Below are 144179 nucleotides of genomic sequence, written 5' to 3' on the forward strand. Positions count from 1 at the left end.
AAATATTATGCTAAAGTGAAAGTCAGTCACAAAGGCTACACACTGTATGATTCCATTTATATGAAATGTCCAGAATAGGCAAATCGGTAGAGATAAAAAGTAGATTCATGGTTGCCAGGGGGTGGGAGAGAGAATTGTGATTGACTGCTAATAGGTGTGGGGTTTCTTTTTGGTGTGATGAAAATATTCTGGACAATATTCTTTTTTTTTTTAAGATTTTCCTTTATTTTTTGACACAGAGAGAGAGACAGCAAGAGAGGAAACACAAGCAGGGGGAGTGGGAGAGGGAGAAGCAGGCTTCCCGCGGAGCAGGGAGCCCGACGCGGGGCTCGATCCCAGGACGCTGGGATCATGACCTGAGCCGAAGGCAGATGCTGAACGACTGAGCCACCCAGGCGCCCCTATTCTGGAATTTGTTAGTGGATTTAGTTAAGGGTAAACAGGTAATAGTAATAGTTAATATACCAAAAATTACTGATATGTACACTTTTAAACCATGAATTTTATTTATATATATAATATTTATTCATTCATTCATTTATTTATAATCTCAATCATTTCATTTTTTAATCTTAATTCCAGTGTAATTAACATAGTGTTATATTAGTTTCAGGTGTATAATATAGTAATCCAACACTTCTATACATTACTCAGTGCTCATCGTAAGTGTGCTCTTAATCCCCTTTGCCTATTTCATCCATCCCCCCACCCAACTCCCCTCTGGTAACCATCTGATTGTTCTCTAGAGTTAAGAGTCTGGCTTTTGTAAACGAGTCTTTTTATATCTCAGTTTTTAAAACCCTTGGGAGAACCTCTCAAAAGACGTTAAATTGGAAACCATGAGATTGACCACTTTTGTGGGACCAGGGTGTAGGAGGGGCTGGGATTCACTCATTTCTTTTCTCAGGGATTGTCATTTGAGATATTCCTGTCTCTCTCTCTCTTTTTCTTTTCCTTAAAATTTGCAATGGAAGCAGTCCCAGGCATCAGATCCTGAGAAGAAGCTCTTCCCTTTCAGCATTTTCACTCAAGTTTTGACTTCCCCTTGAGTGCCATTTTTCTGCATTGGTGTGGGCTCCGACTTGGCGACGTAGCCTGCACTCTCTCCCATGAACTGGTATTTTTGGTCCTGAGCCACAATGGCGGCTGCCACTTGCTGTGGAATTTCTTAGGGCTGTGAACCCAGCTTCCCAGGGAATGTTCATCCCCAGAACTGTTTCAGCTGGAGAACCACTTTCAGCAAGTTCCTGAAATAAAGGGGCTTTTGATGAAGTGCGCCTCTAGAGGCTTCATGGGACAAAGCCCTGTGTCATTTCTACTCAAAAGAGACCGTGCATCCTAGGATTTGAGATGTTACAGGCTGTGTATATCAAAGTGGGGAATGATTCTTAAAGGTTGTTTATAAACCATATATATCCATGGCTTAGCCCCTCCATAAGTTCCTCCCTTGGCTCTGAATTCAATTCAAAACAGCATAAAGAGGGGCGCCTGGGTGGCTCAGTCGGTTAAGCGGCTGCCTTCGGCTCAGGTCATGTTCCCAGGGTCCTGGGATCGAGCCCCGCATCGGGCTCCCTGCTCTGCAGGAGCCTGCTTCTCCCCCTCCCACACCTCCTGCTTGTGTTCCCTCTCTTGCTGTGTCTCTCTCTGTCAAATAAATAAATAAAATCTTTAAAAATAAAATAAAATAAAATAAAAGCAGCAAATAATTATCCCCAGTCAAGATGCTCTCGTCCATTTGAGTGAATCCTTGCCTCAGATGCACTTGTTACTGAGGCCCTGATGGCCCATTGTCTGCAGAGACCCTGGAAAGCTATTAAATACCAGTGTCACTCAAAATGAAACTGTAGTCATGCAAATTCTAAACCCAGCCCCTAGGAGGCACCATGACCACCCACCATTAGCTCAAGGCCAGCATCTAAAACAACCACTTACTTCCCTGTGGTCAAAGTGGCCATAAATTACAGTGACTCACCAATGTCAAAATCTCATGTTGCCTAGGACTTTAAGTGTTTGCCAGGGGTCATGAGAAGTTAGAAAGAAAGAAGAAATTATTACAATCTCACTGCACAAAATGGATCGCTGCAAACTTCTAAGGACATGAATCCTCATGGCCTGGCTCTGCAAAAGCCACAGTCTGAATATCAGTTTGTTCCTGATACACAAAAAGAAATAGAAAGCTTATCTGTAACTTCCTACATAACCCCAAAGCCTTCAAACCTTAACCAAATACAAAGCTCTCTCTCTCTCTATAAAGATCTCAATGGCTTTAAAAATCTGCATCAAAATCCTACACTCCGAAACAGAATACACAAAAATGGTAATAACAACTGTCTTTAAGTGATTGGATGATGAGTGGTTTTTATTTTTGAATTTTAATCTCCAAAGTTTTCCTATAAAAATTACGATTATTTACACAATCAGAAAACTGCCTAACTGCCTCTATGTCATGGAAGAACCACACTTCCCGCTCTCACCTCCAGAAGCCAAGGGATGATTATAATTCCGACACTTTCTAGAAAGTGCTGTAGCCTCCTGACATTGGAACGAGTCTGGATCTCCCAGTTGTATCCCCACTAGCCCAGTGGCCTCTATTTGTCCCATGAAGTTCTGGGGTTTAACATAGACTCTCTGAAATTATAAGCAAAACAAAAATAAAGCTAAGTGGCCAAACATTTGGTTCTTGTATTCATTTACCAGATAGCCAGTAAGCTCACAAAAGCCTTGACTGTCTTCCAGAGAGAGTCGCGGAGAAGAGACAACACGCCACAGTTGCACCTTCACTAGCTAAACAAGTCCACAAGATGGGGCTGTGATCATTTTCAATTTAGAACACTAGCTGTACTAGAAGAAATCTGAGCAGGCATTAAACGGATGTTTAATGTCATGGTGAAGTCTATAAAGATACATTTTAAAGTTAAAAGAATGTTTGACCAAACTAAATCAACTCCTAGCATGATGAAAAACATGCCCGTATATGCAAGTACACAGCCCCCATCCCTGGAACCAACACTTGGCAATGCTTATCAATGTATGGGTTAAAAAAAAAAAAAAAAAAGTGAGCATTCTCCCCATCACCTAGTAAGAAAAGCAGTTGAGGCAATAATTTGAAATTCCCTTCCCTGCACTGCACGGGTAAACCAGCGCTCCTTCTTCTCAAGGGTCTTGAAGGAGAGGAGAGTGTCAGGGGCCTGCTTCCAGCCATACTGTCTCCTCTTCCTCATCTCTCAGACCCTCCTCAACTTTTCCCACCAAGCCACGGACACTGCTTTTGCCCTCCTGGTTACCAGATTCGATGGGTACTTTCTTGCCCTCAACCGCATTCAATATGGACCCCACTTTCTTTCTGCCTTCACATAGTCCTGGGTGCTCCTCCCTTTTGGACAGTTTCTCCCTGGCTCCTTGGCTGGCTTCCCTCACTGCTGAAGCAATGAAGGTTGCAGTACTTCAGAACTCAGTTCTGGTCCTCTTCCCCATACAAACTCTCTGCGAGTGACTTCGTCCAGTTACATAGCTTTAAAGACCATATACTTACACTGATTTATATTTCCGGGGCAGACTTTCATCCACGTTCCGGTCTCATGGACCAAACTGTCTACTCAAAACTTCCAACTGGATATCTATCGAGCATTTCAAGATTACTATGTCCCTAATGGAATATTCCCTTTTTTGCTCCCCTTCCCACCTCAATATGTTCCTTTCTCTTTGTCGCCATCTCAGCAAATGATACCATTACATACTCAACTGTTCAAGCCCAAACCTAGGAGTCATCCTTGATTACCCCTTTCCTGGGCCTCCCATTCCAGTCTAGCACTGACTAGTTGACGGAAACCTCAAAAAATATCTTATCTCTACCTTAGTCCAAGCTATCCACGTACCTTCCCTGGAAAATTACAACCGCCTTCCGAATGGTCTTTCAGTTTACATTCTGGCCTCCTTACGTTCCAAGAGGCAGAGTTTAAAAACATAAATTCACATAGTATCACTCTATTGCTTAAAATCTTCCAATGACGGGTGCCTGGGTGGCTCAGTCAGCTAAGTGTCTGCCTTCGGTTCGGGTCGTGCTCCCCGGGTGCTGGGATGGAGCCCTGCATCGGGCTACCTGCTCAGCGGGAAGCCCGCTTCTCCCTCTCCTCTCTGCTCCTGCTCTTGCTATCTGTCTCTCAAAGAAATAAATAAAATCTTTAAAAAAAATCTTTCAATGCCATCCTCTCATACTTACAATACAAATTGTTAAAGAGAGTCTACAAAGCACCCTGTATGATCTAGTTTCCAATTTCATCTTCTACTATATATCCATGTATTTGATTCTTTTTTCTATTTCTTTGTTACCTCAGATCTTTGCACTTTCCCCTTTGATTTTGAAAACTATTTCTCAGACTCTTTGGCTCTTTCTCTGGCTGGCTTCCTCCCCTCCTTCAGGTCTTTCCTAATGAAAGTAGCCTATAAACATACATTAGTTACTCTCGGTTGCATCACATTGTTTTCTTATTTGTCACAGCAGTTATTACATTCTGCAATCATCCTGTTGTCTGTGCCTAGTTTACTGTATATAAACCTGGTCACACCATCCACCTACAAGGTCCTTTATCTTGTTGATCTTCATGCTTTTGTTCCTAATACCTACTATAACAAGCCACAAAGTCAATCGTCAATATGCATTAACTAAATGAATTAATTACATATCCATAACAAAGAATACTAAAAAACCATTACAACTTATTTTTTAGAAGTATTATTTTATAATAAAAAATAAGTTCACAAAATAATAGACAAAGGTGGTTTTTGTAATAAAACATCTAAATGGATAATTGGTCTATTACACCTCAATACAGCTAGAAAAACATAAATATATAAAGACGGTTGCATAGGGGCACCTGGGTGGCTCAGTCGGTTTAGAGTGTGACTCTTGGTCTCAGCTCAGGTCATGACCTCAGGGTCCGGAGATCAAGCGCCATGTCGGGCTCTGCACTCAGTGTGGCGTCTGCTTGAGTTTCTCTCTCCTTCTCCCTTGGCCCCTTCCCCACCTCACTCTCTCTCTCTTTCTCTCTCTCAAATAAATAAATAAATCTTTTTAAAAAGAGAGACAATTGTATAGAAAAGAGTAAAAGGATGTTGAAACTGACAGTAGTGCTTTATGAGGATGGGATTTGCAATGGACCTTTGTTTTCTTCTTTATCCTTTCCTCAATTTAGTTTTTGTAATTAAAGGTATAATTTTTACATACAAAAAAATTTTAAAGGAAGAAAAGGAGAACTAGGAAGAAGAAGGCAAAGAAGAGCTGTTAATCATTGTATTTTCATCTCCCATAATAGTCATCAATTCTTCAAGACAGCAGCATTAAGGTTGAAGATACTTTGACTAAAGGTTCACTCCCATTGCATCCAACACTCCGTCAAGGGAGTAAACAAAAAGCTGAATTTATTGCTTGCAAAGCAAGGGAGAGAACCATCCTAGTTAGGAATCGTCTCTCTGAGCAAAGCAGAAAACGAATCTTCAATGGGGTTTTGGATGTGTGAAGTTCTACTCACAGTAGAGTGAGCATTTAGAGATTGATTGACCTTTAGCTGTGCAAGTGTAGCTACTGGAACACACCTGTTTTGATTTACTGACTTGCCGAAGCCTGGGGCTGCCACTGATTTGCTAGGTCTTAGATGATGTGTTTATTGATGTAAAGTTATCATTAATCAATTGGACAGGTTTAAAACCAGTTCTGGTGGTTACTTTCCGCCATAGCCAAAGAAAAAGAAAAGAAAACTTTCACCCTTAGTAACCTCTATCTGATTCCTCTCTGCCAAAGCTGCAGGAATTGTCCACATCGCATCGCTATTGTCGATTCCCCTTGAAGTGAGGTTTTGTTTCTAGAGGATTGATTCTCAGTTTGAGAATCGATTAGAATGATTTAATCCTGTTTTTGTCTTTGTATCACTTGTTGAATCATTTGTCAGAACAGTGGCTGTGCAGAAACACTTTAGATTCTGGACAGGAGACATTGATTATGAGACACTTAAAAATAACTAAAAGTATTATAAAAAAAATAAAAAGCACATGGGGCACCCCGAGTGGCTCAGTCAGTTAAGCATCCGACTCTTTTTTTTTTTTAAAGATTTTATTTATTTGAGAGAGAGAGAATGACAGATAGAAAGCACGAGAGGGAAGAGGGTCAGAGGGAGAAGCAGACTCCCCGCTGAGCAGGGAGCCCGGTGCGGGACTCGATCCCGGGACTCCAGGATCATGACCTGAGCCGAAGGCAGTCGCTCAACCAACTGAGCCACCCAGGCGCCCTAAGCATCCGACTCTTGATCTCAGTTCAGGTCTTGATCTCAGGGTCGGGAGTTCAAGCCCCACATGGGGCTCCTTGCTTGGCAGGGAGCCTGCTTCTCCCTCTGCCTGCCACTCCCCGTGCTGGCTTGCTCTCTCTCTTTCTCTCTTTCTCTCATTCTCTGACAAATAAATAAATAAAATCTTTAGAAAAAAATTTTTGAAAGAAAGTAGGAATTCAAAAATAGCATAAGGAAAATATTGTTAATATTTGTATAACATTAGGAATAGGGAAAACTAAGTAAGACTCCAAAGGCAGAATGTTAAAGGGAAAGACAAATCAATTTATCCACATCAGAATTCCAACTATTTCTTTTTATAAAAAATAGAAAACCTCACAAATGAAAACACAAAGGAAAAGAATTTTCAAAATGCATGCCATACCATAGTCTCCATGTAATGGAGAGACTATTCTTAGTTCTAGTGAAGCCTAAATATATCCTTGGGCCTCTGGACTAACACTGGCTTAGTATTCCCTAGAAAATTCAAGGCTAGTAAATGTACACAAACTTATAAAATAGAAGCATGTTATTACTTTTAGCTCTCGTTAAATTTACTAAAATTTAATGCAGTGCTTGGCATAGAGTGAGATCTTAACTGGTATTAAATGTAGTATAGCATAGTAGTAAAATGCTTTAGAATTAGGCAGTGATATTTTGTTTACATATTTATAAAATTTTTTTAAAAGTAGGCCCTATGCCCATGAGGGACTTGAACTTATGACCCCAAGATCAAGAAGTTGCATGCTCTACCAAATGAGCCAGCTGGCGTCCCTAGGCAGTGGTGTTTTAAAAACTTTGTATTCTTGTAAGCCATTAGTTTTCCCTCATTTAAATTTAAAATCTATATATTTATTTTAATTGTGTAATTACTTACCATCATATTTGTCCAAGAACACTAGCCCAACAATAAAAACAATAGGGATGAGGGGCGCCTGGGTGGCACAGTCGTTTGAGCGGCCGACTGGGTTTCAGCTCAGGTCGTGATCTCAGGGTCGTAAGACAGAGCTCCACCTTGGGCTCCATGCTCAGTGCAGAGTCTGCTTGAGATTCTCTTTCCCTCTCCCTCTGCCTCTCCCACTTGTGCTCTCTTTCTCTCTCTAAAGTAAGTAAATAAAATATTTAAAGAAAAAAACAATAGGGATGAGAATCTCTGCTAAGTAAACCAATTACCTTCCTTTGTATGGGAAACCAATTAAGTAAATTCTTCAGATAATCTTTTGGTATTTAGGAAAAATTCTGACTACTAATTTATTTTTAGTGGAATTTTGTACAGATTACTCAGATAAAGAATCAACAATGACCAAATGATTGGAAAAGTGCTAAATCTAATAAATCTTACATTTTGGTCAGTAAAGACTAATTTTTTATTTTAATTAAAAATTTTAGATTTAGCCTTCACTAATTAAATGAGTTAGTATAGGGAATGTTTACTAGCATTCAAATTTAAATGTTAAGTTAGTTTAAAATGTCAATTTAATATTAATAAAAGTTGTCTGAAATTTTCAGGAAAAAAATACATAAAACATTGGTTACATTTAACACAAGTTTGATGGATCCTGTTTATAATCTTGTACTTCTATTTTCACACTGATTCATCATGATGCATGAATTTAGAAAAAAAATCTACAGAATTTAGAAAAAAAATCTGCTATTTCAAGTCTTATTTGATTGTTCTTCCAGAAAAAAATTTAAGGTTTGCAGAGCTGCTCCTGGATCAAGCAGCTTGATTAGAGGAATTTGAAACTTTAGATCATGAAAGAGCTTACTCTGAACTGTCACAGCCGGTAATGCCTAATGATGTAAGCAAGGTGGACGTGGTAAAGTCTTCAAGGTTCGTATTCACAAATGTACTAGCTAAAGAAGTGATAGACTCATCTGTTGATATCTGAGATGGATAATGAGGATAAGCCATGCAAGAATCTTCCAGAAAATTGAATTCATCTTGGAAAGCTTTTGGGAAATGAATTCTGAGAGATGGAATTTGGGGAAAGTTTTCCTGTAATTTCCTGAAATTAAATTTGATTATAGCTTGTTGAGAATTATTCAGTATTAAACATTTTTTCAAGGTGCTCATGGATTTCTGGTAGTTGAAGAGTAAGTACTCCTTTGATGGCTAAAACACTTTGAAGATGGTGTTTGTTTAGCAGCAATCCAAGATTCAAGGCTCCCCAAGTTAATTGTCCACTGAGACCACACTTCCCAGGTAGTGACAGAACACATCTAGTGAAGATTTAGCAGCAGTACGGTTGGCTTGCGTTGCATTCCCAATACAGGCAGAAACAAATGAACAGCACATAAAGTAATTAAGTTCCTGCCCTCTGGTTGCAAGGTGAACATTTACTTCCCAGATACTTTGGGATTTAACACTTTCTCAAACTGAGACACATTGAGAGGCCGAAGGGGCCCGTCATCCAAGACCGCAACACTATGTAATACACTTTTGATTTCATTCTTTGAGAAGATATTTCCTATTGCATTTATTGCCTTTTCCATCTCAGAACGAAAACCGACATCACAACAAAGGCTGATAATCCTGCTTCCTTCATTCTAGCTTTCCAGAAATTGCATTTCTTTCAACTGCTCAGAAGTTGGATTTTGTCATGAAAGAATTGCAACAGAGCCACTTCCTTTCTGTACAATAAACTTCCCAGTTTCAAATCCAAGGACAGAGAGCCTCCTTGATACAACATGCACCGCATTTACTTTAAAAAGGTTCCTCTTTGATCTACACATAGGTATTTGTGAAAGTTGACATTCTGGAACATTGACTTCTAACACAGCAAGGGGGGGGTGGCCACACGTGTGAAATATGAAGACAGAAGAGGATTTGCCAGTGTATTTTATTGAAAAAGAGAGCAAGCTAAATTTAAATTATTTTTCAAATTTACTACTTTTAACCAATTACAGATCTATTGGATGTTATCAGACATGATTTCTGTAAAAGCTGGCTAAGATTTAGAATGTGGATCTGGACATGATTGTGACCATTACGCAGTAATTGCTATAGAAATTCACACTGGCTTTGGCCATAGGAATATGGCATCTCAGAGGCGAGGAAAGTCAGTGAGTGTTTCTTTGAAGAGTTCCTCTAGAGGGGAGAAAAAATAAGCGCCTGGCAGCATTCTACCTTTTGCCATGGAGCAGCAAAGAGGGAGAGAAGAGTGCCCTAGCCCCAGCCTACTTCCGTAGCAGCTAAGGTCAGCACCTCACCTAGAACTGATCCTGGCTGTGGGAAGATAACAGCAAGCATGGAGAGAGATATTTGGCATTTGGTAATATCTGGGTGAGAATTTCCAAGCTATTATAAAGTATGATGTACATGGTACATTTCTAAATACTGAAAACTTCTTGCTGTGAAAGCACATGATGTGAGGAATTAAGACCTGTGATGATGCCACAACAGGAAAACAGGTGGCAATGTGATCACCCATCTTCACTTCTTTAACATCCTTGCCTATGGCTGTTTCTGGACCACTGAAGTTCACAGTGCAGTAATTTATGTTTCTCCATTGTGTCATCAGCCCAATATAAAGGATCGCCAATATAGCAGCTGGAGGTCTTCACAGGAAAATAATCTGAGTGAACACATATTTTATCAGTCTCAGCTTCCACAACTGTCACCATCAGCTGTCACCTCTACTACACTGTAGGATCTGAGGTGTAGAGAGTAAACAATTCAGAGTTCTGGTTGCCTTTGTGAGGTTTGCTATTGTAAAGCCTCTCAAAGAAAGTACACCTGATTTCAGGAACGGGTATTCTCCCCTGATCAATAGGGAGTTTTGGATAATCTTTCCCCTTACATTTAATAAAAGCTTCTGCAAAACTTGTGTTGTCGGGCTTTTATCACTAATATCTACCATCTGAAATGTGACGCGTGGCACTTCATTCGAAGTCATGCCAGAGAGAACAAATCCTGGATTAATGTGATCCACATTTCTTATTGTTACATAGTGATTACTATCACAGTATAATCAGCACTTTGGTCTTTTAAGGCCCAAATAATTTGATGAAATGCCTCACAGCACTTTGAGACGTACTGAAGAAGTATACCTGGAATCTCTTCATTTCGTTGTGTAATTCCTCATATGCATAAAAGATGACAGAAGTCTTTTATTTCAGTTTTTATCATATCACATACTCTCATCTCAGGATGTTGGCTTGTTTCCCATTCCTGAAACCTAATATACTTGGAGTCATAAGGCAAATACTTTGTAAACTGTTGAGTTATTCCAAATGTGTCAGCTAGAACTAGTAATGGAAGCACTTCACAAGCATACCCAAGCATCTCAGTGTGTGATATGTGTTTCCAGTGTTTTCTGGAAGAAAGTTATCATTAGAATTTTTGTTTACTATACATGAACCCAATCTCTTCTAGTCTTGCTAAATGGTAACCATATTTGTCCACAAAAAAGGCCACACACTTCAAAGTAGTTTTCTTAACATTTGATGACCTTTATGTATATTCATTTCCCTTTCCAGATTTTTGAAAACTGTCAATTTGCCTATCTTTGATGAAACACCAGTTTTTCCTCTATTTTTTCTGTCTCTTGTGGCCATGACAACTGTCATTTGTAAGCTATAGTCTAACAACACTGAATGTATATGATAGTCATACATTTCTCTCTACAGACCTTTATTAATTTTGATGGTTGTTATGCTTTCCATTACCTCATCAGAAAATAAAATCGAAGGCAGCTAACACACAGAATAAGGCAGAGACTTAACCAAAAGGCCAAAACAGAGGAATTTATCCCAAATAAAAAAACAAGATAAAGACCATGGCCAGAGATCTAAGTGAAAGATAAAAGTAACATGACTGATGGAGAATTTAAAGCAACAATCATAATGATACTCACTGAGCTTAAGAGAAAAAGATATCAGTGAAACCCTTACAACAGAGATAAAAGAGTTAAAAAAGAATCAGAGGGGCGCCTGGGTGGCTCAGTTGGTTAAGCATCCAACACTCGCTTTTGGCTCAGGTCATGATCTCAGGGTCGTGAGATAGAGCCCCACGTCAGGCTTTGCGTTCAGCGAAGAGTCTACTAAAAGTTTCTCTCTCCCTCTCCCTCTGCCCCTCCTCTCTCTCTCTCTCTCTCAAATAAATAAATCTTTTTTTTTTTAAAAAGGAAAAGAAGAATCAATCAGAGAAAAGGAATTCAATAAACGAGAATGGAAATAGAATTGATGCAGTGAATAGCAGGCTGGAAAAAGCAGAAGAATGAATTAGTGATGTAGAAGATAAAATAATGGACAATAATGTAGCTGACAAAAAAAAGAAAGAATGAGAAATATGCAACACGAGAATAGACTTAGGGAACTCAGTGACTCCATCAAAAGTAGTAACATTCGTATTGTAGGAGTCCCAGAAGAAGATGAGAAGGAAAAAGGGGCAGAAAATTTATCTCAAGAAATAATAGCAGAAAATTTCCTTAATCTTGGGAAGGCAACAGTCGTCCAGATCCAGGAGGCACAATGAATGCCCATGAAAATCAACAAAGGCAGGCCAACACCAAGACATATGGTAATTAAATTTGCAAAGTATAGTGATAAAAAAAATCTTAAAAGCCGCAAGACCAAAGAAGTCTTTAACTTACAGGGGAAAACCCATAAGGCTAGCTGAAGATTTCTCAACAGAAACTTGGCAAGCCAGAAGGGAGTGGCATGATATATTCCAAGTGCTGATGGGAAAAATCTGCAGCCAAGAATATTCTATCCACCAAGGCTATCATTCAGAATAGAAGGACGGATAGTTTCCCAGATAAACAAAAACTAAAGGAGTTCGTGACCACTAAACCAGCCCTACAAGAAATATTAAAGGGGACTCCTTGAGTGCAAAGGAGAGACCAAAAGTGTCAAAGACAAGAAAGGATCAGAGAAAATCTCCAGAAACAATGGAAAGCAAGTAATAAAATGGCAATAAATACATATCCATAAACAATAACTTTGAATCTAAATAGCCTAAATGCTCAAATCGAAAGACATAGGGTGGCAGAATGGATAAAAAAGGAAAAAAAAAAGAGTCATCTATATATCTATATGCTGCCTACAAGAGATTCACTTTAGACCTAAAGACACTTGCAGATTGAAAGTGAGGGGTTGGAGAAATATTTATCACTAAATGGATGTCAAAAGAAAGTCCGAGTAGTAATATTTATATGGGACAGACTAGACTTTTTTGTTCTGGTATTGTTTTTTATCCTGCTTTGGAATCAGGGTCCTACTGGCCTCATGGAATGATTTTGAATGTGCTCCCTCTAGTCCATTATTCGTAAGATTTTGATTAAGATTGTCATTAATTGTTTGTTTGGTTTTAATGTTTGGTAGAATTCACCAATGAAACATGTGGTCTTGGTCTTTTCTCTGCTGGGAAATTTTTGATTCCTAATTCAACTTACATTCATGTTATTGGTCTAAGAGGATTTCCTACTTCTTGGATTCAAGATTCATGATTCAATCTTGGTAACGTGCACATATTCAGGAACTATATGGGTTTGTTTTACTAAGTTATGTGATTTGTTAGTATATAATTATTTATAGTAATCTTCTATCACAGTATGTATTTCCGTGGTTATGTGTTGTATTCTTTTCTCTTCCATTTCTCATTATGATTTTTGAGTCTTCTCTCTTTTTTCTTTAATTAATGTAGTTGAAGCATTGCCAATTTTTTTAAAACAGGTCATTACTTTCAATGTTATGTTATTGCTTATTCTGGTCTCTATTTTATTTATTTCTGATTTCTCTTTGTTATTTCCTGCCTCTACTAAATTTCAGCTATGTTTCTTCTTTTCCAGTTCCTTGTAATGTTAAGTTGTTTATTTGAACTTTTTTTCTTAATACAAGCATTTATAGCATAAATTTCACTCTAACATCTGCTTCTGCGGCATTCCACAGGTTCTGGAATATTGTATTTCCTTTTTCTTTTAAGACATATTTTGATTTGCCATTTGATTTCTTATTTGGCCCATTACTTGTGCACTAGTGTGTTGTTTAATATTTACATATTGAATATTTAATAAAATGGTATTTAACTATTTGAAATGGTACCGTATTGAAAGCCAACATGGAAGAGTATTTCCTAAAATTTATCACCAGTTAAAATCAACTAACACCTTTGAAAGAGGCTACAAAGAGAAATGTACTTTTTTCACTCAAAGCTTTTTTAAACTTCCTCTGTTGCATAAACTGCTGATGTTGAAGAGATTATTTTAAAGTTTGTTTCTGTTTCTCCTGATTCCAGCTGCTCATTCATATCTAAGAAGTTTTGGCTCACCACACAGGAAGCTAAGAAACCCACTCTTGGGGTGCCTGGGTGGCTCAGTCATTAAGCATCTGCCTTTGGCTCAGGTCATGATCCCAGGGTCTTGGGATCGAGCCCCACATCAGGCTCCCTGCTCAGTGGGAAGCCTGCTTCTCCCTCTCCCACTCTCCCTCCTTGTGTTCCTGTTCTCGCTCTCTCTCTCTCTGTCAGGTAAATAAATAAAATCTTACTTAAAAAAAAAAAGAAAGAAAAAGAAACCCACTCTTACCTGACGTACTCAGAGGTACTTGGAGGTTTAAACTGTCCAGCACACAGGCCAAAACAGATTCCACAAACCAGGAAACAGGAACCAAAGGAGGCCCATTGTTTTTGTGCTCAAAAACATAAGATGCCCTATCCTAAGTTACAAAACAGGTAAAATCTAACTTGTCATTGGTACCACTAATAATAGGGTGGTGAAGTGGGGCACATGGGTGGTTCAGTCAGTTAAGCATCTGCTTACGGCTCAGGTCATAATCTGAGGGTCCCAGGATCAAGCCCTGCCTCAGGCTTCCTGTTCAGTGGGGAGTCTGTTTGCTCCTTTCCCCCACTCATTCCCTCTCTCAAATAAATAAATTAATAAAATCTTTTTTTAAATTTTTTAAAGGTTTTATTTATTTATTTGACAGAGAGAAACAGCCAGAGAGAGAACTCAAGCAGTGTAAGTGGGAGAGAGAGAAGCAGGCTTCCCACTGAGCAGGCAGCCCGATGTGGGGCTTGATCCCAGGACCCTGGGATCATGACCTGAGCTGAAGGCAGACGCTTAACAACGGAGCCACCCAGGCGGCGCTCTTTTTTTTTTTTTCTTCAAGAGGGTGTTGAAGTTAACAATTTTGTTCTACAACTGAAGACTTTTTAAATAAGTCTTAAGATTCTTGTGATCAAACCAATATCTTGGGTAACCTATTGGAGTTGTTTTCAAACCTTCAAAAAAGCATGGCCAATTAAGGATGTTTCCAAATTCAGAGATTTTACCCAATCAAAAGGGTCTCATGCTCTTCATTTGGTTGTAGAGAAGGAAAACTTTTGATTTCTTCACATAAGATTTCCCGGTTATTTCTTTGGATTCCTCTCTTTAGAGCTATTTCAACAAACACAGCATTTCACCCTTCTTTTGATTGCAGCTGTGACAACCTGGGTGAAGGCAATTGGCTCTCAAACAGTCCTGGACCTCTATTTGCCAGTAGCAAAATCTCATTCAGGGGTTGTTTTTCTTGTGACTGTTGAAATCCGTTCTATTTCTGATTCCCTCCTCACCAAGTTCCCAATGCACTCTTCAACATCTTTGAGTGTTAAATCCATCATATAACTATGATAAGTAGCTGGAACTGATAAGATATGCAGAAATATATTCCTTTTCTCAAACTCCTGAGCCAGCTTTTCTCAACACGTGGCTATAGCTTTTGCTTCTCCTGACAGAGTACAGGAGCTAGAACTGTTAAAGGCTAAAACACACCTTTATGGAAAGAAAGACAGGCGCCTTTGAGATCTCCTCTGCGGCAATGCTTCAACCACCATTTTCCCTCGAACCACCTCTGCCTGTAACCTGCTCTGGCAGTGGATCACCTTCACAGCATCTTCAAGGGAAATGACCCCTGCACAGTGGATGGCAGCAACTTCTCCCACGGAGGAATCCAATATGGCATTAGGCACAGTGCCCCAGTATTTCAGGAGAGTTGTCAAAGCTACTTGGAGCATACAAAGGAGAGGTTGGGTTATTTCAGGATTTGAACAATTCAAGGAGCCTTGTGGGATCCTCCTGGAGAAACAACTTGGCAATTTCCCAGGATTTTTCTCTGAACACTGCTTCGCATTTGAGCAGGATCTTTCCCATCCATTGGTAATAGAGTTCATTTCCACAGAACACGAATATCAGCTGAGGGGGAACCCAGGTTTGAACTGTTCCCTCCTTGGCTGCTGATTGTAGATGTTGCCTTAGATGCTATGAGGAAGGGATTACAAATGCTTTCCTGTACAGGTAGCTTGCGTGGCTCCTTCTGCAAGATGATGTGTAGGCCAGATTTTGCAGTAATACTTAAATACTTTGACCCATATAGTAAGCCATGTCTTCCTTTGGGAGCTGAAGGGACTTCCTGGAACCTGCAGACTGTAAAAATGTTTCATTTAGCCTCCTAAGATTCTGGGATTACTGCTTCAACTGTCTGATGACAACATGAACATTGGTTCCCCCCAAATCCAAAACTGCTAACCCTAGCTCCCCTGATAAATCCTTAGGATTCTTCCCAAGCCTCCAGGCTTGCTGGAATGGACAGATTCAAAACCTCTTAGTGTTTATGCAGTTTACACTGTCTACATAGCACAAAGATGGAAGCATCTTCACATGGTACATCATGAGAAGCAACTTAATGAGGCCTATTATTCCCACTGCAGATTCAGTGTGGCCGCCATTTCTGCCTTTCACTGACCAACCTTCAGAATAGGACTCCCCTGTTGCTTGTATCTCCCAGTGGTGTTTCCCAAGGTCTCCACTTTAGTGGGACCTCCAGCAGACATTCCCACGCTGTGAGCCTAGTTGTAGTGTACTCTTAATGGGTAAACATGAGTCAAATAGATGCTCCTCTGTAGGACCCTCTCCTGCTCCTCTGAGATGGTCTGGCGATGAGAGTAGCTGACTTCGATTGACAGCAATGGCATTGATGACTCCCCAGACTGTGGTATGGCCTTCTAGTGCTTGATAAAGGAAATAATAAAAATATTTCCGCTTTTATTTCCAAAATTAATTATAAGGCTAAGAGTGATAATAAGTAAATAATGTAAGTTTTTAATGACTGTCAATATAAGGAATTATGCTAACTTAGGATCAATAAAACATTGTTCTGACTTCTCCCTCTTTTACTATCTAGCACAATGCTTCACAAATTTTGGAGTGAATGTTAGGATCCGGGTAATTTGGGAGTGACATCACCAAAATAGCAATGTAGGAAGACCTCCATCCCTTCACAAAGATCAACAATCAGACAGCTATCCATGAACAAAAATGGCTCTGGGAGAGCTCAGGAGTTCTCTTAAGAAACTTTAGCAAAAACACAGTGGAACAACCTGAGAATAACTGCATAAGAGAAGAAGAACACTTCATTTTTGCCTGCATCATCTCGCCCCTCAAGTGGGCACTGCTCAGTGCCAGAAGGGAAATCCCCAGCCAGAAAGAGTTCCACTGACCAGAAAAGGAAAAGCAGAGTGAGTGACCAGCTTCCCCAGCCTTCAGGGTACCACACAAAGGTCCCACTTCACTTTTACCCCATCCAGAGACCAACAAAGGTGAGATATACAGAGATGGCTAGGAACAAGAAGAAACACAGGAGCTACTAATAGCAGCCATGCAGCAGGACCCGCTGCAGAGAGACCCAGCAGCTTTTGCCCCTGAAGAAATCAATAGCAAACTTAGCCTCCATGGAACCCCTGCAGTTTTCACCAGCTTTGACCCCACAGGTACTGGAATTTGCTGACACCAGTTTTCTGAGTCTCTTCCCACTACTTCCCCTCTCTGGCTCCCAAAAGAGCCTGGAAACTGCACCAGCAGTCAGCCCAGGCCTCTGTAGTTGCACAATTGTAAGATGCCAGGCTAGGCCCGACACTGACCCCACCACCATGTGTGCACTTGGGGCTAGCCCATCCAGCTGTGCACTTGCACACTGCAAGCCTGACAACTGTCACTGGACTCCACTGAAATGTGCATGCCTTGGAGTAAGACTGTGGAGGCATAGGGGAGCACACCGACAGCCAGGACTTCTGTAATTGCTTGTGGGCCTGGATTAGGCCCTGTATTCTATCACTGGCCGGTGCCACAGCTAGCCCCTCCAGCTGTGCACCCACACACCCTAGGTGTGACTCCTGTCAACAGTCTACACTGCTGTGCACCCATGGCAATACCCAGCAGCCACAGTAGCGCATGCCAGTGAGCCTGTAGTGGGGCTTGTACTTGGCTGCCTGCCCTGACCCCACCACTACATTATGTGCCCAACTGGCACATGATACTACACAGGCACCTGCAGCTAGACCCTGCAGCCAAGTATGTCACCACAAGCTCTGGCCACCACCACTACTGCCTGGTCCCTAGCCATCGTACTTGGAAGTGCCACTGAGGACTTCAACGACCCTTGAAGCCACTACGGACCCGTTGAATGCTCACCAATGACCACAGAGTTATCAATCCTGTGGACCGCAGTGGCCTGAGCCAAAGAAGCCCATTGCCACCCACACCCCACACCTGCTGTCCTGCATCAGCATGCCCCCACTCTGAGGTAAAAGTCTTTTATTACCAAAGTCAGGACATAAAGTTCAGGAGAGGTGATTACTTCAAAACAGACTGTTATACATATAAGATGTTTCACATAAGCCTCATGGGTAACCAGAAAGCAGAAACCTACAATAGATTCACAAATGATAAATAGAAGAGAGTCAAAGCATACCACTACAGAAAATCTTCAATTCAGAAAGGAAGTCAGCAAAAGAGGAAGAATGGTATAAGGGAAGTATAAAACAGCTAGGGAAAATAAGATGGTGTAAGTAAGTCTTTACCTATCAATAATTACTCGAAATGAAAATGCATTGATTTCTCCCATGAAAAGACATAGAATGGCTGAATGGATAAAATATATAAGACCCAAATATATGCTTCCTACAAGAGACTCATTTCAGCTTTAATACACATAGGCTAAAAGTGAATGGATGGAAAAATATATTCCATGCAAGTGGAAACCAAAAGAGAGAAGGGGTAACTATTCTTACATTAGACAAAATAGACTTTAAGCCAAAAATAGTAACAAAAGACAAAGAAGGTCATTATATAATGATACAAGAGTCAATTGATCAAGAAGATACAGCAATCATAAATATACATATGCATCCAACATGAGAGCACCTACTTCAAATACTACTAGATCTGAAGAGAGGGGTGGGGTGCCAGGGTGGCACAGTTGGTAAAGCAGCCAGATCTTGGTTTGGGCTTAGGTCATGATCAGGATCATGAGACGGAGCCCCACATCAAGCTCTACACTCAATACAGAGTCTGCTTAAGACTCTCTCTCCCTCTGCCTTTGCCCCTACCCACTGCACACACTCTCTTCCTAAAATAAATAAATAAATCTTAAAAAAAAAGGTCTGACGAGAGAAACAGACAATACTATAAGAGTGGAAGACTACAATACCCTACTTTCAACAGTAGATAAACCATCCAGACAGAAAATCAACAAGTAAATAAATGTTGGGGGGAAAAAGGGCAATAATAAATATCAGAGCAGAAATAAATAAGAGACCAGAAAAATCATAGAAAAGATCAAGAAAACTAAACAAAATTTTGACTACACTAAGAAGAAAACAAAAATTTGGCTACAGAAATAAATAAAATCAGAAATCATTTTCTATTTCTTCCTGATTCAGTTTTGGAAGATTATATGTTCCTAGGATTTTATCCGTTTCTTCTAGGTTGTCCAATTTGTTGGCATATAATTTTTCACAGTATTCTCTTATAATATTTTGTATTTCTGTGGTATCAGTTGTTACTTCTCTTCTTCCATTTCTGATTTTATTTATTTGGGTCCTTTCTCTTTTTTTCTTGGTCACAAAATACCTCAAATAGACAAAGAAACCTTGAGAAAAAAAAAAAAACAAAGCTGGAGGTATCACAATTCCAGATTTCAAGATATACTACAAAGCTGTAGTAATGAAAACATTATGGTACTGGCACAAAACTAGACACATAGAGCAGTGGAACAGAAAAGAGCTCAGAAACAACCCTATACTCATGAGGTCAGTTATTCTATGACAAAGGAGAAAAGAATACAAAATGGGGAAAAGACAATCTCTTCAATAAATGGTATTGGGAAAACAGGACAGCTATATAAAAGAATAAAACTGGGCCACTTTCTGAAACCATACACAGGGGCGCCTGGGTGGCCCAGTTGGTTGGGCGACTGCCTTCGGCTTGGGTCATAATCCCGGAGTCCTGGGATCGAGCCCCGTGTCGGGCTCCCTGCTCAGCGGGTGCTTCTCCTTCTCCCTCTCCTCTCACATAATATGGAGGTTTCTCAAAAAAATTAAATTAGAAATACCATATGACCCAGTAATTGCACTACTATTTACCCAAGAAAATGAAAACACTAATTTGAAAAGACATATACATCCCTCTATTTATTGCAGCACTTGACAATAACCACGATATGAAAGCAACATACATGTCTATCAATAGACAAATGGATAAGGAAGAAATACAAAATGGAATTTTATGCAGTCTTAAAAAGGATGAGATCATGACATATGCAACAAAATGGACGGACATGGAGGGTATTATGCTAAGTGAATTAAGTCATACTGAGAAAGACAAATGTGGCATCCAGAAAACCCAAATGAATAAACAGACAAAATGCAGAATCAGACCTATAAATACAGAGAATAAACTGATGGTTGCCAGTGGAGTAGGGGTGAAGGCATGGGCGAAAATGTATGAAGGGGAGTGGAAGATACAGACTTCTAGCTATGCAATAGATAAGCCATGGAAATAAAAGGCAAAGCATAGGGAATATAGTCAATGTTATTGTGATCGTTGGTATCGTGAAACATGGTAGCTATAGGGGCAGTCAGCATCTGCCTTCAGCTCAGGTCATGATCTCAGGGTTCTGGGATCAAGTCCTGCATTGGGCTCCCTGCCCAGCAGGGAGTCTTTTTCCCCCTCTTCCTCTGCCCCTCCTCCCTGGCTTGTGCTCTCTCTTTCAAATAAGTAAATAAAAGTTTTCTTTTTTTAGTGGTTTAAAAAAAACATGGTAGCTACATTTGTGGTGAGCATAGCATAAGGTATAGAGAAACTGAATGACTATGTTGTACACCTGAAACTAATGTAACACTGTGTTAACTACACTCAAGTGGAAAAAACTTTTAACTAAATAAAATCAGAAATGAAAGAGGAGACATTATAACTGACGCCACAAGTATACAAGTATCATAAAAGATGACTGTGAACAATTATATGGCAACAACTGGAAACCTAAAATAAACATATAAATTCAGAAAACCATATAACCTATAAAGACGGAATCATGAAGAAATAGAAAATACAAACAGACCAATAACAAGTAAAGGACATTGACTCAGTAATCAAAAACCTCTCAACAACAAAAAGACCAGGACCAGATGGTTACATGGGTTGAATTCTACCAAACATTAAAGAAGCATTAACAGCAATCCTTATCAAATTCTTCCAAACAATTGAAGAGAAAGGAACACTCCCAAATTCATTTTACATGGCCAGCATCGTTCTGACACCAAAGCCAGATAAGAACACTACAAGAAAACAAAACAAAACAAAACAAAACCACCCCAAAACCACAGACCAATATCCCCTCTGAACGTAGATGCAAAAATTCTCGATAAATATTAGTAAAACAAATTCAACATCACAGTAAAAGTATCATACACTATGATCAAGCAGGATTCATCCTTGTGATGCAGGGATGGTTCAATAGATGCAAATCAATAAAAACAACAATAATAATAGATAATAAATACATCTTTAGTAGAATAAAAGATAAAAATCATATGATAATCTCAGTAGATGCATAAAAAGCAACTGACAGAATTCAACATCCATTCATGATAAGAACCCTCAACAAATAAGTATAGAAAGAAACATACCTCAACATAATAAAAGCCACATACAGGACAAGCCCACATATATCACACTCAATGATGAAAGCTTGAAAGCTTTTCATCAAGATCAGGAACAAGGCAAGGATGCCCATTCTCACCACACCTACTCAGTGCAATCAGCAAGGAAAAAAATTAAAAGTCTTCTAAATCGGAAAGGAAAAAGTAAGTTGTATCTATTTGCAAATGACATGATTTTATATATAGAAAATCCTAAACTTCACACCAAAGCCATTCTGATCTTTTAAATTGGACATACCCAATAAAGGGTTAGAATCTCAAATCTATCAAGAACTTATAAAACTAACACACAAAATGAATAATCCAATTTAAAATGTGCAGAAGACACAGACATTTTTCCAGAGAAGACATACAGATGGCCAACACACACATTTGAAAACATGCTCATTATCATGTATCATCAGGGAAATGCAAATCAAAACTACAATGAGATATCACTGCACACCTGTCAGAATGGCTAAAGTGAAAAACACAAGAAGTAACAGGTGTTGGTGAGGAGGTGGAGCAAAAGGAACCCTCTTGCAATGTTGGTGGTGCAAATGCAAACTAGTATAGCCACTGTGGAAAACAGTATGGATGTTCCTCAAAAAGTTAAAAATAGAACTAACTACCCTACTGGGTTTTTTGTTTTTGGGGTTTTGTTGTTGTTGTTGTTGTTGTTCATCTTTGTTTTTGTTTTTTGCACTACTGGGTTTTTAACCAAAGATTACAGAAACACAAATTCAAAGGGATACGTACACTCCTATATTTATTGCAGAATTACTTACAATAGCCAAGATATGGAAGCAACCCAAGTGTCCATTGATAGATTAATGGATAAAGAAGATGTGGTATATATAAATGGAATATTTTTCAGCCATAAAGAAAAAACAAAATCTTGCCATTTGCAGCAACATGGATAAAACTAGAGAATATAATGCTAAGTGAAATAAGTCAGTCAGAGAAAGACAAATACCATATGATTTTACCCATATTTGGAACCTAAGAAACAAAACAAATGAGCAAAGAGGAAAAAAACAGAGAAGACAAACCAAAAACCAGCCTCTTAACTATAGAAAACAAACTGATGGTAACCAGAGGGGAGGTGGGTGGGGAGATGGGTGAAATAGGTGATGGGAATTAAAGAGGGCACTTGCGATGAGCACTGAGTAATTAACATAAAAAAAAATTTTTAAAGGCAACCTATGAAATGGGGAGAAAATATTTCCAAACCATAACCAGTAAGGGGTTAATATTTAAATATACAAGGAACTCATGTATTTCAATAGAGAGCTAGATAACCCAATTGAAATATGGTCAAAAGAGCTGAATAGACATTTTTCCAAGACATAAAAATGCCCGACCCATACATGAAAACGTGTTCAACATCACTAATCACCAGAGAAATTCAAATCAAAACTACAACGAGAAATACCTTTATACTTGTTACAATGTCTATTATCAAAAAAACAAGAGGTACCAAATGCTGCTGAGAATGTGGAGGAAAGAGAACACTCATACATTGTTGGTGGGAATGTAAACTGGTACAGCTGCCACTGAAAACAGTATGGAGGGTCCTCAAGAAATTACAAATAGAACTACCATATGATCCATGAGTCCCACTTCTGGGTATATTTATCCAAATGAACTTAAATTATCTCAAAAAGACATCTATACTCATCTTCACAGCAGTATTCACAACAGCCAAGGTATGGGAAAAATCCTGTTTCCATTGATGGATGAGTGGATAAAGTAAATGTGATGGATGATGATAGATAGATAGATAGATAGGAATATTATCCTTTAAAATAAGAAAATCCTATCATTTGCAAAAACATGAATAGACCCAGAAGCATTATGCTAAGTACGAAAGAGAAAGATAAATACTGCATGATACCATGTATATGTGGAATCTAAAAAAACTGTTTTTGAACTTGAACTCATATAAACACAGTAGAATGGTGGTTGCAGGGGCTGGAGAGTGGGGAAAATGTGTAGAGGTTGGTAGAAGCACACAAGCTTTTAGTTATAACATAAATAAGGTTTGAAGATCTAATGTCTAATGTGGTGGCTATAATTCTGTGTTGTATACTTGAAATTTACTAAGAAACTAAAACAAGTGTTCTCACCAATAAATAAATAAATAAATAAATAAATAAATAAATAAATAAATAAATAAATAAGTAGGTAGGGGGCAGAATGCATTAATTAACTAGATTGTGAGAATCTTTTCACAATGTATACATATATCAACTCATCACATTACACATTTTTAAAGATCTTTATTTAAATTCTAGTTAACATACCGTGCACTATTGGTTTCAGGAATAGAATCCAGTGATTCATCACTTACATACAACACCCAGTGTTCATCGTAACAAGTGCCCTCTTTAATACTCATCATCCATCTAGCCCATCTCCCACCCACCTCCCTCCATCACCACTGAGTTTGTTCTCTATAGTTAAGAGTCTCTAATGGTTTGGTTCCCTCTTTTTTTTCATCTCCCATATGTTCCTTTGTTTTGTTTCCTAAGTTCGACATATGAGTGAAATCATATGGTATTTGTCTTTCTCTGACTGACTTATTTTGCTTAGCGTAATACACTCTAGTTCCATCCACACTGGTGCAAATGGTAAGATTTTATTCTTTTGGGTGGCTGAATAATATTCCTATATATATGTATAGGAATATTGCATATATATATATATGCACCCCATCTTCTCTATCCATTCATCAGTCAATGGACATTTGGGTTCTTTCTCCAGTTTGGCTATTGTTGATAATGCTGTTATAAACATCAGGGGAACTATACCCCTTTGAATCTGTAGTTTTGTATCCTTTGGGTAAATACCAAGTAGTACAATTGCTGGATCATAGGGTAGTTCTATTTTTAAATTTTTGAGGAAACTCCATACTGTTTTCCAGAGTACCTGCACCGGTTTGCATTCCCACCAGGAGTGCAAGGGGGTTCCCCTTTCTCCGCATCCTCACCAACACATGTTGTTTCTTGTGTTGTTAATTTTAGCCATTCTGACAGGCGTGAGGTGGTATCTCATCGTGGCTTTGATTTGCATTTCCTTGATGAGGAGTGATGTTGAGCACCTTTTCATGTGTCTGTTAGCCACCTGGATGTCTTCTTTGTAAAACTGTCTATTCATATTTTCCTCCCATTTCTTAACTGGATTATTTGTTTTCTGGGTGTTGATTTTGGTAAGTTCTTTATAAATTTTGGATACTAACCATTTATCAGATATGCCATTTGCAAATATCTTCTCCCATTCCATAGGCTGCCTTTTAGTTTTGTTTCCTTCGCTGCGCACAAGCTTTTTATATTGATGAAGTCCCAATAGTTCATTTTTGCTCTTGTTTCCCTTGCCTCTGGTGATGTGTCTAGTAAGAAGCTGCTCCAGCCAAGGTCAAAGAGGTTGCTGCCAATGTTCTCCTCCAGGATTTTGATGGTTTCCTGTCTCACACTTCAGTCCTTCAACCATTTTGAATTTACTTTTATGTATGGTGTAAGAAGGTGGTACAGTTTCATTCTTCTGCATGTTGCTGTCCAGTTTTCTCAAACCATTTGTTGAATATCTATTGGATATTCTTTCCTGTATTATTGAAGATTGGTTGACTGTGTAGTTGTGGATCCACTTCTGGGTTTTCTATTCTGTTCCATTGATCTATGTGTTTTTCTGCCAGCAGTATAGTGCCTTGATGACTACAGTTTTGTAATAGAGCTTGAAATCCAGAATCACGATGCCTCCAGCTTTGTTTTCCCTTGTTCAGGATTGCTTTGGCTATTCAGAGTCTTTCGTGGTTTCATATGAATTTTAGGATTGTTTGTTCGAGTTCTGTGAAAAATGCTGGTGGGATTTTGATAGGGATTGTGTTAAATGTGTAGATTACTTTGGGTAGCAGAGACATTTTAACAATGCTTGTTCCAATCTATGAGCATGGAATGTTTTTCCATTTCTTTGTGTCCTCTTCAAGTATTCTCTTTAAGTATTTTATTTTATATGCAATTGCAAATGGTATCAATTCCTCGATTTCTTTTTCTGCTATTTCATTATTGGTGTATAGAAATGCAACAGATTTTTATGTTAATTTTATGTCCTGTGACTTTGCTGAATTCATGTATTAGTTCTAGCAAATTTTGGTGGTCTTTCAGGTTTTCTACATAGAGTATCGTGTTGTCTGCAAATAGTGAAAGTTTGACTTCTTCCTTGCAGACTTGGATGCCTTTTATTTCTTTTTGTTGTCTGATTGCTGAGGCTAAGCCTGCCAGTACTGTTAAGTAGTAATGGTGAGAGTGGATATCCCTGTCTTGTTCCTGACCGTAGGGAAAAAGCTCTCAGTTTTTCCCCGTTGAGGATGATATTACCTGTGGGTCTTTCCTATATGGCCTTTATGATATTGAGGTAGGTTCCATCTATCCCTACTTTGTAGAGGGTTTTCATCAAGAACGGATGATGTTTCTTGTCAAGTGCTTTTTCTGTACCAACGACCTCAGATTTTTGTTTGTTTGTTTAATGAAGAGTTTACATAGGGAAGCAGATGACAGGAGAGGTCTTCGGTTAAAAAACAGTTGTTGCAACAACTGTTTATACAGTTAATCTTAAACTGGCCTAGAATTCTTTTGTGAGTTCAGTTTAAATAAATAGTTATGATGAGAGAGTCATAAAGCGTCACATCGCAGCCAGATATCAGTTTAAGAGTTACTGCTATAAGTAACTCTAATCCATGCTCAGACATTTATTTTGAACAAGTAAGAGACAGATTCTTTTTGCTATTTTATTGTTTTCCTACCAGTCTCTTACTTTAGGGAAAAACCAACTTGTAGATATGTTGACTTCCCAAGCCATCACTCCAAATATAGACACATAATTCTTTCCTGTCTGTGTAGTCTTCTCCCAATATTTTCCTTAAATTCGGTTGTTGGTTTTTTGAACTACTTAATGCCTTGATTGTCACCTAATTTTTTTTGCTAACATCCCTATATTTGTCTTATAAAGTGAAAGGTTGAGGATACGGGAGGTTTTGTCTAGCAACCAAATATCACAGGGTGATCAAAAGAGCATGTTTTCATTTTATTTTATTTATTTTTTGTTTAAATATTTTATTTATTTATTTGTCAGATAGAGAGAGAGAGACAGAGAACACAAGCGGGGGGAGCAGCAGAGGGAGAAGCGGACTCCCCGCGGAGCAGGGAGCCCGATGCGGGACTCGATCCCAGGCCCCTGAGATCATGACCTGAGCTGAAGGCAGACGCTTAATGGACTGAGCCACCCAGGCATCCCGCATGTTTTCATTTTAGCAGGTAGAAGGAATTAGGAAAGAAGACAGGTACTGCAAATGTAGCTAAAGAGATGAGCAAAGTTGAGATCTTGTAAGTGAAGGGTAAAAAGACTCCAGATATATTCATGCTGCTAAAAGGACATGTAGTCGAGATACAATCAATGAAATCAAAGAAGTCAACCATGAAGAGAATATGTCACAAATGTCATCAGTGTATGTGTTGAAATCACCATGAAGGATAAGGATGGGGCATAGGAAAGAAATTAAGGTAGTGGAGGATGACGTTTTTACCAGAGTTACCTAGGGTAATCGGTGGTGATAAGGATTGCAGAGATAGAAACAGGTAGCAAGGACTTGGAATGAGAAGTGGAGCATTAATCATGAAGATCAGTGGTGTGGAAGCTGTGTCTGGGAGCAGGAAGCAGGCCAAGCTCCTGTCCCATCAAGTCAGGGATTGTGTGAGAAGATGGAGGCATGAGATAATATAGGCTTCTATTAAGGAAAACCATTCATTCACTCATTTGACGAATACAGGCCAAGCACCTGTCATGTGTCAAGTGTTATACAAAATGACATAATGTGAGCCATTGTGAAGTACATGGTTGCCCAGAGAGACAGACATTGAACACATATGTATGAAGCAAAACAGGGCAACATATATCTGAGATCTTCCCTTACTTCCTGTAAAACAGTACTTACTTAGGTAACAGTGTTATAATGCTCTGTTTTGTTTTATATTTTTCCTAAGAGCTGAAACGTCATCCTCTCTTCAGTGATGTGGACTGGGAAAATCTGCAGCATCAAACTATGCCTTTCATACCCCAACCAGATGATGAAACAGATACATCCTACTTTGAAGCCAGAAATAATGCTCAGCACCTGACCGTATCTGGATTTAGTCTATAGCACATAAATTTTCCTTTTAATCTAACCTTGGCTTATAAACTATCATAATTATATACTCCTTCATAAGAGAGTGATCTAAGGGGGAAGAAGAATCATTATGTTACTTGGATCAATGAGTTTTTAATGTATGTTACAGCTTCCACAGAGTTAAAAGTCTCTCAAGAATACAGTCAATAACTTGTCTTAATCTCAGAGTTGTGTATAGATCGTCAAAACTTTTTTCACTTTATTTTGTTACCGCACCTTATGAAAATTCATGCATCAGTGAAACTAGAATGACACTACTCTGTTAGAAGAGGAACAAGCTTTGAGCCTAACTTTCTTTCACATGTTGATTTCAGTCCACCATTCACAGTTTGCTGTTAAAATAACAAAATCATACGGTTTTTTTGTGATTTGTTTGGACATGATTGCCTGCAAAAGCTGAAGTCTTGAGAGCAATCATTTAAGCTTGCACTTGTGGCTTCAAAACTGCAGCTGGGAAACTCCTTCATTTGGTAGTGTAACTCCTTTAGGGAATGAGGAATAAAAAGGATAGAGGCTTTAGCTTACTTTGAAACAGTCTTGCTGCCTTGACTACTTCTGGTGCTTTCTCTACAATACATATTTGCTTAAAATTGTACTGGAGAGCTTAGGTGTGATATGCTGTAGCAATTTTAACAGCTTATTCAATTTTAATAAAACGTGGTGGTTTACATTTTAAAAGAATTTGTTTAAAACGTGCAACATTACAAGAAACAACCTGATCCTTAAAAATAAATAATAACTTCTTTTTGCTTAATAAATGTAACACTTCAAGTATATTATCTGTCAACATCCTTCTATTAAATATATATACACACTAAGATTCAACTTCACTGTAATAATTTGTTACCCAGTGGTAAATAGATGGGTGAGTAGTCAGAGATAAAGGAAGATGGTGACAAAGTAGGAGGACCCTAGTCTTGCCTCATCCCATGAATAGAACTACATAACGATCAAATCATCCTAAATACCCCAGAAACAGACCTGAGGACGAACAGAACAAAATCTACAACTAAAGGGAGAGAAGAAGCCACATCGAAGATGGTAGGAAGTGTGGAGACATGGTTTCGGAGAGACAATGGATCCTGGTTGTCGTGGAGGGGAAGGAGCCATGGTCACAGAGAAGGGCGAGAGAGAGGAGCACACTGGATCGCACAAGGAGGTTTCCCCATAGCCACCTGGCTCGGAAAACAAGAGGGGCTGAATTTCATGAGTTCTTGCAACTAGGAGGGCTGAAAGCCTGGAGTTTTAAAGTTCAACAGGATTGACTGGGATAGAGCCCAGAGGCACTATGCGGCTCCTAGAGAGAAGGCAGACAAACCTGGGGGCAGACAGCTTGGAAAGAACGATCTAAAGAGTGCTGGGGCACATGGTGGGGAGATTACTCCCTCTTCTTGGAGCTGCCCCTGAGAGGCAGAGTTCATGCAGACATCTCTCCGGGGACAGAGGTACCAGCTAGTGCCATTTACCTCCCCTACCCCTCAGCATAAACAGGGAGCCACCTGTAGGAAGCCCTGTGGCACCAATATTGGCTACCTAACTTACTTACGCCAAGCACCATCCCCCTGCACTCCAGTGGAACCACCCTTCTCAGTTAGGCTTGCCTCAGTCCAACTGTGGGGGGCCCCTCCCCCAGAAGACCAGCACAAAGACTAGCCCATACCACATCTCCCAACCAGAGAGTTTTGCAGGGCCTCAGTTCCAGTGGAGGTGGTGACAGGACTCGTTTCACAAGCAGACCAAAGCACACCTAGTTAAAACTCACAACATTCAAGCCAGGTCCCAAACACAGGCAAAGAACCTTTGCAGATGACTGGCCTCAAGGACAGAGCAGTCAGAACAAAACAGCAGAGTGTGCACAACACACACCGGAGGCACTCACTGAAGCACCAGGCTGTGGGCTCGACAGGACATCTTCAAGAGGCCATTACTGTCGGGAGCACGAGACATAATTGGAACACAGACAAGAAGGCAGCGACTTAGACAAAATGAGAAGTCAGAGGAATTTATCCCAAATGAAAACAAGATAAGGCCACAGGCAAAGATCTAAATGAAATGTAAGTAATATGCCTGTTAGAATTAAAAGCAACAGGGGATGCCTGGGTGGCTCAGTCAGTTGGGTGTCTGCCTTCGGCTCAAGTCATGATCCCTACCTGGGATCGAGCTCCTCGTCGGGCTCCCTGCTCAGCGAGGAGTCTGCTTCTCCCTCTCTCTCCCCTTGCTGCTCCCCCTGCTTGTACTCTCTCTCTCTCTCTCTCTCTCTGTCTCAAATAAATAAAATCTTTTAAAAATAAAAATAAAAAATTGAAAGCAACAATCATAAGGACACCCCCTGGGCTTGAGAAAGGAAAAAAAGACATCAGTGTGATCCTTACGGTAGAGAAAAGTTCAAAAAGAATCAGAGATGAAGAGTGCCATAAACTAGATTAGAAACATGGTTCTAGAAGGCTGGAAGAAGCAGAGGAATGAATTAGTGACCCAGAAGACAAAGCAGTGGAAAGCAATGAAGCTGAACAAACGAGAGAGAATCACGCCAAATGAGACTAGAGTTAGGGAAATCCGTGACTCCACCAAATGTAATAATATTTGCATTATAGGATCCCCAGAAGAAAAAGAGAAAAGGGGGCAGAAAATTTATTTGAAGAAATAATAGGTGAAAAATTCCTTAAGTTGGAGAAGGAGATAGACATCCAGATCTAGGAGGCAAAGAGAACTCCCATCAAAATCAACAAAAGGAGGCCCACACCAAGAAATATTGTAATTAAATTTGCAAAATATAGTGATAAAAATATCTTAAAAGCGACAAAAAAAGTCATTAACCTTCAAGGAAAAACCCATAAGGCTAGCAAGGCGTTTTTCAACAAAAACTTGGCAAGCCAGAAGGGAGTGGTGTGATAAATTCCAAGTGCTGAGTGGAAAAAATCTGCAGCCAAGAATACTCTATCCAGCAAGGCTATCATTCAGAATAGAATGAGAGCTAAAGAGTTTCCAGACAAAACTAAAGGAGTTTGTGGCCACTAAACCAGCCATGTAAGAAATATTACAGGGTACTTTTTGATTGGAAAGGAGAGACCAAAAATGACAGTATAGAAGCAGGAAACATAAAAGCAATAAAAATGAATCTTTTTTTTTTTTTGAAAGATTTTATTTATTTGAGAGAGAGCACAAACAGGGGCAGTGGCAGAGGGAGAGGGAAAAGCAGGCTCCCTGCTGAGCAGGGAGCCAGACGTGGGGCTCAGTCCCAGGACCCCGGGATCATGACCTGAGCTGAAGGCATTCGCTTAACTGACTGAGCCACCCAGGTGATTTCTATACACCAATAATGGAGCAACAGAAAGAAAAATTAAGAAATCAATCCCATTTACAATTGCACCAAAGATAAGAAGATACCTAGTAACAAACCGAACCAAAGAGGTGAAAGACCTGTACTCTGAAAACTATAAAACACTGATTAAATTGAAGATGACAGAAAGAAATGGAAAGACATTCCATGTTCACGGATTGGAAGAACAAATATTGATAAAATGTCTACACTACCCAAAGCAATCTACACATTTAATACAATCCCTATCAAAATATGAAAAGCATTTTTCACCGAGCTAAAACAAACAATCTTAAAATTTGTATGGTACTACAAAAGACCCCAAATAGCCAAAGCAATGTTAAAAAGGAAAAACAAAGCGGGAGGCATCACAATTCTGGACTTCAAGTTATATTACAATCAAAACATGTACTGGTACTGGCACAAAAATAGACACATAGATCGATGGAACAGAAGAGAAAACACAAAAATGAACCCACAACTATATGGTCAATTAATCTTTAACAAGGCAGGAAAGTATATCCAGTGGGAAAAAGACAGACTCTTCAATAAAGGTGTTGGGAAATCTGGACAGCACCATGGAAAAGAATGACACTGGACCACTTTCTTACACCATAGACAAAAACGAATTCAAAATGGGAGCGGAGTAAGATGGCAGAGGAGTAGGAGACCTGGATTTCGTCTGGTCTCAGGAATTCAGCTGAATAGGGATCAAACCATTCTGCACACCTACGAACTCAACAGGAGATTGAAGAGAAGAATCGCAACAACTCTGAACAGAAAAGCGACCACTTTCTGGAAGGTAGGACGTGCGGAGAAGTGAATCCGAGGCGATATTTGGGAGGATAGACGGCGGAGGAGGGGGCCTCCGTCGGCCGCTTCTGACAAGTGACGGAGCCGCGGAGCACAAAATCGGAAGTTCTAGAAGTCGGCTCCGCTAAGGGACGTCGCTCCAGTGGCTAAGCGGGGCAGTGGAACACTCTCTGGGACAGTGTGGTCTCAGGACCCTCGGGGTCACAGAAAGACCGGGGGTGCCTGAGGGCGGCAGAGCTCCCAGGTGTTGGAGCGGGGACGCCGGCTGCAGAGATAGAGCCGAGGCGCGGGCTCTCAGCTCGGGGTTGCCATAAACTGTGATCCGCGGCCCAGTCGGGCCACTGCTCCTCCAGCAGGGACCCAACAGGTGGCAGGTCCGGGGAGACTCCCCTTCCTTCCCCGGGAGGAGCGGCGCGAGAGCGCACCGCAGGGATCTGCTGGGTTTGGAGACTCCACACATGGTCGGGTGCCAGAGATAGAAACACTCGGTCACAGGCTGGGTGAGCATGGAGTGTGGCCGGAGACCGGGGAAACGGGAGTGACTGCTTTTCTCTGGGGGCGCACTGAGGAGCGGGGCCCCGATTTCTCAGCTCCTCCGGGTGGAGATTGGGAGGCCACCATTTTCACTCTGGGCCTCCAAAGCTGTACCGAGAGCTTGCAGGGAACAAAAGCTCCTGAGAGCAAACCCGAGCAGATTGCTTAGCCCGGACCCACAAGGGCGGGGCAATTCCGCCTCCAGCAAAGACATTTGGGAACCACGGCAACAGGCCCCTCCCCCAGAAGATCAGCACGAACAGCCAGCAAGCCAAGACCAAGTTTACCCATCAAGGAGAACGGGAGAACTCCAGCGCTAGGGGAATACTGCACATAGAATTCATGGCTTTTTTACCACGAATCATTAGTTTTTCAAGGTTAATTTTTTTAACTGTTTTTTTTTATTTTTCTTTTTCCCTTTTTCAACCAACATCTTATCAATCCCTTTTTTAAAAAAACATGTTTTTATTTTTCATTTTTAGAATCATATTTTATCCCATCATAGTAGTTACCCGTATTTTTGGCATATATATATAAGTTGTTCTCTCTTTAAAATTTTGAGATACAGTTTCTTCTAACAGATCAAAATATACCCTAAATCACTAGTGTATGGCTTTGTTCTAGTCTCCTGCCTGATCATATTCTCTCCCTTTTATTTTTCTTTTTTAAATCTTCTTTCTTTTTTCAAACAACTTATTATCTTATCAATTCCTTTTAAAAAATCTTTTATACTTTTCATCTTTACAGTCATCTTCCATCCCTTCATTGTATCAACCCTTATTTTGTACATATATAAGTCTTTCTTCCTTTAAAATTTTAGGAGGCACTTTCTTCTAACAGACGAAAATACGACCAAAATCTAGTGTGTGGCACTGATCTGTGCACTAGCCTGATCATATTTAATCATATTCTGTTCTTTTAATTTTATGCTGTTTTTGTTTGGTTTTGTCTTTTTCTTTCTCTTTCTTTTTTCTTTCTTTCCCTTTCTTTTCCCCTGGTTTCAGGTCTTTTCTGATTTGTATAGAGTATATTTGCTGGGGACGTTGTTAACCTGTTAGCATTTTGTTCTCTCCTTCATCTATTCTCCTCTGGACAAAATGACAAGACGAAAAAAATCACCTCAGCAAAAAGAACAAGAGGTAGTACCGTCTGCCAGGGACCTACTCAATACGGACATTAGTACGATGTCGGACCTAGAGTTCAGAATCATGCCTTTAAAGATACTAGCTGGGCTTGAGAAAAGTGTGGAAGTTATTAGAGAAACCCTTTCTGGAGAAATAAAAGAACTAAAATCTAACCAAGTCAAAATCAAAAAGGCTATTAATGAGGTTCAATCAAAAATGGGGGCACTAACTGCTAGGATAAATGCAGAAGAGAGAATCAGCGATATTGAAGACCAAATGATGGAAAATAAAGAGGCTGAGAAAAAGAGAGAAAAACAACTACAGGATCACGAGGGCAGAATTCGAGAGAGAAGCGATACGATAAGATGAAACAACATTAGAATAATTAGGATCCCAGAAGAAGAAGAAAGAGAGAGGGGGGCAGAAGGTATATTGGAGCAAATTATATCAGAGAACGTCCTTAATGTGGGGAAGGAAACAGGCATCAAAATCCAGGAGGCACAGAAAACCCCTCTCAAAATCAATAAAAATAGGTCTACACCCCGACATCTAATAGTAAAACTTACGAGTCTCAGAGACAAAGAGAAAATCCTGAAAGCAGCTCGGGAGAAGAGATATGTAACCTACAATGGTAAAACATTAGATTGGCAACAGACCTATCCACAGAGACCTGGCAGGCCAGAAAGGACTGGCACGATATCTTCAGAGGAGCACTAAACAAGAAAAATACGCAGCCAAGAATACTATATCCAGCTAGGCTGTCACTGAAAATAGAAGGACAGATAAAAAGTTTCCAGGACAAACAAAAACTAAAGGAATTTGCAAACACGAAACCAGCCCTATAAGAAATATTGAAAGGGGTCCTCTAGGCAAAGAGAGAGACTAAAAGCAGCATAGATCAGAAAGGAACACAGACAATATACAGTAACAGTCATCTTACAGGCAATACAATGGCATTAAATTCATATCATTCAAAAGGTACCCTGAATGTAAATGGGATAAATGCCCCAATCAAAAGACACAGGCTATCAGATTGGATGAAAAAACAAGACCCATCAATATGCTGTCTGCAAGAGACTCATTTTAGACCCAAAGACATCCCCACATTGAAAGTGAGGGGGTGGAAAACCATTTACCATGCTAATGGACACCAAAAGAAAGCTGGGGTGGCAATCCTTCTATCAGACAAATTAGATTTTAAACCACAGACTGTAATAAGAGATGAAGAAGGACACCATATCCTACTTAAAGGGTCTATCCAACAAGAAGATCTAACAATTGTAAATATCTATGCCCCTAACATGGGAGCAGCCAATTATATAAGGCAATTAATAACAAAAGCGAAGAAACACATTGACAACAATACAATAATAGTGGGGGACTTTAACACCCCCCGGACTGAAATGGACAGATCATCTAAGCAAAAGATCAACAAGGAAATAAAGACTTTAAATGACACACTGGACCAAATGGACTTCACAGATATATTCAGAACATTCCATCCTAAAGCAACGGAATACACATTCTTCTCTAGTGCCCATGGAACATTCACCAGAATTGATCACATCCTAGGTCACAAATCAGGTCTCCACCGGTACCAAAAGATTGGGATTATTCCCTGCATATTTTCAGACCACAATGCTTTGAAACTAGAACTCAATCACAAGAGGAAAGTCGGAAAGAACTCAAATACATGGAGGCTAAAGAGCATCCTACTAAAGAAGGAATGGGTCAACCAGGAAATTAAAGAAGAATTAAAAAAATTCATGGAAACCAATGAAAATGAAAACACAACTGTCCAAAATCTTTGGGATACAGCAAAGGCAGTCCTGAGAGGAAAGTATATAGCAGTGCAAGCCTTTCTCAAGAAACAAGAAAGGTCTCAAATACACAACCTAACCCTGCACCTAAAGGAGCTGGAGAAAGAACAGCAAATAAAGCCTAAACCCAGCAGGAGAAGAGAAATCATAAAGATCAGAGCAGAAATCAATGAACTAGAAACCAAAAGAACAGTAGAACAGATCAACGAAACTAGGAGCTGGTTCTTTGAAAGAATTAACAAGGTTGATAAACCCCTGGCCAGACTTATCAAAAAGAAAAGAGAAATGACCCAAATCAACAAAATCATGAATGAAAGAGGAGAGATCACAACCAACACCAAAGAAATACAAACAATTATAAGAACATATTATGAGGAACTCTATGCCAGCAAATTAGATAACCTGGAAGAAATGGGTGCATTCCTAGAGATGTATCAACTACCAAAATTGAACCAGGAAGAAATAGAAAACCTGAACAGACCTATAACCACTAAGGAAATTGAAGCAGTCATCAAAAATCTCCCAACAAACAAAAGCCCAGGGCCAGACGGCTTCCCAGGGGAATTCTACCAAACATTTAAAGAAGAATTAATACCTATTCTCCTGAAACTGTTCCAAAAAATAGAAATGGAAGGAAAACTTCCAAAGTCATTTATGAGGCCACATTACCTTGATCCCAAAACCAGGCAAAGACCCCATCAAAAAGGAGAGATTACAGACCAATCGCCCTGATGAACAAGGATGCACAAATTTTCACCAAAATACTAGTCAATAGGATCCAACAGTACATTAAAAGGATTATTCACCACAACCAAGGGGGATTCATTCCTGGGCTGCAAAGGTGGTTCAACATCCGCAAAGCAATCAATATAATACACTACATTAATAAAAGAAAGAACAAGAACCATATGATCCTCTCAATAGATGCAGAAAAAGCATTTGACAAAGTACAGCATCCTTTCTTGATCAAAACTCTTCATGGTGCAGGGATAGAGGGCACATACCTCAATATCATAAAAGCCATCTACGAAAAGCCCAGTGAGTATCATTCTCAGTGGGGAGAAACTGAGAGCATTCCCCCTAAGGTCAGGAACACGGCAGGGATGTCCACTCTCACCACTGCTGTTCGACATCGTACTAGAAGTCCTAGCCTCAGCAATCAGGTAACAAAAAGAAATAAAAGGCATCAGAATTGGCAAAGAAGTCAAACTCTCATTCTTCACAGATGACATGATACTCTATGTGGAAAACCCAAAAGACTCCACCCCAAAATTGCTAGAACTCATACAGGAATTCAGCAGAGTGGCAGGATATAAAATCAATGCACAGAAATGAGTTGCATTTCTATACACCAACAATGAGAAAGAAAGAGAAATTAAGAAGTTGAACCCATTTAGAATTGCACTGAAAACCGTAAGATACCTAGGAATAAACCTAACAAAGGAGGGAAAGGATCTCCACACTGAAAAATATAGAACACTCATGAGAGAAACTGAGGAAGACACAAAGAAAGGGAAAAACATTCTATGCTCATGGATTGGAAGAACAAATATTGTTAAACTGTCATTGCTACCTAGAGCAATCTATACATTCAATGCAATCCCTATCAAAATACCATCCACTTTTTTCAAAGAAATGGAACAAATAATCCTAAAATTTCTATGGAACCAGAAAAGACCCCAAAGAGCCAAAGGAATGTTGAGAAAGAAAACCAAACCTGGTGGCTCACAATTCTGGACTTTAAGCTCTATGACAAAGCTGTCATCATCAAGACAGTATGGTACTGGCACAAAAACAGACACATTGGCCAATGAAACAGAACAGAGAACCCAGAAATGGACCCTCAACTCTATGGTCAACTAATCTTCGACAAAGCACAAAAGAACAGCCAATGGAAAAAAGACAGTCTCTTCAACAAACGGTGTTGGGAAAATTGGACAGCCACATACAGAAAGATGAAACTAGACCATTTCCTCATACCATACACAAAAATAGATTCAAAATGGATGAAAGACGTAAATGTGAGACAGGAATCCATCAAAATCCTAGAGGAGAACACAGGCAGCAACCTCTGTGACCTTGGCCGCAGCAACTTCTTGCTAGACACGTCTCCAAAGGCAAGGGAAGCAAGGGTAAAAATGAACTATTGGGACTTCATCAAGATAAAAAGTTTTTGCATAGCAAAGGAAACAGTCAACAAAACCAAAAGACAACTGACAGAATGGAAGAAGATACTTGCAACTGACATATGAGATAAAGGGGTAGTATCTAAAATCCATAAAGAACTTACCAAACTCAATAGCCAAAGAATAAATAATCCAATCAAGAAATGGGCAGAAGACATGCACAGACTTTTCTCCAAAGAAGACATCCAAATGGCCAACAGACACATGAAAGAAATGCTCCACGTCCCTTGGCATCAGGGAAATACAAAACAAAACCACAATGAGATACCACCTCACGCTGGTCAGAACGGCTAAAAATAATAAGTCAGGAAACGACAGATGTTGGTGAGGACTCAGAGAAAGGGGAACCCTCCTACACTGTTGGTGGGAATGCAAGCTGGTGTAGCCACTCTGGAAGACAGTACGGAGGTTCCTCAAAACGTTGAAAATAGAGCTACCCTACAACCCAGCAATTGCACTACTGGGCATTTACCCCAAAGATACAAATGTAGTGAACTGAAGGGGCACCTGCACCCCAATGTTTATAGCAGCAATGTCCCCCATAGCCAAACTGTGGAAAGAGCCAAGATGTCCATCGACAGATGAATGGATAAAGAAGATGTGGTGTATATATACACAATGGAATATTATGCAGCCATCAAAAGGAATGAGATCTTGCCATTTGCAACAACGTGGATGGAACTGGAGGGTGTTATGCTGAGTGAAATAAGTCAATCAGAGAAAGATATGTATCATATGACCTCACTGATATGAGGAATTCTTAATCTCAGGAAACAAACTGAGGGTTGCTGGAGTGGGGGTGGGGTGGGAGGGATGGGGTGTCTGGGTGATAGACATTGGGGAGGGTATGTGCTATGCTGAGCACTGTGAATTGTGCAAGACTGTTGAATCACAGATCTGTACTTCTGAAACAAATAATGCAATATATGTTAAGAAAAAAAAAGAAGAAGAAGAAGATAGCAGGCAGGGAAGAATGAAGGGGAGTAAGTCGGAGGGGGAGACGAACCATGAGAGACGATGGACTCTGAAAAACAAACTGAGGGTTCTAGAGGGGAGGGGGTGGGGGGATGGTTTAGACTGGTGATGGGTATTAAAGAGGGCACATTCTGCGTGGAGCACTGGGTGTTATGCACAAACAATGAATCATGGAACACTACATCACAAACTAATGATGTAATGTATGGTGATTAACATAATAAAAAAATTTAAAAAAAAGAATTCAAAATGGAATAAAGACCTAACTGTGAGACCTGAAAGTATACAAATCCTAGAAAAGAACACAGGCAGTATCCCCTTTGACATCCGCTATATCGACTTCTTTCTAGATATGTCTCCAAAGGCAAGGGAAACCAAAGAATAAACTAATGGCACTACAGCGAAATAAAACCTGCACAGCGAAGAAACCAATTAACAAAACTAAAAGGCAACCCACTGAATGGGAAAAGATATTTGCAAATGACATATCTGATAAAGGGTTAGTATTCAAAATATATAGAGAACTGATACAACTGAATACCCAAAAAACAAATAATCCAAATTAAAAATGGGCAGAAGACATGAATAGACATTTTTCCAAAGAAGACATCCAGATGGCCAACAGACGTAAAAAGATGCTCAACATCACTCATCATCAGGGAAATACAAATCAAAACTACAATAAGATACCACCTCACACCTGCCAGAATGGCTAAAATCAACAACACAAAAAACAACAGGTGTTGGTGAGGATGTGGAGGAAGGGGAACGCTCTTACGCTGTTGGTGGGAATGCAATCTGGTACAACCACTCTGAAGAACAGTATAGAGGTTCCTCAAAAAGTTAAAAATAGAACTATCCTATGATCCAGCAACTGCACTATTAGGAATTTACCCAAAGAATACAAAAATACTAATTCAAAGGGCTATTGCACCCCTATGTTTATGGCAGCATTATTTACAATAACCAAATTAGGGAAACAGCGCAAGAGTCCACTGATTGATGAATGGAGAAAGATGTGGTGATATTCCACATCTTTCTCCATTTCCACATCAGAGAGAGAGAGAGAGAGAGGGAGGGAGGGAGGGAGGGAGGAACATTACTCAGCTATAAAAAAGAATGAGATCTTGGCATTTGCAACGATGTGGATAGAACTAGAGAGTATTATGCCAAGTGAAATAACTCAGTCAAGACAAATACCATATGATTTCACTCATACGTGGAATTTAAGAAACAAAACAGGGCGCCTGGGTGGCTCAGATGGTTAAGCGTCTGCCTTCGGCTCAGGTCATGATCCCAGGGTCCTGGGATCGAGTCCCGCATTGGGCTCCCTGCTCAGTGGGGAGCCTGCTTCTCCCTCTGCTTCTCTCTCTCTCTCTCTCTCTCTCTGTCTCTCATGAATAAATAAATAAAATCTTTTAATAAAAAAAAGAAACAAAACAAACAAGCAAATGGGAAAGGGAGATGAAGAGAACGAGAAACAGACTCTTAACTACAGAGAACACCCAGATGGTTAGCAGAGAGGAGGTGGGCGGGGCATGCGTGGAATAGGTGATGGAGATTAAGGAGGGCACTTGCTGTGATGAGCACCAGGTGATGTACCAAAAAGTTGAATCACTACATTGTGCACCAGAAACTAATATTACACTGTATGTTAGCTAACAGGAATTTAAATAAAAAATTTTTAAAAATAAATGGGTGAGTAGTAAAAACTTAGGAAACGTCATCCTCAGTGCGTCTTGGAGATAGCCAAAAGTAAATCCAATTTACACTACAAAAGTCCTCGAATAGGTTCAGTCAGGTGTAGGCACCAGAAACATCCCAAAGTAAGGGTCAAAAGGAGTGGTTAAAATAATTCCTTGAATTCCATATTAGAAGCCAAATTGTAGATCTCCTCCCCAACTGCACACACCCTTCTAAATATGCCCTCCCTTCCTCTTGCCAAATAGTGTGGGATTTTCCTCTTTATAGGCAAACAGAGAGGATCCCAAGCACACACGAAAGCAGGGGTACTGACTGTGCTGTAGATCTTTCATTTGCCCCTCCAGATCCCCTTCCACCCTTCTCCAGCCTGCTGTGTGTCCTGGGAAGCTGACTAGTGTTGGCTACATCAACAGACGGCCCTATACTCTGGCTTCCGGTTAGATTTGGCTACCGGGGAGTATCACCAGGAGATCCCAGGGAAGGAAAAGACGGAGGTTGGAAGATTGATTCCCACACTTTCTTCCCTGTAGGTCCAGGTAGGCTGGTCGCCTCTCCACCAGTTTTCAGCTCTTGTAAAGTAACTGTCTCCACAGTACCAATCTGTCTGTGGCATCTGATAATGCTCCTTCCCCTTATCACTGGAGACCTACTGTTATTACCTCCGAAGGTACTTGTTATGATCTGAACTGTGTCATCCCAAAATTCGTATGTTGAAGTCCTAACCTTCAGGACCTCAGACTGTAAGTGTTTTTGGAGATTGAGTCTTTAAAGAGGGAGTTAAGTTAAATGAGGCCATTAGGGTGGCCTCATATAACCCATATAGTAATTACTGCGTCCTTATAAGAAAAGGAGAGTAGGGGGCGCCTGGGTGGCTCAGATGGTTGGGCGTCTACCTTCGGCTCGGGTCGTGATCTCGGGGTCCTGGGATCGAGCCCCGCGTCGGGCTCCTGGCTCCGCGGGAAGCCTGTTTCTCCCTCTTCCGCTCTCGCTGCTTGTACTCTATCGCTGTCTCTGTCGAATAAATAAATAAAATCTTTAGAAAAAGAAAACAAGAGTAGGACACAAATACAGAGCTTAGACTGTGTGAAGTTGCAGGCGAAAGATGGCCACCTATAAGCCAAGGAGAGAGACCGCAAAAGAAATCAATCCTGTCAATATGCTGACCTTGGACTTGTAAACTCCAGACTGTGAGAAAATAAATGCGCTTTACTACTAGGTTGTTTTCACCACCTCGTCTATGGTACTTTGTTGTGGCAGCCCTAGCAAACTGACATAGCACTAAACTATTCCTTGTGGTTTCCTTATGCCCTACCCATTCCTGTATAAATAGGCTCTTTGTTACACTCTCCTCAACATATCCAAATGAATCTGCCGTTTCTGTTGGGTCTCTAATACAATAATGGCACTAAAATGGGCTTTAAGCGAAGATGTACTCCAAATGCCAAGACCCCCCCAGCCCATGGGATGCCTGGGTGGCTCAGTCGGTTAAGCGTCTGCCTTCAGCTCAGGTCATGATGTCAGGGTCCTGGGATCGAGCCCCGCATCGGGCTCCCTGCTCGGCGGGAAGCCTGCTTCTGCCTCTGCCACTCCCCCTGCTCATGGTGTCTCTCTCTCGCTGACAAATAAATAAATAAAATCTTAAAAAAAAAAAGACCCCCAGCCCTCTAACCCCGACCCTCAGTCAGCTCCCAGAATGTAGATAGAAATGATCTAACCCTCTAGGCAAGAGATTAGTAGAGCGTTATCAGGAGTTTAACCAGCTCAAGAGATCTTTAAAAATATCCAAAGATGGGGCACCTGGCTGGCTCAGTCAGCAGAGCATGTGATTCTTGATCTCCAGGTCATGAGTTCGAACCCCACTTAAGATATAGAGTTTACTTAAAAGAAAAAAAAAAAAGAAATCCAAAGATGTGACATGGATGTTCCCCAACTTTAAACGGCTTATACAGAAAGCCCTTCAGTGAAGCCTAGTGTATCTAAGCCCCACTGAGAGCCTCCAATCAGCTTTGTAGTCTCTTACTCACAAATATGAGCAAACAACCAAGATTACTGGATACCTGAGGAAAGTCTTTTTAACTATATAGATCAAAACAATTTGGAGAAAAAGTAATGAGGGCAACAGTCTACACACAGAAAGAAAACTTCAAAAGTATTATCATTAGTAACCCCAGAGAGATTTTAAAAGATATTGCATATAGTATAGTATAAAGAAAAGAATACTCCTGGGGCGCCTGGGTGGCTCAGTCGTTAAGCGTCGGCCTTCGGCTCAGGTCATGATCCCAGGGTCCTGGGATCGAGCCCCGCATCGAGCCCCGCATCGGGCTCCCTGCTCCGCGGGGAGCCTGCTTCTCCCTCTCCCACTCCCCCTGCTTGTGTTCCCTCTGTCGCTGTGTCTCTGTCAAATGAATAAAATCTTTTAAAAAAATAAAAGATTCGCATTCCCTAAAGTCAGGGCTCCTCTCCTGTAAGGCACCCCCACTGCATGTGCAGGTGCCATCTGACCTCCTGTGTCACCCTGTGGGACTTGGGGCTGGGAGCACCAGTACCAAAATGCCGATACTCTCGCTGCTAATATTGCTATGTATAATAAACCCTCCTTCGTTCTACTAGCATCCATAAAACTGTGCCAGGCAAACTTGCTAGCTTCCAGGTAGCATAAAATCCTAGACCCTTCAGTTTTGACGAGCGGTATTTCAAAGGTGGGGAAATGAAAAGGATACACGTGAGCAATGAATGTAAAGGAAGGAAAAAGAATGAGATCTTCAATTTCGGTAGTGGGAAGTAAACAATTCCTAACACAAGGATCAAAGAATAGCAGTTCAAACATATTATTTAGGACCTTGGAGGTAAGTACCCCCCCCCCAAATCAACCAAAAGTGATGAAAGGAGTTCCTTCCGGGGAAGAAAAATATGGTAAAAATCCTTGAGGAAAGGGATCATATCCAGAGGATAAGTGGAGGAGACTGGCTCTTGTTTAAAACATAAATAAATAAATAAAAGTCTGTACCCTTGCACTGACATTTCCAGTATCTATCTTTTTATAGCACTTTCAAAACCTGTGAAAGGGAATTGGATTTTATGTCTTCTCGTCCTACCTCTGTAAAAGGACTGATAGTGAAATAATCAAAAGGATAGTGCCAGCAGAATAGCTATCAGTTACTAAGTACTTACCGGGTCCTGAGCACTGTTCTCTGTATACTACATGTATTAACCCTATGACATTATTATCCAAATTTTATATACAAGGAAACTGAAACACAAGTTTTAAGTGATTTTCCCATAACTGCACACAATTCTAACCTAGACAGTCCGGCTCCAAAGCCTGCACACCACATCCGTCCGGAGAATCAAGAGGTGCCTACACTAGTCAGGTCTCCGGCTGCAAGTGTCAGAAACCTAACTGAAACTACCTTAAGTAACAAGGGAAATTTATTAATCCATGTAAACAAATTATATAAAGAGAGGGGTAGTGTTTTCAGAGTTCACTTGAATTCACTGTATCTGACTGGCGTCTAAGTTCTTAGGTCCAGATGTTGGCCTTATTATCTCAGCCTCCTCCAAGTTGCAGGATAGATGGCCCAGATCTCTACAGTATCAACCTTACAGGCTGTAATTCAAAGAGAAAGAGAATGAAACCTCGAGATGCCACTGCACACCCTTCAGAACAGCTCAAATCCAAAACACTGACATCACCGAATGCTGGCAAAGACACGAAACGAGAACTCTTGTTCATTACTAGTGGGAATACAAAATAGTACAGCCACTCTGGAAGACATTTTGGCACTTTCTTATAAAACTAAATATACTGGGGCACCTGGGTGGCTCAGTCGGTGAGCATCTAACTCTTGATTTTGGCTCAGGTCGTGGTCTCAGGGTTGTGGGATCAAGCCCCACATTGGGAAATGTGTTGGCCGTGGAGCCTGCTTGGGATTTTCTCTCTCTCCTTCTCTCTCTGCCCCTCCCCACCCCGCTCATGCTCTCTCTCCACTACCCCCCCAAAAAAAACCTAACATACCTTTACCATGTGATCCAGCAATCATGCTCCTTGGTATTTACCCAAATGAGTATGACCACACAAAACCTGCACACAGTCGTTGACAGCAGTTTTATTCATAAGTGCTAAAATTTGGAAGCAACCAAGATGTTCTTCAATAGGTGGAAGGATAAATAAACTGTGGTGCATCCATACGATCAAATATGAGTCAGTGCTAAAAAGAAATAAGCTGGAGCGCCTGGGTGGCTCAGTCATTAAGCGTCTGCCTTCGGCTCAGGTCATGATCCCAGGGTCCTGGGATCGAGTCCCGCGTCGGGCGCCCTGCTCGGCTGGGAGACTGCTTCTCCCTCTCCCTCCCCTCCCCGCTTGTGCTCTCTCTCTCTCTCTCTCTCTCAAATGAATAAATAAAATCTTTAGGAAAAAACAAAACAAAACAAAACAAAAAACACAAACTTCTCTCACCATATTCCACCTAAGACCAACTGTGTGTATTTAAGATGTCTTCGCTGATTAAGGGTGCACTGAGTGGCTGGGGGAAGCTAGCTATTTGGTGAAAGAATGGAAACTGAGACTTTGCTGGATCAATAAGATTCTTAACCAAATGACTAAAGGAGTTCTCCTTTATCCCACGTTGGGACTTTTATGAAATTGTATGTAATAGCATGGCTTTATTCCGAAAGAGGCATGATTACGTTCTATGAATTCCCACGATTTCTGCTCGTTTAATCCTTTATAATCAATGTACTTCTAGCAGTAACAAGTAATAAAAACCATAGCACTTCTCATTAACCTTTTATTTTTAACGTAGTTTTACAATAAAGAAACAGAAAAGAAGTAGATCATTAAAAAAATACCAGCTGTCAATTTAAAATTTTAAACGAGGCTCTTATTAAACAAAGCAGTCACACTATATCCCATAATTACATCCTTACTTGTATATACAAGAACTGTGTGCAAAGTGCTTTTCAAACTATAAAATAAGACTTTGGAATAGGATACAAATGGTTATCCCTAGGAGTCAGTCACCTCCCAGTGCCTGTAATGAATCACCTCTGCTTCTATTCTTAATTGGCATTTAGTTAACTGATTTACTAAAGAGAAAAGCCACCATTTTCTGATACCAAATTGATATCTAATTTTTGAAAATAATCCCTGATCCACAGGTTTAAATGTTATTTTTACATACAATTCAGTTACTTGCTTCATTTTTTTCCCCAAATGACTAGAGAACAGTTTTTAAAAAGCAAATATTAGTAATCCCTTTAGATAGACACATTTTAGTCAAGATGTGATTAAAAAATAAAAAACACCAAATTACATGAAAAAAAGGAAAAAAGAGTCTGGGGAAAGCAAATTATGTTCTTATACTTTTTTCTTCAAGCAAACAAAGAACCACCCTCTATCCTAGGGATGGATTACTTTCTTACTGAAAACACTCTGAACACATGATGCTTAACCCAACATCATACATACCAAGAATGCTTAAAAATTATTTGCTACTAATGCCTTTGAATGAGAGAAATCTTTACAGTACAAGGTACATCTAAATAAGTGGAGTTTTGGAAGGTATACAGGAAGAATAATTCCAAACAAAGCCTTCAAGGTTCTAAATTACAGTCTTCTTTTTAGTCTAAACGGGGGACATTTAAGTTTATGTTAGTTGGGTGTGCCTTACTCATATGGAAGCACATGGCCTGCTAGCTTGCGAATCCTTCCATTACCCCCTGTGAAATAGGTATATCTCAAATATTATACCCCGAAGGAAAAACGGATCTCTAGTTATTTAGGGAAAAAAATGAAGCAAGTAACTGAATTATATGCCTTTGAATGAGAGAAAAACGGAGGCACTAAGAGGTTAGGAGTCCAGTCTGCGTAGTTTACCAGTTGCAGAAAAGTGATTTCCATGTGTTTCCTTTTTGACCTTTGTAAAAACAGTATAAATAAGTTTTCATTTTATATTTCAAAGCACCCTATGAAGCAGAAACAAGATATCCTCAGTTACAGAAAAGCGATTACAAAGGAATAAATGTATACGGCTGGAGAAAATCTTACCAATGAGCTACAGGCTCAGAGTGTACTTCCAGGCCTACTTGCAGCCGATTCTTCATCATTCCTGTCAGCAGGTTATGTCTAGTCTGCGTTCGTTTGGAAAAAGTACGCCTCGGATGTACGGCTCTACTTTGTAATAAGGGCGCCTAAACACTAAAGTCAGCACTGTGAATGCCCAGGAGGGATTCGGGGCAGCCCACGGAGTGGATGTGGAGAAGATTCTCCAGCAGTTTTCTAGTCCTTGGCATGGCAATTCAGTGACTAAGACAGAAAGTTGATTTAATCTCATTTGAAATTCACTCCTGGTTTGCATTCTTTCTCATAGTTGATTTAGAAAATTAAAAATATCCAGTTACAAATCTCATCTCATTATCACAACTATACCTTGGAAAAGCAGCTTATAGTTCTCTATGGGAGATAATCAGGTAAACATGTTACCAAACAATAATTAATAATTTAATGTCTTTCAAGTTCAAGGGTAGGGCAAATCTATGTATGCTACTTATAGCCTAGGTGAGATTAATGATTCAAGTATCAGCAATATTAGTCCTTAAAATGTTATCATTTGTGTAGTGCAAAATATCTATATATGTATATATGTACACAAACCAAACTACTGACGACAAAAAGAAGTGTAATCATCACAAACTAAGATTTCTTGTGAGTTCCACGGAAGTTCCATTTCATTCTGAGGTCATTCAGGCCCAGTAGTCTTCTTGGGGAAAATATCATTTTCTTCAGTTCAGTTTTCTTTAAAAACAAAGTAAAAACCAATTTCCTATGAATATAAATGCAACCTGAATACAAAACACATCCATACCAGAGAATTCTTTGAACGATAACATAACCATAATATTCACATTCAGAATCAAACCATAAAATTACCAACAGTTCTTAAGAAATTACTTCTCATCCTTTTCTAGTTGGCTTAATGCAATTCAGAGTTTTGGGAATTAATTTATAACTTGGAAAAGTTCTGAAACAAAAAAAGCTGAGTAAGATTACAAAAGGTTGATAGATATAAAACCTAGACTACTCATTTAATCAACATATATTAGGGCATCTGGGTGGCTCAGTTGGTTAAGTCTCTGATTCCGGCTCAGGTTATGATCCCAGGGTCCTGGGGTCTGGGCTCTCTGCTCAGATGGGAGACTGCTTCTCCCTCTCCCTCTGCCTGCCACTCCTCCTGCTTATACGCTCTTTTCTCTTTGTCAACTAAATAAATAAAATCTTAAAAAAAAAAAATCAACATATATTTTGTGTCTGTTACTTTCTGGGCACTGTGCCAAGCACTAGGGATTCAAACATAAATGAGGCAGGCTCTCAGCTCTCAGAAGAGCTCTCAGGTTAGCTTGGGTGTGAGAGGGAGATATATAAACTAAGTTTGGAAAGGTATAATGTGACAGTTTTAGTGATAGCAGAATGAACGAGTGATCAGAGAAGGGTGGGCTTGTTAGCACAAAACAATTCGCGTATGATCTGAGGTCTGGGAAAGGTCCCACAGCGGTGAAATCTCTATTCCCTCCCCACAACTCAAGATGCCAAAATGCCTGGAACGTTCTCATCACAGATTCATTCCTCACCTCTGTAGAAATACTCTTATGCAACCTCCTTGGCAGGAGTGATATTTTAGATAATACCATCAGCCATTATCTTCTGTAGAAAACCTCTTATGTACACTTCCTTGGCAGGAGTGACATTTTAAATGAGCAGATCATTTTTCATATTATGTAACATAAGGACAGCCCTCAAGTCATGAAGAAAAAAAAAAGGCGCCTGGAGCCAGAACAGAATTGTGGGTGGTACTTCTTTTTTTAAAGGTTTTATTTATTTAGAGAGAGAGAGAGAGAGAGCACCAGCCGGGGGGAGGAGCAGAGGGAGAGGGAGAAGCAGACTCCCCACTGAGCAGGGAGCCCAAAGTGGGGCTGGGGCTGGATCCCAGGACCCCAAGATCATGACCCGAGCTGAAAGCAGATGCGTAACTGACTGAGCCACCAAGGCGTCCCACAATTGCGGGTTGGTTCTGAAGACTAACAGCCCGAGTGAGGTTTTAGCAGAAATGTTAGCTGGAAGGTGCATGAACAGTTAGCGACACTTACTAACAACCCACGTGATGTAAATTCCCACACAAAATCCTTTGCAGATTTACAAAAAAGCACACAACTCTCTAATCTTCAGTCTTCTCCTGTAATAGGTAAATAAACATAAATCCCCATCAGTATTTTCAGAACTTTAGAATGTTTTTCAAGCTCTTCCTGAGATCTCTTTTTTGTCCTTTTTTCTTTTTTAAATTAACTTGCAAAATGTAGGGTATGGTGTGATAAGAAAAGTTACAGAAAACAACAGATTAAGGGTAGAGGGAAACATGCCTTTCGCCTTGCCTGCTCAAGGATCTGCTCGGCTGGACTGATGGATTCTTTCCCCTCCTCAGAAACCTGGACTTTTCGAGGCAGGACCATCTGCCCCAGGCTCCACCTGAAGAGTATTCCTGCAGAAATCCTCCCCACACCTACCTAGTTGCTAGAACCTGCTACTGAAAGCTCAGAGCCCCAAGAAAACTACACGCATATTTATGAACCTGGGCAGAATGATAAAGAAAAGTGGTTAGAAACATGCTTCCCTTCAAAGTAATAGCTTAAGGGTAGTCTTTTGGACTTAATAGGGCTGCTTTTAGTATTGTACTCCTGGATAATTTTATTTAGAATGGTCAGGTTGGGTAACTGGGTAGAGGAAGAACCACAGAGGCTGCGCAGGGCCAATTTTTGAACAAGAAGTCTGCAGGTGTTGCTCTTCATACCACATTCAGAAAAAATGTTTTTGTTTTTTGGTTTTTTTTTCTGATCTGCTGCAGAGTGATAATACAATTTTGTTTTTAGATGTTATTTATTTACTGGACAGAGAGAGAGAGCACAAGCAGGGGGAGTGGCAGGCAAAGGGGGAGGGAGAAGAAGACTCCCCACTGAGCAGGGAGCCCAATGTGGGGCTCGATCCCAGGACCCTGAGATCATGACCTGAGCCGAAGGCAGACGCTTCACCCACTGAGCCACCCAGGCGCCCCACGAGTAATTTACTTTTGAATTTAGATTCTTCTGCACAGGGGGTGGGGGGTGGGGGATGGGGGGGGAATCAAGGAGTGGACCTCACACATTACTTTGAATGTTTAAGGAAACAAAACAAACGTCTTTTCAAAAAGCTTACCGCAAATAGACAGCTACTTATTTTACATATATATGGAACTCTCTCAGTGTGTTCGTACCCAGATGCATATTTATTAAATAAAATGGGGGAAAAAAACATTTAAAATAAATAAATAAATAGAAAGAAAGCATTCTATATCATATGGTACTTCCGTGTGAACTCCTACAAATAGTGGGCCTTCAGTCATGCCCTCAGCACACATTTATTGAAAGCCCACAGACACTGTATGAGGGGTCGAGGCATAGGATGGTTCCTATTAAGAATAGGGCATATCCACTCCTTTCCACACCTTTCCCAGTCTAACTGGATTTCTGGATCTTTCTCCTCATCTCTAACACAGAACCCATCTCCTGCAAACCATACACACTGCTCTCTAGTCTTCATTCCTATATACCTGTCAGATTAAAAATTGCTACACACTGGGCGCCTGGATGGCTCAGTTGTTAAGCGTCTGCCTTCGGCTCAGGTCATGATCCCAGGGTCTTGGGATCGAGCCCCACATCGGGATCCCTGTTCGTCCGGAAGCCTGCTTCTCCCTCTCCCACTCCCCATGCTTGTGCTCCCTCTATCGCTGTGTCATTCTCTGTCAAATACATAAATAAAATCTTTAAAAAAAAAAATTGCTACACATTTCCGGATGAAAAGATGTCTAAGTCCCCTCAAGGCCAAAACGTATTTCCATATCAAATATGGCTCTATCTCCAACCCCAGTTAATTTGTTACATATATGAACAAATAATACATAAAACACTATCTGATCCAGGGCACCTGGGTGGCTCAGTCGGCTGAGCATCCAACTCGATTTTAGCTCAGTTTCATGATCTCAGGTCAGAGCCTGGGATCAAGCCCCATGTCAGACTCCACGCTCAGCGGGGAGTCTGCTTGGGATTCTCTCTCTCTCCCTCTGCCTCTGCCCCTCCTCTCCGTGTGCTCTCTCTCACAAATAAGTAAATAAATCTTTAAAAAAAAACCCACTATCTCATCAAAATGCAGTTGCAGGGGCACCTGGGTGGCTCAGTCGTTAAGCGTCTGCCTTCAGCTCAGGTCATGGTCCCAGGGTCCTGAGATCGAGCCCCATGTGTGGCTCCCTGCTCTGCGGGAAGCCTGCTTCTCCCTCTCCCACTGCCCCTGCTTGTGTTCCCTCTCACTGTCTCTCTCTCTCTCTGTCAAATAAATTAATAAATAAATAATCTTTAAAACAAAATGCAGTTGCACAGTCTAAATAGTTGGTAATTTGGAAGGAGTAAACACTTAACATACTGAAAACTTGATGAAGATTCAACAATAACAAAGTAGAGTATTGAAAATTGGTTAAGATAGCAGGAGGGGAAGAATGAAGGGGAGGAATCGGAGGGGGAGATGAACCATGAGAGACGATGGACTCTGAAAAAGAAGCTGAGGGTTCTAGAGGGGAGGGGGGTGGGAGGATGGGTTGGCCTGGTGATGGGTATTAAAGAGGGCACATTCTGCATGGAGCACTGGGTGTTATATGCAAATAATGAATTATGGAACACTACATCAAAAAAAATAGGTTAAGAGTGGGGCGCTTGGGTGGCTCAGTTGGTTAAACGGCTGCCTTCGGCTCAGGTCATGATCCCAGGGTCCTGGGATCGAGCCCCATGTCAGGCTCCTTCCTCAGTGGGGAGCCTGCTTCTCCCTCTCCCTCTGCCTGCCACTCCACCTGCTTGTGCTCTTCCTCTCCCTATCTCTATCAAATAAATAAATAAAATCTTAAAAAAAATAGGTAAGAGTATCTCCATTCAGAGGCATCTGTAAGTAATCGAAAGGGATGCTTAGGAGAAATGGTGTAGATGTCTACCAGGAAGGAATATCTTAAAAAAATACTTTTAGGAGGCGCCTGGGTGGCTCAGTCATTAAGCGTCTTCCCCTCAGCTCAGGTCATGATCCCGGGGTCCTGGGATCGAGCCCCACATCGGGCTCCCTGCTCCGCGGGAAGCCTGCTTCTCCCTCTCCCACTCCCCCTGCTTGTGATCCCTGTCTCTCTGTGTCTTTCTCTGTCAAATAAATAAATAAATAAATCTTTAAAAAAAAACTTTTTGGAAAAACTGCAATTTTTGGTGACTTCTGAAGCAAAGTCATTGTTTTTTCCATCGTTAATAAAGTGATAAGCTGCTGCAAACTTAAGCATAACATAAATTATTAACCCAAGTAAGTGTTAGGGTTTTTGTCTTGTGCCAATTTCTCTACTCTCCAATCCTCAACTTTCAACAGAGGAAACATGAAAAGGAACTTTAAATACATTGCCAATTATGTCAACACCTAACTTTGGTGCCATTGTGTCCTGCTGCTTCAATCTAGCATTCTTACGAAATAGTGAGAAAAGGTTGGGTCCTTTTTCTCTCCATTTATTAGGGAAATTAAAATTTAAAACACTGTGTGAGGGGCACCTGGGTGGCTCAGTCGTTAGGCGTCTGCCTTCGGCTCGGGTCATGATCCCAGGGTCCTGGGATCGAGCCCCGTCAGGCTCCCTGCTCAGTGGAGAGCCTGCTTCGCCCTCTCCCTCTGCCCGCTCCCCTCCATGCTCTCCCTCGCTCACTCTCTTTCTCTCAAATAAATAAAATCTGAAAAAAAAAAAAAAAAACTACCGCATAGCACTAAACCCGACCATCATGGGAGAAATGTAAAATGTGTAAAAAGAAGAAAAGAAAGGACTTAAACTAAGGTTTATCGAACCCTGCCACCCACCTTCCACACAGCTGAAATGACATCTATAAAAATGACTTAGAAAAGAGGTAAATAACAGTGTGAGAGCAGTTTTTGTTTCTGAACTCCTACTCAAGGTTTTTCAAGTGGGCGGGTGTATTCCAAGAACATGAATGTACCACGGAACTTATTTAGTTCTCTTACGAACATAAGTCAAACTGTCTTAACATAAGCAGAAAACGGGAAGACTAAAAGGATTCACCCAAATCCCGATGCATTTCAGTTTCTCTGCCATCAGGTATTATGACTGGAGCACTTACGTTAACTAGTGTGCTGTTTATCCCTTTCAGAGAAGAGAAGGGCGAATGCCTCATTTCCGCTTTTGATAGCAAATACAGTTAATTAGGGACTTGGGTTCTTTGGTAGAAGAACAGCATACCCATAATTATTTAAACTTGTAGATTTTTAAAAATGTGTCTCTATTGCACATATTTAAGACGGCACTTAAAATTATCAAATATCCTATTTCTTCTCCCCATCTGTTGTTATTTAATGGGACATGGTGATGAAAACACCAAAAACATAGTAAGTGAGGCCATGAGTGGGGTAAACGATGGTCTATATGCCCAGCCATGTGAAGTAATTCAGTTTACGTAGTGTCTAAAAAAAAAATGCTTTAATGAACCCAAGAGATTGAGCCTCAGGTTATTCCTAACCTAGACAATCTCAGAGCCCTTTCAAGGATCCCAATCTATTATTCTCAGGCCTATTTGAGGTATCTCCTGGCATCCCAAACTGGAATATTGGCCCTCAAATTAGAAAAATCTCTATTTCTAGAGATAGTCAACACCAGGCTAAAATCTTCTGAAATGTCAATGTCTAGTTCAAAGAGCATGCAGGCATTATTTGTTTCCCTACCTATTGTCTGTGGTCCTTTAATGTTAGCAAAGAGCCCAAAATAACCATCAGACTTTAATTTTTTTAAGTCTAACAGGTACTAGAAATCCACTAGGTATCATTTCCAAGATAGTTCAGTCTCGGGATCGGTACAGAATGGCCAGTCTGACAATACATCTATAAAACAGACCTATCCTCTTCACTGCTATTGAAAGCTCTGTCTACTATAGATTATAAGACTCTGCAAACTATTGTCAATCATAAAACTACATTACCTTCTCCTTCTCTGATAATATAAATGCACCAACCACTGGGCAATAAAAGGCCATATGATAGCAAAAATTAATGCACCAGGAGACATCTCGAAGGGCCACCAAGATGGTCTCTGAGAAAATAAAATAAGTTGGTCACCAGTCTATTACACACTGCATGTATAAACATAAAAACATACTATTTCATAATTTTGAAAATATAAAACTTAATAACAAATCTCAGTCCTGCTAAACAGAAGGGAGGTATGCTGTACCTAAGAGCATAATTCAGTAAGTAGACTCCCAGGAGTACTTCAGACTTAAACATATAACAAGTATATTGTAACTTCAAAGCTCTAGAGGGTAGGTTTCATTTGGAATACTTTAAGAACCTTGTATACCTAAATTTATTTTAAGTTATTTGAAACCCTGGGACTTAGACTTAAGAACTTCTTACCTGTGACGGAGGCTGATTACTGGTTTGTAATGTGGACGATTTTGCCTATAAATACAAATGAAAGTGATTTAGCTTGGACAAAATGAGAAAAAAATAGTAATTTTTCTATTTCCTATCTTTTTTTTTAAAGGCTAAAATATTAGTTTATTCTGCTAACCATGCTTCAATTGTCCTAAAACCCATACTGGCCAAATAACAAGGTCCCCAAAATTGCTGGCCAAATAAATACCTTTGACATTTTATATTTTATAGTTCAAATTATATAAAATTATCAAAATAAAACCTCAAACTAATCTAAACCATTACTTCTTTTATACTGTTATTACATTACCTAATCAACTTTTCTTATTCTTTAATTTCCAAAAAAATTACCTATTTACAAACACATCTGAGAACTGCAGCCTTGATTATTATTAAAATTATAAATCATATGGGGCACCCGCGTGGCTCAGTCCTTAAGTGTCTGCCTTCGGCTCAGGTCACGATCCCAGGGTCCTGAGATCGAGCCCTGCATTGAGCTCCCTGCTCGGCGGGAAGCCTGCTTCTCCCTCCCCCATTCCTCCTGCTTGTGTTCCTGCTCTCACTATCTCTCTCCCTGTGTCAAATAAATAAATAAAATCTTTAAAAAAATTATAAATCATATCCAAAGATCTGTTTTGAAAATTTATGAAAAACTATAGCACAAGAGGTATGATAAATATGAGAAATGAACTGTTAGTGTTGTAGGTTTACTTTTTAAATTTTTTTCCAGCTTTATTAAGATATAATTTGAGGGGCGCCTGGGTGGCTCAGTCGTTCGGCATCTGCCTTCGGCTCAGGTCATGATCCCAGGGTCCTGGGAAAGAGCCCCGCATGGGGCTCCTGGCTCCGCGGGAAGCCTGCTTCTCCCTCTCCCACTCCCTCTGCTTGTGTTCCCTCTCTCGCTGTGTCTCTGTCAAATAAATAAAATCTTTAAAAAAGGATATAATTTGAGATATAATTAATATATATGTGTGATCATTTGATACATACACATATTGTGAAATGATTACCATAATCAAGTTAATTAACACATTCCTGACCTCACATAGTTACCTTTCCTGCGCGGAGGAATACTGTCGGTTTTTCAATGAGATGTATAAACTAAGCAGAAAAATTTCAACTTAATTGAGGAAATTTATATTCCAACTTGGCTCATCCAGAAAACAAGTTTCCTTATACTAATTGTTGGAAACTTATTACTCTAGTTTCTCCATTTATTATAACGTCATAGAAATGGTATGAAAATTAATAAGATCATTCATTGATTCATTCATTCATTCAGTAAATGTTTACTCAGCGTCTGTTATGTACCAGTTACTACTCTGGGTATTAGAAATGCAACAGGGAACAAAATGACAAAAAGTGCTGCCCTAATGGAGCTTATACTGTAATGGAGAGATACAAATAATAATGAACAAATTAGTAAAATATACAGTATATCAGGTAGTAATAAACACCATAAAGAAAAATAAGACAGGAGGGAGGAAAAAAAGATGAAGGAAAACAGGGAGAGGAAATGAGACATGTTGGAGAGGAGAGTCTTGCAATTTTATTTATTTATTTATTTATTTTTAATTTATCTATTTTTTAATTTTTTTTAAGATTTTATTTAGTTATTCATGAGAGACAGAGAGAGAGGGAGGCAGAGGGAGAAGCAGGGTCCCAAGGAGCAGGGAGCCCGATGCGGGACTTGATCCCAGGACCCCGGGATCATGCCCTGACCCGAAGGCAGACGCTTAACCATCTGAGCCACCCAGGTGCCCAAGTTTTACAATTTTAAATAGGGTGGTCGGAATTGCTATTCAACGTAGTATTAGAAGTCCTAGCCACAGAAATCAGACAACAAAAAGAAATCAAAGGCATCCAAATCGGCAAAGAAGAAGTCAAACTCTCACTGTTTGCAGATGATATGATACTTTATGTGGAAAACTCAAAAGACTCCACCCCAAAACTGCTAGAACTCATACAGGAATTCAGTAAAGTGGCAGGATATAAAATCAATCAACAGAAATCAGTGGCATTCCTATACACCAACAACAAGACAGAAGAGAGAGAAATTAAGGAGTCGATCCCATTTACAATTGCATTCAAAACCATAAGATATCTAGGAATAAATCTAACCAAAGAGGCAAAGGATCTGTACTCAGAAAACTATAAAATACTCATGAAAGAAATTGAGGAGGACACAAGGAAATGGAAAAATGTTCCATGCTCATGGATTGGAAGAACAAACATTGTGAAGATGTCAATGCTACCTAGAGCAATCTACACATTCAATGCAATTCCTATCAAAATACAATCCACTTTTTTCAAAGAAATGGAACAAATATCCTAAAATTTGTATGGAACCAGAAAAGACCCTGAATAGCCAGAGGAATGTTGAAAAAGAAAAGCAAAGCTGGCGGCATCACAATTCCGGACTTCCAGCTCTATTACAAAGCTGTCATCATCAAGACAGTATGGTACTGGCACAAAAACAGACACATAGATCAATGGAACAGAATAGAGAGCCCAGAAATGGACCCTCAACTCTATGGTCAACTAATCTTTGACAAAGCAGGAAAGAATGTCCAATGGAAAAAAGATAGTCTCTTCAACAAATGGTGTGGGGAAAATTGGACAGCCACATGCAGAAGAATGAAACTGGACCATTTCCTTACACCACACACAAAAATAGACACAAAATGGTTGAAAAACCTCAATGTGAGACAGGAGTCCATCAAAATCCTAGAGGAGAACACAGGCAGCAACCTCTTTGACCTCAGCTGCAGCAACTTCTTCCCAGAAACATCGCCAAAGGCAAGGGAAGTGAGGGCAAAAATGAACTATTGGGATTTCATCAAGATAAAAAGCTTTTGCACAGCAAAAGAAATAGTCCACAAAACCAAAAGACAACCAACAGAATGGGAGAAAATATTTGCAAATGACATATCAGATAAAGGGCTAGTATCCAAAATCTATAAAGAACTTATCAAACTCAACACCCAAAGAACAAATAATCCAATCAAGAAATGGGCAGAAGACATGAACTGACATTTTTCCAAAGATGACATCCAAATGGCCAACAGACACATGAAAAAGTGCTCCACATCGCTCGGCATCAGGGAAATCCAAATCAAAACCTCATGAGATACCACCTCACACCAGTCAGAATGGCTAAAATGAACAAGTCAGGAAACGAAAGATGTTGGCGGGGATGCGGAGAAAGGGGGACCCTCCCACACTGTTGGTGGGAATGCAAGCTGGTGCAACCACTCTGGAAAACAGTATGGAGGTTCCTCAAAAAGTTGAAAATAGAGCTACCATAGGATCCAGCAATTGCACTACTGGGCATTTACCCCAAAGATACAAATGTAGGGATCTGAAGGGGTACATGCACCCCAATGTTCATAGCAGCAATGTCCACGATAGCCAAACTGTGGAAAGAGCCAAGATGTCCATCGACAGATGAATGGATAAAGAAGATGTGGTGTATATATATACAATGGAGTATTATGCAGCCATCAAAAGGAATGAGATCTTGCCATTTGGAACGACGTGGAAGGAACTGGAGGGTGTTATGCTGAGTGAAATAAGTCAATCAGAGAAAGACATGTATCATATGACCTCACTGATATGAGGAATTCTTAATCTCAGGAAACAAACTGAGGGTTGCTGGAGTGGGGGTGGGAGGGATTGGGTGACTGGGTGATAGACACCGGGGAGGGTATGTGTTATGGTGAGCGCTGAGAATTGTGCAAGACTGATGAATCACAGATCTGTATCTCTGAAACAAATAATGCAATATATGTTAAGAAAAAAAAAAGAAGATAGCAGGAGGCGAAGAATGAAGGGGTAAATCGGAGGGGGAGATGAACCGTGAGAGACGATGGACTCTGAAAAACAAACTGAGGGTTCTGGAGGGGATGAGGGTGGGGGGATGGGTTAGCGTGGTGATGGGTATTCAAGAGGGCACGTTCTGCGTGGAGTACTGGGTGCTATGCACAAACAACGAATCATGAAACACTACATCACAAACTAATGATGTAATGTATGGTGATTAACATAACAATAAAAAATTTAGAGAAAAAAAATAGGGTGGTCAGAGAAGGCTTTGCTGACACTGGAGCAAAGACCTAAACAAAGAAAACTATGCTCTGTGGCTAAGGGGGGCAGGGTCGGGGGGTTGAGGAGAACAATCTTCAGTAGAGAGGAAGAGCAAGTGCAAAGACCAAGGGTGGGAGGGCGCCTGTGGGCAAGTTCGAGGTACAGCACAGAGGCTTGTAAACTGAACCAACAGCAGGAAGTGGTAAGGAGGAGACAGGCTTTAAATTTCCTTCTTAGAAGTCATATGATCTCAAGGACCCCAGTACCGACGATGACTATACCTTACAGGTACAACTAAATTAGTTGCCTCCAGATGTTGCATTAGTCCTCACAGACCATTAAGGTGTTAAAGAAGAGTATAATCAAATTGCAAGTGCTGAAAGAATCTAGACAAGGGAATGATCTTATGATATTATTTGTAATTGTACCTTGTAGGCATAACGATATATTTTAAAGATTTACTTATTTATTTGAAAGAGAGAGTGCGCACGTGCAAGCATGCAGCAGGGAGGGGCAGAGGCAGAGAGAGAGAGAGAGAGAGAGCGAGAGAGAGAATCTTGAGCAGACTGCTACTGAGCACAGAGCCCGATGTGGAGCCCGATGTGGGGTTCGATCTCACGACCCTGAGATCATGACCCGAGCCAAAACAAAGAGTCAGATGCTTAACCGATTGAACCACTTAGATGCCCCAAGGCATAATAATATTTAACCGGGAGATTTACCTTATGGCACTTTCTTCAGAATAAAGGATAGATTTACAAAATTGGGATCCCTGGTGTATGCTGACTTAACTAAGGTCACGTTAGTCCGCGTGAATTTGAATGGAATTCAAGGTGACCAAATCCCAATGTGATGACACTATTCTCATTAAAGCAGCAACTACTAACAAATACTAAGGTAGAGTCAGAACTATTAAATGGTAACTATTAGCAGATTTTTTTTTTCTATGTAATGAAGGTCTGGAAAGATAAATGAAGATTCCCAAGGACCCTTTCTTCCATCTACGCAGCACTAGCACTACCTGTATAAGTAGCATTATAATTTTTTGGTTTAATGATATTTATCCATACACGTTGTTAAAAAAAAAAATCAGGGACACGTGTGAAAGCACAGTAAGGAAGACTTTCTTCAATGGAGGAGGGGCTATCACTATGGGCATAGGGACTTCTACAGTAGGGGGAGACGGAGGGGGTTCAACTCCCAACGCAGCATGGGCGAGGGGGAATTTCGTATCAAGGAGTAGGGCTGGGATCAGTGGATGGAAAATCCTAACAGGAAACATCAGGGATAAGGAAGATTCTGGCTAAACCGACCTAACAGGATTCGTGCTGAAGACGAGCCAGGGCGATCTCAGACATCACCTGGGCTTGGTGGAGGATGAGGAGCCCGCCCGGTTCAACTGACGGAGCAGGGTTCTTGATAAAACTGGATTTTACAAGGCAGAAGTGGAGAGATGGGCCTGAGAGAAAGTGCAGGAGTCTGACAAAAGTTTAGTCGACCAATGAATTTTTGTTGGTATCAGTGGCTTTTACATATTTAGAAGTTCTATTTACCATTCTATGGCTAGATTAACCTAAGGATTACTGACTTTTTTTTTTAAAGATTTTATTTATTTATTTATTTGACAGAGAGAGACACAGCGAGAGAGGGAACAGGAGCAGGGGGAGTGGGAGAGGGAGAAGCAGGCTTCCCGCCGAGCAGGGATCCCCATGCGGGGCTCGATCCCAGGACCCTGGGATCATGACCGGAGTCGAAGGCAGACGCTTAACGACTCAGCCACCCGGGCGCCCCTACTGAATTTTTTGGAAAGATGTTTGAAAGGAAAAATCCCATACAGTTGCAACCATTGCAAAGGAAATATGAAGACAGAGAATTATTTAAGTGAGGTCCTCTCTAAGGCTGTGAACTTCCTGAGGGAGGAAACCAAGCTGGCTTACTATCATCGCTATTATCGTCACCATCATCATGTCATGTGACAATATGTAAATGTCACATGAGTGTTCCAGGCACTGTACTATGCATTTTACTTAATTCTCTGAACAATCCTGGGGCTCCTGGGTGGCTCAGCCGTTAAGCGTCTGCCTTCGGCTCAGGTCATGATCTCAGGGTCTTGGGATCGAGCCCCACATCGGGCTCCCTGCTCAGTGGGAAGCCTGCTTCTCCCTCTCCCACTCCCCCTGCTTGTGCTCCCTCTCTCCCTGTGTCTCTCTGTCAAATAAATACATAAAATCTTTAAAAAAATATTCTCTGAACAATCCTATGCGATAGGCATTACCAGTATTTCCATTTTATCGATAAGGAAACTGAGGCATAGAGAAGTAAAGTAACCTGACTGAAGACCACACAGTAAGTGGCAGAGCTATGATTTGAATCCAGGTAGTTTGTTCCAAGCTCTGCTACACAGCGCTATCTCCCATTTCGTTTATGCGTCCACTGCCCAGAAAAGTATCCGGTGTGTGGCCATTCAACAAATATTTATCGAGTGCATGAGTCTCAGGCAGCTTACTGTGATGGAAAGTGCACTGCATGAGAAATCTGGAAAGTTTAGGCATAGAGCGGGCTCTGCCCCAATCTCACCTTCTTCCTCTGCTGAACTAGAGGTATTGAACTAAGTTTCCTTTAGTTCTACAATCTGCTACTATTCTACCATCAATTTCTTTCTTTTTGTCATCCAAATGAATTATGCAAATTTTAAGGAAAAAGTCTTTAACATGTCAGAATCTTTTTTTTATTTGCTTTACGTAAGCCAAGAATAAAACACTTGTAAAGAAAAAAATTAAAAGAATTTTTAGCAGAATTTCCATACCATTAAAAACATTAAGTGTAAACAATATACTCTTTAAAAAAGTCACAGAATAGGAGCACCTGGGTGGCTCAGTTGGTTAAGTGCCTGCCTTTGGCTCAGGGCATGATCCCGGGGTCCTGGGATTGAGTCCCACGTTGGACTCCTTACTCAGCAGGGAGTCTGCTTCTCCCTCTGCCTCTGCCCCTCCCCGCTTCTCTCTCTCGCTCTCAAATAAAAACTCTTAAAAAAAAGATTTTACTTTCAAGTAATCTCTACACCCAACATGGGGCTTGAACCCTCAACCCCAACATCAAGAGACCAACACTCTCTGACTGAGCCAGCCAGGCGCCCCTTAACAGCACTTATCCTTCTAATACTAAGCTACCCTACTTCTACCTCCAACATGGTACTGGTAATTTTACACTAGAAAACTTTTTTATTAAGTGGCAGTTCGCTTTTGGGTCAGTCTTTTTTTTTCAAGATTTTGTTTTGCTTTGTTTTAAAGTAATCTCTACACCCAACATGGGGACTGAATTTACAACCCTGAGATCAAGAGACGCATGCTCTACCGACTGAGCCAGCCAGGCACCCCTGGGTAAGTCTTTTCTTAAGTAAACAATATTTTCAAACGTAAATCCTTTTTATTTAATTTTTTAAAATTACTTTATTTTTTAAAAGTAATCTCTCTGCCCTACATGGGGCTTGAACTCACAACACAGAGATCAAGCGTTGCATGTTCTATCGACTGTGCCAGCCAAGCACTCCTAAGTCTTTTTTATTGTTTTAAAAATCATTACATTACATTGATTTGTGTAAATCTGATCAACACAGATTACACTTATCTGCTGTTTTACAGGATCGGCAGTGGAGGAACACAAATTCGAAAGCTCACCTGCGAAGCCGTTAGTGTTTCCAGTTTATGAAGTCTCTGAAGGATGTTCTGCATGTCCTCCTGCAGGCGCAGGAGGACGAGAGCAATCTGTTCATTGAGGCTGCCTCTTGACCCTCTGTCGGAGCCCCAGCGTTCCCCATCACCTCCGCTTCCTACTTGCCGACCCTTGGGTCCTTCGCTCATGTGTGGCAGTCTATGCCCTATTTTAAGACAGCAAAATAAGGGAGTTTTAAATAATTGTTATAGAAGTAGCAACAGTGCGTTTTACTCATTTTCCTCTATTATTTCTTTGAGTTCTAAATCTCCAAAGTGGAGTGGAAGCAAGCAGGAAGTACACAAAAGACAGAGAGAAAAGAAGTAGATATATAAGCTTCTATTTGTATTAATATACTCAATGCTTTTCTTGCTAAGGTTTTATAATGTACTTATTACACTAGCACATGACGAAATGCATGTAATTCACACATAATTTACATACTTGGGGTGCATTCTCAAAAATTCCTTACTAATGGGGCACCTGGGTGGCTCAGTCGTTAGGTGTCTGGCTTCAGCTCAGGTCATGGTCTCAGGGTTCTGGGATCGAGCCCCACTTCGGGCTCCCTGCTCGGTGGGAAGCCTGCCTCTCCCTCTCCCACTCCCCCTGCTTGTATTCCTGCTCTTGCTGTCTCTCTCTCTGTCACATAAATAAAATCTTTTAAAAAAAATTAAAAATTAAAAAATAAATTCTTGCCCAAATTTCTGATTTCTTTAGGAAAAACAGAATCAAAAAAGAAGAATTACTGGGTCAAAGGATGACAACTCTGTAGAGGTTCTTCTTTTTTTTTTTTTTTTTGAGAGCCAGAGAGAGCATGAGCAGGGGGAGGAGCAGAGGGAGAGGGAGAAGCAGACTCCTCACTGAGGGTGCCTGATGCAGGGCTCGATCCCAGAACACTGGGATCATTACCTGAGCTGAAGGCAGATGCCCAACCCACTGAGCCATGCAGGCGCCCCTTTGTAGAGGTTCTCAATGAGTGTTGCCAAGTTATTTTTCAGAAAGGCTGTAACAGTTTTACATTGCAGCATATAAAAAGTACTACTGTGCAGAAATGGAATATTACAAGTTCTTATCTGTTTGCTAAATCAGCAGGTAAGTTTTGTTTGTTTGTTTTAAATAATAAATAGGAAACTGTTTACCTCGTTGCCCTGTGGCACCCTGGAGCCCTAGAGCGGCAGCAGGATTCCCAAAGGTGAGCTTGCATCAAACAGTGTTTTTGTAAAAGTGGTCTTGCTAGAGAAACGGAACTGGGGCTGTTTACCAGGTGAAACCCCAAAGAGAACACTGAGGTGCTTATGCCATTTCAAGACTTTACTCTTGTATTGAAAGGAAGTACGTTTTGAAGTGGTTCTTCAGCTTTCAGGAAAGGACCACTTCAGCTATTGGTATGGAATTTGCAAGGGGGCAAAAAGAGGGAACTCTGGTTGGAGGCTTGGTTTTTTCCTGCATCCCTAAGAGACTGAGATATTCTGTGAGGGCCTGTCGGAGGGTACAGAAGGCCCTAGAGAATTAGTCCCATCTCTGCTCATTTTACCATATCCTATGTCACAGTCAGCTTTCAAAGCAGCCTTCACAAAGACAGGATTAATCAGACCATTCCCATGTGATGGTAATCCCCACCTCCAGTCACGCAATCCAACGATTCATTTTTTTCCTTTCGGAGCAGTTATCACCATTTGCAACCAATCTGAATTATTTGCTTTTTCACTGTCAGCTCCCCTTTACTAGAACATGAGCTCTGTGGAAGGAGGGACTATCTCGTTCTCTACAGCATCCCCAGGAACCCAGAACAGAGCCTGACAAAGAACAGCTCAATAATACTTGTTCAATGCTGAGGCAGATTTACTGTGAAGCTCGTGAAGCTAAACTTCAGGGTCTGGCACTTTTATGAACCCCTTTGATTGCTGGGAGTTGTGGTGTTTTATAGGTGGGGTGAAGTCAGGTTATAAATCAGAAGCCTTTCGGGCGCCTGGGTGGCTCAGTTGGTTACGCGACTGCCTTCGGCTCAGGTCATGACCCTGGAGTCCCGGGATCGAGTCCCACAGCGGGCTCCCCGCTCAGCGGGGAGTCTGCTTCTCCCTCTGACTCTCTTCCCTCTCATGCTCTCTATCTCTCATTCTCTCTCTCTCAAATAAATAAATAAAATCTTAAAAAAAATAAATTGGAAGCCTTTCATACATACAATTTTGGTAAACTGCTTAAAGAAAGGGACCTGAATCCAAGGCTCTAGTAATAGGTTGTGATCTTTCTCTTCTTCGTTTAATATTTACCATTTGGTACGTGTTCAAATGGCTAGTGTTTGAACAATAATTTTCTTTCTTTTTCTTAAATATTTTATTTATATATTTGAGAGAGAGCACGAGCAGAGAGGAGGGGCAGAGAGAGAGGGAGCAGACTCCCCGCTGAACAGGGAGCCCGATGCGGGACTCGATCCCAGGACCCTGGGATCATGACCTGAGCTGAAAGCAGACACTTAACCAACTGAGCCACCCAGGAGCCCTAAACAATAATTTTCTTAATACCATCAATTCTCTCTTTTTTCCCCCTATGTCTTCATTTGTTTTATGCAGATTTTTTTCAACCGGACACACAGATAATCCTTTCACTTTTTATGATCTCATGAAATTATATAAGGATTTTCCTTTTTTTCAGCGAATAACATCATGATTTAATATTTGTATATATTGCAAAATAATCACCACAGTAAGTCCAGTTAATATCTGTCACCATACAGTTACAGATTGTTTTTCCTTGTGGTATCTTTTAAGATTTACTATCTTAGCAACTTTCAAATACCCAATACAGTACGATTCATGATCGTCACCATGCTGTACATCATATCCCCATGACTTCCTTATTTTAGAAGTGGAAGTTTTTACCTTTGACCCTTGTCCCATTTCACATCCCCTGCACCTCTGCCTCTGGCAGTGATCAATCTATCTATTCTCTATCTATAAGCTTAGTCTTTTTTCTTAGACTCTACATATGAGATCATATGGTATTTATCTTTCCGTTAATTCTCTTTTTGGACAGTACCTATTCATTCCTAACTATGAACAATTATAAATTAATACATACTTACTTTTCTTCCCCATTCAATTCTATTCTGTTACCTGACCACAGTACTATTCTTAATGTTTACCTTTGTATTGTTAAATGTTCTTTATCTCTACTTCTTGATTTGTCAGCTATCTTTTCATTTAAGTAAGGAAATGTGGAAAAGACAGAATTCAAATTTTTACCTACAGTAGCAAATAAAAGCAGAAACGCAGCTAGAGGAACCTGTAAGCAATTGCTCAGCGGAAGGGGGGTGACAGAACATAAATTTGGCTACCTCGGAAAACTCCATGAAAGATGGAGAAATAGGGATGTTCCCCACCCCCCAACCGGTACCTTCAGAGACCAAACTACTATGCCTTGTAGAATCAAAGGAGAGAACCAGGCATAAAGAAAAATGGTCATATGTTATGTAAGGATAATTTTTAACATCTCCTTTGTAGGTGGATAGTCTAACGTCTCTCCCATCTGAAACTTTCCATTTTACTAATTCGTTTATAAAGAGTCAGTGAGAACAAAAAAGAATACACACCTCTCCCTCTTCTGACGTTAGGGCAGTCCCCATTTTCTCCACCCTGTCTCTCACGGTGTGGTGCTCCGCTGTTACTCCGGCCATCTTCTCCTCCATGCTTTACTTCACCTTTTCCTTCAACGGCTACCACCTGCAGTTCCCCAATGTTGCCATTTCCAGGAGATCCTTCTTCAGGAAAAGCAGAATTTTCCAAGGGCTGATTGGGATCACCATCCAGGTAATATCGAAATGGTCCGTTGTTTGATGTAAAGCTGTCTAAAGACTACAAATTTAAAACAATACTTAGGTAAAAGCTATAAACATAAGTTTTTACGATAATAGAAGAATTACTGTTCCTATAAAACTTTTTTCATGTTATGATAGGAAATATTTTTCTAAAAAGGTATTCATCTACTGCTTCCTATGTGTCGGGAAGAAACGGGATGGAAATGATTTATCCGTGAGCAAAGACTTGAGTAGTTTTGACAATGAATTGTTCTCATGGGTCATTCATTCATCCAAGAGATTTTTTAAAAAATGTCTAATCTTGGGAACACCTGAGTGGCTCAGACGGTTAAAAATGTCTACTCTTATTCTAGTTACTATGCTAAACTCTAAGGATAAGATGAAGAAAGAGTTAAAAATCTCTGTCTGCAAGAGGCTTCTTAGTCTTGGTAAGGGAGTGAAAGAAGTTAAGATCACTACAACATAGTTTGATAAGTGTTATGAAAAAGACAGACAATGGGCGCTCGCTACAGGAACTCACGCGAGGGGCGCCGTACTGGGGCTGAGTGGAGGCTTCCTAGACGAAATGATATGAACTAAGTAACTTGGCCATAAAAAAGGAATGAAATTTGGCCATTCTCAACAACACGGATGGACCTAGAGGGTATTAGGCTAAGTGAAATAAGTCAGACGGAGAAAGACAAATACGGTATGATTTCACTTATGTGTGGAGTCTGAAAAGCAAACAAAAGCCAACAACTCTTAAATACAGAAAACTAACTGGTGGTTGCTAGAGGGGAGGTGGATGTGGCAGGGATGGGTGAAATAGATAAAGGGGATTAACAGCTACAAACTTCCAGCTGGAAAATAAAGAAGTCTCAGAGGTGGAAAGTATAGCATAAGAAATACAGTCAACAATATTGTAATAGAGTTGTATGGTAACTACACTTATCGTGGTGAGCACCGAGTTAAGTAATGTACAGAATCATTGAATCAACATGTTGTACACCTAAAACTAATATAATATTGTATGTTAATTATACTTTAAAAAATAAGTCAGTGTGAAGAACAGATTTATTTGAAAATTATTCACTTTTCTTGACTGTCAATCAATGTTTCAAACATAGGGACTAGCTTTAAGAGTTTACCCTCTGTCTTCCCATCCCACATCCCTCAGAATATTTACAAATATAAATATATGATAAATGACAATATTTAAATATTTTTTGATATTCAGGAATATTACATATTTTTAAAATCACAAAAATAATTTTAAATACAAATGTTTAAACATTTTATAGGTATATTTTCAAAGTGATGAACATGTACATCTGCTATTAAAAGAAGTTACGCAAAGGGGCGCCTGGGTGGCTCAGTCATTAAGCGTCTGCCTTCGGCTCAGGTCAGGATCCCTGGGATCCTGAGATCGAGCCCTGCGTCGGGCTCCCTGCTCCGCGGGAAGCCTGCTTCTCCCTCTCCCACTCCCCCTGCTTGTGTTCCCTCTCTCGCTGTCTCTCTCTCTGTCAAATAAATAGATTTTATAAATCTTAAAAAAAAAGAAGTTATGCAGGGTGCCTAGGTGGTTCAGTTCGTTGAGGTCATAATCTGAGGGTTGTGAGATTGAGCCCCACATCAGGCTTGCACTGGGTGTGGAGTTTGCTTGAGGTTCTCTCCCTCCCTCTCCCTCTGCCCCTCCCCCCCCATCTCCCACATGCATGCTCTCTAAAAAAAAATAATAATAAAAATAAAATTTAAAATTTAAAAATAAATAAAAGAAGTTATACACTGAATTCTGATATATCACTTTGAAAATTTACCAATTAAAAAATGTCATTTTTACCTCTTCTTGTCCAAGTTGCTCCATGGAATCACAGTAAATTTCACTGTCTGAATCACTTGTCAAATGATGAATTCCTGAAACATCTTCAAAATGATCATCATTTATATCTAAAAATGAACAAATGATGGAAGAATTATTCTCTAATTGAGGAATAATGCATTTATTCCATTCTCAAACTTTATCAGCTCTGTATTATTTTCTTTTTTTTTTTACAGATTTCATTTATTTATTTGAGAGAAAGAGAATGAGAGATAGAGAGCACGAGAGGGAAGAGGGTCAGAGGGAGAAACAGACTCCCTGCTGAGCAGGGAGCCCGATGTGGGACTCGATCCCGAGACTCCAGGATCATGACATGAGCCGAAGTCAGTCGCTTAACCACCTGAGCCACCCAAGCGCCCTCAGCTCTATCTTATTTTCATAGTGAAGACAAATTTGATTTATTAAGCCATATTTTTTCTTTTAACTTACCAAAACTTTAAATTTAGTTGATAATTTTTATTTGAAAAGATTATAGTTTATCATGTAATTACACAAAGACACTGTCCATATCAAACTGTACAAAACTTAATAACCTTGTAAGAGAAAACTGACTACTAGCTAGGAGGCCTAAACTGGTATGCAACTATGCAAGTACAGTTTTTATATTAACTAAGTTTATTTCCTGGTTTCTTTTTTTTTTAAGATTTTATTTTTATTTTTATTTTATCCCAGGACCCTGGGATCATGACCTGAGCCGAAGGCAGACGCATACTGACTGAGCCACCCAGGCGCCCCTATTTCCTGGTTTCTTGACTGAATTGCAGCAGTGTTCATAATTCATCAACTACATACTATAGGCTCACCCCTAGAGTCCTAAAATATGAAAAGATTATAACTTATCTTGTTGAACGGAAAGCAAAGTCATATAATCAGAGGTTTAGGTTAAAAGAAACATCAGGAATTGGGGCGCCTGGGTGGCTCAGTCGTTAAGCGTCTGCCTTCGGCTCAGGTCATCATCCCAGGGTCCTGGGATCGATCCCTGCATGGGGCTCCCCGCTCCGCGGGAAGCCTGCTTCTCCCTCTCCCACTCCCCCTGCTTGTGTTCCCTCTCTCACTGTCTCTCTCTCTCTCTGTCAAATAAATAAATAAAATCTTTAAAAAAAAAAGAAACATCAGTAATAAAAGTTAAAAATTTCAAAATTTTAGGGGTGCCTGAGTGACTCAGTGGTTAAGCATCTGCCTTTGGCTCAAGTCATGATCCCAGAGTCCTGGGATCGAGGCCCGCATCGGGCTCCCTGCTCCGCGGGAAGCCTGCTTCTCCCTCTCCCATTCCCCCTGCTTGTGTTCCCTCTCTCACTGTCTCTCTCTCTCTCTGTCAAATAAATAAATAAAATCTTAAAAAAAAAAAATCAGGAATAAAAGTTAAAAATTTCAAAATTTTAGGGGTGCCTGAGTGACTCAGTGGTTAAGCATCTGCCTTTGGCTCAAGTCATGATCCCAGAGTCCTGGGATCGAGCCCCGCATCGGGCTCCCTGCTCCGCGGGAAGCCTGCTTCTCCCTCTCCCACTCCCTCTGCTTGTGCTGCCTCTTTCACTGTGTCTCTCTGTGTCAAATAAATAAATAAAATCTGAAAAAAAATTTTTTTTCAAACTTTCATTTTAAAATGCCATGCAACACAATAAAAAACTCTCAATAAAAATATAAAAGTTGCCCCTAATTCCACTATCTTTCAAAGCTATACACCCTTATAATATTAATAAACCCTAAGATATTCCTGAATAAGAGATTTTTATGGGAACTCCTCCCTCCCTTCCTTCCTTCCTTCCTTCCTTCCTCTCTCTCTCTCCTCCCTCCCTCCCTTACTTCATTCTTTCTATTTTTCAGTAAGCTTCCTGCCCAGTAAAAAGCCCAATGTGTGCTGACGACCCCGAGATCAAGACCCAAGCCGAGACCAAGGGTCAAACACCCAACTTCCTGAACCACCCAGGTGCCCCCTGAATAAGAGGTTTTTAAATTCTAAACTGCTCCTAAACATCCTAAAATAATGAAAACAATACTCCATTCATAGGAAAGAGGCTGGACAGATAATTATGATGGGACAATACCTTGATGAATGCACACAGCATCTTTTCCAGTTTGCTCCAAGTTTTCATCTACAGCCTTTATTTCTTCAGCACTTCTGCCATTCAAGGAAGAACCGGCATGAAAGTCATTCTGTGTATCCCGAGCAGAGTTGTCTTTATCACAGCCATTAGTAACAATGATTTCCAAATTCTTATGGTCTGCAGATTTCTTCATCATTTTCTTATCTTTTATAAGAAAGTAGGGAGATTCATAAAAGTTCGCAGGTCAATTTCTGTATATATGTTCTAATATCAAATAATCATTTCTCCAACCTACCATAATCCCTTTGATCGTTTCCTACTTGGAAGAGAGAGATGGAGTACTCCTTGAAAAGGGATTTATTATATGCTGAGAGCACACTCAAAACTGCTTCAGTTCCCTGTAAATCTTCTAGAAGCTATTTTATTTTATTTTATTTTTATTTTTATTTTATTAAGTAGACTCCACACCGAACATGGGGCTCGAACTCACAACCCCAAGATCAAGAGTCACATGCTCTACCAACTGAGCCAGCCAGGCTTCCCTAGAACCCCTTTTAAAAGATAACCTCGCAGGGCACCTGGGTGGCTCAGTTGGTCAAGCGGCTGCCTTCAGCTCAGGTCATGATCCCAGGGTCCTGGGATTGAGCCTTGCATCGGGCTCCCGGCTCGGCGGAAAGCCTGCTTCTCCCTCTCCCTCTCCCACACCCCTTGCTTGTGGTTCCCTCTCTCGTGGTCTCTCTCTCTGTCAAATAAATAAATAAAATCATTAAAAAAATAAAAATAAGTAAGTAAATAAAAGATAACCTCTTAAGGTCTTTACACTCTCTCAAGTATAGGCAAATTGCCTTACAAGACCCAGCAGTACAAAGGGGTCCACACAGTCAATAAAAATATCCTTCAAAGAAGGTATTATTTGTCATATCTTTCTAGAGAGTAAAAGCAAAACTAAGTTGTGCCATTTGTTTTAGTGTCTTCCTGCCTCCCCTTTCTCAAATAGTCTTCCCAAGAATCACTGGTACTCTTACTAACAAGCCGCCCACCTCACCCCCCTGTGCAGTACCCCATGACTCCAATGTCCCCTCTTCATCAATACAATTCTCTAGATTCCATTCTATTCTTGATAAGGTCTGAGAGTTTAACCTGTCTCCTCTCCTTGGTAACATATGCATAGTCATATGTGGAACAATACCTAAAATGAATACACTTCTTTTGTTTAAGTAAATTCTATGCTCAACATGGGGCTTGAACTCACGACTCTGAGATCAACAGTCGCATGCTCTACCGAATGGGTCGGCCAGGCACTCCATAAAATGAATACATTTCTAATGCAGCATTTCAGGCATTACTTTTAGAGAAGTGGTCTATTCTTGTTAGTGTTCAATTCCATCTATTCTATCTATGCACAAAGTTGACTGTTCCCGTACTTTTGGCCCACAAAAAACTTGGTTATGAGGTCATTAGCCCACATCCCACCATACATACCATTCTCATATAATACCAAATCAGCCCAAACTGCTCCATATTTTATTTACTTTATTTTATTCCTTTTAAAGATTTTATTTATTTATTCGACAGAGAGATAGAGAGAGCCAGAGAGCACAAGCGGCGGGGGAGGGGGGGATGGCAGAGGGAGAGGGAGAAGCAGGCTCCCTGCAGAGCAGGGAGCCCTATGCGGGGCTCGATCCGAGGACCTCGGGATCATGACCTGAGCTGAAGGCAGATGCTCCACCGACTGAGCCACCCAGGTGCCCCCATACTTCATTTACTTTAACGTTAAATTATTAGCTCATCATCCAAAGATTACCATTATCACTTTGTTCTGCTCCTTTAACTTCTTCTTGGGCGTCTTCTTCCTCAGACTCAGCTCCACTATCACTGCTTTCAGCTTTACCATTAACAGTTTTGGCATTTGGAGCAGAAGTTAGAAAATTACCAAGATCTAAAATATGAAATGATCACTTAATCACTAGTGCTATAACATACAATAAGACTGTAATTTACAAATTATACTATCATTTACAAATAATAAAATAATTTGGATAAAACTTAAAATTTTTCTTATTCTTTAAGTATACATATATTACATAAATAAGCTTCTTCAAGTATCAGTTTACACAAAAATGACAAAGCTATCTTAAATCCTCTCTAAACAAGACAGAGAATGTTATTTTTAAGTTAATTATCAATCAAAATAGTAAAGTTAGAGATGAATGATCTTCTTTATACACAGTAAATGAAGAGACAGTTGCTATATGCTAGCATACCAAAAACAAATATAACAATCTCATCAATATTATAATGGAACTACATTTTAAAGTTCTTTCATCGTTTTATTACCTTTAGGATTTTATATTTATCATTTTTTTAAGGCATCAGTTAATGTGATAAATCAATTAAAAGGGCACATTCATTGTCATACTGGCCAGTCAAATTTTGAGGGTAAATACATCAGAACTTCTCAAACATTAACATGCACAGGAATCACCTGAGATCCAGTTAAAATGCAGATTCTGAATCTGTAAGTCTGGAGTGATATAAGATTCTGCATTTCCGTAAAGCTCCCCTGTGATGCCAATGCTGTTGGTGACTGGACCTCATTTTGAGATATAGGGAATTACATTTCCATCACTCTTTAAGATAATAAAGGTCTCCTACATGGCTACTGGCCAAAAACAGTGGTCTCCCTCCATAAACTTCTGGGCTCATTTTCACTTACTCAAATGCATTTTGGATGCTTCCCTGCATCCCAAACAACATATTAAATTTCAAAATCTCCATACATCTTAAACAGGAACAAAAGAGTAAGAACTCAACTCTACCATTGCCATTATGTTCTACTCTCTTTTAGAGAACCATGCAGCATCATAGTTTATGAATCTCCTTGTTCTCTCCCTGACAACCAGAAAAAGCAAGACTAAGAAAAAAAAAAGAACGAAACAAACAAAAGAACAAAAAACCTGAAAACAAGAAAAAAAACTAACCAAAAAAACAAAAAAAACAAAGAAACAAAAACGCCCACCACTAATGGACATCTCCAACAAAACTAAGCAACAGGGAACCCCTTAAGCCCCCATCAAACGGATGATTGTAGCAAAACTACTTGAGAGCAGCAAAAGCAGCATCACAGCAGTTCTGTGATGAGAGGTGTAGAAAGCACAAAGAATTACTAGCAAGCCCTACTCAACACCCAAAAATCAGTTAATGTAATACACCATACTAACAGAATAAAGGACAAAAGCCATATGATTATCACAATAGATGCAGATAAAGCATTTGACAAAAATCAAATACTTTCATGATAATAATGCTGAAGAAATTAAACATACAAGAGAATTTCCTCAATCTGATAAAGGGCATCTACAAAAATTCACAACGAGCCTCATAATTAATGTTAAATGACTGAATGTTTTTTGCTCCTAAAATAAAGAAGAAAACAGAGGTCTGCTTTTGCCATCTCTATTTAATACGGTACTGGAAGTTCTTGCCATGGCAATTAGATAAGAAAAATAAGTAAAAGGCATCCAGATTGAAAAGGAAAAAGTAAAATGGCCTCTGTTTGCAAATGACATGCTCTTGTATACATGAAATCCTAAGGAATATACAAAAAAACCCTATTAGAACTAACAAAGGGTTCAGTGAGACTGCAGGATACAAGATCAATAAACAAAACAAAAAAGAAACAAACAAAAAAACCAGATTGTATTTACAATCTAAAAATGAACAGTCCAAAAATGAAATTAGAAAATAATCTATAATAGCAGCAGAAAGAATAAAATGCTCAGCAGTACACTTGACAAAAGAAGGTCTAAGAATTTTATACTGCAAATGACAAAACATTGCCGAAAGAAATTAAAAAACTAAATAAATGGATTGGAAAACAATACTGTTGTGATGAAAATACTCCTCAAAACGACCTACAATCCGTTGCAATCCCTATCAGAATCCCAGGTGACCCTTTCTGCAAAAAATTGACAAGCTGATTCTATAATTCAAATGGAAATGCAAAGGATCCAGGATGGTCAAAACAATCCTGAAAAAGGACACAGTTGGACAGTTCATACTTCCTGATTTCAAAACTATGTACGTATACTATGAAAAAGCCCCTATGACACAGATACATCTGTTCTACTGGGCCTAAGTGGCTACTTTTAATACCACTCTCTGTTAACAAAAAAAAAAAAAGGTCAAGATTGCAAACTATGAATCACCCATATACTTTGACCTTGGCTATTAGATTTCTAATATTATTTCTTACAGATATACCTACCCATATATTAAATGACATTTGTACAGGGTTACTTTCAGCAGCATTTTTTGAAGATTAGAAGAGGAAACAAATATAAAACTGTATATTAACTATACTGAAATTAAAATAAAAAACTCAACCTTCCCTTAGAATGTTACAGGTTAAATAAATTATGGTATAGGTCCACATCCCTTATAACCCTTGGATCCAGATATGATTTAAAATCCAGTTTTCTAATTTTGCAAAGGTCATATACTATAGGTACTATATATTATGTAACACCTTCAACAGAGCCTAGGGCAGCTCCCACTAAGAAACAATAATAAAGTTTTGACAGCAACACATATGAATAGCCATACTGAATAAAGACTTAAAATAGCCTCATGTCATTTCAGGTCAGGGTCTACTGCTCAATTAGTTGATGTTCAGCTCTTAATTTTAAAGAAACAAGTGGCCACATTAAAACTGTGTATAAGCTGAAAAATATGCAAAACTGATAGAGGATTTTGGTTGCCTAAAGTAAATGTTTTGCTCTCAAATGAGTTAAAAAAAAAAAAATCTGGTTTATCAAGCTTTTTGAATTTTTTAAATTATACCTTAGGGATTATGGACCTGAGCCTTTATTATCACTATTCATTTTTCCTTGTCTTTATAATTAGTTGTTTAAACATTTGCCTCCAGGCCAGCTTAAATACAACTAAAAACAGGTCCACATTTATTCTCCTCTGAATCCTAGAAACATGCTTCACACAGAGGAAATACTTAATATTTTTTCTGCATTGACTAGCATGAATTATATGGAAGATTATTTAAAATTTGATTCCTTTAGGCAAATCAGCTATGGAGGATGTGGTTATATGAGCGTTATGCTCAGTGAGCATATCAGTTACTACTGCAGACACAAACTGTAGATCTTATGACAGACAGGAAGGTAACTGTTTGCAAACCCCTAATTTCTGTCAATTAGTAAAAGATACCTTGTAAATAGGGAAGCCAGGAAAATAAAACATATATAATTTTCATTTGAAATAATTCTTACAGGCTCATTTCACTCTACTTTCTAAAAAAAAAAAAAATTTAAAGAGCAAATGTTTACAGTTAATGCCAGCAAATTTGCCTATTATTCAACTCCTGCTAGTATGTAAAAGATAAGTTGTTCAATTCTTTCCTGAGAACACGAAATTAGAATCTAAAAACAAAGTCCAAGCTAAGTGAATTCACTGATGTCTTGCTTTAGGTTACCACACTATGTAGTTAAACCATACTATAAACATATCCATGTTAAAATTAGCTAGAAAACCATTTTAGCCATGGCACTGTTAATGTAATCCAGAAAGCGAATCAGAAAGTATGATCTATCAAAATAAAATCATGAATTCTGTTACAATTCTGTATACATTTAGTGAGCCACCTGTCATGTTTTAATAATTGAAGGGTTAAAACAAGCATTTATAATATTTTTTAATTTATGCAATGTATTTGCTTGGAATGAAAACTCTTGAGTGACAAGCTTTTAAGTTATATAAATTTGTGAAAAATCTTTTGGCATGTAAATTTTAAACAAAATATTTACATGGATGTCATTATTCCTACCTTCTAAGTATTTAGAGGTTTCCTCCAGTCGGACTGGCATATGAAAGTAAAAAAAAAAATTAGACATATAACTATTAATGCATGCAGAATATATCAGTTGCTGGATTAAAAACAAGGTAAGACAGTCCAACCTGAGGTTAAATCAGAAGTTCTGCCACTCTTTTTGTCTTCTACAATTTCGTAAAATGGACCTATGACATGTAGCAACTCTTCAACTTTCTCAGTCACAGGCATAGTTTCAAGAATCTATAATCAAAAGAAACAAATCTTGTGAAATCACAAACTACTAATCTCATATTCACTAGTACCAAATAATATAATATTTATAATTTATTTAGTAATATTTTTGAGATCTGGTGTTCATTTATAGGTTCCCCAAAGTATCTATATTAATTACATACTTAAAGTGTATACTCTCCTAGAAAAGTTTCAAGTATATTCAAGATTTAAAAGTGTCTTCATTTTGAAGACTGTTTTACATAGGCTTCCTTTTTAAAATTTTACACAATAACCTATAAATTGTGCATTAAAAACTAAGGGCACTAATGTTAAATACAACAGAAAATTCTGGGGTTAGAGTAAAATTATTTTGTCTGTTCTTTAAGGTAGTGTTTCTAAAAGGGCACAAAAGGAAAGTAGGAAGCGGTCAACACTTTCAGTCACCTTCACACCTAGGGCCAATTTAGAATCATCAAATTTAAAGAGCAAGGTAAACTAACTGAAAAGGCATTCAAATAAATTGTCATCAACTGGTAACTGAGAGAAGAAAATATTTCCATATAGGACATATTTTGTAGATATTTAAAAAGAATAAGGTTAGGGCGCCTGGGTGGCTCAGTTGGTTAAGCGTCTGCCTTCAGCTCAAGTCATGATCCCAGGGTCCTGGGATCAAATCCCACATCGGGCTCCCTGCTCCGTGGGGAGCCTGCTTCTCCCTCTGCCTCTCTCTCATTCTGTCTCTCATGAATAAATAAATAAAACCTTTAAAAAGATAATTTAAAAAAAGAAGGTTAGCTCCGTGCGTGCTGCTGGGAAAACATCTGGATTTTTTTTTTACAGGCAAAAGGTAGTTAGTGAACAGTAGCAGTATGATACCATCATTAGTTTTTTTCTCTTTTTAAATAAGAAGATATAGATACATATATGTGTTTTCTGAATCAATCTACAAAATAGAATTAAAAGTAATTATCACTTAAACAATTAAAATGGAGGAATAGGGAAGACTCACTTTTCATTTTATACTTTTTTTTGATGTTTGGATTTTTTTCATTTACATATATTACTTTTATTACTAAGATGAACACATTTATTACTTAAAGCAACCAAAATCCTCTATCATTTTTGCATATTTTTCAGCTTACACACAGTTTTAAAGCGGCCACTAGTATCTTTAAAATTAAGAACCACCTCAGACTCCTCCGTCACTCTCCCTGCTTTATTGTTTGCTTACTGCCTATCTTTCGCAATACAATGTAAGCTCAGTGGAACAAGGTCTTCATCTGTTTTTCATCACTCCTGTATTCCCAGCATCTAGCACATACAAGGAATTTAATACACAAGACGGGGGTATGTTGAGAGATTATACAGAATGAACTATGCCAGCCAAATCTCAGTCTAGGTAACTACTCCTTAACCCCAGAGAAGATTTTATTTACAGTATAGGTGAACTAAATCAAGTCAATTGGATTGTAACCTATCCAAATGAAGACTATTTGGTGAGCCGCAGGGACTCGAAAAACAGCATCCAAAGCACAATAATTTTTCTAGGTTTCTCTAGCACATTTCCTTGGTACGAAACATCAATTCTGTATGATGAAAATATCCTATCAAAGGTACAGATACGCTGTATTGTAAAGCAAGCAAAGATGAAATTCCTCAGTTGTTTTGTTTTTTGGGTTTTTTTTGGTCAGATGAACACATCTTTTAATGTCATCCAAATCTCAAGTGTTCTATGCTCTGTTCAGTAGACAATCTTACAGTATCTCAAGTGCCTCTGACATTTTGAGGAGTGTCTTATATCTCAATCCTGAGCCTGTTGTGCAGTAGAAGAGTATAACAGCCACTGTAACAAGGAATTACTGTTCTGGGGAAGAAAAAAAAAGAAATTAGCATTCTGGTTTTTCTCTAAATCTCCAAAAGATGGTTATTAGCAGTCAAGCCTTAAAAAGAGAAAGCCAATGTTCTGCACTTGTAGAGCTACAAACCAGACCCTCACCCATGGTAACTTTCAGGTTCCATCTTTTGTGAGAGTCTGTTCTAATCCTCCCTTCAGTATAGCGATTATCCCATCCTCTTAGAAATCCTGAAATAATTAGTCTGGGGTTATGCTGGGGCATTTTTTTTTTTTAAACAAAATCACCCTAGTGATTTCAATGGGCAGCCAGAGTTGAGTATACCAATCTCTCTTTAAATCCAACAGACATACTGCATATTATTCAAGTTCTGGCTGAATTCTCCAGAAATCCTCATTAAGAAAGCCTATAAAATTTGGGGGTGGCTAGCTGGCTCAGTCAGTAGAACATGGGACTCTTGATTGTGGGGTTATAATTTCGAGTCCCACACTGGGTGTAGAGGTTCCTTTTTTTTTTTTTTTAATGATTTTATTTCTTTATTTGACAGAGAGAGACACAGCAAGAGAGGGAACACAAGCAGGGGGAGTGAGAGAGGGATAAGCAGGCTTCCTGCAGAGCAGGGAGCCCGATGTGGGGCTCGATCCCAGAACCCTGGGATCATGACCTAAGCGAAAGGCAGACGCTTAACGACGGAGCCACCCAGGTGCCCCTGGGTGTAGAGGTTCTTAAAATAAAAATCTTTAAAACAAAAACAAAAAAAGAAAGCCTGTAAAATTTGTACAGAAAATAAAATTTTATATTTCCTTTTGATTATGAATCAAAATTAACTTTGTTTAAAGAACTATGGATTATTTCCCACAAACCACATTATTCTCTTCTCTCAAAGCTAAAATCCTATTAAATTATTTTAAAAGAATTTTTGATTCCAGCAACTTTTTCAGTGATACTTCACTGGACAGTTTATAAATTACAAAAAGCAATTTTCCACAAAACATTACCTATTAAAAGATATAAATGAAATTGTTAAGTTCCTTAAACATTTGAAGGCAAAAGCACAGAATGAAATGTATACTAAAAGAGTAATTCTAAAGAGCAATAGCACAGTGGACCATATTTACAAATATAATTTAAAAACTGGTTCAAGGGGCGCCTGGGTGGCTCAGTTGGTTGAGCGGCCACCTTCGGCTCAGGTCACGATCCCAGGGTCCTGGGTTCGAGCCCCACATCAGGCTCCTTCCTCGGCGGGGAGCCTGCTTCTGCCTCTCCCTCTGCCTGCCACTCCACCTGCTTGTGCTCTCCTTCTCTCTATCTCTGTCAAATAAATAAATAAAATCCTTAAAAAATAATAATAATAAATAAATAAATAAAAATAAAAAAATAAAAACTGGTTCAATTAGTAAATTATTGCAATTAGGAAAAGTCCCGGGGCACCCAGGTGGCTCAACCGGTTAAGTGTCTGCCTTTGGCTCCTGGGATCTAGCGCAGCATCAGGCTCCCTGCTCAGTCTGCTTCTCCCTCTCCCTCTGCCTCTCTCTCTCTCTCTCTCAAATAAATAAATAAATAGATAAATAAATAAAATCTTTAAAAAAATTAAAAAGCCCCAAATTCAGTGATCAAATCTTTGGGACGATGTACTACCCCACACCATTATTTAATACATATATATATTTTTAAGTAATCTCTATACCCAGCATGGGGCTCGAACTCACTACCCTGAGATCAGGAGTTGCATACCTTACCAACTGAGCCAGCCAGGTGCCTCTGACCCCCCGAAACATCATTATTTAAAAGCATACAATTTTATCTGCTGATGTCCACAAAAGCAATTCTCTGAAAATACTTTCAAAAACTAATCAAATTTTCAATCCATGGGTATCCTAACATTCTTAGATTTATCTCTAAAAGTTTACTATAAATTTTATTATATTCACCATGTGAAAAATGAAAGTTTAAAAGTCTGAATGGAAATAGCTGGCGTATCCTTTCAATTAGAGAAGCAGTTACAGAAATCTACAGGCACAGCTGAAGTATCTTAAGACAACTAAAAGGTAGCAGTTACAGTTTAAATCCATCTCCCTCCCACTTTAAACTGTGATACATCATTAATTAATAAAACCGTATAGGGAAAATGGGTAAATTTTACCTAATGTGTCAATTCAACTTTACATGATAGAAGTGTGTCCTAAAAATGAGAATGATATTTAATGGACTGAGCCACCCAGGTGCCCCAAGAATGATATTTAAAGAAAGAAAAGGAATAGTTACCAAACCGAAGACTTTAGATTCTTCTCTCTCTGCTTTTGAAAGGTGCCTTTGTTATTGTGCTACTGATATAGTTAACAGCCAAAAGGACTAAACTCTGCCTTCTGTTATAGATAAACCAGGTCCACTAAGTAAAAACTGTGAAGATTTAACAAAGGGCACAACTTTGAGCAGTATAGAAGAAAACAAAATAAAACAAAACAAATGAATCTCAATCAGCCAAACAGAAATGACTTCTAGAAATTAACACTGTCAAACAATCTGGCAAAGGAATTATTCCTTTTTACAGATTTTCTTTATGTTCACAGATAATTTATTTAAGATTATCAAACAGACCTAAATTTCACAATTTCTGATCCAGTTCCAAAATAGAAATGGTGCTTTATAAAAAGACACTAAGAGTATCTTTAAAATCCAAGATTTCTTCATAAATTTGCTCCTCAAAACAATCCCTTGAACAGACAACAGTAAGGAACGCTCTCCCTCTTAATTATGAGACATTAAAAGAATCCTTATCCTATTCTGTTTCTGAAGGATCTCTGCATTCACAGAAAAAGGCTTGTTACTAAGAAGTCCTGTGATAGGAATATCTCAATTTGTGGGTCAAACTTGATGAGAACACTGAGGGGCAGGGTTGTTAACTATTTCTCCTAAGTAAAAAGTTCCAAAGCAGAAATGGTTTCAAGACAGCCCAGGTACTTCCCAGATTCCTGAGAAAGGGACTTCAGTACTTCAAAACATTCTTATTTCCAAACTTTCTGAAGAAGTTGACAACGGAGAAAGCCCGGGAAGATGAAAAAAAGAAAAATCACATCACTACAATGCGATCTTAAGGAAAAAACATTGACCTTAAGATGAACATTGAGGAGACAGATAAAGCACTAATAAATTCAATAACTCAGATGTTATATCCTAATATATTATAATCTCTTTGTTCCTTAAAACAAAGCAGCTAATTTGCTGGATAACAAATTAAATTAGAGCTGCTCTGAATATTTTCATTTTCTTTCTTTTTTCTTTAACTCATGATCCTGAGATCAAGATCTGAGCTGAGATCAAGAATCAAACGCTTAACCAATTGAGCCACCCAGGTGCCCCATGAATATTTTCATTTTCTGCTGTGAATTATTTCCCCTACCTTTTTCATTTCTTCAACATATGCAATCATGGCTTCCTCTTTGGTCATATCACCCAATGAACTCCAAGCATCCCTAGAAATGAGAATATCCAAATAACAAAAAGACACATTTTCCAATGGCTCAGAATACAATTTATAGTCAATGTTATAGGGTCATTAATTTAAAACAGGCTCTCTACTTAAAGCCTACACAAAGATATTATGCTCTCAAAGGATCACTTAAATGTACCATCTTAAAGAAAAGGATCAGAGTAAATAAACTGTCAAATTGAATAGTATTTAAAACTAGTAAATACACAGCCCATCCATAGATTATAGACCATAGATTACAGAGACTATATTATATATACTATAGAGCAGACACTATAGACTGTTGAAAAATATTTGCTGGGAACTCTTCAAAAATTTTGTATTACAAAGAACAGTGACATAAATGAACATTTTAGAACTCTACATGAAATGAACTATCACAGCCATGTTTTAAATGAACAGAAGTTTTGCTTAAAAGTTTCCATTAATTTAAACAGGAGTCTAACTTATACACTCAAAAAATACAAGTGGTTTCCTACTTCTAAAAAACCAAAAATGTGAGGCAGAGGACATTTTTAAACCCCTAGATGATGAGAAGAGTCCTTTGAAATTTTTGCCTAAAATGAAAACCTTTCTTTTTACATATTTTTTCCAGAAGCAGTTTAAATCAACCAATGGTCATTTCTGAGGAAAAATCATAAAGTAAATCAATTTTCCTAAAACAGATTAGGTAACATACTGCTATTACATTTGACCTATTATCTATGACTATTCATAAAGAACTTAGAGGAAAGTACTGTACTAAGAAATCCTCAAAAGAGTTTAAGGACTTCCAATGCAGTGTAAAGAAATTTAGCCATTGGGCACCTGTGTGGCTCAGTCAGTTGGGCATCTGCCTTCAGCTCAGGTCATGATCCCGGAGACCTAGGATCAAGCCCTGCATCGGGCTCCCTGCTCAGCAGGGAGTCTTGCTTCTCTCTCTGCCCCTCACCGTGCATGTGCTCTCTCTCTCTCTCAAATAAATAAGTGGAATTAAAAAAAAAAGAAATTAAGCCATCAAAATGTGTGGCTCTTAAGACATGCTTCACCAATTAGCATACTCTGTTCATAACGTACAGTCTATGTTACAGAGGTATCTCCGGCTATTTTATGATTTTCTTAAGGATATTAAAAATCAAATTTCTATTCAAGTACAGTGGGACAGGAGGAACACAGCCTAGATAAAAAGTTAGCACAGCAATCCCTTAGTCATACGCCTAGTTATCGTCTAAAGGCTCAAGGCAAACAGTGTCACTTGGCAAGTAAAGTCATTATTTTTCTTGGTAGGTACAAGAGGCGGAAGAGTTTGTTTGTTTAACTGATTTTGGGAGTTGCTCTTCTTACAATAAATGAAAAAAACTCTATCAAAGGAAAGACTAACTGAAAATGATATTTTTAAATCTTTGATACACCTTTTGGTTTTATCTTCTTCTCTTCCCCAAGACTTTTCTATTTGTATGAAATTGTGTTAAAAGCACATGGAAGATAAAAATTGGATCTAGTACGTTAGAACACTTCTGCTCAGACTAATACATAACCACACAAATAAGTCATATGATAATTATGTCACTAAAATAAAATCCCTTTCATAGCTCTCTATGTGAAATTACCATTTGTATCTTCCAATAGGATCCCAGAATCCAGGCCTTGAAACTTTACAGGGTCCTTCAGTTGCCTGCTTATAGAAGCTATAGAATTTGAGCATCATTTCATTTGTTGGCTGAAAAGAACCTATTGGAAACATATTAAATACAGATCACTGGAGAATACAATCGATAATCTAAGGCTAGAAATCAGCTGAGCTATACCAATAGTGATTTTTAAATATTTCATCAATAGTTCAGATAACCTTTTATTTTTGTCTTACAGAAACAAACGTTATGGCTCTGGTGGTTTCTATACTCTTTTGATTTAAAAAACTCAGATTTTTACACTTAAATAACAATGCCTAACATAATCCAGTAAATAAAAGAATAAATGAACAAACAGGCCGTAGGTGTTATTAAAATAACTGGCAAATGTCATTTAAAAAAAGCAATACATGAAAATATAGAATAACTGCATTATGCAACTATAATAAGGTATTTTTTTATTCAAAGATTGTGACAAACCAAACTGACTAGAATAAATGAAAAAGTTAAATGTACACTCTGCTTAATGGAACCTCCATATTAAGAAATTCAACTCCTCGGGGCGCCTGGGTGGTTCAGTTGGTTAAGCGTCTGCCTTCGGCTTAGGTGTGATCCGAGTCCTGGGATCAAGCCTCCAGTCGGGCTCCCTGCTCAGCAGGGAGTCGGCTTCTCCCCCTTCTTCCCATTCCTGCTCTCTCTCACTATCTCTGTCTCTCTCAAATAAATAAATAAATAAAATATTTTTAAAAAGAAGAAAGAAACTCAATTTTCTTGGCCAAATTTCAATTTCTTGATGAATAAGGAAGTTTGGCTAAAATCAACCACTGTGGGCGCCCGGGTGGCTCAGTCGGTTAAGCGGCTGCCTTCGGCTTGGGTCGTGATCCCAGGCTCCTGAGATCGAGCCCCGCATCGGGCTCCTTGCTCCGCGGGGGGCCTGCTTCTCCCTCTCCCACCCCCCTGCTTGTGTTCCTGCTCTCGCTGTGTCTCTCTGTCAAATAAATAAACAAAATCTTTAAAAATAAATAAATAAAATAAAATCAACCAGTGTGTGCTGTGGTAGAAAAAGAATTAATCCAAGATAAAAGCAATTTCTCGGGACCCCTGGGTGGCTCAGTAGGTTAGGTGTCTGCCTTCAGCTCAGGTCATGATCCCGGGGTCCTGGGATCGATTCCCATGCGGGGCTTCCTGCTCAGCAGGGAGTCCGCTTCTCCCTCTGCCTGCCGCTCCCTGATTGTGCTCTCCGACAAATAAATAAAATCTTAAAAAAAAAAAAGACATTTCTCACTTCCTACCTCTGTAATTTTGGACACATCAATTTCGTTGAAAATCAGTCTTCATATATGTCCCTAGTGTATCTATAAGCTTTCTCATGTTAAAAATTTCAAACTGTGGGGTGCTTGGGCATCCAGCTAAGCATCAACCTTCGGCTTGGGTCATGGTCCCGGGATCCTGGGATGGAGTCCCATGTCGGGCTCCCTGCTCAGCAGGCAGTCTGCTTCTCCCTCTCCCTCTGCCCTTTGCCCCTGCTCGTGCTCTCTCTGTCTCTCAAATAAATAAAATCTTTAAAAAAAAAATTCAAATTATATGCATGAGTGGTATAAGTTGCAATACTTAATAACAGGGAAAATTGGAATGCAAATGTTTTATAATAAATAATTGCCTAAATAATTATGATACATATATACAACAGAATCGTTTATAACTACAGTCCTTAAAAATTATATGGCATTAAAGTATAAACAATGGCTTAAGAAAAATTTCACAATCTACTATAAAGTGAGAAAAAAACAGTAGTTTAAAAATAGCATATCCGGGGCACCTGGGTGGCTCAGTCGTTAAGCCTTTGCCTTCGGCTCAGGTCATGATCCCGGAGTCCTGGGATGGAGCCCCACATCGGGCTCCCTGCTCCGCAGGAGGCCTGCTTCTCCCTCTCCCACTCCCCCTGCTTGTGTTCCCTCTCTCAGCTGTGTCTTTCTCTGTCAAATAAATAAATAAAATCTTTTAAAAAAATAGCATATCCAGTATAATCCATTTTTGCAAAATAAGTATTTATATACATAAAAAGCAGAATAGAAGGAAACACATAAAAATGTTAAAGAAGATATCTCTGGAGATAGTAAGCATAGAGATTATTTTTATTTTCCTTCTTGCTTCCTTGTGTTTTAAAATTTTTTACATTCATTGTGTTTGTATATTCTACACCAAAATTATTATAAAAATAAAAATTAAAACTGTAAAAATATTTTAAAAACTTTATAGATTGCATAATAAACAGATAACATGTAGTAATCAAAAACGAGTAGTTTATAAACATTGTGAAAATTACAACATAGACAAACTGAGAGCTGGTGTTTCAAGTTTGGCCAAGAATGAATAATTAATTCCAAAATCACAGTAACAATTATCTATATATAATAGATGCTCCTTTAGGAATATCTATTAGATATATTATTCCAATAATATGGTCCTTCTTTATATATAAAAGGTAAAAAAAAATGGCAAAATTACAGTTAAAATGGTTATGTATTTTTTTAAGCTTTGAAATAAAGTTTTATTTGAAAAATTATTTTTTAAATGGTTACCTATTTATTTTTTTAATGGTTACCTACTTAAATAAAACAAACTAAATTTAAAACACCAAGAGCCTCACTTCATAGTATCTTCAATAAATCAAAATAAGATATAAAAGTTTATTTTTTAAGTTTATTTATTATTTGTTATGAGTGACATATACATTAGAATAGATTACAGCAAAAACTGATAAGGTATTGTATATACTTTGTGTGTAAGACACCAGATAAAGTATAATCTGTCACACACATATTATATGAGAGCCCCGATGCAGGGCTCTATCCCAGGAAACTGGGATCATGACCAGAGCCAAAGGCAGACCCTTAAGCAACTAAGCCACCCAGGGGCCCCTGTTCTCTTAATAACAACCCCCTCCTATGTCCTTCCCTAGTTCTACGTTTGAGATTATGAAAAGAATACTATTTTGTGTATATTTGTTTTCAAAATCTTTTGAATCTCGGGCGCCTGGGTGGCTCAGATGGTTAAGCGTCTGCCTTCGGCTCGGGTCATGATCCCAGAGTCCTGGGATCGAGTCCCGCATCGGGCTCCCGGCTCCTTGGGAGCCTGCTTCTCCCTCTGCCTCTCTCTCGCTCTCTCTCTCTCTGTGTCTCTCATGAATAAATAAATAAAAAAAAAAACTTAAAAAAAAATCTTTTCAATCTCCAATTAATGAATTTTTATTAAACAGTGTTGAATAGTCATTACCAAGACAATTCATGATTAAAATAGAAAACATTAAATACTGCGATAACGGTGTATTCAGTGAGTGTTCAGTGAGTTTTACGCTCTGGCACAGTAATAGTGCTTAAAGGCATCATTTAAAAAAATACAATTTTAGGGGCGCCTGGGTGGCTCAGTCGTTAAGCATCTGCCTTCGACTCAGGTCACGAGCCCAGGGTCCTGGGATCAAGCCCCACGTGGGGCTCCCTGCTTCTCCCCCTCCCACTCCTCCTGCTTGTGTTCCCTCTCTATCAAATAAACAAATAAAATCTTTTTTAAAAATGTAAGTTTATTGTGAAAAATATTTCATATAATGAAGAAGGATAGGAAGTAAGAGATAAAAGTTCCCCTTGCCTAGCCTCTCCACAGAAAAAAATATTTGAATAATGGCTTTAAACTTCCCAACTTTGGTCAAACACATAAAATTACAAATTCAGAAAGCTCTGTAAACTCTAAACAGGATAAATTTGAAGAAAACCACACCTGGACACATCACGGTCAAATTGCTAAAAGCCAAGGATAAAGAGAAAAATTTTGGAAAGTCGCCTGAGAAATGACACATTAAATACAAAGGAACAACTGGACTGACTTTTCTCCTAAGCTGCAAGGAAGGCCCGATATAAGAATAAGAAACAGAATACTAGAACAAGAGAACAGCACACACAAAAAAGTCACAATCATATGTATTTATTAAAATAAATCATTTTACAAGTGAGTATATAGCTATTCTTTCCTTTCCCTCCCTTCACATCGAAAGTTTCTGAAAGGCTTAAATAGTACACTTCATGAGCATGCGGCACCAAGCATCCCCAGCCCAGTTTTTTTTTAAAAACATATCCTAATCCGCAGTCATTAAGTAAGACTTCTGTTTTCAGCAATAAAAACTACTCACAATCTTGAAAGATCAGCAGGTAATTAATTAACACTCTTTACCTTCCCTCCAATTACATTCCTTTTTAAACGCAGAAACGAAGGAGGTTAAATCAGCAAGACGACAAGCAGAAAGACTAAAGGAGGCGAGGTTCAGAAACCGGGGCCTCCGGCCTCGGGGGGAGGCTTCTGCAGCCGGGACCCAGCGCACTTACCATTCTTCGGCAAACTCTGGATCACCTTCACCGCCGCCTCAAACCTGGTTTCGTGCACGGATCTCGGGTCGGCCATCTCCAGCCGCCAGCGCCGGCCCCACTCCCGGGCCCAAGGTCTGTCGGCTGGAATCAGGCAGCAGCAGCACCAGCTTTCCCAGGAGCCTGCATGAAACTGGAACAGGGAGCGCAGCCGCGGATCAACATGCCCAAAGGGAGGAGGCCCACGCAGCTGGTCACTGCCCCGTCGCTCGGCCCTATCCAGGCCACACAGATCGAGGTGGCCCAGCTCCTTCCTCCTCCCCGGGGCGTGACCTAGGCCGAGGAGCCGGCCCGCCGAGACAGAAAAACAACTCACCGAGAGGAAGAGCATCTCTAGCACAACACGGAGGGGCTCCGGACACCCGTGGTCGCGGAGCGTCTCTCCCACCCGCAGGACCCTGGCGGAGCAGCCACACTCCCCATCCCGGCGGGGTCCGTCGGTCAGTCGGTGCCCTCCCCACAGCCCCGCCCCAGAGCCACTAAAGGACCCACTAGCTGCCGCCGCCGCTGCGGCCGCTCAGCCGACTCCACCCACCCGCCCCGCGTCCGAGGCGACGACGCGCGCTGCTGTCGGTCGCCCGGGTAGGGCCACAGGAGAAGGCCAGGCAGGGAAGTGAGATGGATCGGGTTCTCGGTTTTTGAACAGGCCGGACGGCCGCGTCCGTGCCCGTGCAGCCGGACAGTGGGAAGCGCGCAGGGGACGCGGGGTTGGATCTGCACCAGGGCCCAAAGGTACCGCTGGGCGAAAAAAAAAAAAAAAAAAAAGACCCTGCGATCCACGGCGCCTGCCCTCTTAGGTTAAGGTTTGAGGAACGTGATGGGACGTAAGAAAGGGCTTTGGATCCCGATAGGCTCGGTGCCAACCTTATGTTCTGCCATTCGAGTTCTGGCAATCTTTACAGCACCCTAAAGAGTAGATGAAAGAATCTGAGATGCTGGATCAGTGTTGAGCAGTGCTTGGGCCGCGATTCTTCGGCAGCTTTAGCCGCCTTGAGCCAAGAAAGTCCGAGAGTAACCAAAGGTGTGTGGGAAGGTTGCCCGCTCCCAGACTGGGCCGGGAGAAGCGAGGGGACCTTCCCCAACACCACCACTAACATCTTGCCCTGGGGAGCCGGGCACAGCCCAGCTTCAGCCCGATTTAATAGGCCGCAGCGCTCGGGGGAGGGAGCATTGAGGACGCAGTACGGACTGCCAACCCTTGAAGGGCGTACCCTGGGCCTTAACCTTTGTAGTATAACACCCCGCAACCTCAGGCACCCGGAAGAGGCCCCAGGCCCATATTGGGGGTACTGAGAGGGGTTTTAAGGATGGAGTCCTGCGGCCCGGAAATCCCCGAATTGCCAGGGCCTCTTTGTCAGTTCCGGGTGGGTTAGGAGGGTTACTAGCAGAAATCTAAGCGCAGACTATAAGTTACTCCTCCCTCTGAGCCGCACTGCCGGCATTTACCTTGGCCTTGCGGGGCAAGGCCCGTCCAGTATTGTCCCCAACGCCCGCCCCTGGCCCTGCCCCGTGGACTTGTGGGAAATGTAGTCCCCCACCCCCTCCGCGGCGCTTCCGGATACCTCCCTCTGCGGCCCGCGTTCTTCCCACCTGTTCCGGTTCGGTTTCTCCGTCCTTCCCGCTGCCTAGCACTGCGGGGCCAATTCACAATGCCACATCCGCTTCCAGCAAGAGAGACCTTTTGTGATACCTTCAGAGGTATCCTGATGAGACCTGGTGTGAATCGGAGAGCTGGGGTCTAATTTTTTGCTGCTGCTTGCTTACTAACTTTGGGGGCAAGTATCTGAAGGCAGGCGCCGTTTAGGTAATTAAAGACTACCGTTTTCCTGGATGCCAGGTGTTTGCCAAGAGAATGACACACGTTCCAAAACCGCTATACGGTGTTTACGAATGAGGAAATGGAGGTTCACGATAACTAATTCGCCCAAGGTCCCACAGGTTAGTAAGTAGCAGAGCCAGAAGCAGTCCAAAACAATCCTCTTGCTTTAGATCTTGGAGTTTTTCTAGGACGCCCAAGTTTTAACAAACTAACAGTTTTTGTAATTTACTCAGACTAGGAAGAATTTGTGTTTTAATATCTGCTGCTTCCTCTCCTCTTTGTTTTTTTATTCATTTCAGTTTCAATCTGTTCAGTCATGCATACTTATAAAAGGGCTTGGGTGTTTATTTCTAAGTCTTCATTGTGACAACTCTTCAATAAGTTTATGTAATAAGCAAATGTATGCTTGGTATTTAGGTACGGATGAATAGGAATTTTCTGTCAGTGGTTTTGTGGAATTTCCATTTGCAGGTAGTGTGGATTTCCAATCAAGGAGAATAGCATAAGGAGAAAGGAAATTGAGATTATTCAGATAAAGGTTTTTAAAAGTAGCTCTTTCATGTAGCTGTGCTGATTTATATGTGGTAACTCCTACTGAAACACAATGATGAATATGATGGATTGACTCAGTTCCTAAGCTGCCTTCCATTTATGTGAACAACCTATAATTCTACCTAAAATATATCTCATGGAACACTGGTTAGTTAATATCTTTCAGTACCTTCAGAACAGTGCCTGATATGAAGCATTGTTTTTTTAATTGAGATTTAAATGACATACATTATATTAGTTTCAGGTATACAAAATAATGATTGTATATTTGTACATATTACTAAATGATCGCCATAATAAGTGAAGCATTCTTTTTTCTTTTAAAGATTTTATTTATTTATTTGACAGAAAGAGAGCCCAAGCAGGAGGGAGAGAAAGGCAGGGGAGAGGGAGAAGCAGACTACCCACTGAGCAGGGAGCCTGGCCGCAGAAAGGCAGAAAGATGTTTAACCAACCGAGCCACCCAGGCGCTCTAAGTGAAGCATTCTTGCTGGTGTCTTTCTAGAGATTTTTTAATTAAGAATGGGCCCACTTCTACACATGACCATAAAAAAGGTAAAATAGTATCTTTATGTGTTTTAATAAACATAAAGGAGTAAATGTTAAAATAACCAAAAAACTATTGTTTTAGATGCTCTTTCCTTTACAACCATTTTTAAACTCCTACTATGTCCCATGGGATGTAATTAACACTGAGGTTACAAAGTCCCTCAGGGAACTCAGTCTAGGGTGGTAAGTAGCCATGTAATATAATAATCACAACACAATGCAAAAGTGTTAAAATTGAAGGATATAAAAAGAGCTATATTATGTACACAAAAACAAGTACAGAAATGTTCATAACAGTACTATTTGGTAATAGCCCAAATTTGGAAACAACTCAGTGACCATGAACAGTAGAGTAGATACTACTGAAGAGCAGTGAGAACAAACGAACTACACCTATTCATCATCTATGTATCTCATAGACTTAATGTTGAGGGAAAAGAATCTAAATTCAAAAGAGAACATAATGGGTGATGCCATTTATATAAATTTCCAAAACCGGCAAAAGCAACATGTTTAAATTCAGGCTGGAGATACAGTGTCTGGAAAGGGGATGAGGGAAACTTGGGGTTCTAGTAACATACTATTTCTTGAATTAGATGCTTATTACATGAGTATGTTCAACTTGTGAAACTATTGAAATGTATAATTAAGATTTATTTGAAGCCTAAAAAAACAAATGAATAAATAAAAAGCAGAATCAGACCTATAAATACAAAGAACAAACTGATGGTTGCCAGAAGAGAAGGAGTGGTGGGTTGGGCACAATGGGTGAAGGAGAGACAGAAAGACAGGCTTCCAGCTCTGGGATGAATAAGGCATGGGAATAAAAGGCACAGCATAAGGAATGTAGTCAGTGATACTGTAATAATGATATAATTGGACAGATGGTAGCTACACTCGTGGTGAACGTAGCATAATGTATAAATTTGTCAAATCACTAAGTTGTACACCTGAAACTAATGAAACGTTGTGTGTCAGCAATACTGAAAAGAAAGAAAACGGGGCTCAGTCTGTTAGGTGTCTGCCTTTGGCTCAGGTTATGAGCCTGTGTCAGGCTCCCTGTTCAGTGGGGAGTCTGCTTCTCCCTCTCACTCTTCCCCTACCCCCTGCTTGTGTGTGTGCTCTCTGTCAAATGAATAAATCTTTAAAAAAATTTTAAGAAAAAGGGCACCTGGGGCACCTGTGCTCAGTTGGTTAAGTGACTGCCTTTGGCTCAGGTCATGATCCTGGAGTCCCAGGATCAAGTCCCGCATCAGGCTCCCTGCTCAGCAGGGAGTCTGCTTCTCCCTCTGACGCTCCCCCCTCTCATGCTGTTTCTCACTCTCTCTCAAATAAATAAATAAAATCTTTAAAAAAAAGAAAAAGAAAAAGGGCACCTGTGCAGCTCAGTCGGTTAAGCTTCTGCCTTCGGCTCAGGTCATGATCCTGGAGTCCCAAGATCGAGCCCCACATCGGGCTCCCTGCTCAGCAGGGGGTCTGCTTCTCCTTCTGACCCTACCCCCCCCATACTCTTTCTCTCTCTCAAATAAATAAATAAAACCTTTAAAAATTTTTTAAGAGAAAATCTCTAACACTCTTCAAAAAAGATTTATTTTTCTTTGTGTATACTTCATTTAAAATTGACATTTAAAGAATTGTACATGTAGGGGCACCTGAGTGACTCAGTTAGTAGAACATGTGACTCTTGATCTCAGGGTTGTAAATTCAAGCCCCATGCTGGATGTAGAGATTACTTCAAAATAAAATCTTTTAATGAGCACCTGGGTAGCTCAGTCAGTTGAGTGTCCAACTCTTGATTTCAGCTCCAGTAATTATCTTATTATCCAGTCCGACTCTTGATTTCAGCTCCAGTCATATATCTCAGGGTGGTGGGATTGAGCCCTGGGTCAGGCTCCTTGATCAACAGGGAGTCTGCTGGAGATTGTCTCTCTCTCTCTCTCTCTCTGCCCCTCTTCCCCTCAAATAAATAAATCTTAAAAAACAAAAAAGTCCTTGGGGCCCCTGGGTGGCTCAGCCAGTTAAGCGTCTGCCTTCGGTTTACGTCATGATCTCAGGGTTCTGTGATCAAGCCCAATGTCAGGCTCCCTGCTCAGCAGGGAGTCAGCTTGTCTCTCTTTCTCTCTCTTTCCCTCTGCCCCCCACCCCGCTTTGTGCACATGCTCTCTCTCTCTCAAAGTAAAAATCTTTTTTTAAAAAAAGAGTGCATGCTCTTAACCCTCATATCTATCACCACATTAAAGAAATCCTAAATATTAAAAAATAAATAAGTAAATAAGAAATAAAAAAATAAAATCTTTAAGGGGTGCCTGGCTGGCTCAGAAGAGCATGTGACTCTTGATCTCAGGATCATGAGTTCAAGCCCCATGTTGGGCATGGAACCTACTTAAAAATAAACTTAAAAAAAATAAAATCTTTTAAAAAATTGTACATGCCACAGGAACAAGAGAGTAATGAAATCTATATAACACAGATGAGGAAGATCATAGAGAAAGCAACATTTGAGCTGGTTTTTCTGGGATGAGATGGTATTTACAAGCAGTGAAGGTGAGAGAGAACCATTCTAAGGAAAGGTGAAAAAGCTAAAACAGACCATATGTGATAAGCAGCCAGTTTGCTCATGTATCGGGACCGTACATATGAGGGAAGGTGGGACAAGGTATTGGATGCAAAGTTGGCTGAGGCTCACTTAAAGGTCATACATACCACGAAAAGGAGTTTGTGTTCCGTTTATAAATCCATAAAGACAATATATTTTTGTATGAACTACAATTTGATCAGAAAGCACAACCATTATGATGGATATAGTCTCAGACATTAATTACAGGGATTAAACTATCTAATTGTGGGAGCTACTGAAGAGTCTTTGGAAAGCTATTGCCTCTGCATCTGGAGGGGAACTTAAAATTGCTATAGATCAGTGTGTGTTATAGTCAAGAACTTACATGAAATAGGGAAGAACAAAGACAAACTGAAACCCCTAAGGCCACTTGGAACAAATGAGGACAAATTGAATTCTATGTTCTCTCTCACTGCCTCTAAAGTCAATGACATTGGATGGCCTTCAGACCAAAACGGTACCAGTCTTCATGGAGCTGAACTCATGCCTGACCTAAGACTCAGGAAAGTAGGTCAAGGTGCTACTCCATGTCTGGTACCCTTCAGAGGTGCTTCGCTCCTACCTGCCAAATCTCACATAAATTCTTACAGTCAACCCTAATTTAGAACAATACAAGGAAGGGAATGCTGGGAGATAGAGTTGTAGCTTCTCTAATGACCCAATACAAATTCACCACAATTATTATAATTTTTACTTTTATTTATTTATTTTTTATTTATTTGAGAGAGTAAGGAGCACAAGTCGGGGGCAGAGGGAGAGGGAGAAGCAGGCTTCCCGCGGAGCAGGGAGCCCAATGTGGGGCTCAATCCCAGGACCCTGAGATCATGACCTAAGCAGAAGACAGACGCTTAACCTACTGAGCCATGCATTTACCCCATTCTAGTTTTTACTTTTAGAGTGACCAGAGTTTATTCCAGAAATATACAGAAAGGTGAACATTAAAAAATCTAACATAGGTGAACATTAAAAAATCTCGCCTATGACTGAGAGTCAAGACGCTTAACCAACTGTGCCACCCAAGCACCCCAAAACTACAAACTTTTAGAAGGTATAACAGTCTTACCTAATGGAGCAAGATTAAAGAAAATGAATGAGATATAAGAATCAGGAAAGAGGGGCACCTGGGTGGCTCAGTTGTTAAGCGTCTGCCTTTGGCTCAGGTCATGATTCCAGGGTCCTGGGATCGAGCCCCGCGTCAGGCTCCCTGCTCCACGGGAAACCTACTTCTCCCTCTCCCACTACCCCTGCTTGGGTTCCCTCTCTCGCTGTCTCGCTCTCTGTCAAATAAATAAATAAAATCTTAAAAAAAAATCAAGAAAGAAAAAGTAAATATTTCATTATTTGTGGATGATAAGTTGTCCACATAGAACATTTAAGGGAAGCTACTATTATTACAACTAAGAAAGTGTTCAGCAAGGGCGCCTGAGTGGCTCAGTTGGTTAGGCAACTGCCTTCGGCTCAGGTCATGATCCTGGAGTAACGGGATCGAGTCCCACATCGGGCTCCCTGCTCAGCAGGGAGTCTGCTTCTCCCTCTGACCCTCCTCCCTCTCGTGCTCTCTATCTCTCATTCTCTTTCTCTCAAATAAAATCTTTTAAAAAAAGTGTTCAGCAAGGTCGTTGAACATAAGATCAATCAATAATGATCCTTTAAAACAACAGCAATGGATTACGAAATATAATAGAAGAAATAATCACAATAGCAATAAATTCCAGAGTACCAGAAACAGAAGATGTATAATATCTTTATGGAGAAAAACTAAAATTTATCTGGACATGAAAACTCTGAATAAATAGACATATGTTGGGGTTAATGTAGAGTATGAAATCAGCCATAATACCTGGCTTGCTAAAATGTTACACAGAGGCTGCTGGGGCGAGGCAGGGTTTTCGAGAAGGGCGTGGGCCTGAATGCCGTGAGGATTTACCTTCCCAAACAGCGGACAAGTGAATTAAGAGATGTATGCATTGTCCCTTAGGCTGTCTTTCAGATTAGCGTATCTTTCCCATAAATCCTTTCAGTTTCAGTAAGACCCCTTGTCACATATCACGTGCTTGGGAAACAGTGATAAGGATATCCTGAAGGACCAATACAAGCGGGAGCCAAGATGAGCAAAGGGTCTTGGTCTCTGAGCGTTGACCCCCTTGCCTTCTCCTCTCTTTCACGGCAAAGTTTCGAGTCATCATCTTTCATCCTTCGGTACAAGGATTGCTGGCTATTCCTGGCAGACATCTGATAGTCATATCCAAAATTATAAAGATGAAAATTCTTCCCAAATTATCCGTAAATACAATTCCAATTATAATACCTGTAGGACTCTGAAGAACTTTATAAACTGACTCTAAAAAAACCCTAAAGAAAAGCCCAGAACAGGCAAGATGATTCCCAAAAGAATGTGATGGAATGTTAGGGTGGGCTAACTGCTACAATCAACAACTGCAGTATTTCAGAGGCTTAACACAATAAAGTTTCTCTCTCACTCATATCACAGTCCAGTAATAGTGGCAGAAAAGCAAGGGGAGGACCGATTCTGCTCCATTGAGTCTTCCAGGAGCACAGGATCCTCTGCCTTGTGGCGCCATTATCCCATAGGACCTCAGAGTCCACTGGGTCTGCTGCATCCAGCCAGAAGAAGAGGTTTGAGGGAAGGCAGGGAGAATCTCGAGATTTTTAGGAACCATGTCTGGAAGTGGCAAAGACTGTTTTCCACCAGCATTTTATTGGTCCCCCTTAATCTCAAGCAAGACTGAAAAATTCTAGTCTAGCTAAATTTCTAGAGAAGAAGAAAACTTGGTGAACAAATAGCAGTCTCTACCACAAAAGACTGGTTCCGCTAAGTAGCATACTTAAGAATCGTTAGTAATTAGTAAGTGTGTGATACTGACTGAAGAAAAGCCATTTAGTTTAATGGGACAGAAGAGAGAACTCAGGAATTAAAGATTACTGGAGAAAGTATGAACTATTTCATAAATAGCAATGAACAAACTCTATGTAGAAAGCAAAGATAATATGATCCTTACCTCGGATAGACACATAATAAATTCCACACAAATGAAGGATCTAATGTGTAAAGTACATCTTTAAAGTCATTAGAAGAAAAATAGAGCTACTGCATCGCCCAACTCCAGGGGGCGCCACTCACGTCGTAATCTATATTAATTAGTGCCCCCTGAAGGTGTGTAGCACAATGATCTCGTTTATGATTAAGTGTTAAGCAAAGGATTAAACCCCAAAAACAGAATTGCAAAAAGAAAATATGGATACATCTCTTAGCTTAGGCTGCAATAACTAAATGCTATAAACTGGGTGGACAATTACTTACTTCTCATAATTCTGAAGTCTGGGAAGTCCAAGATCAACAGACCAGCAGAGTGTGGTTCTTGGTGAGGGCCCCCTACCTGGCTTCTGGGTGGCTCTTTTTGCTGTATCCTCACATGTGTTTTGCTAGATGTGATCCATGCTCCTTTAGAGAAAGAGAGAGCTCTCTTTCTCTTCGTCTTCTGTTTGGTGCACTAATCTTACTAACAGTCCCAGCTTCATGATCTAATCCAAGCCTAACTACCTCCCCAAAGTGCCCACCTCCAAATAGTTTAACACTGGGGAAAAGAGTTTCGGGATATGAATGTAGGGTAGACATAAACATTCAATACATAACAATACATTGGACTACATCCAGATCGAAAACTTTGGTGTGAAGGAAGATACATATTTAAAATTAAGTATGTTATCAATTTGGAGAGAGACAACATGTGTTGAGTGATACAGTCTCCAAATCCATCTCCCTTCTCCCTTGTCTCTGTGGAAATTATAAAAAGCCCAAAATTCAGTGTCCTAGGCTCTCCTACAGCTAAAGGTAGCTGTGTGTCACTGTTGTTTATGTATATAATAGACCCTGTTCGATAGTGTTTCCGTGAAGGTTTGTTTGTTTGTTTGTTTATTTTGATGTAGTGTTCCATGATTCATTGTTTGCATATAACACCCAGGGCTCCGTTCAATACATGCCCTCTTTAATACCCATCACCAGGCAAACCCAACCCCCACCCCCTCCTCTCTAGAACCCTCAGTTTGTTTCTCAGAGTCCATAGTCTCTTATGGTTCGTCTCCCCCTCCGATTTCTACCCCTTCACTTTTCCCTTCCTACTATCTTCTTTTCTTTTAACATATAATGTATTATTTGTTTCAGGGGTACAGGTCTGTGATTCATCAGTCTTACACAATTCACAACGCTCACCACAGCACACACCCTCCCCAGTGTCCATCGCCCAGCCTCCCCATCCCTCCCACCCCACACCACTCCAGCAACCCTGTTTGTTTTCTGAGATTAAGAATTCCTCATATCAGGGAAGAATGAAGGGGGGAAAATAGGAGGGGGAGACGAACCATGAGAGATGATGGACTCTGAAAAACAAACTGAGGGTTCTAGAGGGGAGGGGGTGGAGGGATGGGTTAGCCTGGTGATGGGTATTAAAGAGGGCACGTTCTGCGTGGAGCACTGGGTGTTATGCACAAACAATAAATCATGGAACACTATATCAAAAACTAATGATGTATGGTGATTAACATAACAATAAAAAAATTTAAAAAAAGAATTCCTCATATCAATGAGATCATATGATACACGCCTTTCTCTGATTGACTTATTTTGCTCAGCATAATACCCTTTAGTTCCACCCACATCATTGCAAATGGCAAGATTCTGTGAAAGTGTTTAATGGGTAAAGATTTAGCTGGAGCACCCCTTTGCCCTTTTTAGCCTTTGCCTTTTACTTGCATCCTTCTTATTCTTGAAATGCTGAAATAGATGGAAGTATAGCAGCTGCCTTGTCCCACAGTGATGAAAGCCATGTACTAAGCTGGTGAAAACTGAAAGGGGAGAGGAGCCACGGTCCTTGGTAGCTTCATGAACAACTGCACCGGCCTGGTACAGTCTGTGCAAAATCTGACCCAAGAAAAATACAGACATTTGTCTTTACGTAGGGTTTTATTGCTTGAAGGAAAATGGAATTTCTTTTTTTTTTAAGATTTTATTTATTTATTTATTTGAGAGAGCGAGAAAGAGAGAGAGCACATGAGAGGGAGAAGGGTCAGAGGGAGAAGCAGACTCCCCGCTGAGCAGCAGGGAGCCCGATGCAGGACTCGATCCCGGACTCGATCCCAGGACTCCAGGATCATGACCTGAGCCGAAGGCAGGCGCCCAACCAACTGAACCACCCAGGCGCCCTGGAATTTCTAACTGAAACAATCTGTAATAGACAAAAAAACCTTTTGTACAGAATGAAGAATTCTTAGTTAATTAAAACCAAAGGACAAAAAACTCCATAGAAAAATGGGTCAGGGAAAAGACTAGCACACAGCAGAAGAGGAATAACAATGGCCAAAAACACAAATGGGAAGATAAGCTCTATAATAATCAGGGAAATGCAGATTAAAACAACAATGATATACCACTTTTTATTCCTCAGTCCTGCTAATGATCTTATGTCTGACAATATAAAATGCTGATGAGAATATGAACATATGGAACTCTCATACATTCCCTTTTTTTAACTTCTTTTGTAAGATTTTATTTATTCATTTGACAGAGAGAGAGAGAGAGAGAGAGCAGAAGCAGGAGGAGCGGCAGGCAGAGGGAGAAGCAGGCTCCCTGCTGAGCAAGGAGCCCGACGCCAGGTTGGATCCCAGGACCCAGGGATCAAGACCTGAGCTGAACGCAGCCGCTTGACCGACTCAGCCACCCACACACCCAGATCTCATACACTCCTGATGAGAATGTAAACTGATACAACCTAATGGAGACCAATTTGGTATTTTCTACCAAAAATGAAAATACACATACCTATTAATGAAGCAATTTCTGTTGTTAGCATAAATTCTAGAAAACTTTCACCCATGTGTGCATGGGGACAGATATAAGGATATTCATCAGAGAGCCGTTTGTAGTATTAAGCAGTTTGAAACAACCAAAATACCTTCAAATGGAGAGTACATAATGAAATATGGAACGCAGGAACGATGAAATACCATATAGCAACGAAAAGGAGTAAACTACGCTAGACTCTATGAATCTTGAGAAGACAATGTTAAGTGAAAAAATAAATTTTTAGAATATATAAAATACACAAAACAGAATTACAAATTGTTTATACCAACTTAGTATATAAAGTTATTTTTCAATAAAAAGAGAAACAATAAATCTATGCTAGTGATTGCCTTGATGGGTGGAGGGACTGGTTACGGTGCATAAAAGGTCTGCATTTTCATCCAAATATTTTATTTCCCTTTAAGAAACAAACATGGAAAGTTCTGACAATTTTTAAATTTTTTATAGAATTTTAACCAGTTGCCCTCCATTATTGAATAATACATCTTTTCCCCCTGATTTAAAATACTAGTTCCCACAACCCAACAACAAAAAAAATCAGATATTAATATGGGACAATAGACAGTTGTCTAAAAAAGATATGCAATTGGACAATCAGCACATTAAATGATCCTAAACATCACTAAGTAGTAGGCAAATGCAAATCAGTTGTTTTTGGTTTCTTTTTAGATTTTTTATTTCTTTACTAATATTTTCATTTTGTTCACACAATGCTTTCTTAACTTTCTCCACATCCTTCTTTAGTTCTTTGAGCATCTTTAAAAACAGTTGTTTTAAAGTCTTTTTCTAGGGCGCCTGGGTGGCTCAGTTGGTTAAGCGACTGCCTTCGGCTCAGGTCATGATCCTGGAGTCCCAGGATCGAGTCCCGCATCGGGCTCCCTGCTCAACGGGGGGTCTGCTTCTCCCTCTGACCCTCTTCTGTCTCGTGCTCTCTATCTCTCATTCTCTCTCTCTCAAATAAATAAATAAATCTTTAAAGTCTTTTTCTAGTATATGTGCCATTAATTAGATCTGTATGAGTGACATTTACTATTGTTTTGTTTTTTTCATTGAATGGACCATATTTATTGTTTTTTGTATGCCATGTGATTTTGTTGTTGTTGAATACTGGGCATTTGAATCTAATAATGTGGTAACTCTGGGGCGCCTGGGTGGCTCAGTCGATAAGCGTCTGCCTTCGGCTCAGGTCATGATCCCAGGATCCTGGGATCGAGTCCCACATCGGGCTCCCTGCTCAGCAGGAAGCCTGCTTCTCCCTCTCCCACTCCCCCTGCTTGTGTTCCTGCTCTCGCTGTCTCTCTCTGTCCAATAAATAAATAAAATCTTTAAAAAATAATAATAATAATAATGTGGTAACTCTGGATATCAGATTCTCCTCTGGCCCCAGGGTTTCCTGTTTTTTGTTACTGTTTTGTTTATTGTTATGGTTTGTTGATTGTTGTAGGCTGTCTGTGGGAGGATCAGCCTGAGGTAAAACTAAAATTCTTCTCAAGTCCTTTCAGAGCCTTTCCCTGGGCATGTGTGGTCACTTCTAGCTTTTCTTGTGTTTGCAGTTCCTTTTTTTAATTTTTTTAAGATTTTATTTCTCCATTCAACACATAGTGGGAGAGAGCTCAAGAGAAAGCCCAAGCAGGGGGAGCAGCACAGGGAGAGGGAAAAGCAGTCTCCCCACTGAGCAGGGAGCTACAAGCAGGGGTTCGATCCCAGGACCCTGGCATCATGACCTGAGTCAAGGACAGATGCTTAACCAACTGAGCCACCCAGGCGCCCCAAAATAAATAAAATCTTAAAAAAAAAATTAACTGTGGAAATAAAGGAACATTGATTCAAGGAAAAAGCTGAGGGGCGCCTGGATGGCTCAGTCGGTTAAGCCTCAGATTCTTGATTTCGGCTCAGGTCATGATCTTGAACCCCAAGTCAGGCTTCTGGCCTGGGCTCAGTGGGAGTTGGCTTGAGATTCTCTCTCTCTCTCTCTCTCTCTCTCTCCCTGCCCCTCCCCCCTCGTGTGTGCTCTCTCTCAAATAAATAAATAAAATCTATTACTTGAGAGAGAGAGAGCACAAGGAGGGGGAGTGGCAGAGGGAGAGGGAGAAGCAGGCTCCCCACTGAGCAGGGTGCCTGACTTGGGGCTCGATCCCAGGACCCTGAGATCATGAACTAATCCGAAGGCAGATGCTCAACCATCTGAGCTACCCTGGCGCCCCAAATAATAAATCTTAAAAGAAAAAGAAAAACAGCTAAATCTCAGTAAAAATGGTAAGCTTTGTGTTGTTTGAACTTGCCTTGTTTCCATCCCTCTCTCCCTAGCTCTGCAGTCGCCTGGAAAACAAACTGTCTTACAATCATAGTGCTTTGGAAAGCATCATCCTAGCAGCCTCTGGATGGGGAAGAACAGGTTGGGAAAGCCCCCAAAAGTCCGATGCCCAGAGAATTATCGCTATTTGACCTTGCTGGAAAAGCCCCATTCTCAGGACTTACCTTTCACTTGACTCAGAACTCACTTAGCACCAACAATCCTATGTATTTGTTAAAAACCACTTTTAACTGTTTACCATTGCAGTGGCTGTGGCAGCCATAATAGGGAAAACAAGAGCTTGAAAAAAATTTTTATTTACTTATTTGAGAGAGAGAGAGAATGAGAGATAGAGAGCACGAGAGGGAAGAGGGTCAGAGGGAGAAGCAGACTCCCTGCTGAGCAGGGACCCGATGTGGGACTCGATCCCAGGACGCCAGGATCATGACCTGAGCCAAAGGCAGTCGCTTAACCAACTGAGCCACCCAGGCGCCCTTGAAAACAAATTTCTAAAGGAAAATCTGGAGAATGAGATGTCCACAGAGGGTTTTGAAAAACTGCAACATATATTTTTGGAAATCCAGAATACCACGAATCCATGCAGAGTTGTGCCCGTGCCCAGGGGACACTGAGTTCAGTGGCTACAAATGACAAAGAATACAAACATTACAGAACTAGCTTGGAGAAGTCATTAAACAAACAGACGACAACAACAAACAGGAACAGCATAAACTCCTGGGGAGAAACCAGATGTTCTTGTGTATGAGTAACTTGCACAATGACACAGGTAGCACCCAGGCCACATAGATATGTATTGTAAAAGTTTCCCCACTTGCAGTGAACACCCGAAACTCTATTTCCTTTGATTATCTACTCTCTCTGGAAACTTCCCACACCAATCTCAGGGCATTGCTGTCAGTGCTAATGCTCTTACCAGATTTTCTTTTTGAGGAATGTGGATGTGGAACGGAGGGATTTGAGAGGAGGATTGGCTTCTTGAATGGTGGAGATGAAAAACTGGGGACACAAATTTGCCTTGATCTCCGCCATTTACAAAGGGTAGCAAAAACAAAACAAAACCTTTGCAAAGATACAGGGCACTAAATGAGAATACTGCCTGGGTTCCTGATGGCCTTCCCAATGACTTGCACTAGTATTTTCTTAGGACTGACTGCATTTGAAGTTTTTTTTTTTTTTTTAAGATTTTATTTATTTATTTGAGAGAGAGAGAATGAGAGATAGAAAGCACGAGAGGGAAGAGGGTCAGAGGGAGAAGCGGACTTCCTGCTGAGCAGGAAGCCCGATGTAGGACTCGATCCCAGGACTGCAGGGTCATGACCTGAGCCGAAGGCAGTCGCTTAACCAACTGAGCCACGCAGGCGCCCGGGACTGACTGGATTTGAAGTTTTGAGTACTGTGAGTGAGCCTGAATTCTCGTAATGAGAACTTATTTTTTCTTTTTCTCTTTTCCCCTTTTGTCTTTTTCTTTCTTATGCTACCTCGGGTTTTGTTTTCTGTAACTTCCAACCAAAGATATACTAACTTTACATGGGCTGCCATTTGTCTTTAGAACTTTTTAAATATTATTTTGTTCATTTGTAGGGAAAAGAGAAATCATTCTAGATATTTCCAACACTAAGGGATTTATAAAACCCCTAGAAGGGTTGGAGGACAAAGTTCAGGGAAGGGCCATGATTATCCAGTTCTCAGCTAGGTTCAAAGATTGCGATACTCGGGGCACCTGGGTGGCTCAGTCATTAAGCATCTGCCTTCGGCTCAGGTCATGATCCCAGGGTCCTGGGATCGAGCCCCGCATCGGGCTCCCTGCTCGGCGGGAAGCCTGCTTCTCCCTCTCCCACTCCCCCTGCTTGTGTTCCCTCTCTCGCTGTGTCTCTCTCTGTTAAATAAATAAATAAAATCTTAAAAAAAAAAAAAAAAAAGAAAAGTTTCCACGGAGTGGTGAGAACAAAAACCTAGTTAGAGTACAGTTGATCCTTGAACAATGTGGGGTTAGGGGTCCAGACACACACCCCCATCTGCAAGTCGGAAATCTGCGTGTAACTTTTGACTCCCCCAAAACTGAACTGCTAATTGCCTATTGACCTGAAGTCTTACTGATAAAGTCAGTTAACACATGTTGTGTATGTTGCGTGTATTACATACTGTATTCTTACAGTAAAGCTAGAGAAAAGAAAATGTTATTAAAATAAGGAAGACAAATACCTTTACGGTACTGTCCTGTGTTTACTGAAAAAAATCCATGTGTAAGTGGAACTGCACAGTTCACACTGGTGTTGTTCAAAGATCAGTTAGAGTCTGAAGAAAAAATGTGAAATAAGGAAGTGGAAACGGCTTACATAGGTAAGGCTTGATGACAATTTTGCTTTGAAAGAGAAGAGAGAACCCGGGTGCCTTCTAGAAGAGTGTGTGGGCTGGAAGGCAGGGTGGTTGGGTACTTGGTTGGATAGTAAGATGGACAGGAATTTTGGCAGGCTTTTTAAAGCTGACTGATATGATCCAGTAGTGAGGGCACATGATTCTTCAGTGAAGGAGAAGGGATGGGATCCGAGAAGTAGAAAAGGGGATGCTCCTAGATAGCAGCAGGGACAGTTCATCCACTGTCACAGGAGTGAAGGCAGAGCCTAAGGTCACAAATGCAGACAGGTTGGTGACTCTCTCGGTGGGATGATCAGTGCTCCTGTCAGATCGTTTCTATTTATCTCAGCATAAAGTTAGGTCATGAGCTGAGATAGAGGAGTTTTCTGATAAAGGAATAAGTGAGTCAACTCAGATAGTGAAAAAGGTAATTACTAGTGAAAGGTAGGATTTGCGGAGCAGGGCTCAATGTCCACATGCGTTTCATGGGGAGCATAAATGCCAAAGGAGACCAGTGTCCATGGTTGTATATCATTTATCCAGTCACCTCTAGCTGCTTGGTTGCAGGCACAGAACAGCCCGACTGTTGAGCTTGGAGCCTGAATTTCCTTATTCTGAAATGGGAATAATCTGTTTGGGGGGTTGATTTTAAGAACTAACTGAAAAATTAAGAAGGAACTTTGGCATCATATTTGAGTAGGGCTTTACAGTGTACAATTCTATCACAAAACCCTGGGCTTTATATGCCCCTTTTCTTCTGGATAGAATTTGAATAGCTCAGCTTTGAGAGTTGGGGGAAATTCACAAATATTAAACCTCTGAAGAGAAACTGCTCATTTGCCTCTGCATATACTGCCGGCTGATATTTATGCCATAATAATTTCCCAGGAAAACATTGGAATATGACCAGAAAAGAATAGACTCTGACATTTTTTTCTTGAATTTCAGAGGGAAGTGCAAAAACCTGTGATGGTGTACAGTGTGCCTTTGAGGAACTTGTTGAAAAGATCATTCAGACGCCTGGACTGTGGGAAAGTGAGAACCAGAATAAAGGAGTCAAACTGACACACAGGGAAGAAGGCCCTGGAGGAAGAGCCTGTGGTGGTTACTGTTCTGTGTTATAAACTCTGGGAAACTCCATCTCTTGCATATTTGATCACATAGTGACATCTTTCTGTATATTAACTTTTAACTGCTATTTTAGGGACCTTGCAGAACATTAAGAGGATTATACATCATGACCAAGTGGGATTTATCCCAGCAATGCAAGTGGTTCAACATGGGAAAATCAGTCAATGTAATACACCACACTAATAAAGCAAAGGATAAAAAGCACATGATCATCTCAATAGATGCAGAAAAGGCATTTGACAAGATCTAATACCCATTTATGATAAAAAAAAAAAACTCAAGAAACAAGGAATAGAAATGAACTTCCTCAAAATGATAGGGGCATTTATGAAAACTGCAGAGCTAACATTATACTCAATAGTGAAAGACTAAAAGAGTTCCCTCTAAAGTCGGGAACAAGATAAAGGTGCCCATTTTCACCAATGGCATTCAACACTGAAGTAGAAGTGCTAGCCAGAGCAATGAGATAAGAAATAGAAATAAAAGGAATTCAAACTGGAAATGAAGAAGGTAACTATTCCTTTTTACATGATCACATGATTCTATATCTGAAAATTCCAAATTATCCACAATAAAACTAATAGAGTTAATAAACAGATTGAGCAAAGCTGCAAGATACAAGATGAACACACAAAAATCAGTTGTGTTTCTATTTGTGTGCAATCAACAATCCAAAAATGAAATGAAGAAAGCTATTCCATTTAAATAGTGTCTAAAATAATAAAATATTTAGAAATAAATTTAAACAAGGAAGTGAAAGACTAAAAATACAAAAATTTGGTAAAAAGAAGACCTAAATTAATGGAAAGAAATCCTTAGTTCATGGGGAGGAGGACAGTATTTTTAAAATGTCAATCACACCTAAAACACACCTAAAAACATTTAGGTGTGATTGACATTTATAGATTCAACACAATCTTACAAAATTCCAATTGGCCTTTTTCCTTAAGAAATGGAAAACCCAACCCTCAAATTCATATGGAATTGCAAGGCTCCCTGGATAATCCAAACTAATCATGAAAAAGAAGAAAAGAACTGGAGGACTGTGATTTCCACAACAAAGCTACAGCGGTCGAAACAGTGTGGTACTGGCAAATCAACAGACTGGTAGGCTAATGGAATAGAATTGAGAGTCCAGAAATAAACCCATACATCTACAGCCAATTGATTTTTGACAAGGATGCCAAATCCAACCAACTTGGAAAGAACAGTCTCTTCAACACATGGTACTTGGACAACTGGATTTTCATATGTGCAAGAATGAATTCCATATGTGAGCAGAATGACCTCACACCATATACAAAAATGAACTAAAAGCTGCTCAACAACTAAAATCTAAGAGCTAAAACCATGAAACTCTTAGAAGGAAACACAGGGAAAATGTGCATGACCTTGGACTTGTCAATGCATTCATAGATGTAACACCAAAAGCATAAGTAGCAGAAAGAAAATGATAAAAGATAAATTGGATTTCATCAAAATTAAAAACTCCTGTGCATTAAAGCCATTATCAAAAAAGTGAAGAGACAGTACATGGAAGTGAGAGGAAATATTTACAAATCATGTATCTTTTTTTTTTTTTTTTGAGAAAGAGATAGCAAGAGCGTGAGCAGGGGAGAGGGGCAGAGGGGGGGTCGAGAGAAAATCTTAAGTAGGCTCCACACCCAGCACTGAGCCTGACGAGGGGCTCTATCTCACAACCTTGAGATCATGAGCTGAACTGAAACCAAGAATTGGGACGCTCAACCAACTGAGCCACCCACGTACCCCTACAAATCATATATCTGATAAGGGTTTAATATCCAAAATACACAAAGTACTCATTAACAACAGGACTCAACAACCAAAAGACAACCCAATTAAAAAATGGGCAAAGGACTTGCATAGACATCTCTCCAAAGAAGATAGGCAGATGGCCAATAAGCACATGAAAAGATACTGAACATCATCAGTAATTAGGGAATTGTAAATCAAGCCACACTTTGCCACTACTAAGATGGCTATAATCAATAAAACAAAAAGAAACAAATTTTGGTGAGGATGTGCAGAAATTGGAACCCTTATACATTGCTGGTAGGATATAAAATGGGGTAGCCTCTGTGGTAAGCAGTTTGGCTGTTCTTCAAAGAATTATACAACTCACCAATTCAACTCTTAGGTATATACTGAAAGGAATTGAAAACAGGAGCTCAAAAAAAATTTGTCCACCAGCATTATTTACAATAGCCAAAAGGTGGAAACATTCCAAGTGCCCATCAACAGATAAGTGGATAAACAGTGCTGTTTATACACGATGAAATATTAGTCAGTCATAAAAAGGAATGAAGTTTTGATGCATGCCACGTCATAGCTGAACCTTGAAAACATTGTGCTAAGTGAAATGAGCCAGTTACAAAAGAACAGATATTGTATGATTCCACTTATATGAAATCTCTAGGCAAATTCATAGGGATAGAGAGTAGATGAAGGTTAACTGGGACTGGGGCCGTGGAGGATTACTGCCTAATGCTTATACAAAGTCTGTTTGGGGTAATGGAAAATATTTAGAAACAGATAGTTGTGACGGTTGCACGTTGAATCTAATTCAACGGTTGACAGTGTGAATCTGATTAATGCCAGTGAATAGTACACTGAAAAATGATTGAAATGATATATTTTATATCTTTTATATGTATTTCATCGCACGCAAATAATTTTTAAAAAGAGTTAAACAACCAGTAAGGCTGTTTTACCTGTACCATGATGTGATTGCAAATAATATGATTAGCAGGTATGCCAAGTGCAACAAAGGGATCACGGTCATAGAAGTAGCTTCAAATTCCAGTTGTCTGGAAAGTGATGTGAAATAGACTGCCTGCCACAAAAATATACCCAAGTAAATAACTTTTCACTCCAATATCTGTGTGTGTTACAAACACTACCGAAACACTATAGCTTATTCATTGAAACAACATATTAAAATTTAGTAAAAGATCAAAATATGTGAGCAACTATGACTTTAGAATAAAGAAGGCAGCATAGATTTGCTTCTTCCCGCAAATCCCTGCCATGCTTTCCAAAGTTTCTTGCAAAAACCCGAAGTTTGACACTCCTGACTATACAAAATCTGAGTTCTCTATAAGACCATGAAGTCATTAACAGCCACAGAAATGTGTCACTTTTTCTAAATTTTATTAGGTTGTTGTCTTTTACTATTTTAATTGCATTGATATTTCAGAAAGATCTAGCATCCAAAGGCTTTTTCCAGTAGTTGACTCACTTTGACCAGGCTTATTCACAAGTACTAGTAGGCTTGCTGGCCCAACGTTACAGAGTACTTAGCATGTGCCTGGTACTATGCGATCACTTAGTTGGAAAATGCTAAGCTAGTTCTCTTTTCAAAAACAGCATGGAACTTGTGCTTAAAGGTTTGTTGTTGTTGTTTTTTTTAATTTTTTTTTTTATTTCAGTGAACTCCAAACAAGATTTAGGGGGCTCCCCCAAACAGCAGAGCCTTTAACTAAAAGTAGGAATTTCAAAGTCATTTGACTAGGAAACCTGATGGTCAATGTCTGTATGGAACAGACCTACCTTGAGGATGTAGGATTTGTGTTTTCCACCAGAACATTACTAAGGATTTAAGATTTGTGGCATCTTTGATGTGTGAGATTAAGGACTCTGGATTAAGTACCAAATAGAGTAGAGCACTCCCAGCTTCAAGCCAAGGACTCCCTCAAATAATCAGGGAGTGCTACTGCTATGATCCTTGGAAGGAGTGTCCTTATTCCTCCCACCTTCTCCTGGCCTCCCTATCAAGCCCAGCCACCAGGGACCTGGATCTTCTTTAGGGCTAGACTCATTTCGATGTTGCTAAATTCGTCCAGGAAATGGATCAACCACATCTTGCTAAGCTCGTTGATCTCTCCATCCTCAGTCTTCAGGTAGTACAGAAGCCGCATGGCTTTGGCCTTCACGAGTAACTGGTTCCTTCCCGTCCTCTTGCCTGAAAGGGTTCCTCCAATGGTGCCGGCCAGGTAGATGGGCTGACCTGTTTGGTTGAAGATTGGGAAGGTGATGTGTCTCAGGTCGAGATTCTTGTTCATCTGCCAGGCAGCCAGGAGTGGGTTGGAGGGCACGCAGAGGCCCTGGTTCTTAGCGCACACCTGACTGTAGCGGATCTGGGTTCCGTTTTCCTCTGTCACATACAGATCCTGTACCACGTCGTCCAGTTTACCAATTTCCTCTAGGATTTCTTGTTCCAGCAGTGAGGCCGTGTTGGAGACTGCCAGAATACAAGCAAAATTGACTTCGGTGCTCTTCCTGGAGACAGAAGTGGTAAGAGTTGTTGGCGGTGAAATGTCCCTGCACAAAGTGCCGCTCAGCCTTGCCCAGGCTCCCTATGGGGGTGTACTGCTCCTCCAGGTTTTCTTCTTCATCCTTGAGCCAGTGCCCAGAGCAGCCGTCAGCAGCATGGGCGCCAGCAGGAAGATCCAGGGGTGCGAGCCCACCTCTCACCCCAGCCTTCCGAAGGCATGGGAGAGGGGCGCCTCTAGGCAGTCGGTATGGCAGCGAGGTCTCTCGACCTACCAAACTGCACTGATTTTCTGATCCGGGGAGCCGGCGAACTTGAACGTCCCCGCACTGACAGCAGCTGGGAATGGGATGCCCCAAGGGACTGCGTGCTCCGCCCCAAGCCCAGTTTAGCTCGGGTTCCCGTCCTTGACTCGACTCGACTCCCAAGAGCCGCTCAGCCTTGGCTGGGCTCCCTTTGGGGGTGTACTGCTCCTCGAGGTTTTCTTCTTCATCCTTGGTCTAGTAAATTGAGCCAGTGCCCAGAGCGGCCGTCAGCAGCATGGGTGCCAGCAGGAAGGTCTAGGGTGCCAGCCCATCTCCCACCTCAGCCTTCCGAAGGCGCGGGAGAGGGGCGCCTCTAGGCAGTTGGTGTGGCAGAGGGATCTCTCCGACAACTGATTTTCCGACCCGGGAGCTGGCCGACTTGAACGTCCTCGCACTGACAGCGGCTGGGAATGGGACGCCCCAAGGGACTCCGTGCTCTGCCCCAAAGCCCAGTTCAGCTCAGGTTCCTGTCCTCGACTCGCTCGACTCGACTGGACTCCCAGGAGCCGCTCAGCCTTGGCCGGGCTCCCTATGAGGGTGTACTGCTCCTCGAGGTTTTCTTCTTCATCCTTGGTCAAGTAAATCAAGCCAGTGCCCAGTGCGGCACTGGCCTGCAACCTGCTGCTTTCTCCTCCCACTTGCACTCACCCAAGTTACCCCACTGGGTCAGAGTCTCCCACCCATTCCCAGCAGCACCCATTTCCTAAGCCCCTGCACAGCACCCAGCGTCCATCACCTCCACTCCCCTCTAGGCCTTCAATCCTTTGTGGGCTCTGAGCCCACCATTCACTCCCAAGCGCTAATGGGAAGATTCTCTTTCCGGGGCGGAAGGGTGGCTGGGGGACGGAACTTTGCCCTCTTCATGGGCATCACCTTTCTCTAGCCCTCCCTGCCCTGGCTTTGGAGTTGTTTCCATGACGACAGGACCTGATGTATAGAATTCGGTATATGTATTTATTACACATATAAATAAATACATAAATAAGATGTTTTGTGGCTAGGATCCTCAAGAGCTGGGCCTCTCCCCGGGACCCGGAAACAGAAAGTTGCTTCCCAACTCTGAATGTCTAAATCTCCCAGATGATCCGAATCAGCGGATTAGAAACCAGAATCACACTGGTTAGAAACCCAGACTCCGGATATCCTTCCACTCCTGGCCAGCTAAGTCAAAATCTCCGCACCGAGACCCGGAATCTGGATTTAACCAGAGAAAGAAGCTGGAGTGGTTGTTGAAAGACGGCACCTAGGCGACTGAGCCAAGGCTTACAGCCTGGACCTCTGACGACTACTGAGTAAGAACTTGACAGACCACTCCACCACAGCCTACCCCCCAAGGTGGGTGAAATGGATGAAGGTGATCAAAAGCTTTTGCACATGGTATTCAAGAACAAGGCATCTGTATCTCCCTGTGGGGAGGAAAAAACAAAACAACAACAACAAAAAACAGGCTCTTCTGGACCCATGAGCTCCCTGTGTAGCTGCTGTGTAATCAAGAAGCTGGAGGTAGAAGGACCCAACCCCTCTGCCCAACTCACCTTGAGCCAAGAGCCTCTTTCATACGCATTCTAGTCACATCCTCAAAAAGGGAAACACGATTGGTCAATAAATGCAAGAAAAATGTCCAGCCACTCTAAGTTTTACCGTTCACATTATCAAAGATTTTTTTAAATTGTTATACTTGGTTTTATAAGGCTACGATAAGATACACTCATATATAATTTGGTGGGAGGAGGGGGAGTAAGAGATATTTCTGTATATTTATGTGATTGAATGATGTATGTCCATTAAAATTAAAATTGTGGAAGAATATTTAATATCATAGGGAACCCTCCTGTGATATTAATGAAAAAACAGGTTACAAAATATCATCTCTGGTGTAATTCTATGTTTTTTAAAAATATATAGGTGGATTATACACATTAAACCACAGTTTGAACATAAAAAAAAAGATGTTTTGTGCCTAAAAAAAATTATATATACATATATATTATTATTATTATATATATTATTTCAAATACTTTATACAGTTGATCTGTACCTTGCTTCTCGCTTCAATATTTGCATGGTGTAAAAGCTTCTCTGCTACTAATGTATTTGAACCAACGGCAGCATAGTGGAGAGAATTATTGCCAGCAATGTCCACAAGATTTGGATCAGCACCATGTTCTAGAAGAATACTCACACATCTCTCGTTCTGGCATTGTACAGCCTGTCAGTATTACACCAAGAAACAGAGTGTAAATTCTGGAAATTTAAAGTAAACGTGCCACAGGTTTCACCAATTAGTTATGCTTAAATGCAATAAATTTTCATTCTAAGTAATTAAATCAAATCCATCTCAGGCAGACACAGCTGCTACCACATACCTTCATCAGAGCAGTCCTGTAATCTCCATCAAAGAAGTTAAGCTGGCATTTCCTCTCCACTAGGAGAGCAACGACATCTGGATGGCCACTGGCACAGGCCAAATGGAGAGCAGTCCTATGAAAGTGAAAGAACATTTTAGGAAATTATAGTGCACTATTTCAAAACATGCAATGAATTCATGTGATTGTAAACGTTAAATAGCACCTTATTCCTATGACTCCAAAACAAAGATTTAGTTTTCTTTTGAAGAAAGTACAATATTTATTAGTGATTATTCACCACACTAATAAAGAGCAGCCTATCTGATTAGGTAGAGCATGACCTCAGGATTCAGCTTAACTTGGGTTTGAATCCTACTTCAACTCTGTCACTTAACAGTTATCACTTACTCAGCCTTATCCTCAATTTCCTCATCAACAAAATGGGGATAGAAATAGTTATCTCGGGTCCCCTGCCCAGCTCAGTTTGAAGATCATGTGACTCTTGATCTTGAGGGTCATGAATTCGAGCCCCGTGTTGGGTACAGAGATGACTAAAAAATAATACTAATAAATAAAATAAAGAGTAGTTATCTCACAAGACCTCGGCCTGATGCTTAAATGAGGATCTATGCAAAGTTTGTTACATAATATTATTATAACTATTACTATTACTACTATTTTACAAAGACAACATCCAATTAGGTAAAGTGATACGATTATGCCTACTTTGTAGATTTGTTTTAAGGATTTTCAAGAATACTACATTTCAGTGATTCTAAGATGCTCATTTTGTCACCTTTTAATATCTCTGACACCGGAATGCAATTTATAATTCAAAATGTCTTACAACTATAATTGGCAGAATTTTTAAAAATTTCTTATTGATACAGAAACTACTGGGGCATCAGACAATCTATGGTGCCTTACATTAAATGAAATAATGATATACACAACAGGTCTACTGCAGTTCTAGTCATATACCTGGCATTTAAATAAATTTTAGTTCTTGAAAGCATTATGGGAAAAGAGGACTAAAATAACGGAGCATGTGTTTTAAGTAATTTTTACCCTGATTTTCAAGAAACTTTAAGCCAAAGGAAACTCAGGATTTAAATAAACAGGGACAGCTCATTTTATTAAATATTTAGATTTATAAGTCACATGAAAATCAAGTACTACCAATTATCAATATTAGTATTTAATACTATTATAAATTTCAAAAGGGCAGGTAAAGGTTAACTTTTACAATTTCCTATCTTCAAGAAATATTTTCGTTTGAAAGGAAGGAGGAAAAGCCTTAACTGAGATTAAGTCCTAATACTGCAATTTAAAATTGCTCATCTTAGGGGCACCTCGGTGGCTAGTTGGTTGAGTGTCCAACTCTTGGTTTTGGCTCAGGTCATGATCTCAAGATCCTGAGATCGAGCCCCATGGCTCCGTGCTCAGCATGGAGTCAGCTTGAGATCCTCTCTCTCCCTCTCTCTTCCAAATAAATCAATCTTTTCTTAAAATTAAAAAAATAAAATAAAATTTCTCATCTTAGTAGTATCTAGCTGGCTCAATCAGTAGAACATGCAACCTTAGTCTCAATGATATAAATTCGAGCCCCATGTTGGGTATACAGATTACTTAAAAGTAAAATCTTTTAAATAAACAAAATAAAATAAAATAAATAGAATTTCTCATCTTACTAATACTGGACAACATGAAGTCTTTAAGAATGAAAAGATTCTGGGTAGAGTATGTCTCCTACATAACGTGTTCAGATTCTATTTGATAAATAAATGGATTGAAAGAGTAGATACAGTTGGAGAGTTCAGTTATTTTTAAAGATTTATTTATTTTAGAGAAAGAGTATGCACAAGCGGGGGGAAGGGCAGAGGGAGAGGGAGAGAATCTCAAGCAGTCTCCCCACCAAGCATGGAGCCCGACATGGGGCTCAACCCCACAACCCCGAGATCACGATCCACGCCGAAATCAAGACTCTGATGCTCAACCGATTATGCCACCCAGGCATCCCAGAGAGTTCAGTATTTTTAAAGAAAACTTTTATAAAGTAAAGCAATACATTTGAAATTGCAACAATCATTTATATTTCCTATTTTTTATTTTTTTCATAAGGACACAACTAAAATTTTATAAACCTTTATATTATCATTTTTATTATTTTCATAACGATGTAACTAAAATAAAATGATTAATCTATAATCATTTATACGTAATAAAGCTACACACAACAAAAAACAAGTATATATTTAATGTATGAATAAAATCTACAAGTACACATAAAAAATATCCCCTTTACTTCTGAAGAGGCTAAACGTTGTCAGAAGATACCAATCCCCACCTGCACTCCCAAATTCTTTTTAAATAGAAAGTAAGAGGGGCACCTGGGTGGCTCAGTTAAGTGCTTGCCTTCAGCTCAGGTCACGTTCCCAGGGTCCTGGGATCGAGCCCCGCATCGGGCTCCCTGCTCAGCCGGGAGCCTGCCTCTCCCTCTACCCCTGTCTCTCTAGCTGTCTCTCTCTGTCAAATAAATACATAAAATCTTAAAAAAAAAAACACCTGTCTGTACAGTGGTCTATACGGGGAATTATGAGTGGGTCCAAAGGCAGCTGAAGATTTCGTTTTGATGCTCAGCGGACCTGGGCGCTGGACCCCTGCTGCGGGGCCTCAGGAGGGAAGACCGCAAAGCGCCCTAGGTGACAGGAGGGCTCGGTTCCACAGGCGGAGCCCGGGAAGGTGCGCGCTTCTCCCGGTCCGCCCCACCTCCTCCCCGCCGTCTCGGGCAGCCGGCCTCCAAGTCCCTATTACCTGTTCATCTTGTCTCTTTCGTTCACGCCTTGTTTCCCGAAAGTGAGAACCTTCTGCAGTTTCCTTACGTTGCCCATGATGGCAACTTTGTGGATCTTTTTGAGATCTTTGTCTCGGATGTTGTACCCCCACCCGGAGCTGCTGGTTCCAATTCTCTTCCCACACGGGATGCCCGAGCCGTCCCTCAGCGAGCTGGTGACTGGAAGGGACGACCCGCCCTTCTTATCCTGGAAGCTAAAAAACTTCTCCATCGCAAAGCCTGGAGGCTTCACAAACACTTCACCTTCCCCTCGGCTTTTCACCACCTCTAGAGCCCAACACTAGCGCCAGAGATAAGCCAAACCCGCCTCGCCACTACATCACACTAGCGAAACTCCGCGGTTTGCCAACCGTAAACAAGCAAGGAAGCCAAACACAAGTGCGCTCAGGCACCTCACAAAGCCGCGTCGCTGCGCCTGCGCACAAAGGGCCGGCGGCCAAGGGTGCCCCAAGCGCATGTGCGAGGTCCCAGTCTCTCGAATCTCAGCGTTTGCTTGTGAGCCGGGGTGGGTTCCCCTTCAAACGTTGGCGGGAGTTGGCTGAGCTTTCCCGAACATCTGCAGAAGTTAGACTCGCCGGTGTGGAAAACCACTCTTCGTATCCTACTGGGGCTAGAGTGCATGAAACTTCAGGATGCTGAATGCCTCGTCCCCCAGAAAACTTCCCTAAAAAAAGCTCTCCCTCAGTTTATTCCTCTTCCATATCCCTCTGGACCCCAGCCGGTCTCCATGCCAATTGAGCAGATGCTGCAACAGAAAGCTGTTTTCAGGTGCTCCTGGGTGACTCAGGTGGTTGGGCATCTGCCTTCCCCGGGGCATGATCCCGGGGTCCTGGAATCGAGCCCCAGTTTGGGTTCCAGGCTCAGCAGGAAGCCTACTTCTCCCTCTGCTTCTGCCTGATGCTCCTCCTGCTTGTTCTCTCTCTCTAGTAAATAAAATCGTAAAAAAAAAAAAGAAATCTGTTTTCATGGTCAGAGACTTCAGCAATGTGTATCATCAAGTGCAAACTTATGAGAGGAAAACTATGCACGTTCTCCGGATGAAATGAAAAGGTATTTCTGCATGCCTCTTGATCCTCCCATTTGTCCCAGCCTTACATTTACATTTACATTTTCTTTTCTTTATTTCTTTATTTATTTATTTCTTTCTTTATTTATTTCTTTCTTTTTTTTTCTTTTTTTTTTTTTTTTTTGCTCTTATTTCCCAATCTTTAAGCAAGCCAAGATTTATTTTGGAGCATGGTGCAACATTTAAGGTTTGGTTTGGTTTGGTTTTGAGAGAGAATGGGGGGCAATAATGGGGGGAGGGACAGCGGGAGAGGGAGAGAGGAGACTCTGAAGCAGGCTCCACCCCGAGCGCGGAGGGGTGGCGATTGATCTCAGGACCCTGACATAATAACCGGACCTGAAATTAAGATCAGACGCTTAATCCACTGAGCCACACAGGTGCCCCAACATCTAAGAACTTTTTAAAAAATAGTTATTTGCTTGTCATAACTAATCCATCTTTTCTCACCTAGTTTAAAATGCCACTTCATCGTTAATTAAATTCTCAGTTATGTTTTTTTCTGTTTCTGGGTTTTACGTTCTGTACAAATGACTAGTAGTCTTCTTGTATCCGTACTCTACTATTTTAACTTCTTTATAAACTATGTTTAATCCATTACAGGTCCGTAGTTCCCCTTCTTAATCTCCTCTTTCAGTATTCTCTTGGCAATATTTACCTCTACATTATTTGAGATGAATTTTTAATCACTATGCTAAATTAAAAAGAATTCACAGTGAGAATTTGTAATTACAGTAAAAGAATTAATTTTAACAGAATCAAACATGAATAGTTATGTCTTTCAATTTAAGTTATGTCTTTCAATTTCAGTGTATCTAGATACATGTTATGTCTTTCATAAGCTTCTGGTAGTCTTTTTCCTTATATAAATCCTGCATACTTCTTTTTCTTGCATACTTCTTGATATATTTATATCTGGGCTTTTTCATTTTTCTACTGTTATGGTGTATTGTTCCATTATAATTTGTAAATGGTTATTGTTTTGATATCTGTGTATTTATTTGGCAACAGAGTGAAGAACTTAAGCTTCAGTTTTGTTAACAGAAGCTGGTAGTTTCTACTCTGGAAAACAGTATGGAGTTTCCTCAAAAACTTGAAAATAGAGCTACGGTACAACCTAGCAATTGCACTACTGGGTATTTACCCCAAGGATACAAATGTAGGGATCCAAAGTCGTACGTGCAACCCAATATTTATAGCAGCAATGTCCACAATAGCCAAACTATGGAGAGAGTCAAGATGTCCATCAACAGATGGATGGATAAAGAAGGTGTGGCATATATATATATACAATGGAATATTATGCAGCCTTCAAAATGAGCAAAATCTTGCCATTTGCAATGACATGGATGGAACTAGAGGATATTACACTAAGCGAAATAAGTCAAGCAGAGAAAGACATGTATCATATGATCTCCCTGATATGAGGAATTCTTAATCTCAGGAAACAAACTGAGGGTTGCTGGAGTGGTGGGGGGTGGGAGGGATGGGGTGGCTGGGTGATAGACATTGGGGAGGGTATGTGCTATGGTGAGCGCTGTGAATTGTGTAAGACTGATGAATCACAGACCTGTATCTCTGAAACAAATAATACATTATATGTTAAGAAAAAAAGAAGAAGATATTAGGAAGGGAAAAATGAAGGGGGAAATAGGAGGAGGAGACAAACCATGAGAGACGATGGACTCTGAAAAACAAACTGAGGGTTCTAGAGGGGAGGGGGGGGTGGGAGGATGGGTTAGCCTGGTGATGGATATTAAAGAGGGCACTTTCTGCATGGAGCACTGGGTGTTATGCACAAACAATGAATCATGGAACACTACATCAAAAACTAATGATGTAATGTATGGTGATTAACATCACAATAAAATTAAATTAAAAAAAAGAAGAAGTTGGAAGTTTCTGGCAGGTACTTAGGGAAGGCACAAAGTGGATGGTAAAGATTTCATCAGAAAGATCTAATATTGAAGAATGGTATGATGCAGTTGAAAAAAAAACAAGTAAAATGCAAACAAGGTGGGCTGTGTGGCTTATATATACATATAGGCTGTATACTGAGTGTCTACAGAAACTCCTTTTAATGTGTTACTTGATCCAGTAATTACAACTGGATTATACCTGATATTGTGGGTGAAGCAGACAGAAAGGAACAGGAGCAGACCCATGACAACAGCTAACAAAACCAGCTAACCCAAAACTTACCAGATTCCTATTACATTTGTTAATGATTTTAAGAATTAACCAAAGTAAGAGCCCTTGGCTGGCTCAGTTGGTAGAGCATGCAACTCTTGATCTTGGGGTTATGAGTTTAAGCCTCATGTTGGGCATGGAGCTTACTTAAAAAATAAAAATTAAAAAAAAGTATTAACTGAAATAAAAACTGACAGAAACCACTGTTGCACAAGATGCACTGCATAATTTGATAGTTTGGTGTCTATTTTTACGGCAAGGCAAATACATAGATATAAATTTAGGTACTTATTCTTCAGAAGCCCTTTAATGCCATTTTACGTCTGTAGGTTGAATGATTTGACAATAAGTTGCTTGGAACTAGCAACTCAGAAACCAAGGGTCTGCATCTTCAGCCAAAATTGCTGCTGAAATAACCTACAGATCTCTGGAGAGCACTAAGGTCCCTGCTGAGGAGGTGAATAGTTCCAGGATGGGTGTCTTCATTGGTGAAAGAGCAATGAACAAAAACAAAGAAACAAAAACAACAACAAAAAATTTCTCAGGCTTATCCAGCTTAGCTAGACAAAATCATTTTGGTGTGTGTGAATGGTTTCAACTATGATCAACAAGCAATTGTCTCCTACAGGTTCCAGCTAGAAAATTATCTTTTGTCTCTTACTTGTCTCCTCAGAATTCCCCAGGGTGACTTATGAGACCAGTAAAGGTTCTCTGTAGTGACATTTGAACATAAGACTCTGACATTTCCTAATGCAACCTGGAATGAGAGTCAAAGACATTAGCAGGCTATAAGGAGATAGGAACCCCACACCAGGACTCCAGGTAAGCTGTAGAATTTGGTTGACTCTAGTGTTTTTCTATAGATCAAATTACTCAAAGAGTATATGGTAGGTCAATTCTGAGCTTCTGTGTTCCTTGGTCAGATGCTATGTGGGTCCCCCAGAGTTTCTCACAATCAACTGAAACCTAAGATTTCTGATTCCCAGACTTCTGCGGAAACTAATTTCAGATCTAGAACACACATCCTCTAGAAAGTTCTTGATTAGAACTCCCATCCCCATCTAAAGCTCAAATATGCCCCGGTTCAGTTTTGCCGCATACTCATTTCAGTTATACTAATGGAATTAATAATGTGTTAGAGTAATATTTGTTTTATGATGAAAAACAGCTGAGATATGAATGCTTTAACAAATCCCTTAGCTCAGGTTTTCCAATTCCAGTTCAGGGCTGTCACAAATGTTTTCTCCTTTTAAGAGTTACCAAGAAATTCATCAAACACTTTTCCATAACTGGTTCATTCATTTTTTTGGACCTGTCTCCATTTGCATTTCCCTGGATCTACTGAGGAAAACTAAAACTATATTGTAATTAAACCATGATCTTTAAAAAAAAGAATATGAGGGCTCAAGTGTGTTGAGGATGATCTGCCAGTGTCTACTGGAGATCCCTGACCTGGGAGAACCATATCAAGGGGACCATAAAGTTAAAACAGAAACATGTACTGAAAACTTTCTTTATTCTGGCATTGAGAGTCAGTGAGAAAATAACAAACATGACATTCCAGTGTTCACGGAGTGAGGCGAGTTTTATATTTAGTGCCACACTTAGGGTGAGCACTAAAGGGCCTATGGAATCATGTAAAGGTGAGCGTAGTGAGTCAGGGAATGATGCACAGGAAGAAGCAATATCAAAGCTAAAACTTAAAGAATGATTAGGGGTTAGCCAGTGAGAGGGGGAGAAGCATATTCCAGAAAGAAGGGATAATGTATCAGTGAGGGTCCAATCAGGAGAGAAACCATTTAGTAATTTGAACAGGGAAAGTTTAATATAAAAAATTATTGGGATGCCTGGGGGCTCAGTTGTTTAAGTGTCTGCCTTGGGCTCAAGTCATGATCCCAGGGTCCTGGGATCGAGTCACTCGTCAGGCTCCTTGCTCAGTGGGGAGCCCGCATCTCCCTCTGCCCACCTCTCTGCCTCTCCCTCTGACAAATAAATAAATCAATCTTTTAAAAATTTTCTTAACTATAACAGTAGATCAAATATAAATGTGAAAATGATAAGGAAAATCTGTGTCCTAAGATGGCTGACTGAGCCAGCAAGAGAGTCCCAGTCCTTGCCCCGGGGCTCTTCCAGGTTCCTCTCTCTGCTCTGCTTCCCACTCGCACCAATCCAGGTTCTTCTCCCTGCCCCGCTTCACACATGCACCAAAAGTGCCAAGTATGCGGAAGCAGAAGTGTATATATTGCCCCCTTTGTTTTGCTCGGGGCTCAGACCATGGGAGATCACTCTCCTCTGAGCCTTCCAGCGTTAAATAAACTTATCCTCCAAGATCTCTGAGTGCCGCTTGGTTCTTCCGTCAGGCGATCCAGTCCAGGTTTCGTAACATTTGGTTCCCTGACTGGGAACCCAATGGCACTGGCCCATTATTGCCACCGGTTTGGGGGCAACGGCGGGGCAGTGATGGAATGAGGGATCATAATGGAGAAGGTGCACCCTGCCTAATTTTTGGCAGTCTCCCGCCCCGGTCACCTCGGGCTGGCCCTGCTCCGCTGTTCCCGCTGGACTCGAGGAGACTTGGCAGGTGAGGACCTGGTCCCAACATCAGATTCTGGTAAGGCCTGGGGCCCCAGGACCCAGACAGGCCAACCCCCAGTGGGGTGGAAGGGGAGCCTGATCACCTCCCAGAGACCTCTTAGAGGTCTCACAGGTAGGGATTCCCAGGGAGGGAATGTAATAACTTCTGGACTGTGAATGTGTGAGTGAATGTGCAGTCCAATCTGGCTTGCTCAAGTGGACTGATTCTTTGACTCCCCAGGCAGGCACCCTTAAAGTCCCCAGAAGCCTATGGAGTCTGAGTGGGCCTATCTGCAATTCCGTGGTGAATGGCATATGGTCTATGGCGGCATCAGAATAGTTTCAGATCATAAGTCACAATGCTGAGACTGCTACGGCTAAGCCTCACCTAAGCTCCTTCGGGACACGGCCAGATGGGCATCTGATTGGTCGCCTCATCTCAGGAGGCACCCCCCCACTTGTCTGTCTCTGTGCCACCGCACATGGGGACATCACCAGGGGGTCAAGGCAGAGTAAACCTACAGTTCTAAAGACCATGATCAAAAATTTCAGGAAGGGGTTTTTGGGAGACTATGGAGTCAGGATGAACCCCAGCAAGTTGAGAACCCTTTGTGAATTGGAATGGCCCAACTTTGATGTCGGGTGTCCTTCAGAAGGGACATTGGATGTCCCAACGATTCTTCGAGTATGACGACTCATAACAGGAGAACCAGGACATCCTGACCAGTTTCCGTACATTGACTCCTGGCTGGGAATTGCTCAGACCCTTCCCCCCAGATGTGATTTGCTTGCGATAGGCAGGGACAGGCTAGGGTCTTACCTGCCTCATCCAAATGACCTAAAGAAAATCAGCAAAAGCCCCAGTCTCCACAAATCCTAGCTGGAGATCCCGAGGACGAACTGACCCTGCCCCCACTGTACGTACCCTCAAGACCGCCTACACCTGGCCCTTCAGCTCCAGACACTCTTCCGCCATCGGTTTCACTGGCGCCCCCAGGCCCAGAGGATCCACTGGCACCCCCAGGCCCAAAAGATCAACTTTCTCCAAGACCAGCAGCCAGGCTCTGCCCCAGGCCTGGTGCAAGCTTCCTCCAAATGCCGGTATGAGAGACGTGGGAACCTGGGAGGCATGGTGAAGACAGGAAGGTCCAACTTGGCCATTCCATGGTGTATTATCAGCCTTTCTCCACCACCGACCTCCTCAACTGGAAACATAACACCCCGTCCTACTCTGAGAAACCACAGGCTATGGTAGACCTCATAGAATCCCTCTTCCAGACTCATTGGCCAACCTGGGAAGACTTCCAACAGTTACTCCACACCCTGTTTAACACAGAGGAAAGGAGGAGAATAATGAAAGGAGCGTGGCAGTACCTGGAAGAGCACGCACCAGTGGGAGTCGTCAACCCTGCTGCCTGGGCTAATATGGCTGCACCCAAAGAGCTCCCAGCATGGGACTTCACCACAACCGGGGGACAGGTCCACATCTGCTGGTACCAGGAGGCCCTCCTCTGGGGAATCTGGGCAGGAGCTAAGAAACCCATGAACATGACTAAGGTATCCTCAGTCACTCAACAACCAGGGGAGTCCCCCAGGGACTACTATGAAAGACTATGTGAAGCCTACAGGATATACACTCCATTTGACCCCAAAGAACGGAAAGCCAACAGATGGTAAACACCTCCTTCATGGCTCAGGCCACCCCAGCCATCAGAAAAAAACTTCAGAAACTAGAGGGTTTTTCTGGGACAAACATCACCCAACTAGTAGAGATTGCCAGTAAGGTCTACATGAACAGGGAGGTCCCTCATGAATGCACGGGGACACCGCTTCCTTTCCAGCTCTCGGGTAGCACAATACCAAGGGCTCCTCTGCAAAACCCGTGGGTCACCCTTAACACAGTAAGGACATTAAATCCATCAACCTTTCTTCCCAGGGAAGAGGGGGAATCAGACCATGACTGCTCTGAGGAGACCGATGAAGTCTATGTGAACCATCCAGATCTGCAGGATCAAGCCATAAAGAATCCAGAGCTCACGCTGTTCAGCGATGGTAGCAGTTACCTACAAGAGGGTGCCTGGAAACTGGGTTATGCAGTAACCACAACCACTGAAGTCCTAGAAGCTAAGGCATTACCAGCTGGATGGTCAGCTCAATGGGCTGAATTATATGCTTTAGTCTGAGCCCTTACCCTTGGTGACGGCAAGCGAGTCAACATCTATTACTGACTCTCGGTACACCTTTGCTACTGTACATATACATGGAGGCATCTACAAGGAAAGGGGCCTCCTAAATGCAGCAGGAAAAGCTATCAAGAACAAAGAAGAGGGGCACCTGGGTGGCTCAGTCATTAAGCATCTGCCTTGGGCTCAGGTCATGGTCCCAGGGTCCTGGGATCGAGCCCCACATCAGGCTCCCTGCTCAGCAGGAAGCCTGCTTCTCCCTCTCCCGCTCCCCCTGCTTGTGTTTCCTCTCTCGCTGTGTCTCTCTCTGTCAAATAAATAAAATCTTAAAAAAGAAGAAGAACAACAACAAAGAAGAGATACTGAGAGTCCTCGAACCTGTCTGGCTTCCAAAGGAAGTAGCAATCCTGCACTGTAAGGGGCACCAGAAAGGAGACAACCCCACAGTGCGGGGAAATCATCTGGCAGATGAGGCAGCCAAGACCGCAGCCGGTGAGGACATGGACAGAACCTCTTCCCTCACCATGGCCCTAACACACCCAGAAGAGGTCCCTCTACCCAGTTACACTAAAAAGGAAAAGGAATGGGCCATGGCTGAGGGAGCCACCCTGACTGAAAAGGAATGGTGGATGATGCCAGAAGGGCGCATCTTTGTTCCAACAGCAACTGGAGGGCATCTAGTCAAGGAATACCACCAACTCACTCATCTGGGAAAAACTGCATTAGAGGCCCTTCTCTCTCTCTCTCTTTTTTTAAATATTTTATTTATTTATTTGTCAGAGAGAGAGAGACAGAGAGAGAGACAGAGAGCACAAGCAGTGGGAGCAGCAGAGGGAGAAGCAAGACTCCCCGCCGAGCAGGGAGCCTGATGTGGGACTCAATCCCAGGCCCCTGGGATCATGACCTGAGCTGAAGGCAGACGCTCGACCGACTGAGCCACCCAGGCATCCCCTAGAGGCCCTTCTCAAGAAGCAGTACTACATCAGTCAGCTGCCAGCACTATGCTGAGGACCAAGTGAGCGATGCATAACATGTGCTAAAAATAATGCTCGATTGGCACCACGGCCCCCACCAGGTGTCCAGAGGATGGGAGCAACCCACTTCGAAGATGTAGAGGTAGACTTCATAGATGTGCAGCCGAGCAGTGGGTTCAGATATCTCCTAGTAATAGTATGCACATACTCTGGGTGGGTCGAAGCCTTCCCAACCAGGACGGAGCAAGGCCGGGAAGTAGCTAAACTCCTCTTGTGGGAGATCGTGCCCCAGTTCGGCCTGCCATTAACAATCCATAGTGACAATGGACCCACATTTGTGGCAGACATTGTATAGGTCTTGACCAAATCTCTCAACATCACCTGGAGACTCCACACCACTTACTTGCCCCAAAGTTCAGGGAAAGTAGAGCAAATGAATAGCACCCTCAAGGGAACCTTAGCAAAGTTTTGTCAGGAGATTAACCTCCCATGGCCAGATCTGCTACCCCTAGCTCTCCTGCATGCTCGCTGCATGCTCAGGACATCAGGTTTCTCCCCATTCGAATTAATATATGGATGGCCTCCCCCATGCTTGAGAAGCCTTCCAGGAAACTTGCATCAGGTTGGAGATAAAGGGATACAGGAGCAGCTTCAGGCCCTGGGGGGACACCCTGAATAAATTACAATAGTACACCATTGAGAGGGCCCCAATCTCCTTGGGGTCTCAGGTACACTCCTTCCAGACAGGGGACTCAGTTTGGGTCAAAGATTGGAAGAAAGACCCCTTCAAACTGCAGTGGACAGGGCCCCACACTGTTGTTCCTAACCGCCCCTACTGCTCTCAAGGTCTCAGGTGTCACTCCGTGGGTCCACCACTCCAGAGTGAAGAAAGCTCATCATTCAGATGAGGAGCTGCGCCAGTGCGGAGTCCAGCCCCCAGACTTCACGAACTGACTCCGGCTTCACCTTCGACAAGACCCCACTGACTGATGGATACCTGCTCACCGTGGTCCCTGGCTCTCATCAGCATAATTTCCCTCATCTTGGGAGTCAGACTCTACACTGTTGCCCCTCCTGACTGGACTTTCCCCCAGAGGCTTACTATTGTCATTGCTTATTGGGTGTCCCTAGGGTGTATTACTGCACTTACTTGTCCACGGGTTTCATCTACTGACGGGTTAGCCACAATGGCTCCCTCTACCTAAGGTCATAGATCCCAATTTTACTGGCCCTCTGCTGTCTGTCTACTCCTGAGTGCATTTCACCATTTTTTTTCCTGGCCCCAGTCAGTCCTGGTCTTCCGCTACCTGGTGTGCTGTTCCTCCGCACTGCCTCTAGCTTGCCCAGCCCGGCAAGGGGGCAAACTCTCATATCACCGTTACTGGCAAATGGACTTTCCAGCTTATCCCCCTCAATCCCCCACCAGTGCCCCCACTGACTTCTTCCACCTGGGATGGGCACACACCAAAGGTTAACCTCCATTTTGATGGATGCCAGCTTTTTGACACCTTCTGGGAACCTCATAGGTGGCGTTCCTACCATGGCCCTCACTCAGGTTACCGGCTGGTAGATATCTACATCTGTGGGGGCCCTATGCCTCAACAGCCAAACCCTTGCCCTCAGTTCTGCTCACAAGCCTGGGGATGTGAGTCATGGGTGGCGACTTGGCTGGGAATGGAACGATGGTCCACCAGGTGGTGGCACCTCAAACAGCGCAGTGACATCCGGATTTCCTTGGCACGCAACGCCACCCCATCCTCTTGCTCTAACAATCACTGTATACTGCTCACCGTCTCAGTCTTAGAACCCAATGCCACATCATGGGTACAGGAATCATTCTCCTGTTGGGCCAATATCACCCTATGGGGACCGACCCCATGGCCAAATTTATGATTAAGTCCATGTTCACTCCAAGCCTTACAGTCAACCCCCAGAGTCAGACAGAAAATAACTCGCCCTGGCGCATCCCTGGGTCCCCCATCCACACGCAGCAAGCATCTATAGCACAACTGTTAGGTATGATTACGCCTCCCACCAAGCGCTTAACCACTCAAATCCACCCCTAGCGTCTGACTGCTGGATCTGTATAAAGCCCGGTCCTGTCCAATACCTAAGTGTCATCCTCAACCAATCTACAGTGTCACCTCCCACCTCAGTACCGGGGACCTCAGATTATCCCTTTCTGGCTCTGGTACCGCTGTATGGCAACTCTTCCTCTCCCATCACAGGCCACAGTCGGGTCTGTGCGCCTAACAACACTTTTCTGGCTTGTGATCAAGGTGTATACATCTGCATCACCCCACACAATCAATCATGCACACTTGTCAGTCTCTTACCCGATCTTTCAGTCCTCCCCAGGAGTGATGCCCCACTCATATGGAGACCTCCTAGCCGCCCTCGATGCTCCCCCGCGGCCATCCGTCTTATTGTAAGCCTGCCGGCCGCATCAGGTGTTGCCCTCGGCGCCACTGGCATCCAATTACTCCTTACTCACTATCACCCCTTAGAAGATGAAGATGATGTCCTCTAAACTAGGTGTTTAAAGGGGCATCAAAGTGGGGAATGATAAGGAAAATCTGTGTCCTAAGACGGCCGACGGAGCCAGTGAGAGAGTCCCAGTCCATGCCCCGGGGCTCTTCCGGGTTCTTCTCCCTGCTCTGCTTCCTGTGCACACTCATCCGGGTTCTTCTCCCTGCCCCACTTTGCACACGCGCCAAAAGTGCGAAGTATGTGGAAGTAGAAGTGTATAAATTGCCCCCTTGGTGCTTGGGGCTCAGACCTTTAGAGATCACTCTCTTCTGAGCCCACCAATGTTAAATAAACCTCCTATCCTCCAAGATCTCCGAGTGCCACTTGGTTCTTCCATCGGGTGACCCAGTCCAGGTTCCATAACAAAAAGAGAAATCCAAATACCCTAGGGTGCAAGATTACCCAAGAAAGATCACCCAAAAGGGTGACTCCCAAGGTTGGGATTCAGACCCATTGAAAGAGGTGTGGTTGCAGTTCACTGAATTGCCCAGGCCAAAGCTGGTCCATGCTAGTCATCATGCAAGCAGGAAATGTCCTTTGGGAGTGCAGGGAGCCCCATCTGACAAATGGATGTATAGAGAGTGTCAGGGCACAACGAGCCCACCTACCAGCAGACCGGTGCTAGGCCTCCAGTGTATCATATCAACATGCAGAAAGATGCAACAGGGCACCTGGGTGGCTCAGTCAGTTAAGCATCTGCCTTGGGCTCAGGTCATGGTCCCAGGGTCCTGGGATCAAGTTCCACGTTGGGCTTCCTGCTCCGTGGGGAGCCTGCTTCTCCCTCTCCCACTCCCCCTGCCTGTGTTCCCACTCTCGCTGTGTCTCTCTCTGTCAAATAAATAAATAAAAATCTTTATGTATGTACAGCTTTTGACATGTCAAAAAAAAAAAAAAATGTCTCCAGACATTGCCAAACGTACCCTGAGGAGCAGAATTGTTTTCTCACCCCCCAACTCATTGAGAATTAGTGGTGTAAAATATGCTATATTTATGCCAAAGGGACCTACCAGTTTCTGTGTTTCCTTCTTTGTGAAAAGGTATTCAAAATGCAGCAATTTTTCTTTCACTCCCGAGCGAATATCCTGACATGCCCCTGACCATTAGATTCCCCCCCAAAACTTCACTGAAATGACAATTCATGTGGTCTTACCAAGCCCAAAGCATTATAGCCACTTCCTGCTCATCGTGTCAGATTAGCATGGTGTCAATATGATAGGCCAATGAGATATTCTGGGGGTGTTCAAGTGATCTAGATACATGAGTTATTATAACCCTGAGGCAAATGAAATGAATGAACACTATGTATGTATATACCATATAAATACGAACTACTTCTGATTCACTTTCAGTAGTGGAATAGAAAAGGATGCATTTGCCAAATCAGTGGTGACATACCATGTACCTGAGGTCTTGTTAATCTGTTCTGGAAGCAATATGAGGTCCACAGTAACAACTGTGACTGGAACTACTATTTGATTAAGTTTACAGTAGTCTTCAGATATTTGCCACAATCTCTCTAGTTTCTGAATGGGACAGGCTAATGAATCAAACAGAAATAAGATAGAGCTCACCATCCTTGGATCCTTTAGATCCTGAGTGCTAGCACTATATCTCTGCATCTCTCCTAGGATGTAATATTGGTTTTGGTTTACTCTCTTAAATGAGGGGTTGGAGACAGTTTCAGAGGTTTCTGCTTGGATTTTTATACTACGAAAGCTCTTACTCCACAGGCCAAGTACGTAATGTGGGGGTTACTCCTATTGCCACGTATGTTAATTCCAATCATACACTCAGAGACTTGGGAAATGACCACTGGTAAGTGTGCAGACCTTGTGAGCCAGATTTTATTTTATTTTATTTTTTTAATATTTTATTTATTTATTTGAGAGAGAGAATGAGCTAGAGCATGAGAGGGGGGAGGGTCAGAAGGAGAAGCAGACTCCCTGCTCAGCAGGGAGCCCGATGCGGGACTCGATCCCGGGACTCCAGGATCATGACCTGAGCCGAAGCCAGTCGCTTAACCAACTGAGCTACCCAGGCACCTGTGAGCCAGATTTTAAATGTATTACCTGATCCCCTAAACTCCTACTATAATGGTCTAGCTATGATAATGTTTTGGGGGCCCAGTTATCAATGTCAACTCAGACCCTATGTTTATTTTTTTTATTTTATATTTTTTAAGATTTTATTTATTCATCTGAGACTCAGAGATACAGAGAGAGAGAGAGAGAGAGCATGAGCAGGGAGAGAGGCAGAGGGAGAGGGAGAAGCAGGCTCCTCGCTGAGCCAGGAGCCCGATGTGGGGCTCAATCCCGGAACCCCGGGATCATGACCTGAGCCGAAGGCAGATGCTTAACCGACTGAGCCACCCTGGCACGCCCAGACCCTATGTTTAATAGTCCTTGAATAACATACAGGAATTCCACTTTCCCCAGTGTAGAATCATCCAAGTAATGACATCAGGTCCATTGGAGAAATATGGGACAATATTGTAGTATATATTTCCATGGCATTGCAGGGCTCTTCCACCTCTTTAGTAATTGGCTCCGGATCTGAAAATTATCAAGGGATCATCAGTTTTTATTGGGGCAATTGCCATCATCCTCCTACTCCCTTATTCTTGCCTTTTTCTGGTTGTAGATATTAAGCAGCACCCCTGTTGTTCACCTGACAAATTTTCCTCAAGGGACACCATGCTCTTTTAACCATCTCCACTTCTAACAATTTAACCTTGTTATGCTTGTGTTGGTCTTAATGTAATCCTCCATTGGGTCTTCTGGCCCCACATAAAATACCCATTCCCGCATGCATACTTCCCTTGGTCTCCTTTTTCCTTCACCTGTCACCTGTCAGGGTATGGTATAAAAAATATATTTTGTATTCGTCCCCAGTTCCGGGCACAGAACTCCTAAAACCCTTAGAATTTCCTGAGTTAGGAATGTCTGTTTTCATGAACCCCGTTAACCGTAACTGAGTCTATGCTAATGAGGTGACTCATTGTGGGAAGAGGGCTTAGAAAGCTTCAGGAAGAGAACTAGTCACTGGAGGAACCAACCACATGATTAGAAGGTTGGAACTCCAGCCCTGCCTCCTTTGCCCTCAACAGCTACGCTGGAGGAGGGGATACTGGAGACTGATTTCAGTCACATGGTCAATGATTTAATCAACCACGCTCACATAATGAGACCCCATACAAAAACTCCAAAAGGAGGCTCAGGGAGCTTCCTGATTGGTGAATGTATCGATGGTGCTGAGAGGGTAGCATACTTGAAGAGGGCACGCAAACCTTGCCCTGACCTCGCCAGACCTTGCTGCACTATGTATCTCTACATCTGGTTGTTCACTTGTATCCTTTATAATAAACCAGTAATCATCCATATAACACTTTCCTGAGTCATTCTAGTGAATTCTCAAACCTGAAAAAGGGTCATGGGAATCCTCAAATTTGTAACCAAGTCAGACTGAAGTGTAGGTAGCCTGGGTACCCGAGGGGTTGTGGCTGGTATCTGAAGTGGGGGGCAGTATGTGGGACTGAGGCCCTTAACTGGTGGGGTCTACGCTAACTTTGGGAAGTTACTTACTATTAAATTGAATTGTAGAACAGTTGATATTGCAAGTGCATGCAACTCAGACATTTCTGCTTCACTCAGCATTGGTTATTGCTTTCTCTGGAGTTCTAATATAGAATCTAACAGCAAATTTCCTCTATCCCCTGGGGCTCTTGCCTGTTAAATCCCATTTCCCTCCAAATGCCCCCACATCAGTTATTGCTTATCCAGTCTTACACTCAACGCACTTGATCAAGCCCCTTAAAATCCAGTCCCAGAGGTACTCACCCTCGCTTGTGCCTGTACATACTACTTTTTACAGCTGGTTTGATGTATAATCTCTTCATCCCTTATGAAGCCTAGCATATCATCATCCTGATTATATTGGGATTCAACCCAAATTAGCCTGGCAGCCAAGAGAGGAGGTGGGTGCTACTCCTGAGGGGACACCTGTTGCCTTGTCTGGGAGAAGCCTCTGCAGTCTTTCAGCATGTGGTAAGTGCTAGCACTTATGAGGGAATGCTGGGCTTAGAGAGCTAAATCCATGAGGATCTAGTGGGGTCTGCAGAACTGACATCCTTATGGGCATACATCCTGATGTCACTATCTTATCTTAGAGTCTAGATATTCTCAGTGGCCCTGAACTTGGTATAGTGTGCTTGTCCTTGCCTTGCCCTGAACTTGGTATAGTGTCCTTGCCTTGGCCCATCCCTGGACCTCTGCAACTCTATCAGATCTTCAGTTTGTTCTTTCAGTTTCTGCTCTTCCACTGCAGATTAGGGCCGTTATATGAACTTCCAAAGAGGTCCTGTAGCTCTGTGTCAGTTTCTCATTATCCCAATCCAGGATGAAGATACAACTTTGCAATACTCAGATATCTTTTTAAAACAGTTTTATTGAGATATAATTCATTATACAAGTCACCCGTTTAAAGTGTTCAGTTCAATGGTTTTAGAATATTCAGAGAATTGTGCAACTATCACAATTTTAAGACATTTCATCACCTCAAAAAGGAACCCCCCCACACACATTAGCAGTCAATTTCCACTTCTTTCCAACCCTTTGGCCCTAGGCAACCACAAACCTGTTTTGTCTCGATAGACTTGCCTAGACATTTCACATAAATGGAATATTAAATATAATCATATAAGGTCTTTTGTGACTGGCTTCTTTCACTTGGCATAATGTGTTCAGTTTTATCCATTACATCAGTTTCCTAGGGCTGCTGCAACAAATTACCATAAATAACACAAAATTGGTGGCTTCAAAGAACAGAAATTGATTCTTGCAGTTCTGGAGGCCAGTATTCCAAAATCATGGTGTCTGCAAGGCCATACTTCCTCCAAAGCATCTAGTATGGAATCCTTCCTTGCCTCTTCCAGCTTCTGGTGGCTCCAGGCATGCACTGGCTTGTGGGGCATCAGTCCAACCTCTGCCTGTCTTCCCATCGTTTCCTCTTTTCCCTGCCTTTCCTCTGTGTCTCTTGTAAGGACACATCATTGCATTTAGAGCCAGCCAGATAATATAGGGTGATCTCATCTCAAGATCCTCAAGTAATCTGCAAACACCCTTTTTCCAAAGAAGGTCACATTCACAGTTTCCGGGAGTGAGGATATGGACTTACTTTTGGCAGGGGGATGGGGTAGGTGGGGTGGGGGGCAACTTTCAACCCATTATATCCATGTTGCAGCACTTATCATTACTTCATTCCATTTTATGGCCAAATCCTAGTCCATTTTATGAATAGGCCACATGTTGTTTATCCATTTTTCAGTTGAACATTTAGACTGTTTCCACTTTTTTTGCTATTATGAACAATGTTGCTATGAACATTTATGTGGATGTGTTTTCATTTCTCTCCGGCATATATACTTAGAGGAGTGGATCTACCATCTTTATAGACATGTTCCTTCCATATCTTTCAAAGTTCCTGCACCTGGAATTTTTTTTCAAGGTCACAACCACTTTATGCCAGGGAATACTCATGCCCTATCTGCCACTCACAATGGTGTTCTCTTTAGCTGTAAGACAGTCTCAAAACCTGTCTCCTCAGACCACTCTTGGCACCACTTGTGTTAGTTGACTCCTCAAATAAGCAGATGATTAGGTAGAGTGCAGGAGATTTACTAGGGAAATGCATATGAAGGAAAAAGTGGAGGGTGGTTATAAGTAGAGTAATAGTCCTCAAATATGCCCATATCCTAATCATTGGAGCCTATAAATGTTACCATGGCACACAAGGTATTAAGTTTGCAAATGGAATTAAGTTTGCTAATCAGAAGTTGCTAAAATGAACAGATAACCCTGGATTATCCATGTAGGTCCAGTGTAATCACAAGGGCCCTTTAAATGAGGAAGAGGGAGGTAGCAGTATCAGAGTGGTGTGAGAAAGACTGGATAGACCATTGCTGGCTTTGAAGATGGAAGGGGCCATGAGCGAAGGATTCCTCTAGAAGTTGAAAAAGACAAGAAAATGGATTCTTCTCTAGAACCTCCAGAAAGGAATGCAGCCTTGCCAACACCCTGACTTTAGTGAGATTTTCAGACCTCTGACCTCTAGAACTCAAGTAGATTCCCCAATGTGCTCAGGACTGGGGGATTCTTGGGACACCAAACAGTTAGTGCTAAGACCAAGTCAGTGCCAGGGTATGCCCAACATATCCCTCATCTCTTTGACCCCCTCTTAGGGTAATTGCTGCTTATTATGGCAGTTCATAGCTGGAGAATTTTTTTTTGAACATCTCTGCAGCCCCTCTTCCCATATTTCCCACCTATCCAGAGAAGACACCACCTGTGACTCTGAATTTCCTTAGTCAGAGTGAGACATTTGTAACTCTTCTTTGTAACTTTCAAACATTAAAACTCAGATTAGGAATGCAAGTTAAAATTTCAGCTTGGTCCTCCGTTTTACTTCCACACTTCTCTGCTACAGAATCTAAGCCAACTCCTGTGTGCCTGACCCCCTACATTGTGAGGGACAGAGTATTGTGCCTGCTCAAACCCTTCCCACTCGAGTTTTTTGTTTCCTATAATGGAAGAGGGCATACCGCTACTACAGTTATTTTCTCAAGACTATAGCCAGTCAGTCAATGAACTTCCTATTTCCAACAGAAAAATGAGTAGGCTTCTATACTTCATTAAATTTTAAGGTCTTTTTTAAAATTTGTCCTAGAATCTGTGCCAAACATAGGACCTCTAAATTTCATAGGGAGTTGGTGCCCAGAGAGTTGTTATAGGCATCCTCTTTGTTGCCAGACTTTTTCAACATAAGCATATTAAGTAGCTTGGTCTCCAACCTGGGACTCAAGTGGGTTCTAAGAAGCCCTCAGATGGGAAGGAGGTAGGCAAAAACTTAGCATCACCCCTCAGATCCTTCATGTAGGGGACCCAGTGTTAGGAGAATGAGGCATACCTGCATCCATCTGACTGCCAGAGATTACTACTACTATATAATTATTTTCTTATTTATATTAACTTTTCCACATTAAATTATATGTGTTGCTTTTGCATATAGTAATGTTTCCAGTTAAAATAATAAAATAGCCTTAAATGTGTTTAAAGATTGGGGCACCTGGATGGCTCAGCAGTTAAGCGTCTGCCTTCAGCTCAGGTCATGATCCCAGGGTCCTGGGATTGAGCCCCATGGCAGGCTCCCTGCTCAGTGGAGAGCCTGCTTCTCCCTCTCCCTCTGTCCCTCCCCCACCGGACCCCCCCACTCATACTCTCTCTCTCGCTCTCACTCTATCTCAAATAAAAATCTTAAAAAAATAAATAAATGTGTTTAAAGATTAACAAATGAAATATTCTGCATTAGATAATAAAGCATAAAATACATAATAAATATAAAAATATAATTATTAAATACTACGTTGTCTACAAAAGAATAATCAATGGAAAATAAAAAAGGTCTGGGAAAAAAAATCAGTTAGTGAGTAGAACTTACCTACACATCTCAACACATACACCAAAATAAACTCTATTAGTAAAAGTGTTTACTCTTAATGAAACCATTAAACCATTAAATATTTCAGAAGAAAACATATGAGTGGTATTACTGATGAGTGATAGATTTTTCAAACAGAAGTTATAAAAGTATAAATACATGTAGCCACATAAAATTTGTGACCAAATAAACTTAGTATAAATGCAAATATAGAAAAAAAGGATTAACATGAATAAAACATTTTTGTTTCTAATAAAGGAACTAAAAAATTTTTGTAAATGATCAAAGGATATGTATGTGCTGCCAAAGCGAGCACAATGATCAAAGGATATAATCAGTTCACAAATTAACCATGAGTACCAGCTTTCTACTCTTACCTGATCAGGACAGTAGGTTCAACTTTATCATCTTACCTCAAGACATTTGCTCTTCAGTTCTGTCATAATTTCATCCACTGGAATCTTGATGTACTCACCACCTTACAGATCATCATGCTTACTCATTATATGGATTACTTCATGCAAATATTATTAGGTACGTAGGAAATAATCTTTAAAGTCTTTGTGAAAAAATTTTCCCCATTGTTACAATTTATGTAAATCTTTTTTTTTTAAAAGATTTTATTTATTCATTTGACAGAGACACAGCGAGAGAAGGAACACAAGCAGGGGGAGTGGGAGAGGGAGAAGGCTCCCCACTGAGCAGGGAGCCCGATGCGGGGCTCGATCCCAGGACCCCGGGATCCTTACCTGAGCTGAAGGCAGAGGCTTAACGACTGAGCCACCCAGGCGCCCCAATTTATGTAAATCTTTTTAAAAAACAAATCAGTGTTATCCATTCAGATTTAAAGAAATACTTCCCCCAAATTAAGCACAAATTCAAGATACCACTTTGGTATCATATGTAATTGATAAAACATAATGTTAATAATATAATCAGTTCTAACAGAGACCAAAAGCTTTGGTGGATAAAACTAAATTGGGGACTTGGGATAGTCACATAGTAATATCTCACTTTTAGAAATAGTGTATTTTTATAAAGCCTAACCAAGAGACATTCTTTTTACCTTCAATTTATTCCTCTAACAACTCTTGACATTTTATGTAAGAAGATCTGAAGATCTTTTATAACACCAAGAAGCACTAAACTTAAGAATCTTAAAATCTAACAAAAATTAAAAAGTATACAAAAGGCATCAGCTTATGTGGAGAGAGGGTACAGGCAAACACATGTCTGCCTAATATCCCAAACAGAAAAAAAAAATCAGTTATATAATAATCAAAGTATATGATATCAGCTGCATAAATTCTGAAGTCTTTTTTTCTGCTATAACAGCATGAAACATGATTTATCATCAAAACTTAAAGTTTAAAAAAACTGAACCTGTGTCATAGCAGAACTAATATTGGCAACTTGCCATTCTAACTGGTAGGTGCTGTGTTCGCCCATCCATGAAAATTTTACACCAGACTTCACATTGCTTGAACCACAAATTTCTTATCATCGCTCAGTCATTTCATATTTTTTTACTACAACTGATTATGGCTTCTTTTCAGATAACTGTGATTATTTCAAAATAATACAAAAACAAGAGTCTCTCTTTTGTTCTTCCTGAAAATCCTTTGGCAACCAACTTCTGCAAATACCTTTATATTTTGTCTCATTTCCTTACATCTTCTGACACCTCTGCCTTTGTCATCACCTAGTTCATAATTTCTAGGAGTTACATAGACATAACATGTCAGGTTTAAGAACAGCTGGTCTTTAACATACTTTAAGGGCTGTGAAGAGTGGCAAAATTTGAGGTGAGAGCCTAAAATCATTTCTGCAGAACAGAAAGGATGAAACATTAAAGATAAGCACACTTACGTGAAATGTATCCAATTCAACATAGTAAGATGGCAGCTACAGAGAGGCTCTCACTATACATCGATTTCCTTCAGAGTTCATGTGACACATACTTTTTTTTTTTTTAAGATTTTATTTATTCATTTGCCAGAGAGAGCGCGAGAGCACAAGCTGGGGGGAGCGGCAGGCAGGGAGGGAGCCCAATTTGGGACTTGATCCCAGGATCCCGGGATTGTGACCTGAGCCGAAGGCAGATGCTTAACTGAGCCACCCAGGCACCCCACACATACTTTTTATTTTTTAATTGTAACCACATCTATTTATACCCAGGACCTATGGAAGAGATGCCCATCTATTCACAAAAACATCCTGATTTATCTGATCACTTGGTAAGTTCACAGGACAATGTAAGATAAACAAGGGATCTGGAAAACGGGAAAGAAGAGATTTTTCACTTCTTTGTAACATCAAAATAACCTATTTCATTATTTTTAAATCCAAAAAAGCCTGCATCTGATTACTAATGGTACAATTCAACTTAAAAACTCCATTAGAGGTGTGCAGTAAACAAAACTCAGCTTTAATACGTTCTTCCTAAGGGAAAGCAAGAACACAGTCACCCAGTTTACATGGTCCTAACACATAATTAATGGAACCTGTGGCTTTTACTTGTGCAAGCATGGTGAGTAAAGAATTTGGCATGGATGTGATTAATGACTAGAGGGAGTCTTTTTTTTTTAATAGGAAAAGATATTTAATTTCCTTCCATATTAATTAATGAAAATGCAAATTGAAGCTCCATTGTAATACAACTTTTAAAAATCTGACATAAAAAGATCGTTTTAAAGACTATGGTTTTGCGGTATGGAGGTTCTTCAAGATGTTAAAAATAGCTACCCTACAACTCAGCAATAGCACTACTAGGTATTTACCCCAAAGACACAGATGTAGTGAAAAGGGGCACATGCACCCCAATGTTCATAGCAGCAATGTCCACAATAACCAAACTGTGGAAGGAGCCGAAATGCCCTTCAATAGACGAACGGATAAAGAAGATGTGGTCCATATATACAACGGAATATTAGTCAGCCATCAGAAAGGATGAATACCCACCATTTGCATCCACACAGATGGAACTGGAGGGGATTATGCTAAGTGAAGTAAGTCAAGCAGAGAAAGGCAATTATCATGATTTCACTCATATGTGGAACATAAGAACAGCACGGATGACCACAGAAGGAAGGTAAAAGTGAAGGGGGAGAACCGTGAGAGACTATGGGCTCCGGGAAACAAACTGAGGGTTTCTGAGGGGGGGGGGGTGAGGGATGGGGTAACCGGCTGATGGGTACTAAGGAGGGCGCGAGTTGTGATGAGCACTGGGTGTTATATGCAACTAATGAATCATTGAACACTACATCAAAAACTAATGATGTACTATACAGTGGCTAACTGAACATAATAAAAAAATAAAAATAAAAATAAAGACTATGGTTTTGGTAGGCATATACACCGGTATATTCCCTATGAAGAGCAATTTGTAAATATTTATCTACATGAAATGGAATAGGCTCTGTCTAAAATAATGATTATTAATCCTTTTTGCTACATAATGATCTCAGGAAATGGCAGGTCACTCTAGATGTCACTCAAGGGATGAAGTGTAATCTCACATTGTAAAGAGGAAGTCCTTATTTATTTTTACTTTATTTTATTTATTTGAGAGAGAGAGATAACAAGCAGGGAGGAGGGGCAAAAGGAGAGGGAGAAGCAGGCTCCCCGCTGAGCAGGGAGTCCGATGTGGGACTTGACCCCAGGACCCCAGGATCATGACCTGAGCCAAAGTTAGACGGGTAACGCACTGAGCCACCCAGGCGCCCCAAGAGGAAGTCTTTTTTTTTTAAATAATTTTTATTGTTATGTTAATCACCATACATCATTAGTTTTTAATAGTGTTCCATGATTCATTGTTCGTGCATAACACCCAGTGCTTCACGCAGAATGTGCCCTCTTTAATACTATTCACCAGGCTAACCCATCCCCCCACCCAGAGGAAGTCTTTAAATATGAGTTTGATTCGCCTGCTCCTCCCTCTGCCCTACTCATAAGTCCATCCCCTCTAGTTTTAAAATTAAGTCTGATATCTCCCAGCACTACAAACAGATATATGAAAGATACAGGAGACTGTCTCCTGGGGTTGAATTTTAAGAGACTTTCATTAATAATAAATTTATGTAAAACACTTAATTTAGAACATGAATGGCAGCAACTGGTTGATCAAAGATAAAGCATATCTTATATGAAATCAATCCAGAATACCTTAGAGAATTTCATATGCTAGACGTCTTAATCTCTTTGGCAGGTCCTTCTATGTGTCAGATACTTTATAAACCTGGCACACAATCCGACCTTGCATTTTTTATCTTCTAAAAAAGAAGTCATGTTCCTCTACAAGAAGACATTCCAGTCACATAAAGGGTATCTCCTGTTACTGTTCTACTCACTGGGATATTTTCAGGAATGAAAAGGTCACATAATAGTCTCTATAGCATTATTTAACTTTCTATGGAGAATCTGAACCATCTATTCCAGTGCTCTGCCTGAGGGTGAGCGAAATTAAAATAATTAACCTACTGAATGCCTATTATTGTTTCATTCACTGAAAATGTTATTAGCTGACTGCCTATAAAGCACTTCAATCAGTCCTAGAGGTACAAATATGTTGAAGATTGCTTCCTAGAACTCACCATCAGGTGGCAGGAAGTCGACTTAGAATAAATTAGAGAATAGCTTATTGTTGAAGTACACATGTTGTGCTCTGGAGAAACAGAACAGATGGACATACAGCCTTAACAGAAGGGCTGGAGAGAAAGACCAAGAAATCAAAAGCATACAGATGACAGAGGAAAAGGGAGAGAAGCTAAAAGAACCAATGAAATAACCTCAGAGTTTACCAGTATTGAAGAGCAAAGGACACCACAAGATAATTCCCGAATTTTAACATAATCATAAGAATGTTATCAACAGAAGGGGGAGATAAGAGCTGTGACCAACTAAAAGCAGTCATCAGAAAGGGATTTCTCCTGCCTTATTAATTTAGCAATAATATAGATAATTCTACTAAATTCCTGGATTAGCTCTTTCAGTATTAACAGTATTAATTCTGATAACAATTATGGAAAAATAACCACGAAATCTCATAGCAATTTTATTTTTTTTTAAATATTTTATTTATTTATTTGACATAGAGAGAGAGAGAGAGTGAGCACAAGCAGGGGGAATGGCAGGCAGAGGCAGAGGGAGAAGCAGGCTCCCCACAGAGAAGGGGGAGTCCGATGCGGGACTCGATCCCGGGACTCCGGGATCATGACCTGAGCCGAAGGCAGTGGCTTAACCAACTGAGCCACCCAGGCGCCCGTCTCATAGCAATTTTAAAAGGAAAGAATAGTAAGCTGTAATATAGTACAATAAAAAATCATATAGAAATACCAAGACAATAGTTTTGTTTAAAAAGTTAACAGTGACATATAGTCACATATATATTCCATACACAATTGCAACAGAACTAGTTCAGATTTTGAAAAATCATATGAATGGGATTATATCACCAAAACAAAACGCTCATCTTTTTTTTAGTTTATTTTTTCTTAGTAATCTCCACACCCAATGTGGGGCTCGAACTCACCCCAAGATCAGGAGTCACACTCTTCCGACTGAGCCAGGCAGGCACCCCCAAAAACTTAATATATGAAACCACTGTTTTTGACTCATGGGATATAATGACACAGCAAAATCATCTCCCACTAGTCTCTTAAGTATTCAGATATTTTTCTACCAACCCAGATTGAAAAACTTTAATAAATCCAGAGTTGTTTTAACTTGTAATATGACACTAAAACAGAATGTCCAGCCCCATATAATAATAAGACACTAAAAGTCAAGCGTTAATTAGCCAGGTCAGGCTACAGGTTAACCACCTGCAGTAGGGTTACAAGGCTGGCATGGTCCTTTTTTTCTTTCCTGCCTAATTCCATCCCTCCTCTCTCAGCTGGCTGGCTGTGTATGGTTTCACCTTGCCAGAGTCAAAACCGTAGGGGGTGGCTGAGTTCTTACCTGGCTGATACTACTGAAGATGGTTTTGAACAGGCTGCATTTGGCAATCAGTTTATTATTTTAGGTTTTGGTTTGTTTTAAAGCCCCAAAATGGGGCTTAAAGTCATGATCCCAAGATGAAGAGTCACATGCCCTACTGACAGAGCCAGCCAGGTGCCCAGCAGTTATTATTTTTTAATTAAAAATATTTTTATTTGAGAGAGACAGAATGAGAGAGAGAGAGAGCACATGAGAGGGGGGAGGGTCAGAGGGAAACGCAGACTCCCCGCTGAGCAGGGATCCTGATGCGGGACTTGATCCTGGGACTCCAGGATCATGACTTGAGCCGAAGGCAGTCACTTAACCAACCGAGCCAGCCAGGCGCCCGCCGGCAGTTATTTTAAAGCTGACCTTCTCTCAGGGGCACTTCTGTACCCACGGCTGTTCTCACCTGCAACTCCCTTGACCTGAGTGAATGCAATCCATTCTGTTGGTCTTTCTTTCTTCTTAGCTCTTAAGGAATCCAGAGATCCACTTTGGATTGTCTTCTTGTGAGGCCTCTTTGCACCTCTAAGCAACCCTTTTGTACGGTATCTAAAATGGAGCCTCCCACAAGGGCTCACTCTCCACACTTGACAAACATCTGGTCCTTCATTAGCACTCAAGCAGTTTCTGTCAAACCAAATGCTGAGAGTACAGAACAGCTTCAACTAACATTAGACTCCTTCATTAGCCAAAGCACCTTACCAGTCCTCTCAGGTTCCAGGTTTCCTGAATATAAGCCAAACATTTATACTTCCAGAACTGCAAGTGATTCATATCAAGCTCTCCAAACTAGGTTTTATGAGAAATAAGTACCTTCTCACCCTCCCACTTTGGCAGCTTTGTAATTAGCTTTCTTCCCCATTAAATGCATTCTCAAATTCGTAACAGATTACCTACCTATTATATTACCCATATGATGCAAGACTGAAGACAACATACCATTTATATATGACTAAATTAAGTCCATGGTCTAAATGGGGTGGGGGATCCACATTCTTGCCTCAAAGAATGGGGATTCACCTCTGACACAATGGGGGTAGAAGAGGATTTGCATAGAAATAAAGTCCTCAGTTCAAATATATCAACTCTCCCAATTCTTATGTCCATGACTAGGTGTTATTTTTTTCAATCCAAAGATCAAATCTACATTCCAACATATTTTATTAAAATACTACCTACTTACATTAAGAAATATACTCATAACCAGCTGGATTGAAGTAACTCAGTATTTACTTTAAAATGAATACAAATAAACACAAAGAATATCTAAAAAAACATGTATCCATTACCAAAAGTAATCAACTTATAGATAAAGGTTACATGTCAAACCCTGGCGTTCTGGGAGCTTTGAATGGATAGCTCTGAAAGGTTTACCAGTCCTCTCTAGGTCTATTCTTATTAAACTGCTTTGGTTGGAGTAGGATTCAAAATAAGTGAGGGAGATTAGCTTTCAGTACGATGAGGTGAGGAGGCTGACAAATCATCCCCACTTTTAAAAAAGCAACTATAAAGTTGGGTAAAATTATTTTAAAAACTCTGGAAATCAACTGAAGACCTACAACAAACTAATAAGTGTTTATTCATGAAAATCACTGAAGCAAATTTGGTAAGAACTGTGTGAGTCTGTGGTGCTGTGCTCTCACTTCCCATGCCAGAACTTGTTGTCACTGCCAGAAGGGACTTGCTTGACCTGATGCAGAGGAAGTCAGAGTGGCTCTATGCTAAGCACAGAGTTCTCTAGCCTGAGGTCGCAATCCTGTTTGCTGCAAACAAGGTAAGAGTAGCAAGGTATTTAACATTAAGTTCTGAGAGGTAAGATAGCCATCTGGATTCGATAAGCACTCCACAGACTCCAGATTTACCAGAGGTATGCAGAGTAGAAACTGAAGCTGGTACAAGCCACCCACGTACCCATGGTTGCCAAGGTGTGCACATACACACAAAGGAGAAGCAAAAAGCCTGTTAGAAAGCAAAAACCAGGGCAGCCTTGAAAATGACTCATATGGTGAATGGACCTGAAGCCCACACAGATCCATCAGCAGAGTAGAAAGCATGAATGATGGGGTTTAAACACAAAGTCCATCCAATCTTTGGCTAAATATTAAGGTATGCAGGCACAGCAGCAACCTTTAGGAAGCAAGATTATAAAAATTTTTTAAATTAACAGAGACATCAATGGCTGCACATTGTAATAGAGATGGACTTCATAAATTTACTGGAGGCAAGTTACTGAACAAGACAATCCCTGGGGAAGAAATCAGAATCCATCATTGCTACATTATCTGAAATTCAACAAGATTACAAAGCAAAGAAACAAGAAAGTGTGACCCTTACTAAGGAAGAAAAGCATTAAGGAGAAACTATTTCCAAATGGTAGATTCAGCAAAGATTTAAAAGCAGCTATATGGACATGGTCAAAGAACTAATGGAAGTCGTGTTTAAAGAATTAATGAAAACTGTGATGAAAATGATACAATGCATGAAGAATCTCAAAAAAAAAAAAAAAGATACACAGTAAATGAAAGAATTGAATGGAAACTTAGAGCTGAAAAATACAGTACCTGAAATGGAAAATTCAATTGATTTGAGATGACAGAAGAATCCATGAACTTGAAGAATCAACAGAAATTATTCAATCTCAAGCACAGAGGGAGAAAAAACAATGAAGAAAATGAACAAAGCCTCAGAAAGTAGATCAACGTTAAGTGTACCAACACATATGTGAAGAGATTCCCAGAAGGAAGAGACAGAAAAGGACAGATATTTGAAGAAATAATTGCCAAAAATTGCTTAAATTTGATGAAAAACTAATCTACAGATCTATGAAGCCCAGTAAATCCCAACTAGGAAAAACACAAGAACATCCACACCTAAACACATCATCATTGTCAAACTGGTAAAAGACAAGGATAAGCAAACAAAAACAAAACCCTGAAATGAGCAAGAGAAAAAAACAACCTATCACAAAAGGAGACCAAAATTATGACTAACAGCTGACTTCTTACAAAAAATAATGGAAGCCAAAAGCCTACGGGATAATATCATCAAAACGGGGGTGCCTGGGTGGCTGGTCAAATGTAGGGTCATGATCCCAGGGTCCTGGGATCGAGCCCCGCATCGGGCTCCCTGCTCGGCGGGAAGCCTGCTTCTCCCTCTCCCACTCCCCCTGCTTGTGTCCCCTCTCTCGCTGTGTCTCTCTCTGTCAAAAAAAATAAATAAAGTCTGGACCAAAAAAAACCCAAAATGATTAAAGAAAAAAAAATCAACTATGTATTCTATATCCAGCAAAATGATTCTTAAAAAAAAAAAAGGCAAAATAAAAGATATTCCCAGAGAAAGACTGAGGAAATAAGATTATACAAAGCACGAGTTATGCCACTGTATTGTTGAGTTGCTGTAACATGCACAGATCTAACATATGACACTAAGAGCACAGAGAAGAAAATGAGATATATTGAAACAAAGTTCCTACATTTGACCAGAAGTAAAGTAGACTGATAGGATGCACAAGGTCATACCTCGATTAACCACCAAGATGTAACTCAAAAAAGGAGGAACAGAAGGATCTCTTTAGATATGACCAAAAAAAAAAAAAGAAAGAAAAGGAAACAAAAAGCAAAATGAGAGGTGTAGAAACAAGTATATCAATACTAAATTTGAATTAACTAAACACTCCACTCAACAGAGATTGCTGGACTGGATAAAAGACTGGATTAAAAAAAAAGATTGATAAAGGACTTGTATTCAGAATAAATGATCTCTTACAACACATAATAAGACAAATAACCCAAAAGTGACAGGGAGGGTGGTCTGAATGGACACTTCTCCAAAGAAAATATACAAATAGCCAATAAAACAGGAGAGGATATCACTAGTGTAGATAAATATATGTTAATCCATGAGATATTATTTCATTCACACTAGAATGACTTTATCAAAAAGATAGACTATAAGAATATACTGTAGAAGATGTAGAGAATGATGCAGCTCATCAGGTTCTTTAAAAGGTAAACAGAAAATTATTACATGACCCAGGAATTTCAATCCTAGAAGTCTATCCAAGAAAAATAAAAACATGCATACACACAAAGACATATATACATACAGGGAGAAGTAAGGAAGGGGAGAGGGAGAGGGAAGGAGAAGAGAAAGGTGAAAGGGAGGTGGGCAATTAAAAAATGGGATGATGAATGTGGACCAAAGGTATATGGGAGTTCCTTGTATTATTCCAGTAACATTTCTGTAAGTTTGAAATTAGATCAAAATTTAAAATTACAAAAAAAAAAAAAAGAGGCAAGGATATTGTATAGCAAACTCCCTCTATTAACTTCTTCAATGAAGACCATATACAGCTTAAAAGTTATTAGAAAACTGTAGGTAATTTTAATAAAATCACTTCAAGAATATAATTTGGTTGTAAAACCAATACAATGAGCTCTAAAATAATTTTTCTATTGAGTTAAATAAAGTCATCTGTAAATCCAGTAACAACATATTCATATTCACTAAATCCAAATGAAAAGCAAACATGACTTTACATTTCTAACATAGGGTAATTCAAAGTTCACTTTGAAGGGACTGAGATTTTGGGTTAATTTTTCTTTTAATACCAAGCGTAATTATAGTTATTTAGATTTTGAAGTGACTCACTTTTTATTTAACAAAATACTTGCAGCTCTGAAATAAATTTCATTAGTAAGAATGATAATGATGTTTAAAAGAAAAAAAAAGACCATGAAAATGCAAGCTGCATTTCTAAAAGGTTATAATCATGTAAATTCTGATTATATCTGTACATTTACAATTCTCTACTCTTAGACAAAAACAAAAAGAACTATTTTATATACGGACAATCTGGAGCATAATTAAGTGCATCTTAATGAAGTTTCCACTGACCTATATAGAAATATGGTTCACTGACAGCCAAATGGCAGCATATCTTTATCAAAGATAAAAGGTACTATCTAAAAACAAAGACAATCCTTCAACAATTTTACTTTGCCAAGTAAAAATACTTCCCAAGAGCTAAAGGCACAATTTTTATTCACATCTAATAGAGGAACCAACCATAAAATCACTACTTATTTTCAAATGAATAACTTATTGACATTTCTCAAACAAGCTGTTTCCAATCCTAATAGTTCTTTATTTTCTTTAACATATTTACTATGGGTTGATAATTTGCAATAGGTGTCATCAGGAGAATAACCAAAATTAGATTAAACATGACAAAAGAGAGACAAAGTGTTTCACACCCTTGAGTGACACCAAGGCAAGAATGGGAGAAAAGCATTGCAAAAAGAGACTACTGAAATGCTACTTATATATTCTTGCAGTAAAACCAGCAATGCATCCATTTTAAGAGTTATCATCTCACTTCCAATTTCTTTCCCTCAAGAACAATTTGAATCTCTTTGGCATCCAAAGTCTCATAGGTTAGTAAAGCTTCTGCTAGATTCTTATGCTCTTTTGCATGAGTCTTCAAGATATGTTTCGCTCGTTCATATGAGTCCTGAAATGAAAAAAGCAGGTATCTAAGAGGCAGAAAACTTAGGAGAAGCAAAAACAATAAGAAAAAAAAATGTATATGCCTTAAAAAATATGAAATATATTCATTTCTACTTATAAAAGATAAAAGCATTGGGCTCCATGCTGGGTATGGAGCCTACTTGACAGACAGACAGACAGACAGACAGATAGATAGATAGATAGATAGATAGATAGATAGATAG

General features: G+C 40.6%; 4 protein-coding genes across 12 annotated transcripts in view; 1 reads left to right on the top strand and 3 right to left on the bottom strand.

The window, feature by feature from the left end:
- Positions 1 to 44747: 44747 nt before the first annotated feature.
- Positions 44748 to 86917, bottom strand: LOC113922255 (acyl-CoA-binding domain-containing protein 5-like). 3 transcript variants are annotated; one of them, XM_035721906.1, is made up of 14 exons: positions 86762 to 86917; positions 86407 to 86578; positions 82010 to 82130; positions 80331 to 80403; positions 74990 to 75104; positions 74859 to 74891; positions 70824 to 70958; positions 69020 to 69223; positions 66936 to 67042; positions 64892 to 65153; positions 61269 to 61468; positions 53485 to 53529; positions 53052 to 53161; positions 44748 to 46767 (listed from the first exon to the last, which is right to left on the bottom strand). In XM_035721906.1, exons 1-14 carry the CDS (start codon positions 86774 to 86776, stop codon positions 46755 to 46757), a joined length of 1605 nt encoding a protein of 534 aa, XP_035577799.1. In that variant the 5' UTR covers positions 86777 to 86917; the 3' UTR covers positions 44748 to 46754. The 3 variants fall into 3 exon arrangements, with proteins under 3 accessions (XP_035577799.1, XP_035577800.1, XP_035577801.1); XM_035721907.1 differs by lacking the exon at positions 74859 to 74891; XM_035721908.1 differs by lacking the exons at positions 86407 to 86578; positions 86762 to 86917 and adding an exon at positions 83850 to 83883.
- LOC118355975 (ras-related protein Rab-18-like) lies at positions 86747 to 105300 on the top strand. Of its 4 annotated transcripts, XM_035721917.1 has the most exons (4): positions 86771 to 86885; positions 88283 to 88383; positions 100171 to 100258; positions 103481 to 105300. In XM_035721917.1, exons 2-4 carry the CDS (start codon positions 88336 to 88338, stop codon positions 103654 to 103656), a joined length of 312 nt encoding a protein of 103 aa, XP_035577810.1. In that variant the 5' UTR covers positions 86771 to 86885; positions 88283 to 88335; the 3' UTR covers positions 103657 to 105300. The 4 variants fall into 4 exon arrangements, 1 of the variants encoding a protein (XP_035577810.1); XR_004819332.1 differs by lacking the exons at positions 86771 to 86885; positions 100171 to 100258 and adding an exon at positions 87048 to 87177; XR_004819334.1 differs by lacking the exons at positions 86771 to 86885; positions 100171 to 100258 and adding an exon at positions 87197 to 87466.
- LOC113922254 (putative ankyrin repeat domain-containing protein 26-like protein) lies at positions 96945 to 113845 on the bottom strand. 4 transcript variants are annotated; one of them, XM_035721910.1, is made up of 5 exons: positions 113422 to 113845; positions 110626 to 110740; positions 110298 to 110468; positions 109795 to 109835; positions 96945 to 97225 (listed from the first exon to the last, which is right to left on the bottom strand). In XM_035721910.1, the coding sequence occupies exons 1-5, from the start codon at positions 113670 to 113672 to the stop codon at positions 97015 to 97017; spliced, it is 789 nt and encodes a 262-aa protein (XP_035577803.1). In that variant the 5' UTR covers positions 113673 to 113845; the 3' UTR covers positions 96945 to 97014. The 4 variants fall into 4 exon arrangements, with proteins under 4 accessions (XP_035577803.1, XP_035577805.1, XP_035577804.1 ...); XM_035721912.1 differs by lacking the exon at positions 109795 to 109835 and having other exon boundaries at positions 97105 to 97225; XM_035721911.1 differs by lacking the exons at positions 96945 to 97225; positions 109795 to 109835 and adding an exon at positions 100594 to 100797.
- A 28962-nt stretch (positions 113846 to 142807) lies between these two features.
- YME1L1 (YME1 like 1 ATPase) overlaps positions 142808 to 144179 on the bottom strand; it is a 10387-nt gene continuing 9015 nt past the window's right edge. Inside the window, exon 10 of the mRNA XM_035721909.1 lies at positions 142808 to 143959. Coding sequence (XP_035577802.1) covers positions 143816 to 143959 — 144 coding nt within the window. The 3' untranslated portion in view covers positions 142808 to 143815. The remainder of the gene's footprint in view (positions 143960 to 144179) is intronic.

This window comes from Zalophus californianus, chromosome 9 (assembly GCF_009762305.2).
Source record: "Zalophus californianus isolate mZalCal1 chromosome 9, mZalCal1.pri.v2, whole genome shotgun sequence".
NCBI classification, from domain to species: domain Eukaryota; kingdom Metazoa; phylum Chordata; class Mammalia; order Carnivora; family Otariidae; genus Zalophus; species Zalophus californianus.

Coding starts and splice junctions, on each gene's coding strand:
- LOC118355975 (XM_035721917.1), top strand. CDS start 88,336: ATGAGGAAATGGAGGTTCACGATAACTAATTCGCCCAAGGTCCCACAG. Junction 88,384..100,170: donor ATTCGCCCAAGGTCCCACAG/GTTAGTAAGTAG, acceptor CTCTCTCCCTAG/CTCTGCAGTCGCCTGGAAAA. Junction 100,259..103,480: donor CTCTGGATGGGGAAGAACAG/GTTGGGAAAGCC, acceptor CTTGAATTTCAG/AGGGAAGTGCAAAAACCTGT.
- LOC113922255 (XM_035721906.1), bottom strand. Junction 82,131..86,406: donor CCAGAGTTTGCCGAAGAATG/GTAAGTGCGCTG, acceptor TGTTTCCAATAG/GTTCTTTTCAGCCAACAAAT. Junction 65,154..66,935: donor AGCAACTTGGACAAGAAGAG/GTAAAAATGACA, acceptor TTAAATTTGTAG/TCTTTAGACAGCTTTACATC.
- LOC113922254 (XM_035721910.1), bottom strand. CDS start 113,672: ATGGAGAAGTTTTTTAGCTTCCAGGATAAGAAGGGCGGGTCGTCCCTT. Junction 110,469..110,625: donor ACAGGACTGCTCTGATGAAG/GTATGTGGTAGC, acceptor TAATACTGACAG/GCTGTACAATGCCAGAACGA. Junction 109,836..110,297: donor ATATTGAAGCGAGAAGCAAG/GTACAGATCAAC, acceptor TCCCTTTTTGAG/GATGTGACTAGAATGCGTAT.